General features: G+C 37.5%; 1 protein-coding gene across 5 annotated transcripts; it reads left to right on the top strand.

Moving 5' to 3' along the window:
* Positions 1-16880: 16880 nt before the first annotated feature.
* On the top strand, positions 16881-53173 carry LOC107912658 (rhamnogalacturonate lyase B). 5 transcript variants are annotated; one of them, XM_041081993.1, is made up of 17 exons: positions 16881-17042; positions 17173-17307; positions 18104-18164; positions 18310-18431; positions 18541-18579; positions 18669-18791; positions 18902-19021; positions 19103-19244; positions 19397-19567; positions 19673-19831; positions 19911-20017; positions 20091-20181; positions 20277-20418; positions 21150-21306; positions 21397-21513; positions 21610-21739; positions 52932-53173. In XM_041081993.1, the coding sequence occupies exons 2-17, from the start codon at positions 17198-17200 to the stop codon at positions 52998-53000; spliced, it is 1860 nt and encodes a 619-aa protein (XP_040937927.1). In that variant the 5' UTR covers positions 16881-17042; positions 17173-17197; the 3' UTR covers positions 53001-53173. The 5 variants fall into 5 exon arrangements, with proteins under 5 accessions (XP_040937927.1, XP_040937926.1, XP_016696445.1 ...); XM_041081992.1 differs by lacking the exon at positions 52932-53173 and adding an exon at positions 40831-41277; XM_016840956.2 differs by lacking the exon at positions 52932-53173 and adding an exon at positions 25944-26651.
* Positions 53174-125474: the final 72301 nt, after the last annotated feature.

Below are 125474 nucleotides of genomic sequence, written 5' to 3'. Positions count from 1 at the left end.
AAACAAAAACTAAAGATATCTTAACATGTGAATGAGGCCAACTCACTTTTCGCAATATGAGTTGATTTTTTTGACAATAGAAATTGAAATTACCTCAGCATGTCCTGAGGCCTCAACTCATTTTCGGCAATATGAGTTGAATTTTGAAAAGCAGAAATTGAAAATACCTCAACGTTGTCTTGAGGCTCAACTCATTTCTCGCAATATGAGTTGAATTTTGAAAAGCAAAAATTGAAATTACCTCAATGTGTCTTGAGGCTCAACTTATTTCTCGCAATATGAGTTGATTCTTCAAAAACATAATAACGCAAAACAGAAATGGAAATACCTCGGTGTGACCTGAGGCTCAACTCACCTCTCGCAATATGAGTTGATTTTGAAAACAGGGAAATTGAAATTACCCTCAGCGTGTCCTGAGGCCTCAACTCATTTCTCGTAATATAAGTTGATTTTGAAAACAGAAATTGAAATTACCTCAGCGTGTCCTGAGGCTCAACTCATTTCTCGCAATATGAGTTGATTTTTTTTTAACAACAAAAATTGAATTACCCTCAGCGTGTCCTGAGGCTCAACTCATTTCTCGCAATATGAGTTGATTTTTTTTTTACAACAGAAATTGAAATTACCTCAGCGTGTCCTGAGGCTCAACTCACCTCTAGCATATGAGTTGATTTTGAAAACAAAAAATAAAGGCTTAACTCACCTCTCGCAATATGAGTCAATTTATAACATAAAATAAAAATACCTCGGCATGCCCCGAGGCTCAACTCACCTCTCGCAATATGAGTTGAAATTAAACACAAAAATTGAAATACTTCAGCGTGCCCGAGGCTCAACTCACCTCTAGCATATGAGCTGTTTTGAAAGTGGAAATTAAAGGTTTCAACCCACCTCTCGCTATGAGTTTGTTTTTTTTTTATTTTAGGTCTATCGCAATATGAGTTGATTTTTGAAAAACAGAAATTGAAATTACCTCAGCGTGTCCTGAGCTCAACTCACCTTTGCAATATGAGTTGATTTTTGAAAAACATAATTGAACAGGAATTGAAAATACCTCAACGTGTCTTGAGGCTCAACTCCCTCTCGAATATGAGTTGATTTTCTTGAAAGCAGAGATTGAAAATACCTCAATGTGTCTTGAGGCTCAACTCACCTCTCGCATATGAGTTGATTTTTTTGACAACAGAAATTGAAATTACCTCAGCGTGTCCTGAGGCTCAACTCACTTCTAGCAATATGAGTTGATTTTGAAAAAAAAAAATTAAAAGGCTTAACTTCACCTCTCGCAATATGAGTCAATTTTTTTTGAAAACAGAAATTGAAAATACCTCAATGTGTCTTGAGGCTCAACTCATTTCTCGCAATATAAGTTGAATTTTGAAAACAGAAATCGAAATTACCTCAGCGTGTTCTGAGGCTCAACTCATTTCTCGCAATATGAGTTGATTTTTTTTTTAACAACAGAAATTGAAATTATCTCAGCGGTCCTGAGGCTCACTCACCTCTCGCAATATGAGTTGATTTTGAAAAACAAAAATTAAAAGGTTAACTCACCTTCGCAATATGAGTCAATTTAAAACATAAACTAAAATACCTCGCGTGCCCGAGGCTCAACTCACTCTCCAATATGAGTTGATTAAAAAAATTTAAAATACCTCAACGTGTCTTGAGGCTCAACTCATCTTCGCAATATGAGTTGATTTTCCTTGGAAAGCATGAATATTAAACATCAAAAACCAAAACCAGTCTTTTGGTAGACTCGGTATCTTTTCCTTTGATTCATGCGACTCTCATTCAAGTTCCTGCTCTGTGGAGTACCTGTATATGCCAGCATGATGTCATCATGATAGCACATGTTTGTCTTAAATGCCTTATGCCTACATGATTATGCAGTGCTCCTTAAGCATATTGGTCGTATGTCATTTTCGCCATGATTGTTGAGGATATGCGTTCATTGCTTTGATTCTCGACCTTCTCTCAGGCCTCTACCTGTCTTCGAGCTTTACGAGTAATCGACGTTTCTCAGATATCACCCTTTTGCCCTTGGTTAAACTTTGTTCTTGCTTTGAAGATCTTGCACTTATCGAATTCTTATCCGGGTAATGCTTGACATTTCTTTTGTTTAGAGTATGTCATTTCACTATTTATCATTAAATAAACACATAATGAGATGCATGAAAATGGTCAGGTAGGGACAAAAAGGATATCTCATATTCCTTTATTTCAAATGTGGCAAACAAAGAAAGTTAACCAATGAGAGTAAAAATGTCAAAAAGAAAGAAAATGTCGTATTCAACGGATACAAATGCTCTAGAATTCAACACATGAACTCTTCCACGTTCCTCAATCAATAATCTTTCGAGCATGGCTTCTTGCATAGAAAATTTCAAGCTTTCAGAAGTGCTTCAAATACTGTAGTCTCACTACTTGACCTATCGTTCGACCGCCAGGTTTGTTTCATTAGGACGCCCTCTCGGGTTTCATCCTATTTTTGTACTAATCAAGACGCCCTTTTCGGGTTTTCGCCCTGATCCCTTTTTTTAATTTTTTTAAGATGCCCTTTTCGGTTTTCATCTTAAGCATAATATTTCTTCACCGCATCTGATTCACCGGATTCGGTAACTCCTTCCCATCCATCTCGGTAAGGATTAAAGCTCCTCCTGAGAATGCCTTTTTTACAACGTATGGTCCTTCTCAATTTGGTGCCCATTTTCTCGCAAGTCTTTTTGTATTGGGAGAATCTTTCTCAGAACGAGTTCTCCTTCATGGAACTCTCTTGGTCGTACCTTCTTGTCATGGGCTGCGATCATTCTCTTTTGGTACATTTGCCCATGACAAATTGCCCTTAGACGTTTTTCTTCAATGAGGTTCAACTGATCATATCGAGCTCGAACCCATTCTGCTTCTTCTAACTTTGATTCCATCAATACTCGCAGAGAGGGGATCTCAACCTCGATAGGTAGCACAGCTTCCATTCCATAGACTAGAGAGAAAGGAGTTGCTCCCGTAGATGTTCGCACAGATGTACGATATGCAAACAAAGCAAATGGAAGTTTCTCGTGCCAATCTTTATATGTCTCAGTCATTTTCCCAATGATCCTCTTAATGTTCTTGTTAGCTGCTTCAACAGCCCTGTTCATCTTTGGCGATAGGGCGAGGAATTATGATGCTTTATTTGGAACTGCTCGCACACTTCTTTCATCATCTTATTGTTCAGATTCGTGCATTATCTGAGATGATTCTTTCAGGCAACCATATCGGCAAATGATTTCCTTTTTCAAAAACTTGCACACTGCAGTCTTCGTCACATTGGCAAACGAAGCGGCTTCAATCCATTTTGTGAAGTAATCGATAACCACAAAAATGAATCGATGTCCATTTGAAGCTTTTGGAGAAATTGGCCCTATGACATCCATGCCCCATATAGAAAAAGGCCACGGAGAAGTCATGACATGAAGGGTGAATGGGCTACATGAATTTTATCGCCGTAGATTTGACATTTGTGGCATTTTCTGGCAAAATTGATGCAGTCACTTTCCATTGTCAGCCAATAATAACCGAGTCTCATGATCTTTCTGGCCATATTGAAACCATTGGCATGCGTTCCGCAAATTCCCTCATGGACCTCTTCAAGTATTTTTCTGGCTTCAACATCATCCACACATCTCAAAAGCATCTGATCCTTTCCTCTTTTATACAGGATATCCCCATCAAGAACAAATCCCGCTGCCATTCTTCTAATTGTTCTTTTATCATTCTCATTCGCTTGTTCGGGATACCTTTGATTCTTGATATATTCTAAGATATCATGGAACCAAGGCCGTCCGTCTACTTCTTTCTCAGTGCTACAACAGTGTGTAGGGACCTCGTATATGCTCATTTTGAGGGGCATTATTTCTGCTTCTCTACTTGCTTTGAACATTGAAGCCAAAGTGGCTAGGGCATCAGCCAGTTGGTTCTCTTCTCGTGGGAAGTAATGAAAAGTTATTTCTTTGAATTCCTTGATCAATCCAGCCACTAAATCGCTGTACTTAATCAATTTTGAGTCCCTCACTTCCCATTCTCCACGGATTTGGTAAATTACTAGGGCTGAGTCCCCGTACACCTCCAAGATCTCGATGTTTCGTTCGATAGCTGCACGAAGCCCTATGATACAGGCCTCATATTCTGCGATATTATTGGTACAGAAGAAGTTCAGTCTTGCAGTGAACGGATAATGATTTCCGTCTGGTGATACCAGGATTGCTCCAATTCCATGCCCTAAAGCATTTGACGCACCATCAAAGCACATCTTCCATGACTTCTCTTTTGATGACTCGGATTCTATTTCTGTGATGCACATTAAGTCTTCGTCTGGGAAATCGAATCTTAAAGGCTCATATTCCTCTGTCATTCGGGTTGCTAAAAAGTCAGCTATTGCGCTCCCTTTTATCGACTTCTGACTTACATAGGCAATGTCGTATTCCGAAAGGAGGATCTGCCATCGTGCCATTCTTCCTGATAGTGCCGGCGATTCCATCATGTATTTTATTGGGTCCAACTTTGAAATTAGCCATGTCGTGTGATACAACATATATTGTCTGAGTCTCCGAGCTACCCAAACCAGAGCGCAACAATATTTCTCAATGGACGAATATTTTTCCTCATATTCAGTGAACTTTTTGCTGAGGTAGTAGATCGCCTTTTCTTTTCTCCCTGACTCATCATGTTGCCCCAGTACGCAACCCATTGAGTTTTCAAACACGGTCAGGTACAAAATTAAGGGTTTTCCAGGGGTCGGTGGTACTAGCATAGGAGGATTAGACAGATACCGTTTTATCTTATCGAAGGTCACTTGGCACTCCTCGTTCTATTCTCCCGGGTTATGTTTTCGAAGGAGTCAAAAAATTGGGTCGCACTGATTGGTAAGTTGAGCAATGAATCGAACAATGTAATTCAACCTCCCTAAAAATCCCCTGACTTCCTTTTGTGTGCGCGGGGGAGGTAATTCTTGGATGGCTTTTATTTTATCTAGATCAACTTCGATACCTCTTTCACTGACAATGAAGCCTAGCAACTTTCCCGAGGTAGCCTCGAATGTACATTTGGCTGGATTAAGCTTTAGCTGAAACTTTCTCAGCCTTTCGAACAACTTCTTGAGGTTCATTACATGCTCTTCTTCTCCTCGAGATTTAGCAATCATATCATCGACGTAGACCTCTATTTCCTTATGCATCATGTCATGGAATAATGTCACCATAGCCCTCTGATATGTTGCCCCAGCATTCTTTAACCCGAATGGCATCACCTTGTAGCAGAACGTTCCCCACATTGTTATGAAGGTAGTTTTCTCCATATCCTCAGGGGCCATCTTGATCTGATTATACCCCGAGAATCCATCCATGAAAGAAAACAATGAATGTTTTGCTGTGTTGTCCACCAACGTGTCAATATGTGGCAAGGGAAAATTATCTTTTGGGCTTGCTCGATTCAGGTCACGGTAATCCATGCACATTCGTACTTTTCCATCTTTCTTTGGTACCGGGACTATGTTAGCCACCCATTCTGGATATTTGGAGGCTTGTAGGAAGCCAGCGTCAAATTGCTTCTTGACTTCCTCTTTTATTTTCAACAGCATTTCGGGCCTCATCCGTCTTAATTTTTGCTGGATGGGCTTGCATTCTGGCTTTAATGGGAGCTTATGGACCACTAAATCTTCATCTAGCCCTGGCATGTCCTGGTATGACCACGCGAAAACATCTTTGTATTCGCGGAGTAAAGTGATCAAACTATGCCTGGTACTTTCTGAAATAGAAGTCCCAATCTTCACTTCTTATTTCCTCTCTTCAGTGCCCAAATTTATTGTTTCCACAGATTCTTCATGAGGCAGAACCTGTTTATCTTCTTGTTCCACCATCCTTAACAATTCAGGAGACGAGACATAATCTTCAGCATTTCTTCGGCTTCAAATTCTCCTAAGCAAACAGCCTTCTCAAAATCAATTTCAAGAGTCGTAACGGGCTTATTCATGTCGTCAATATCTGAGCACCTGAAAGTTGAATGGAAAAGGAAGCTATAGGGGACATCCAAGTATTGGAAACAACAGACAAATTTTATATCATGGCAATGAGGCAAATGTAAGAATAGGCTATGAAATGAGAAAATGATTATGAAATTAGTGATAATGCGAAAAAATCGTGACAAAATGTATCTTCATTGATATTCACTTAAATGATAAAGAGCGAATGCAAGCTCCTAGAAAAGAATTCCATTATATCTAAGGACACAATAGAAGGTTGATGTTTAGCATTACTCTGAAGGCTTATAAACTACAAGAAGCTCCTCAGCAATCCAATTGTTCAACATGAAACCAGGAGGGCAAGGGCGTATCCTCGAGACATCTTTACTTGCACCAGCTTCTTTGTCAATGACATTTATACTGACATTCTGAAAATCCCTTTCAATTAATCCTAGCATGTTTCGTGGATCATCTTGTCCAGGGTACATCATTCCCGCAGATGTAAATATTTTTGACAAAGGAGGGTACTTTATTGGTTCCCATTCTGGTTCTCGGCCCAAAGTTCTTGCAATTCTTCTCTCTTGATCCTTCTTCCACTGTCTTCTTCTTTGGCGCATGTCAGGCTGGAACCCCAAACCGTATCGGGCCTTATGGTGCACTGGCTTTAAAGCCTTCACTATTCCTTGCAGATGTCTCCCTAAACCTCTTCTCGCACGAGCTCCCCTTCCTACGGTCAACTTGATACCCATTCTGGTATTTCTTGACAGTTTTGGCATCGAAATTCTATTTCCCTCAGCGACGAAAGTGGCATTGATGAATTCAAGGGATCGAAAGGAACATTCCACTGCGTCCTTGCTTACTTCCAAGTATGGCGCATCAGCAGAGATAGATGCGACGATGTCTTCTTCGCCCTCGACTGTGACCAAACAGCCATCCATGATGAATTTCACTTTTTGATGGAGGGATGATGGGACTGCTCCAGCAGAATGAATCTAAGGTCTTCCCAAAAGGCAGTTATAAGAGGGTGTAATGTCCATGACTTGGAATTCGACCTCATAGATGTAGGGACCCACTTCCAAAGGGATTTCGATCTTTCCCATGACTTCGCGCCTCGTCCCATCGAATGCCCTTACCGTGGAATGACAGGGCTTTAAGTAGGACAAATCCATCGGTATTCTGGAAAGCGTAGCCAATGGCATAACATTTAACGCTGACCCATTATCGATGAGTACGTTCGGTATTGTGTAGCCCTTGCAGCGGGTCGTGATATGCAGCGCTTTCACCGAGCCTCTACCATTTGGCGGCATCTCATCATCACTAAAAGAGATGAAGTTGTCCGCATTCAGATTGTTTACCCACCTATCAAGCTTTTCGACAGATATGTTGTTGGCCACGTAAGCTTGATTTAACACCTTCAATAAAGCGTTCCGGTGTGGCTCTGAATTTAACAGTAGAGATAGAACTGAGATTCGTGCTGACTGCTTGCTCAATTGTTCCACCACACTATATTCGCTGTGCTTAATAAATTTCAAGAATTCTTGAGCTTCTTCCTCATTCACAGGCTTTTTAGTTTCTTGCACGGGTGGAATTTCTTGCTCGACTTCGACCTCGTGCATCACTGCTTTCCCTTTTTGCTTTGAGTCGCTACTTTTCTTTACCGGTTCAACTTCTTTAGAATAGCATCGTCCACTTCGAGTAAAATGACCTACCTCCCCAACATCTTCAATTATGGCTTTGGACTTTTCAACTTCTGGTGTAACGATATTAACATCATATCTCCACGGTACTGTTTTGTTGTCCTTATACGGGAAAGGAGATGGTACTTCAATTACCATCTGTGGTTTCAATGGCTCTCTCATCGCGTCGTAATAAATTACCAACGGTCGCTCAGCACTATAAGGGGGCCCTGATGATTGGCTATCAGAGACGCATACTTCTCTTTCGTTGGCATCTTCACTCTTGTTAAGGACCTTGATCTCCTTATTATCCATCCGGTCTTGAAGTAACCATTTAAAGTCCTCACATGACTGAATGTCATGTCCAACAATCCCATGAAAATTGCAAAAACTTTGACCTTCTTCTCCAAAAATTCTATCAGAGTGACAGAGCAATCCTTTCTTAACCAATACCTCCCAGATTTTCTGTAGAGGCGTCCTTATTTCTGATACACATCTTCTGACCTTCCATTCATCCTCTTTCCCCACTGTGCTCACATTCCCTTCGGTATGGTTAGGGAACGGGTTCCCCGTGGCGTTACTAGCACTATCGAATCGTAGGATACCCGCGTCAATGAGTCCTTGAACTCTCCTTTTGAAAGCGAGACAGTTCTCAGTAGAGTGCCCTTGGTTCCCTGCGTGGTATGCACAACTAGCGTTTGGATCGTACCACTTTGGGTATGGAGGTTTAAGGGGTGCCATGTAATGGGGAGAAATTAGCTATTTTTCTAAAAGTTTTGGGTATAATTCTCCATATGACACAGGAATTGGGGTGAACTGAGGTCTCTCAGGATTGGATCTTGCTGGTCTTGGTTCGTTTCTGGGTTGGCTTTGGGCGGGTACCGTGTTTTGTGGGAAAGTGGTGACGGGTCTTTGGTTGTTCGTGGCATATACGGGGCATGACGGATGTGGTGCTTGGTAGTAAGGGGTTTGAGGGGGATAATGGAAATTTGAGGGTGGATAATCTCGAGGTCGGGGTTGGTTAGGATACGAATTGAGAATGTAACGACTCCCAGTTCCCACCATGTGGGCTTCTGGCTCTTTCTTCCTTAAGGGTGCTGCTTTTCTTGAGCCTTTTGATCCTTCCATTCTACCGCTCTTGACGGCATTCTCTATGAGTTCACCAGATATTACAATATCCGCAAACTCTTTCGTGGCACTTCCCACTAATTTGTCATAAAACGGCGCCTTTAAAGTATTGATAAAGAGAACGGTTATCTCCGTTTTTGTTAATGGGGGTTCCACTTGAGCTGAGACGTCTCTCCATCTCTGTGCATACTGTCTAAAAGTCTCTGATGGCTTTTTCTCCATCATTTGCAAGGTCATACGGTCTGGCACCATATCCGATACATGCTTGTACTGCTCGCAAAATGCTGACGCCAAGTCCTTCCAGGATCGAATCTTTTCTCTACTAAGTTGATTGTACCACCGAAGAGCTGACCCTGTTAGACTATCTTGAAAGCAATGTATGAGTAGTTTATCCTCATTCACATAACCGGTCATTTTTTGACAAAACATAATGAGATGTGCTTTTGGGCACCTTGTCCCATCATACTTCTCAAAGTCAGGCACTTTGAACTTCGGAGGCAAAATTAGATCAGGTACCAAACTGAGTTCCTTGGCACCTAGTGCGGAGAAGACTTCAGTGCCTTCTATTACTTTGAGTCTTTCCTCTAGACTCCTATATTTTGCATCATGGTTATCCAATTTCAACTTGGCTACCTCTGCTGGGTCATCCAGATCTGGAACTAGTGGATTAGCAGGACTAGCCCCTGGGTTCGACACTAACATTCCTTGCCCCAAATTAGTGGGTGGGGCAGGTGGCATAGGTCGATGTTCCAAGCCAGTGGGTTCCTCTTGAGTATACCCTCTTTGTATTGTATATGCGGGCGGTGGAGTGAATCCCGGGGGATAGAGTGGATCCTGATCATGGTGAATTCTTGACCGAGGTTCTATAACATCGGAGTTCTGCATGGGTTCTTTTTACTTTGACCAAAGTTGTCATCATCTCCATCATTTTAGCCATCTGATCTCTTTGCTCGAGCGATTCCTCTCGAGATCTCACCATTAGGTCTCTCGTCTCTTGTTGTGATTTGGCCAATTGCTCTTGTAATTCCTTTTGAGCCCTTTCCATCCTTTCAATTCTCTCATTGAATTCATTCTCCATTACTCTAGCTTGTCGGCGCGTTTTATACGGATGACGTGGTTCCAGTCTTGAAGTCTTGCAACTGCGAATTGTACGTTTTAACCTCAGCGAACAAGTATGGGATATGCAATGAATGATTGATGCATGAATGAATGCATGAATGTCAAATGCATGTCAGTTATGAATGAAATGCAAGAAATTGGTGTTGATTTCAAGATAGCCCCATATTTAGGCATTTCATTTATCAACATAGTCTATTACACAAAGTTCTCATTTTTCCAACAGTTACACAAATTTCCTAGCCACATTGCCTTGTTTCTTCACTTGCTCTAAAAACTCTGATATGCTCGATCTTTGGCTCGGAGGGAATTGGCAACTGAGAACTTCGGCTTCATCTGATAATTGAACAACTTGCATAGCCGCTTTACGAATTTCATTGATCAAGAAGTCAAGTTGCATTTCTTTTTTTTGAGAGTTCCTTCATACGCGTGAATGTCCCTATCGTACTGCTCACTCTTTTCTTCTAGAGCCTTCAAGAGGTTATCTAATTGTTGTTGACGAGATTGTAGCATTTTTCTAGATCTCGTGTTTTCCTTTTTAATTCTTGATGTTCAGACTGACTATTCGCCAATTTTGCAGTCACTATTTCATACTCGGCGTTCTTCCTTCTTAACTCTATCATAGCGCGCGTAACCTTTTCCTCCTCTTTCTTTGCTTTTCCCTTCCAAAACTCCATTCCTCCCTTGATATTGCTAATTTCTTTCTTCCATTCTACTGTTGACTTGCCCAACCCGCTATTATTTGTAGTGTTTCTTAATTTCTTGTTTTCCAAATGAAGGTCCCTTAAGTCGTTTCTCACAATCTCGGCTTCTCTTTGTACTTTTTCAGTCTTGGACCTTTCAACCTGAACTTCAATCTTCAGTTGATAGTTTTCTTCTTGAAGGGGACTAAGGTCCCGAGACATCTTGGCCTTTTCTCGTTCGAATTCTTGTCTTGCCATTTCTAGCTTAGACGGCGTTTCCTCCGAGAAAGGATTCTGGATGGTGTAGCTTGTTGATGAGATTTGCTGACTATTTACCCGTTGCTTCCTCCATATGTCGTAATCTTGGGTAAGGGTATCAACATACAAAGCTAATTCCATGAAATGAATTTCCTTCCAATACTTTGCAGTGTCTCAGACTCTCTTCATATATCCTTCACCCGCGAAAGCGAACTCGAACTGTGCTAATGCTCCAGTTGCGGAGAGGAATTGTCGCGAAGAAAATTGCCTTTGGACTAATAGCGGAGCATATCCAACTCCTCCCCATAACCCGAGTAAAGGTACCCAATCTTGGCTTCCACATTTGTATAGCAGAACTGAAGGACGGATCCAGGGTGCTCTCCATGTTATATTCTCGGCGCGAAGATTCTGAAAAACTGATACCCAATGTTGCTCGGTGACTTCCTTCGGCCATTCTTTATTGAGGTAAGCTTCTAGCGGGGAGAATGTTTTAGAAAACATATGGAACGGAGTGCGCTCTACCTTCTAGAAGTGACTCAAAATCCAAACATTGAGCAACTGCGCACATCCGATAAATCGTCCCTCCCCTTTTCTTCGACAACTACTAAGGGACCTGAAGGTCTCGGCTAGGATGGTCGGGACAGGGTTGATTCCTTGTTTTAACCTTTTGAAGAAATCAACTACTGCAACTTCGAGATGTCCGAGAACTTTTGGGAAAATGACCAAACCATAAATGGCCAAAGCGAATAGATTTAGCCTTTTCAGCATGTCGGGATGGTTCAGAGCCAAATCTCGTAGGGAGGACCATGGAATGCAAATGGTTTCATTCTTCTTCTTTATCTATTTTTCGGCCCATGCATCAGTCATGTCTGTCAGTCTCACTAACTTTTTCTTGAAGGTCATCGGCTTAGGCTCCTTCACATATATTTTGCCGAATTGTACATTGTCGATGCGGAGTAAAGCAGCATACTCTTCTATGGTTGGAGTCATGTCTTCTTGATTGAAGGTGAAACACTGATAAGTTGGGTTCCAGAACCGAACCATGGCTTGAATCAACTGTTCGTTTACACGGATGGTGATCAGGTGAGCTATATCTCCATACCTCTCAGTGAAAATGTCTCTAGTGTCAGAATCCCACTGATTCCAAATTCGAACCAAATCCTCAAAGTTATTTTGGCGAACATTTACAATTATATGTTCGGGCAAATTAGCGACACACCCTTCCACTAGACTATCCCCCTTTTCTCTCTGAATTTTTAGAGACCAGTCCCGAACCACGGTATTCTTCTCGGTTATTTGTGTAATTGACTCCTCCATCAGAAACCCGTTTTTTGGCAACCAACTTTTAATCAACACCTTCCTAATATGATGCCTATATGCATGATGAAAATAAAAATAAAAACAAACAAACTTGGTTAGTAAACACAACGAATATAATTTGAAAAACAAATTAAACTACCCAATCCAATTATTTTGCATAAATAGTGTAAATGAAAGGCAAAAGGCATTTTCCCCGTGTACTTATTTTGAAGACTATAAGCGGACAGAGGTTCGGCATGGCTCTAATTGGATAGCTCGTATGGTTCATTATATGCGGTTTTGGTTCTAGATAGGTACTCGAATTGCCCGTACTATCATCTGCTAAGATTAACACGGAGCCTCGGTCATAGCCTATCACAGGCTTACGAGATCAATTCGAGGGATTACATTTACTTATGTCTATGCGGAGGGACAAGTTAACTCACGAAAGCATAAGTCATATGTAACCCGAAAGTATTCACTAGCCTGTGCGGAGGAACGAGTTAACTCACGAAGGCGTAGCGTTTACTTTCTCTTAATAGGGACGGAGCCCGGGGATAGAGCTCATGTTATGCAACAAAAATGCACGTGCACGGTGTGTGGGGAGAAACTTGTAAACCTTTACGTTTTATTTAAAGAAACTAAACCAAAATTAAAACCATAAAAATTAAAAACTGAAAAACAACCAAATAAGCAAGTTAGAAGAAATATTTACAGCACGATACAAATGCATGAATTTTGAAAACGAGATTTTTCGGATCATGACCAAATATTTACTTTGAACAAGGAAATTTGAAAATTTTGACAAAATGTGTTTAATTCCAGACACGACTCTCAACAAGGCTTTCCCCAGTGGAGTCGCCAGCTGTAGCGACGTAAAAATTTTGGTTTCGGTTGCTAATTGCGGCGATTTATCGAAAATTTGAAAACTTGAAGTTTGATTTTAAAATAAAGAGGGAGTCGCCACCGATCCTTTTTATAGGTATGATCGGACACCTTATAAATTTATCTTTGAAATGAAAAGAAGGCTGAATTTAAGTCCACGTTAAAATCCAGAGAAGAAATTAGGGTTCGGGAGTCGGTTACGCGCGAGGAAGGTATTAGCACCCTCGCGACGCCCAAAATTGGTATCTCATAAACACGCGTTGTCTTAATTTTCAAAAATAAGAATTCAATGTAAAATTTAGTCGTGATCCGATTAAAAGAATACGAGAAATTTTAGTTTATTCCGATTTTTGAGAAGGATATGCCGTTTTAACACGAGTCAATTGACGTTCACCCAACATAGCGATGAACTCGATGACTTAATGTTAAATCGGTACATTTCCTTGTTTATTGAAATTAATTAGCAAAACAAGTATATGATTTTCGAAATAATGCAAAGTAAATTGATATGAAATAAAAATAAATAAATGATAGGGCTAGGCATATATTGAAACAAATAACCAATGTGACAATAATATTAAAATGATAAAGATCTATACGACATTTTAGCGCAATACTAGAATTAAACACGAAATAGAAACAATGAATATATACATAAGATGGTATAAAGATATGTACATGGAAATGTATAAGAACTATATATAACTAGTAATATTAAAAATATATATAACATATATAGAACATATACAATACGTACATACCTTAGAAATGATAATAATAACAAAACTATTTTGTACACTACACAAATACATACACACATATATATATATATAGATATATAAACAATAGTATTAAGAATATACAATATAATATTAGAAACATGTATATAATAGTGTAAAAGAAAAATATGACAAGTAAGATTAAAATATATATAATAATAATAATATAAAAAGTGGATAAAATATAATGATATAAAAATAAAATAAGAATAAAGTAATAGGTAATAATAAATACAATAACATTAAAAATGAGAAAAGGTAAGAAAAAGGACTAAAATTAAAATAAAATCGAAGTTATGGGGCCAATTTAAAATAAAAACAAAGAAAAGGGACTTAATTGTAACACACGTGCAACTTGGAAGGTCAAAAGCGCAATAAACCCAGGTATTAAAACGCTGCGCAGCGTGGGGACCAGAATGAATTTGGGGCAAAACCATGGGGCCAAATTAAAAATAAAAAAAAACCTTGATTGTAAACTCCCAGAAAAGCGGAAGGGCTAGAAGTGCAATTAGCCCTTCCAAAGAAAAACACGCGGATCCTCCCTGGTGCGGGTCGGGTCGACCCGACCCGCTTCCAAAACGACGCCGTTTTATTTACTTGGGGGGGACCAAAACGCACCGTTTTGGTCCCCTATATAAGTTAAAAATTTTGCTTTTTTTTTCTCATTTGTACAGCTGAAAGGAAAAAAAAGAATATGAGAGAAGGAAGAGAGGAGAAGGGGGGAAAGGGGAGAGCTCCGGCCAGGGGGGTCACCGGTCCGGTCACCGGAGTCTCACCGGCGCCGGCCACCGTGCACGGTGGCCGGAAATTCGAAAAGGTCAATTTTTTTCTCTTTTTTTTTATTGTTTGTATTATATTGTTATTTTTATATTTTTTAGTATATATATGGGAAAATAGAACAAAAGACAAAACAAGAATAGATTCACAACCACCTTAGGTTTCCGGTTCTGATTTTTGACTTGTTGATTCACTGATTTTTGGGTGTTCGAATCTCTGCCTTTTGATGTTAAGATCGTAGTATTTCGGATATCAATTGTTTGCTTTTTGGTTAAGAAATCGAAAGAGAGAAGAGAAAAAAAAGGGTCCCCCAAAATACAACCGATTCTTCCCTTTGAAATCTCCAAAAAAATAAAAATAAAAATCCTTCCCCTCCATTACATTCAGATCTGGCATTTATTGCCATTTCAATACAATATTTTTTTAAATTTCTTGCCATTGCTTCCTGCCGTCTGCCTCTGTCTTAGTGTTTGCTTTCTTTTTTGTCTTATTCTGCAGGTGATGGAAATCAACAGGTGGGCGCACATGGAGGAGTTGGTGGGAGTGTCAGACGCGTGGGGCGTGGTGGCCAAGGCTGAGGGGCATGGTGGCCGACATGGTGGCATGGAGAGCTGGGGTGCCAGGGGTTTGCTGCTGAAAAACCTTAAGCAAGTGGGTTGTTATTTGGGCTAGGATTTGATGTAAATTGGGCTGTTTAATATTGTAAATGGGCTAATTATTTTGGACTCTTTTTTATTGTTTTGGGTTTTGTTTTTTTTGTTATTTTTTATTTGTCTGGGCCCGGGCAATATTGGGCCTGTACAACATATAATGATAGTGAAAATAATTAAAATGTATTGAAACCTTTAAGTAAAAATAAGTAGTTTATATTAAAAGTTTTAACGCATGTTAAAAAATTCAATTCATCGATATTTTGAATTTAAAAAGAATCAATGAATTTTTTGAATTTGTAAATTTAACTTTAAATTTATAAGTAAATTTATGAAAATATGTAAAAATATATTGAAAATATTTTACTAATATATATAGATACGGTAAAAGTTCTTACAAGTTTATGTTGTCTGATACAAAAACTGATTGTTCCCAATATTTTACTATATATATATATTTATACATATATGTAGATTGATATAGATAGATAGATAACTAAAAATGAAAAAGAAAAGGAGAAAAACTTAATTGCCAACAATTATTTATTTATTTATTTATTAATTTATCTCTTCCAACTAATATATGAATGTCGAAAACCTTTTATTCATAAACATGCCATAATTCATTTTCAAAATATTTATGTTAAAGTTCAAATTCAAAAATAGATAAAAATATAAATAATATAAATTAAAATTTTAAATCAAATCAATTAGATAATTATCTAATTAAATATTCATCTAAATTTTAAATTTTCTAATTAACTAATTAAATATGTAAGATAATATAAATATATAATAATTATTTTTAAATTTATTCGAAAATAATAGACAAATTATGTAATTTAAAAAATGTGATAATTAATTTTTAAATTAAAATTAAAATAAATAAAAAATATATAGATAAGTATTTATCTAATTTAATTTAAATTAAATTAAACGGATAAATATTTAATTAATCAAATATAAAAATACATCACCTGACGTAATTTTAATACTTACATATGTTGTTATCTTGGTGACCTTGTTTTTAAAAAGCATCTGGGTCACGGAGACATGTTATTTGTTCCTGATTTTGACAAATCTGATATCCGTGGCACTTTTGTTTAACTTATGTTTATAACTAAGGTTTAGTTTGATAATACATTTCAAAAATAATTTAGGGGAAAAATATTTTTTGAACGAAGGTATTTATAAATAAATTAATTTTTCAAAAACTAAAAATATTTTTTTGGAAAAACATTTTTAAATTAGGCCTAAGTAGAATAGGTTTCTTCTGTCATTTTACGCCCCTTTTCAATGATTTTCTTTCTTTCTAAATTATGTGTTCAAATAAAAGCACTATAACTATTAATAAACAAGCATAACTTTATGCACCTATAAAATATAGCTCAAACTTGGGCTTTTCTAATAACATTTTACTTTCAATAATACTACCTGTAGACTAAAAATTATCATAAATTCCATTTACAACATTTGCATAAGTTTTAATATATGGTCAAACAACAATAGTTAAAGGGAGTCTACAAAATTAAGAATGGTAAATAGCTGTGAATACTAAAAGAGTCAAAAGAGTTGTTGTTTTGTGATTAGAAGACTTTCTTGTATAAAGGCCATTATGGTTGGTGCACGTTACTAAAAGGCCATTAAGATTCCCCGTCTATATCTTTGTAAAGATACCCCAGACACTTTGCAACCCAAAAAGAAAAACAAACAAACAAATTTCTCCAATTTGGTTTCAAAACGTCTAACATTGTGAAGCTCATTGGATTTTTTTTCCTTCTATGGTGAATCTGGTAACCCCTTCCACTTCCTCTTCTCATTTCTGGTGTTCTATTGAAAGTTCTCAAAGCATAAAGGGTATCATAAATCATCTGAAACTCTAAAGCGTTTTATGGTTTTGTTTTGTATTTTTCGATTTTACAGCTCTTCAATCCATCAAGAATATTGGATGGAGAAGGTGGCACACAGGAGCCATTTGGGACAGCTTTTTCTATGGCTTCTAATGATAGTTGAACTGTCACTCTTTTACTCTGCATGTTCTGCTGAAATCCCAGTCAGGTTCTTGCTTTGCTCTTCCTCATTCTCCCATATTTTTTTTATCCTGTTCTAATCTGCATGTTTCCCCTTCTCTGCTTATGGTACTAGAGAGTGGAGACCCAAAAGAGTGAGAGCAAGAGAAAAAGAGAGAGAGATTGCATTACTTTCTGACAGTCGATGAGTCCGAATACCCTGTTGCATTTTTTGTCATTATTCCTCAAGCAATCTAATTCCTTGACTTTATATTCTTTGTTTCTAGTTCACTGTTTCCTTGTTCACCTCTTTCCATTTTCTCTCTCTACATATCACGAGTTGTTTAGGCCAATCGGTTTGGGACACCATGGCCTTTTTTCACACATAAACTCAAACACAGGGGAGTAGGGGTTGGTTGAATTATGACCCGTGACCGCAACTACTCACAAGAGTTGGTGATTGGTATCCTAGAAATTTCACATATTCTCGATCGAAAAATTGAAAACTTTTTAATTCAATCCTAAAGTATAAATAATCATCCAAAAAAATGAAATTCCTCATTTTCTCTGCTGCAATGCTTTTATTTGTTTTACATCAACATGTGACTGCATGGTTTTTCTTGTTATTTTTTTGTCTTTGGTATCAAAATTTTCAACTAAAGTGAATACTAGTAAGTTTGTTCATGAAATTACTGGAAGAATGTTGGTATTCTACTTTGGAAATTTCTTGGGGCATAAATTTTTGGGTTTTTTTTTCTTTTCATGGACAAATTAAACATCTGTACTAACTATAAGTCATGTCACAAAAACTAAATACATACTACTCTTGGATGTTTGATTTGCAGAAAAATCCTGAACCTTGGAGATTGTAACCCTCATGTCCGGTTGCAAAAAAGTCATCACAACGTAAGAAAGTATAAAAATTTGCTTTCACTTTGTTTTAGGTGCAAAGAACATTGATGTATGGTTCTATTAATTCTTTTATTTCTTCATATCAAAATATTATTAACTATCTAATGGACTTTTTTTTTTTTGATTGTTTGTTTTTCAGGTGGTTATTGATAATGGACTTATTGAAGTCACTATTGAGAACCCATCTGGTCATGTGACAGGAATAAAATATATGGGGATGGATAATGTGCTTGAATGTGGAAACCCAAACTCTAATAGAGGGTATGCCCCTTTTTAACTATAACGAATGCAAAAGTGCTGTTTTATGTTTTTCAAATTTGCAGTATTTGGAAAAACCATTTTCTCCATTGCTTAGATTTATATATTCCAGGTACTGGGACTTTGTCTGGGATAACAGCACCTTTGACAAGTGAGTTTTCCACCATTTCTACATAAATGATTTCCTGAATACCTGTCACTTCTTTAGTTAACACTGGTTGTTTACATGTTACTTCCCAGAATGGAAACAAAACATGTGAAGGTCATAGCACATACTGATGAGCTAGTGGAGATTTCCTTTACCAAAAATTGGGATTTCAGAACAGACCATGGCAAGACAGTTCCCTTAAACATTGACAAAAGGTATGGAATTGTTATAAACAAATCTCAATATTTTGCACAAGTTTGATTATACGGCTTAAAAAAAAACAAATTGTGATGGCCCTTATGCTTCATTTTTAACATTCTCCCAGGTTCATAGTCCGACGAGGCGTTCCAAGGGTATACATGTATGGTATTTTCGAGCGCCAGGAGGATTTTCCGGATGCACAGATGTATCAATTAAGAATTGTTTTCAAGCTCAAGGAAGACAAGTAAAAAAACCAAAGATCAACCCTTGATCACTATATAAGATCCAATTGATGCCAATATTTCATGTGACATTTTTGAATCAGGTTTAGGTTCATGGCGATATCGGACACCAGACAAGGGGTTATGCCTAGGGGAGAAGATCGAGATAATACTCGCAGTCAGACTCTTGCCTTCAAGGAAGCTGTTCTAATGATCAATCCATCCAATCCACAATTTAGAGGAGAGGTATTTTCTTCTACATTTTACTTTTTGAGGTAAAGTAGGATTCTTTAGGAATGGCCTTGGAAAAACGTGGCTTCTTTTTGTCTGTATCTCTGTTTTGTCCGAGTATACTAAATTAACAGCAATTCCCGTGACAATTGTGGGGGTGCATGCAGGTTGATGACAAGTACCAATATTCATGTGAAAACAAAGATAACAAGCTTCACGGGTGGATATCCGATGACGATGCGGTGGGTTTCTGGATAATCACCCCTAGCAATGAATTCCGAACTGGTGGTCCACACAAGCAAGACCTCACTTCTCATGTTGGTCCCATAGCTCTCTCTGTAAGTCTATTTTACAGGCCAACACAAAACATATATGCAATAATATACAACCTTTCATCTGGCTTGAAATGTTTGTCTAAATAGTTGATTGTTTACATGAGCTAGATGTTTGTTAGTACACATTATACCGGGATCGACATAGATGTAACATATAAGAAAGGAGAGGCTTGGAGAAAAGCTTTTGGTCCAGTTCTTATCTATCTTAATTCTGCTTCTTCGGATGATGATTGCCGCAAAACACTCTGGAATGACGCTAAAAGACAGGTTGGTTAACTGCTAGCTAGTTCGGCTAATAATGTAATTACATTTTAACACTCATTTAACACTTTGTGTGAACCATTAGTTGAGTGAAGAAATCGAAAGCTGGCCATACAATTTCACCCGATCAGAAGATCTTCCTCACGCTGGAGATCGAGGAGAAGTTTGCGGTCAATTACTAGTACGAGACAGGTATTTGTTTAACCTACATTCGTTGGTCCTTTCTCTTCAAGCTTATCTTAATTTTTACATTGTCTGGGTTCAGATGCGTGGATGAGGAATTAATGCAGGCGCAATCTGCCTTTGTGGGGTTGGCAGTGCCTGGAAATGTAGGCTCATGGCAAACGGAAGGAAAGGTTAATATTACTGTTTAACAAAGTTGTATCTGACATAAATAATTCAAGGTTAACGAACTGAGGCTGGTTTTTGCTATCATCTTTTCTGTTTCCAGGGCTATCAATTTTGGACCGAAACAGACTACACTGGCCGTTTCAATATTAAAAATGTCCGGCCAGGGGAGTATAATTTGTACGCGTGGGTCCATGGTTTCATTGGAGACTACAAATTGGATCTCAACATCACCATACAACCAGGTAAAATTAATCTCCAAATAAATCTACTTCTTGGGCCTTTAAGAAATAAGATGTTTTGTCGGCTTAAACTATTGGGCTTCCTCTCTGGCCCCTCAAACTAGCTCTTGTTGGATTTTCATGGACAAGTCTATGCTGATTATCCTCTATACCAATGAAAATTTTCTTTATTTTTATTTTTAATTTGTATAAATAAATTTATTTTAAATTTTAAATCGTAAATATTAAATCCTAAAATATTTCATCCAAATCCAAATGCAAAACACTAAAACCCTAAACTATAACCTTTAAATTCTAAATGTTAAACTTTAAATATTAAATTTTAAAATATAAATCCTAGCTTTATATGCCTTACAAGGAAAAAAAATATCAATGTCTTAAAACGGTCTGTGCGTTCGGAAGGAAAATGATTAACAGTCATGTTACCTTCTTTTTCCTTTCATAATAAACCAGTTTTCTGAAGTAAAATGGTAAAATCACAGTACATGAATTTACGGACAATTGTGAGTGATTGATTTTTTTTTTAAATTTAGGATTTAAATTTAAGGATTTAGAATTTTATGATATAAAATTTTAGAATCTTAGATTTTAGCATTTAGGGTTTAAAATTTTTATAAAAATATTAAATTAATTTCCTAAACAACTTAAGTCTATAATAATAATCTAATGGCTCAGAGTTCCCTGTTATGTCCTTGAGCAAAGTGGTTCCCTTTTCTGAATGCATGCATATGCAGGAAACAAGGTCAACCTGGGTACCCTCATATATGATCCTCCAAGAAACGGCCATACATTGTGGGAAATCGGGATTCCTGACCGGACGGCTGCTGAGTTCTTCATACCGGAACCCGACCCAACATTTGTAAACCCATTGTGCCTCGATGCCGCCGATAAGTAAGCTCTGTTTTAACTCGATGGTAGCATCTTTCAGCCCAAATATCTCGACACAGATTTCACCAACTTATCACGCTTTACAACGAACAGATTCAGACAGTACGGATTGTGGGATCGCTACTCAGATATTTATCGTCACGGTGATGTCGTCTACACTGTGGGCGTCAGCGATTATTCTCGGGATTGGTTCTTTGCTCATGTTCTCAGGTGCCAATTTCAACACGCTAACTCCCTGAACATCATCCTATATTTTTCAGGGTGTTTGATTTTTTATTTTTTTTATTTTTATGTTTTGAATTACAGAAATACAGGGAATATTACCGACTTGTCAACAACCACATGGCAGATTAAATACAATCTCCAAGATGTTAACGAGAAAGGAAACTACACTCTCCAACTAGCCTTGGCAGCAGCTTCGTATGCTGAATTACAGGTACAAGATAAATCTTATCTCACTTCTTCAACCATCATATATCAGGTTTAGTGTTTAACTGCGTATCTGATGAACCCTTTGCCAATGCATTCATAGATTCGGTTCAACAATCTAGATGCTATTCAACCTTGTTTTACGACAACAAGAATTGGTTACGATAATGCCGTAGCAAGGCATGGAATCCATGGCTTGTACAGACTGTATAGTATTAATATACCTGGTAATAGATTTATAAGAGGGAACAACACGATCTTTCTAACTCAGTCAAGAAGCCATGCCTTATTCGACGCAGTTATGTACGACTATATTCGATTAGAAGGTCCTGCAGTTTAATAGATTAGCTAGTCATGTACAAATTTAGGAAGCTGGTTTATACTCTTTCTCATTGTAATATGGTTATTGGTCATTGCTAGTGAAATTCGAGCATGCAAGATAGTAAAATGAGAAAGAAAAATATTTGTTTTGATTTACTCGATAGACCACCCTTCTTTTTGTTTGTTTGTTTTGACTAATAAGCTTTCTGTTTTTTTAGACAGGAAGAACCAAAAACGAAAAACTTTTACGACTAAGGAACGATTAAGGGTTAAACTACATTAAGGAATGATTAAGGGGTAAACTACATTATTAGTAAGATTACACTTTGGTCATTCAATTTGAAAAAGTTAGAATTTAATCATTGAATTATTTGAAAGTTACAAGTTGGTCATTGGCCCGCTAAAGAGCATCAAATCTAGGGATGAGTAAATTTACAATTTGGCCACTCAACTATTAGTAAGTTTACAATTTTGTCATTCAATTTTAGCAAGTTACAAAGCCCATTGAACTATTAGTAAGTTTACAAGTTTGCATTTTAGTCACTCATCTTTGCATCATTACTCCCTAAACTGATAATACAAACAATATCTTGAATAAATCAAGCCCATCATTACTCCCTAAACTGATAATACAAACAGTATCTTAAATAAATCAAGCCCCAATCTCAGCAAAGCTATTGTCAACCTCATCCCTCACCTCTAACTCAACCAATTTAACGACCATTCTTAATCCACTCACTATTTCCCCTTCGTCGAAAACCAAACCCAAGAAAATCCACAATCAAGCAATTCACACATCCTTGCCTTGAACAAGTAACCAAATATCACTACAACCACAATCAAAGCAAGAAAAAAAAATCTATAACACCCTATACCCGATCTGATTTACCGGACCCGAATATAGGATGCCACAATACTTAAATATTAACAAAAATTTATCATCTTTAATGCTCATGATTTGAGATTGCCTACATCACTGTTTTATTCGATTTATGCCTATTTTAAATACATGCATGCTAGCTCTAGACATAGTTGATTGTGTGCTGTGTTCACCAATGCTGCCGATCCCTTGTAACGGTGCCAAAAGCTTGTTGTGCGTAAATAACTAATGCAATTGTACAAATGTACACGTTATTCAAGTAATAAAGTGATAAGTAAGTATCGTCTTCGTAGGGATTGGAAATTGGTAAGAGATTGGTTAAGTTATTATAATCCTATTAACTATACTAAATAGCAGGAAATATTGTTAAATTGAATAAGATGGTATAATGAATTAATGTAATTAAATGCTAAAAACAGAGAATTGATATGGCAAATAAAATGTAGTGGCAAATTATAAAGAAAAGCAAGAGTAATTCTGTTGTTGAATGAACAAGGTTGGAATTATTCAGGTGAAATGCTCTTATCAAAATAATTTCATGGAAAAATATTGTTTAATCAACTGCTTAGAGAGTTACTACTGTAACCTGCCTCTTTTGATAGCTAGATCTTAAGCTAAAAATCTAACTTATTGTATGTGTAGAGAAATCTAGATTAATAACTGCAATGAACGTTCTTCTCTGCACAACTCGTAACATCTATGTCTAGAGTGCTACGAATATTCTGTCGAATATTCGCTTGCATCAAACAATTCTAAATCTAGTATATTTAACCTTTTCAGAATTAAAAATACATCTATGAACACAGAACACAATCGGCTATGTCTAGAGCTTGCATGCATATATTTAAAATAGGCATAAATCGAATGAAATATTGATATAGCAATCCCAAATCATAAGCATTAAAGATGATAAACATTCACCTAAATAACTTCAACCCAGAAAAAATTTAGTTCATGGGTATTTAAATCATTCATCAACATTTAAAAAAGTTTGAATCATAGAAATCAGGAAAACTAAAGGCAAAATTGCAGGATTTCTTGCCACACTCCAACTTCTCTTTTATCTTTTGATCATACATGATCCAGGATAGATGTCTCTTCCCCTTCTTCACGTTTGTATTCTGCTCTATGTAGTTGCTACTCTCTCTTTCTTTGAAATTCTCCAATGGAGTTTTTCTCTGTGCCGAAAGAGGATTGTTGTCAGTAGTCTCTTTCTCACACAAATTCTCCTCCTTTTTCTTTTCTTCTTCTCTCTCATTCTTTTATTGGTGGATCCGTCTCACATCAACACACTTTTTTCATTCCTCTTTTCATGTTGAATTTTATGGTACACACACAACTGGCTTAGAATGACGTAGATAAAGTGCTGAGTCATCTTCCCAGAATTACAATGGCAAATCTGTTAGCAATCAATTTCACCATTTGCGATGACAATATTTCACTTCCTTTATTTTCCCTCTTCATCTTCTTATGCTTCCTACACTTGTACTCACACAAAACCATACTTTTCATCCCCAAGTGATAAAAATAACAAATAATCACCATTATATCACAATCCAAGGCTTGTTATGCAAAATTCTAAAAATATCTAAAAAATGCAAATGTATTCATTTAATTACAACAAATTAATTCTATTTAGAGGCCTTTAATATAACTCTTTTCAAGAGTTATCACACCTCCAAACCTGAATTGTTGCTTGTCCTCAAGCAAATAATGTTTGAATATGCATGAATGCATGGAATTGCCAAAACAATCAGTCACCAAATGTACGTCCAAATCGTAATAAGCATACTGAGTACCTCTATTCTCAGCAATCTTCTACTGAAACAAAGAAAAATTTCTTATAATTGTTGCAAACCTGTTTAGCAAATACAATGCAAAAAATGGTTCCTAAAGGTAAATTTTTTTAAATATTTAAGCAATTAAAACTATAGTAGATTTCTCTAAATATACTTAGGTTATCTCTCTCCTAAACTCAGTTTTTTTTAGACATTTATTCAATTTTCAACAAAAAATTCCCTAGGGAATTCATAGTCATATGATTATATACTTGACAACCTCAATGGAGCATACACTAGACTGCCACGTATTATATCATGTCATAACTTGAATATAAATTACTCATGAAATAAAAACTTTTAACTAAAAAGATGGATGGAGCAAACAACTACGTCCTTAGCAATTTAGCCTCAAGATTCACTAGAGTGTCCCCAGAATACGCATATATATATTTATTTATATAAACACTCATATTTGAACTCATTTTTTTGGTCAACAATGTAATGGAGCAAACAAAATATTGCTGGCCTACTCAACAGATTCAAACATTGGAGTATTCATATTATTTTACCATGACAAGATTAACAAAATTATACCCTATTACTATACTGAAATTAAGTCAAGAAGTCCTAAGTTTATTCAAAGAATGCTACTATAACCTAATTACATTTATATTTCAATTATTCTAATTTTAGAAAGTCATTTTCAACAACTGTCCTATGCTAAATATGCCTAAAAAACTGTCACCTTATTTACTAAGTTTACAAAGAAGAGTTATTATCTTCATTGAACATCATTGATAACTATATACTTACATAATCTGATAGTTAAATGGCAATTGAATGTTATGGCAAAAAAACTGTATGAACAATTAACAATGCAGTATATATACACAACACACCCCAAACCTAAGGGATGCATTGTCCTCAATGCATGAACATGTCGAAGGAAAATTAATAAAAGCTACATGAATGCATGAAATAGATAAAAACTAAAATGAAGGATCATGAAAATATAAAAATCAAAGCTTGGAGGGGAAACAAATTACTTCACTTGGGTTGGGTGGATTTCTTTGCAACCTTTTTGTAACGTTGCGGCCTTGCTGTGAAACCAACATCTTCTTAGACTACTTTTCTGGCAGCCTTCTTGAATCTTTTTTGCTGAAGCTAATTAATGGGCACTTCATCTACATCATCAGTATCTAATGTTGTGAGTTCACGTCCTTGTTCAGCCATTGGTGCCTTGGATTATGGTGGTTTGACAGTGGTGGTTGGTGTAAAAGTGTTCTGTTGGTCATCATACTCCTTTTCAGAGTCAAGGTGTGCAAATTTTGTTGGTCATTCATCTCTCGCGGGATCTTTACTATGTTTGTGTGCAGTGACAGGTTTGTCATCTTCATCATCATCACCAGATAAAAGTTCTTTAGGAAACATAGGAAATATAGGCATTTCCTTAGTGAAGTTGTTCTGAAGAGCTTTCTTAAGTGCAATATCACATTTTTTCACATATTCCCAATATAAAGTCGTTTTGGCTTTTGTTGTGGTAAAATTAGTGGAGATCTGATTTTGCTGCTTTGCCACCATACCTAACTGATGTTGGAGTTGCTCAAGAGTATTTATTACTTGTTATTCCAACATATTGGGGAAAGTGTATGGGGATTTAGATAGGGTTGATGATGTATATGCAACACTAGATGGTCGTGGCATATCATCGCCCAAAAAATGCAGGACAATTGATTTCGTTATGATGTTTTTGTTGCTTACGGTCACACACACTATTGTAGACAGGGACATTTGCACACTGAAAGGGCTGTGAGAAGAGATGGGAAATGTAAACTGCTGGCAGTCTTTTACGTGCAGCAATGAACTTCTTGGAAAATTATTCTTCCAACATTGATTTTTCTACCAAACATAATCGAATGTAGTAATAACATCATTTCTTTAGAAATAGTAGAATTGTGAGTGAAGGGTGTAACACCCCTAACCCATATCCGTCGCAGGAATAGGGTTACAGAGCATTACCAGAGTTTTACAAAACAAATACAATTATTTCATATCATTTACTATTCATATCCAAAACCAAACATATTCAATCATATAGTCCCTTATATGGACCCTCGAAGCCCAATTTATGCTTTGAAACAAGTCAGGACTAAATCTAAAGCTCAGAGAATTTTTCGCAAAACTTCAAACTTTTTCCTAAGTGCAATAGACACACGCCCGTGTGGCCAGGCCGTGTGGTTCACGACCAAGTGACATGTAACACCCCGTACCCGAGACCGTTGCCGGAGTCGGACACGAGGGGTTAACGGGCTTAATCCACTTACTTGCACAGTCCATTTTAAAATTTCCAGACAAGCTGGCTAACTGCCTCACTGTCACTTTAAAAATCATATCTCGGGTTCCAAAACTCGAAAACTGATTCTGTAAATTTTTCCTGAAAATAGACTCATATGTCCATCTACAAATTTTTTTCTAGAATTTTTGGTCGAGCCAATTAGTACAGTTTATTAGTTAAAGTCTCTCCTGTTTCAGGGTTCGACTACTCTGACCTTCATGCATTACGACTTATATATCTCCCTGTACAGGGCTTCAATACTTATGCCGTTTGTTTCTAATGAAACTAGACTCAAAACGGAATCTATACATATATGGTATGATTTCTAATTATCTCTTGTTAATTTATAATGAATTTCCAAAGTCAGGTCAGGGGATCCAGAAAACGCTCTGGCCCTGTTCCACGAAAACTTAAATATCTCTTAAAATCCGACTCACATGACCGTTTCGTTTCTTCCATATGAAAATAGATTCATCAAGGTTCGATTAAATAATTTATTCACTATTTAACTCCAATCCTACTAATTTTAGTGATTTTTCAAATTCACACCACTGCTGCTGTCAGCATCTGCCTTTAGGGTAGGCTTTACCTATTACATAGTTTCCATGATTTCACTAACCCTTTAGCATATATAGCACAAAATATGATTGTGATTAACCATTCCAATGGCCAATCATTGCCAAGCATATCCACACCTCTCAATAATCATATACATACAAGATGATTATAACATTATGCTCAATATATATATAAGCCATTTTCGCATGGCTATCCAAATTTGTACAATTCCGAATGGTACATGACCAACGTCAAAAGGGTAGTCCTATACATGCCATTTCAAAGTTCAACCAAAAGTGTACCAAAAAGGGGCTTTGATAGTGTGGGCGACTTCGACTTCACTAATCCCGAGTCCGATAGCTGACGAACAAAATCTATAAAACAGAGATTCAAAGACGCGGAGTAAGCATTTAATGCTTAGTAAGTTTTGAGCCATAAAATTAGACACAACTAAAATGTAGCATTCATATGGCTAAACGGATAATTTCATATGCACAAATTCTCAATATCATACTTACTTCACATTACCAACCCTTATATTCACACACAAAGGATCAACTTAGCCAAAGGCCGGAAGTTCATTAATCGACTGAGCGAATACTACTTAAAAGGAATAAATTAATCCAATGCATGTACAAAACATACCTCATTGTTGGGATTTTTCGAGCGTATTAATTGAAATTATTACAGCAAGATCGCTCATTCCCTACCCAAGTATCTTCGGGATTTAGCCGGATATAACCACTCGCACAAGGCCTTCGGGTCTTAGCCCGGATATGGTCGCTAGCATAAATGCCTTTGGGACTTAGCCCGGATATAGTCGCTAGCACAAATGCCTTCGGGTTTTGGCTCGGATATAGTAACTCGCACAAATGCCTTCGGATCTTAGTTCGGATATAATCACTTAGCACAAAAGCCTTCGGGACTTAGCCCGGATATCATTCGAATAACCATGCACATATATCAATAAATCATGACACATCCATATTTCATTTTCATTACCAAAGCTCAAACACAAGACACTTATCACACTTACAAATTTCGGCTTAATAGCCACATACAAAGAGCATGATTTTGATTTGTTTGTGACATACTCTAAGCGAATCATAATCTAAGTTCCATTACTCGAAAACTTACCTCGAAGGTGGTCGAACAATTTCGACGGCTATTCGATCACTTTTCCTTTCCCTTATCCAACTGTGGTCCTCTAAGCTCTTGAGCTAATTCAAACAAATTTAACTTATTAAAGTCTCATTATGCTTGCTTATGGCCGAATATGACAAGGAGTTTGATAGGTCATACGGTCACCTTTAGCTCAAATACAAAATGGTCATAGGCATTTTTAATCACATTGAGCAATTTAGTACAATTAATCAAACATTTCCTCATGTGCACCTTTATGACCAAATACACACATCATTAACCTAATATCAATTAACTAAGCACTTAACAAATTCTCCTTGAGCCGATTGTCTAAGTCAAGATAGGATCATCATTATGCTTACCTATAGCCGAATGTACAACATCAATCTATGCATTCATTCGTGTGGCCGAACATGCATGTCTATGTTGAGGCCGATTGCATACTTAATACATTCTACAAGTATGGTCACTTGTATTGACGAAATACCATTTTGTTTCAAGTTCAAAACTTGGCTAATACGCATATATGCGCTATTAAAGCATCCTCTCCATTCCATCAACACATGCATTACTCATTAATATACAAAATTACATTCGGCCTTAGCACACATCTTGTTGGCCGAATTTTTCTCCATCTAGCAACATTTTATGTACTATACCGAACCAAAAAGATCAAACACCTAGCTTAATCATTTCCAAAACACTTAACCGGCCTTTGACCAAGACTTTAAACAAAGTCTATGTTCGGCTATCACACATATGGGTATTATTAGTTCAAAGTTTTAACAAGATTAATTTCTTTGATCTTAACCTAAATGACAACCCCCATTGTTCATCTAGATTTAGCATGAAACAAACACCAACCAAGAAAACAACACCCATGGCCGAGTATCATCTTCATCACATAGCAAGATTTAAACCATGGGCTAAGTAGAACTCAAACTAACATAAAAAATATGCATGAATCTCATGGAACAACATCAAACTTACCTTAACTTAGCTACAAGCATGGCCGAATCTCTTCAATATTTCCTCCTTTCTTTCCTTTGAATTTCGGTCAAGAAGAATGAAAAGAGGATGGACATTTTTTTTCTTTGTTTTCATCATTTTCCTTTTTCCATTTCTTTATTACTAGCTTTTTATTTTATTGTTTCCTACATACCACATTAGCACACCATGCTTAAAATATGCTATGCCCCATAGCATGGCCGGCCACTAGCTCAAATATTGGGCAATTTGACATGCAAACCCACCATTTCTATAACATGCATTAATAGGCCACTTTACATTTGCCTAGCCCATTTCTAAATTTTCTCACATAAGTCCTATTTACTAAAATTCACCTACAATTAAACAAAATCCAAATATAAAATTTTCACACATGCATATATACATATAATAAGCATCAAATATGACAGCTAATTATTTTTATGACTCGGTTTTGTGGCCCCGAAACCACTTCCCGACTAGGGTTACATTAGGGCTGTCACAAATCTCCCCCACTTAAGAAATTTTCGTCCCCGAAAATCTTACCGGTAAATAGGTTTGGGTATCATTCTTTCATAGAGTTCTCGGTTTCCCAAGTAGCTTCTTCCATTCCGTGTTTGAGCCATAACACTTTCACTAGCGGAACCCTTTTGTTTCGCAACTCTTTCACTTCACGAGCTAGGATACGAATCGGTTCTTCTTCATAACTCATATCGGATTGAATTTCAACTTCTGATGGATTAATTACATGTGATGGATCAGATCTATAACGTCGAAGCATCAAAACATGAAAGACGTCGTGAATCTTTTCCAGTTCAGGGGGCAAAATCAATCTATACGCAACTGGACCAATTCGTTCGGATACTTCATATGGCCCTATGAACCTCGGACTCAGTTTGCCCTTACGGCCAAATCTGAGTATCTTTTTCCAAGGTGAGACCTTAAGAAACACTTTGTCTCCCACCTGATACTCGATATCTCTTCGTTTTAAATCCGCATACGACTTCTGACGATCTGATGCTGCCTTCAGACTTTCACGAATTATTTTTACTTTCTGTTCAGCATTTTTAATCAAATCCACTCCGAAAATTTTACTTTCACCGAGCTCGGTCCAAAACAATGGCGTACGGCATTTACGCCCGTACAAAGCCTCGTAGGGTGCCATCTTAATACTTGATTGAAAACTATTGTTGTAAGCGAATTCAATCAAAGGTAAATACCGCTCCCATGCGCCACTAAACTCGAGGATGCAACATCTCAACATATCCTCAAGTATCTGAATTATCCGCTCGGATTTACCATTGGTTTGTGGATGAAAAGCGGTGCTAAAATGCAGCTTGGTACCCAATGCTTCTTGCAATTTCTTCCAAAATCGCGAGGTGAATCTCGGATCTCTATTCGACACAATAGAAATCGATACCCCGTGTAATCTCACAATCTGAGATACATACAATTCAGCTAGTTTATCCAATGAAAAATCCGTACGTACGGGGATAAAATGAGCCGACTTAGTCAGTCTATCAACAACAACCCAAATCGCATCTTTCTTACTTGTCGATAATGGCAACCCAGATACAAAATCCATCGTGACTCGATCCCATTTCCATTCAGGTATCATGATCGGCTGAAGTAAACCCGTAGGCACTTGATGTTCCGCCTTCACTTGCTGACATATTAAACACTTTGAAACAAAATTGGAAATGTCTCGTTTCATACCATGCCACCAAAACTCAGATCGTTGTACATTTTCGTACTCCCCGGGTGAATTGACATTCGGCTACAGTGAGCTTTGTTCAGAATCATCAAAATGAGTTCTGAATTTCTTGGAAAACACAAATGACTTCTGAACCTCAAACAATCGTCATTATCAATTTGAAACTCTGATTCCATATTCGGAGCACATTCAGCCAGTTTTGCAACCAATTCATCATTGACTTTCTGAGCTTCACGAATTTGATGAATCAACAATGGTTTGGCCTTTAATTCTGCCACTAACACATTGTCGGATAGAACGGACGAGTGTACATTCATTGCTCGTAAAGCAAACAATGATTTATGACTTAAGGCATCCGCAACCACATTAGCCTTTCCCGGGTGATAGTCAATGACAAGCTCATAATCTTTCAACAACTCGAGCCAACGTCTTTGTCGCAGATTTAAGTCTCTTTGAGTCATCAAATATTTGAGACTTTTGTGATTCGAAAATACATGGCACTTCTCACCAAATAAGTAATGTCGCCATATTTTCAAAGCGAATACGATGGCAGCTAATTCGAGATCATGGGTCGGATAATTTTTCTCATGTGGCTTTAATTGTCTCGACGCATAGGCCACAACTCGACCTTCTTGCATCAATACGCAACCCAACCCAAGTAGGGAGGCATCACTATAAATGACAAACTCTTTGCCTGATTCGGGTTGCACTAGAATTGGAGCTTCAGTCAAATAAGTTTTCAGTTGGTCAAAACTTTTCTGACATTTTTTCGTCCATTCGAACTTAACATCTTTTTGAAGTAGCTTCGTCATTGGTGTGGCTATCATCGAGAAACCTTTTACAAACCGTCGGTAGTAACCGGCAAGTCCCAAAAAGCTCCGAACCTCAGTAATATTTCTCGGAGGCTTCCAGTTAAGTATGGCTGAAATTTTGCTCGGGTCAACTCGAATACTCGATGCGGATACCACATGACCCAATAAGCTAACCTCTCTTAACCAGAACTCACACTTACTGAACTTAGCATATAACTGTTTATCCCGTAAAATTTGCAACACTAATCTCAGGTGCTCAGCATGTTCGGTCTCATCTCTTAAATAGACCAAGATGTCATCAATAAACACAACTACGAACCAGTCCAAATACTGTCTGAAGATCCGATTCATCAAATCCATAAATACCGCAGGGGCATTAGTGAGCCCAAACGGCATCACTAAGAACTCATAGTGGCCGTATCTCGTTCTGAAAGCAGTTTTGGGTATATCCGAATCTCGAATTCGCAACTGATAATAACCCGATCTCAAATCTATCTTTGAAAACACTGAGGCTCCCTTTAGTTGATCAAACAAATCATCAATACGCGGTAACGGATATTTATTCTTTATTGTCACTTTATTCAGCTGACGATAGTCGATGCACAACCTCATGGTTCCGTCCTTCTTTTTCACAAACAATACTGGTGCACCCCAAGGTGAGAAACTTGGTCGAGCGAAACCTCTATCCGTCAATTCTTGCAACTGAGCTTTCAACTCTTTTAACTCGGTTGGTGTCATACGATACGGAGCTATAGAAATCGGCGTAGTTCCAGGTACAAGCTCAATACCAAACTCTACCTCCCGAACAGGTGGTAAACCTGGTAATTCTTTGGGAAAAACATCCGGGTATTCACAAACCACCGGCACAGATTCAAGTTTCCTTTCTGGCTCTTTATTATCAAGTACGTATGCAAGATACGCTTCACACCCCTTTCTCACATATTTTTGGGCTAACATCGAGGATATTATTGTTGGCAATCCATTCAAGACAGTAGACTCAACTCGGATTATCTCATTATTTGCGCACCTCAAATCAATAGTCTTGCTTTTGCAATTCACAACCGCATCATGCACGGTCAACCAATCCAAACCAAGAATAACATCAAATTCATCAAACGGCAAAAGCATCAAGTCCGCCGGAAAACAGGAACCTCGAATTACTAGGGGACATTTCTTACACACTTTGTTGACAAGCACGTAACGACCCAAGGGATTTGACACCCGAATTACGAACTCAGTAGACTCAATAGGTAAAGTCTTACTGGATCCTAAGGTTTCATATATATAAGAATGAGTAGAACCAGGGTCAATCAAAGCAATCACATTAGTATCAAAGAGAGTAAAAGTACCGGTAATAACATCTGGCGAGGAAGCATCCTCGCGTGCGCGTATAGCATAAGCTCTAGTAGGAGCACGAGCCTCAGATCTGGTTGTAGCATCTCTAGATCCTCTCTGACCACCACTAGGATTTCCCGTGTTTCTAGATGGTCTACCTCGAGCAGTGGTAGCACCCGGTTTCTCATTCTGATTTACATTCCGTTCAGACAACCTCGGGCAATCTTTAATAAAGTGGTCAACTGATCCGCACTTGTAACAGGAGCGGTCATGGAATCTACAACTCCCTGAATGCCATTTACCACAATACTGACACTCCGTTCTATCTCGACGACCATTTCGAACACTGGCGACCGAAGTGACTCGTGCACTCATAGGGGGTCGATTGCGATCTCGTCTAGAAAAGCCCGAAGTGTTTCTAGATCGGCCTAGATCATCTCTAAATTTCTTCGATGACTGTTGAAAGGGCTTTCCCGATGATCTCTTTCGAAACTCCTTTGCTCCCACCTCAGCTTTCCTTTTCTCCTTACTGAGCTCCTCGGCTTTGCAAGCTAGCTCGACAAGCACCACAAATTATCGAATTTCTAAAATGCCAACATACAGCTTTATATCATCATTCAGTCCATCTTCGAAACGTTTACACATCACAGCTTCTGAAGAAATGCATTCTCGCGCGTACCGGCTAAGCCTCACAAATTTTCGTTCATAGTCGGTAACCGACATGGAACCTTGTTTGATTTCAAGAAATTCCTTCCGTTTTTGGTCAATGAATCTCTGACTGGTATACTTCTTTCGAAACTCGGTTTGGAAGAACTCCCAAGTTACTTGCTCTCTGGGCACAACAGAAGTCAACGTATTCCACCAATAGTAGGTAGAATCACGTAGCAAGGAGATAGTACACTTTAGGCACTCATCGGGTGTGCAAGATAGCTCATCGAGTACCCGGATAGTGTTGTCCAACCAAAATTCTGCTTGCTCGGCATCATCGCTGTCCGTAGCTTTAAATTCAGTAGCCCCGTGTTTTCGGATTCTGTCAACTGGGGGCTTACTTGACCTTATTTGGTCAGTTACCGGAGGTATTGTAGGTGCGGGGGTTGTATTTGTCGGGAATGGAGGTTGTGGAACAGCCGTATTAGTTCGAATGTATTGGTTGAACGAATCATTCATCACGCTATAAAAAGCTTGTCTAGCTTCATCATTCGGATTACTAGCAATAGGTTGAGAGTTCGCCGGCGCTGTCCCTTGTGCGGGAGTAGGCGCTACACTCTCAAGATCATCAGCTACCGCTCGGTTGGGATCGGGATCCATTACTATAAATAAACACATTTGCAAATGTCAGAAATCACCACACTATCAAATAATCACAAAATGGCATGTATAGCTAGACCCAAACGTATTACGGTAGTCCTAGAATCGACTAAATCGTAGCTCTGATACCAAGAAAATTGTAACACCCTGTACCCGAGACCGTTTCTGGAGTCGGACACGAGGGGTTAACGGGCTTAATCCACTTACTTGCACAGTCCATTTTAAAATTTCTAGACAAGCTGGATAACTGCCTCACTGTCACTTTAAAAATCATATCTCGGGTTCCAAAACTTGAAAACTGATTCCATAAATTTTTCCTGAAACTAGACTCATATGTCCATCTACAAATTTTTTTCTAGAATTTTTTGTCAAGCCAATTAGTACAGTTTATTAGTTAAATTCTCTCCTGTTTCAGGGTTTGACTGCTCTGACCTTCATGCATTGCAACTTATATATCTCCCAGTACAGGGCTTAAATACTTATGTCGTTTGTTTCTAATGAAACTAGACTCAAAAAGGAATCTATACATATATGGTATGACTTTTAATTATCTCTGGTTAATTTATAATGAATTTCCAAAGTAAGGTCAGGGGATTCAGAAATCGCTCTGGCACTATTCCACGAAAACTTAAATATCTCTTAAAATCCGACTCACATGACCGTTTCGTTTCTTCCATATGAAAATAGATTCATCAAGGTTCGATTACATAATTTATTCACTATTTAAATCCAATCCTAATAATTTTAGTGATTTTTCAAATTCACACCACTACTACTGTCAGCATCTGCCTTTAGGGTAGGCTTTACCTATTACATAGTTTCCATGATTTCACTAACCCTTTAGCATATATAGCACAAAATATGATTGTGATTAACCATTCCAATGGCCAATCATTGCCAAGCATATCCACACCTCTCAATAACCATATACATACAAGATGATTATAACATTATGCTCAAAATATATATATAAGCCATTTTCGCATGGCTATCCAAATTTGTACAATACCGAATGGTACATGACCAACGTCAAAAGGGTAGTCCTATACATGCCATTTCAAAGTTCAACCAAAAGTGTACCAAAAAGGGGCTTTGATAGTGTGGGCGAATTCGACTTCACTAATCCCAAGTCCGATAGCTGACGAACAAAATCTATAAAACAGAGATTCAAAGAAGCGGAGTAAGCATTTAATGCTTAGTAAGTTTTGAGCCATAAAATTAGACACAACTAAATGTAGCATTCATATGGCTAAACGGATAATTTCATATGCACAAATTCTCAATATCATACTTACTTCACATTGCCAACCCTTATATTCACACACAAAGGATCAACTTAGCCAAAGGCCGGAAGTTCATTAATCGACTGAGCGAATACTACTTAAAAGGAATAAATTAATCCAATGCATGTACAAAACATACCTCATTGTTGGGATTTTTCGAGCGTATTATTGAAATTATTACAGCAAGATCGCTCATTCCCAACCCAAGTATCTTCGGGATTGAGCCTGATATAACCACTCGCACAAGGCCTTCGGGTCTTAGCCCGGATATGGTCGCTAGCATAAATGCCTTCGGGACTTAGCCCGGATATAGTCGCTAGCACAAATGCCTTCGGGTTTTGGCCCGGATATAGTAACTCGCACAAATGCCTTCGGATCTTAGTCTGGATATAATCACTTAGCACAAAAGCCTTCGGGACTTAGCCCGAATATCATTCGAATAACCATGCACATATATCAATAAATCATGACACATCCATATTTCATTTTCATTACCAAAGCTCAAACACAAGACACTTATCACACTTACAAATTTCGGCTTAATAGCCACATACAAAGAGCATGATTTTGATTTGTTTGTGACATAATCTAAGCGAATCATAATCTAAGTTCCATTACTCGAAAACTTACCTCGGAGGTGGTCGAACAATTTCGGCGGCTATTCGATCACTTTTTCCTTTCCCTTATCCAACTTTGGTCCTCTAAGCTCTTGAGTTAATTCAAACAAATTTAACTTATTAAAGTCTCATTATGCTTGCTTATGGCCGAATATGACAAGGAGTTTGATAGGTCATATGGCCACCTTTAGCTCAAATACAAAATGGTCATAGGCATTTTTAATCACATTGAGCAATTTAGTACAATTAATCAAACATTTCCTCATGTGCACCTTTATGACCAAATACACACATCATTAACCTAATATCAATTAACTAAGCACTTAACAAATTCTCCTTGAGCCGATTGTCTAAGTCAAGATAGGATCATCATTATGCTTACCTATAGCCGAATGTACAACATCAATTTATGCATTCATTCGTGTGGCCGAAAATGCATGTCTATGTTGAGGCCGATTGCATACTTAATACATTCTACAAGTATGGTCACTTGTATTGACCAAATACCATTTTGTTTCAAGTTCAAAACTTGGCTAATACGCATATATGCACTATTAAAGCATCCTCTCCATTCCATCAACACATGCATTACTCATTAATATACAAAATTATATTCGGCCTTAGCACACATCTTGCTGGCCGAATTTTTCTCCATCTAGCAACATTTTATGTACTATACCGAACCAAAAAGATCAAACACCTAGCTTAATCATTTCTAAAACACTTAACCGGCCTTTGACCAAGACTTTAAACAAAGTATATGTTCGGCTATCACACATATGGGCATTATTAGTTCAAAGTTTTAACAAGATTAATTTCTTTGATCTTAACCTAAATGACAACCCCCATTGTTCATCTAGATTTAGCATGAAACAAACACCAACCAAGAAAACAACACCCATGGCCGAGTATCATCTTCATCACATAGCAAGATTTAAACCATGGGCTAAGTAGAACTCAAACTAACATAAAAAATATGCATGAATCTCATGGAACAACATCAAACTTACCTTAACTTAGCTACAAGCATGGCCGAATCTCTTCAATATTTCCTCCTTTCTTTTTTTTGAATTTCGGTCAAGAAGAATGAAAAGAGGATGGACTTTTTTTTTCTTTGTTTTCATCATTTTCCTTTTTCCATTTCTTTATTACTAGCTTTTTATTTTATTGTTTCCTACATACCACATTAGCACACCATGCTTAAAATATGCTATGCCCCATAGCATTGCCGGCCACTAGCTCAAATATTGGGCAATTTGACATGCAAACCCACCATTTCTATAACATGCATTAATAGGCCACTTTACATTTGCCTAGCCCATTTCTAAATTTTCTCACATAAGTCCTATTTACTAAAATTCACCTACAATTAAACAAAATCCAAATATAAAATTTTCACACATGCATATATACATATAATAAACATCAAATATGACAGCTAATTATTTTTATGACTCGGTTTTGTGGCCCCAAAACCACTTCCCGACTAGGGTCACATTAGGGCTGTCACATGACATGCCCGTGTCTCAGGCCGTGTGGGTATTCGATGTGAGGCACACGGTCATGTCCCAGCCCGTGTCTATACCCGTATAACTCTCTGACTTGAGTCACACGGCCAACCACACGCTCGTGTGCTAAGTTGTGTGGGTAATTTAATTTAAAAAAATTGGTGCAAGGTTCACACGGCCAAGACACACGCCCATGTGCTAGGTGTGACAGCCCAAAATTGACCCTAGCCGGGAAGTGGTTTCGGGACCGCTAAACCGAGTCACCGAAAGGTTTGAATGTGATGTTTATTGTCTAGAATATGTAATCATGAATGTGTAAAAATTTCAAGCTTCGATTTAGTCGATTGCATGTGAATTTAGTCAATAGGACTTATATGAGAAAATTTAAGAATGTGATAGGTCAATGCATGAGGACCTATTAGTGCATGTGGAAGAAAAAAGGGGGACTTGCATGTCAAATTCCCCCTCTCTAATATGTAGTGGCCGGCCATGCTATAGGTGGAAACATGTCTCCAACATGTTATGCTAGTGATGCATGTTAAGAAAAATAAAATAATAAGCATGGTGATTAAAAAAATGAAAGGAAGGGTGATGGAAAAAAAAAGAATAACATGGTCTCACCCCCCCTTGTTGCCGTGAATTGAAGAAAGAAAAAAAAAAGAGTTCATTCTTGAACATCCTTGGCCGAATAGAGGAAAGAAAAGAGGGGGAAAAAGGCTTGAAAAAAATCGGCTATGGTGGTTGCTAGACTAAGGTATGTTTGATGTTGTCTTTGAGATGCATGCATGTTTTAAATAGCCCATGTTTAAACCTTGAATCTTGTTGATAACATGAGCAATCGGTCATGAGAAAGGGTTCAAGGAATGGTTGTTGTTCATGTTATTTGGATGAGAAATGGTGAGTTTTGTTGGTTCATGTTAAAGTTAGGTGAATGATGATAGAGGAGTGTTTGAACTATAAAAAAAATAAATCGGCTACCTTGTTATGAGCTAGGGCCGAATGTGGGTTTGGTTGTGTTTGAATATTACATGCTTGGTAGAATGGTGGATGAAGGTGCCGAATGTATGTTGGATTGATAGAGTCTCCAAATTGATTTTTATGTGTGTATGCATGACCGAATATACGTGGTCACATGAGTAAGGAAATGAGTTATTTGATATGTGGTAAAAGTTAAGTACTAAATCGAAGGTTGCTAAAATTGCCATTTCTTAGCCGAATATGTGCTTGATCAATGAAGGAATTGTTGAAGAACATAGGTGAACTTGGTGAGGGCAATCGGCCTAGGGTATAAATGATATGAAGATTTTAGGAAATTGTTTTGGTTAGGTGTATGTATGATTAAGTATATTCGGCAATATACTTAAAGTGGGTACATGATATTACATTATAATTATTGAGCTTGAGTATATGGATATGTGTATATGTGGTCATATAATGACATCTTGGTTTGAAAATTTAATGATGTGTGATTGCCGAATGTGACAAATAAATTCATGTTATTGAGTTAAATATTGAATACTCTTATTTGTATTATTTAAGCTCAAGAACCTAAAGAAGAGGCGTCCAACAAGGGGAAATCGAAGGTCATCGAGTAGCCGACTCGGAATTATTTTACCCAACATAAAGTAAGTCATTAAGCATGTAGTGGGTAGTATTTCAAATGGTCATAATGTGTATGTATTGATGCTGATTGAAATGAATAAATATACATATATATATGCATGTACGTATGTGATGATGAAATTGTTGAATGAATGAAAAGAGGTAAGATGTACTGAGTTGTTGATCTCGGCACTAAACGTGCGGGATAACCATTTATGACCATGAGATGGGCGCTAAGTGCGCGGGATTAAATTGTACAGCACTAAGGGTGCGATTTGACTATGTTGCACTCAGTGTGCGAAATGAATATGATGCACTAAGTGCGCGAATTGACCATGCGGCACTAAGTGTGCGAGTTTGACTATGTAGCACTAAGTGTGCGATTCGATTACGTGGCACTAAGCGTGCGAGTTGATTATATAGCACTGAGTGTGCGGGCTCAATATACATTCATGAATTATTATGGACACTATGTGTGCGACACTATTGAGTCGATCGCGGACAGCGGATCGGGTAAGTGTCTTGAGTACATGACTAGTATGTGCTATGCTTATACTTGGTGTTGAGCTCGGTAAGTTCGAACCTATGTGACAAATATACTTGAAGTCACGTACATAAGTTTTATCGTAGGATGGGTGAAAGGTCGTATAGTCGTTTGAATGTAACGAAAATAAATCGATTTATGAAATTGCTTCAATGTCCTATTGATGAGTATATAGAATGTGAATGCATGAATTGATATGAAATTGAATTGATAAGTTGGAGGAACTAAGGTATGGTTCGGTATGGATGGAGTAAATTGTCTCGTTCCATTTTGTTTCCTCTTGTGATAATGTTGTTGATAGATGGTAGTGCATTGCTTATGACTTACTGAGTTATAAACTCACTCGATGTTTCCTTGTCACCCACTATAGGTTGCTTGGACTCATCTATTTTTGCGGGGTCGGGCCGTCATTGAAGTCATCACACCGGATAGCAAGTTTTGGTACTTTCTTCTTAGTGTGTTTAGAAGATCATTTTGGCATGTATAAGCTAGTACGTTGTGTTTGAATTATGGCATGTAAACTTTAAGCCATGCGAAAATGGCCCGAATGTTCGATTGAATTGGATCAAGGGTAGGCATGAAATGGACCTAGTTACTTTCGTAACAGATGCTGGCAGCAGCAGTGTCATGAGATTGAAAAATCACTAAAAATAGTGGGAGTGGAATTAATTGATGAATAAATTATGTAATCGAAGCTCGATGAGTCTGCTTTCATGAGGAAGTAACGAAAAGATCATATGGGCAGTATATTAAGAGATAATCAGATTTTAGTGGGACAGGGCCAGAACGGTTTCTGGATTCCCTGCTCCGACTTTGGAAATTCATTATAAATTAACCAGAGATAATTAGGGGTCGTACCATATATGTGCAGATTCCTCTCTGAGTCTAGTTTTCATAGAAACAAACGGAAACAGTATTGAAGCCCCGTGCAGGGAGATATCCCAGTCGTAATGGGCAAAGGTCAGTGTAGTCGACCCCTGCAACTTGGGGGATTTTGACTAATAAACTGTACTAATTGGCCCGACCAAAAATTCTAGAAAAAAATCCATAGGTGGGGACATGAGTCTAGTCTCAGGGAAAAATCACAAAACTGATTTTTGAGTTGTGAAACTCAAGATATGATTTTTGAAGCGACTAGTACTCAGACTGGGCAGTGTCTGGAAAAATTTTTCAAAGTTTGTTAACATCTCGTGTCCGACTCCGGTGTCGGTCTCGGGTTCGGGGTGTTACATTTTATTGGTATCAGAGCTATGGTTTAGTCGGTTCTAGGACTACCATAGCACCTATGAGTCTAGCTATACATGCCATAATGTTAATGTTTAAAAGGGTGATGACTTCTGACGGTTGAAATGTTTTTGTCTTGATTAGTAAATGGATCCCGGTGAAGAAAGAACCCTAGCGGATGACGTTGAGAGCGTAGCGGCTGCTCCTGCACAAGGGACGCCGCCTGTTGAACCTCAGTCATCTGCGAATAATCAAGGTGAGGGGGCTAAACAAGCCTTCTTTACCATGATGAATGAGTGGGTCGCGCAATATGCCCGAGCCAACCCGGCTGTCCAACAATTCCCAAATTTGAATAATCCACCCCAAGAGCCTGTAAGGCCATCAGTCGCTGATCCTGTGAGGCTGAGTAAGCCACCTGTAGACTTGATTAGGAAGCGTGGGGCCGAGGAGTTCAAGGCCATAGTAACTGATGACGCCGAAAGGGCCGAGTTCTGGCTTGATAACACTATTCGGGTGTTCGATGAATTGTCATGCACACCCGATGAATGTCTAAAATGTGCTGTATCTTTGTTGCGAGACTCAGCCTACTATTGGTGGAGGACCTTGATTTCCATAGTCCCGAACGAGCGAGTAACTTGGGACTTCTTTCAAACGGAATTCCGGAAGAAATTTATTAGCCAACGGTTCATTGACCAGAAACGTAAGGAGTTCTTGGAACTCAAGCAAGGCCGTATGACTGTATCTGAATACGAACATGAATTCGTAAGACTTAGTAGGATGCCCGGGAGTGTGTAGCTGATGAGGTTGCTATGTGCAAAAGATTCGAGGAAGGATTGAATGAAGATTTAAAGCTACTAACGGGTATTTTGGAAATAAAGGAATTCGTAACACTAGTCGAACGAGCCTGCAAGGCGGAGGAACTTGGAAAGGAGAAGAGGAAGGCTGAATTTGAAGCTAGAGATTATCGTAAAAGATCGACGGGTAAAGCTCCGTTCTCAGCTGTGAAGAAGTTCAGGGAGGACATTAATAAGTCGAGGGCGACTGCGGGAATTTCCATCAGGGCAAGACCATCGATGGGCTCCCGAGCTACTTCGGTAGCTACTGTGGGTAATAATCGTCACGAGAAACCTGAATGTCCCCAATGTGGAAGACGACACCTAGGTGAATGTTGGGGCAAGTCTACTAACAGGGCCTGTTACGGATGCGGTTCGAAGGACCACTTCATTAGAGATTGCACGGAGCTGGATGAGAAGAATAAGATTCAAGGTGCAAGACCTAGTGGAGTGACATCTAGAGGTAGACCACCGAGAATATTAGGAGGAAGGGGTGGTAGTCAGAGGGGGGCCTCTGATACGGCCGATCGCGCCGAGAACCGTACTCCTGCTAGAGCATATGCCATTCGCGCACGAGAGGAGGCATCCTCCCCCGACGTCATCACTGGTACCTTCACTCTCTTTGATACTAATGTGATTGCATTGATTGACCCTGGTTCTACTCATTCATATGTATGCGAAGCCTTAGCAACCAGTAAGACTCTACCTGTTGAGTCTACTGAGCTCGTAATTCGAGTATCAAACCCTTTGGGTCAATGCGTACTTGTTGATAAAGTGTGTAAGAGATGCCCTCTAATAATCCGAGAATCCTGTTTTCCGGCTGATTTGATGCTTTTGCCGTTCGACGAGTTTGATGTTATTCTTGGTTTGGATTGGTTAACCGCGCATGATGCGGTTGTGAATTGCAAAAGCAAGACTATCGATTTGAGGTGCGCAAATAACGAGATAATCCGAGTTAAGTCTGCGGACTTAAGGGGGTTGCCAGCTGTAATATCAGCAATGTTGGCCCAGAAATATGTAAGGAAAGGGTGCGAAGCATACCTCGCGTATGTACTTGATGACAAGGAGTTAGAAAAGAAACCCGAATCGGTGCCGGTGGTCTGTGAATACCCGGATGTTTTTCCTGAAGAGTTACCGGGTTTGCCACCTGTTCGGGAGGTAGAGTTTGGTATTGAGCTTGTACCTGGAACTACGCCTATTTCGATCGCTCCGTATCGTATGGCACTAACCGAGTTAAAAGAGTTGAAAGCTCAGTTGCAAGAATTGACGGATAGAGGTTTCGCTCGACCGAGTTTCTCACCTTGGGGTGCACCAGTATTGTTCGTGAAAATGAAGGACGGAACCATGAGGTTGTGCATTGATTATCGTCAACTGAATAAAGTGACGATAAAGAATAAATATCCGTTGCCGCGTATTGATGATCTGTTCGATCAATTAAAGGGGCATCGGTGTTTTCAAAGATAGATTTGAGATCGGGTTATTATCAGTTGCGGATTCGAGATTCGGACGTACCCAAAACTGCTTTCAGAACGAGGTACGGTCACTATGAGTTCTTAGTGATGCCGTTTGGGCTCACTAATGCCCCTGCGGTGTTTATGGATTTGATGAATCGGATCTTTAGGCCGTATTTGGATCGGTTCGTAGTTGTGTTTATTGATGACATCTTGGTCTATTCAAGAGATGAGGCCGAACATGCTGAGCATCTGAGGCTAGTGTTGCAAATTTTGCGGGATAAGCAGTTATATGCTAAGTTCAGTAAGTGTGAGTTCTGGCTAAGAGAGGTTAGCTTCTTGGGTCATGTGGTATCCGCATCGGGTATTCGGGTTGACCCGAGCAAAATTTCAGCCATACTTAACTGGAAGCCTCCGAGAAATGTTACCGAAGTCCGGAGCTTTCTAGGGCTCGCCGGTTATTACCGACGATTTGTCAAAGGTTTCTCGATGATAGCCACACCAATGACGAAGCTACTTCAGAAGGATGTTAAGTTCGAATGGACGGAGAAATGTCAGAAAAGCTTCGACCAACTGAAAACTCATCTGACTGAAGCTCCAATTTTGGTACAACCCGAATCGGGTAAAGAGTTTGTCGTTTATAGTGACGCATCCCTACTCGGGTTGGGTTGCGTATTGATGCAAGAAGGTCGAGTTGTGGCCTATGCGTCAAGACAATTGAAGCCATACGAGAGAAATTATCCGACCCATGATCTCGAACTAGCCGCCATTGTGTTTGCATTGAAAATATGGCGACATTATTTGTTTGGTGAGAAGTGCCATGTGTTTTCGGATCACAAAAGTCTCAAATATTTGATGACTCAACGGGACTTGAATCTGCGACAAAGACGTTGGCTTGAATTGTTGAAAGATTACGAGCTTGTCATTGATTACCACCCGGGAAAGGCTAATGTGGTTGCGGACGCCTTAAGCCGGAAATCACTGTTTGCTTTGCGAGCGATGAATGTACACTTGTCTGTTCTACCTGACAATGTGTTAGTAGCTGAATTAAAAGCCAAACCATTATTGACTCATCAAATTCGTGAAGCTCAGAAAGTCGACGATGAATTGGTTGCAAAACGAGCTGAGTGTGTTCCGAACAAGGAATCGGAGTTTCAGATTGATGATGATGGTTGTTTGAGGTTTAGAAGTCGTTTGTGCGTTCCAAGGAATTCAGAACTCATTCCGATGATCCTGAACGAAGCCCATTGTAGCCGAATGTCAATTCACCCGGGGAGCACGAAAATGTACAATGACTTGAAACGTCGGTTTTGGTGGCATGGTATGAAGCGAGACATCTCCGACTTTGTTTCGAGATGTTTAATATGTCAACAAGTGAAAGCGGAACATCAAGTGCCTTCAGGGTTACTTCAGCCGATCATGATACCCGAGTGGAAATGGGACCGAGTCACAATGGACTTTGTGTCCGGACTGCCATTGTCCGCAAGTAAGAAGGATGCGATTTGGGTTGTTGTTGATAGGCTGACTAAGTCGGCTCACTTTATCCCCGTGCGTACGGATTTTTCATTGGATAAACTAGCCGAATTGTATGTTACTCAGATTGTGAGATTACATGGAGTACCTATTTCTATCGTGTCGGATAGAGATCCGAGATTCACCTCGCGATTTTGGAAGAAATTGCAAGAAGCTCTGGGTACCAAGCTGCATTTTAGCACCGCTTTTCATCCCCAAACCGATGGTCAATCCGAGCGGATAATTCAGATACTCGAGGACATGCTGAGATGCTGCATCCTTGAGTTTAGTGGTTCATGGGAACGGTATGTACCTTTGATTGAATTCGCTTACAACAATAGTTTTCAATCAAGTATTAAGATGGCACCTTACGAGGCTTTGTACGGTCGTAAATGCCGTACACCATTGTTTTGGACCGAGCTCGGTGAAAATAAAATTTTCGGAGTTGATTTGATTAAAGATGCCGAACAGAAAGTAAAAGTAATCCGTGAAAGTTTGAAGGCAGCCACAGATCGTCAGAAATCGTATGCGGATCTGAAACGGAAGGACATTGAATATCAGGTGGGAGATAAAGTGTTCCTTAAAGTTTCGCCTTGGAAAAAGGTACTTAGGTTTGGCCGTAAGGGCAAGTTGAGCCCGAGATTCATTGGGCCGTACGAAATCTCCGAACGAGTGGGGCCAGTTGCGTATAGATTGATTTTGCCCCCTGAGCTTGAAAAGATTCACGATGTCTTTCATGTTTCGATGCTTCGACGCTATCGATCTGATCCGTCGCATATAATTAGCCCATCAGAGGTTGAAATTCAAGCCGATATGAGTTATGAAGAAGAACCGATATGTATCCTAGCTCGTGAGGTGAAAGAGTTGCAAAACAAAGGGGTTCCGTTGGTTAAGGTGTTGTGGCTCAAACACGGGATCGAGGAAGCAACTTGGGAACCCGAGAGCTCGATGAAAGAACGATATCCAAACCTATTTACTGGTAAGATTTTCGTGGACAAAAATTTCTTAAGTGGGGGAGAGTTGTGACAGCCCAAAATTGACCCTAGCCGGGAAGTGGTTTCGGGACCGCTAAACCGAGTCACCGAAAGGTTTGAATGTGATGTTTATTGTCTAGAATATGTAATCATGAATGTGTAAAAATTTCAAGCTTCGATTTAGTCGATTGCATGTGAATTTAGTCAATAGGACTTATATGAGAAAATTTAAGAATGTGATAGGTCAATGCATGAGGACCTATTAGTGCATGTGGAAGAAAAAAGGGGACTTGCATGTCAAATTCCCCCTCTCTAATATGTAGTGGCCGGCCATGCTATAGGTGGAAACATGTCTCCAACATGTTATGCTAGTGATGCATGTTAAGAAAAATAAAATAATAAGCATGGTGATTAAAAAAATGAAAGGAAGGGTGATGGAAAAAAAAAGAATAACATGGTCTCACCCCCCCTTGTTGCCGTGAATTGAAGAAAGAAAAAAAAAGAGTTCATTCTTGAACATCCTTGGCCGAATAGAGGAAAGAAAGGAGGGGGAAAAAGGCTTGAAAAAAATCGGCTATGGTGGTTGCTAGACTAAGGTATGTTTGATGTTGTCTTTGAGATGCATGCATGTTTTAAATAGCCCATGTTTAAACCTTGAATCTTGTTGATAACATGAGCAATCGGTCATGAGAAAGGGTTCAAGGAATGGTTGTTGTTCATGTTATTTGGATGAGAAATGGTGAGTTTTGTTGGTTCATGTTAAAGTTAGGTGAATGATGATAGAGGAGTGTTTGAACTATAAAAAAAATAAATCGGCTACCTTGTTATGAGCTAGGGCCGAATGTGGGTTTGGTTGTGTTTGAATATTACATGCTTGGTAGAATGGTGGATGAAGGTGCCGAATGTATGTTGGATTGATAGAGTCTCCAAATTGATTTTTATGTGTGTATGCATGACCGAATATACGTGGTCACATGAGTAAGGAAATGAGTTATTTGATATGTGGTAAAAGTTAAGTACTAAATCGAAGGTTGCTAAAATTGCCATTTCTTAGCCGAATATGTGCTTGATCAATGAAGGAATTGTTGAAGAACATAGGTGAACTTGGTGAGGGCAATCGGCCTAGGGTATAAATGATATGAAGATTTTAGGAAATTGTTTTGGTTAGGTGTATGTATGATTAAGTATATTCGGCAATATACTTAAAGTGGGTACATGATATTACATTATAATTATTGAGCTTGAGTATATGGATATGTGTATATGTGGTCATATAATGACATCTTGGTTTGAAAATTTAATGATGTGTGATTGCCGAATGTGACAAATAAATTCATGTTATTGAGTTAAATATTGAATACTCTTATTTGTATTATTTAAGCTCAAGAACCTAAAGAAGAGGCGTCCAACAAGGGGAAATCGAAGGTCATCGAGTAGCCGACTCGGAATTATTTTACCCAACATAAAGTAAGTCATTAAGCATGTAGTGGGTAGTATTTCAAATGGTCATAATGTGTATGTATTGATGCTGATTGGAATGAATAAATATACATATATATATGCATGTACGTATGTGATGATGAAATTGTTGAATGAATGAAAAGAGGTAAGATGTACTGAGTTGTTGATCTCGGCACTAAACGTGCGGGATAACCATTTATGACCATGAGATGGGCGCTAAGTGCGCGGGATTAAATTGTACAGCACTAAGGGTGCGATTTGACTATGTTGCACTCAGTGTGCGAAATGAATATGATGCACTAAGTGTGCGAATTGACCATGCGGCACTAAGTGTGCGAGTCTGACTATGTAGCACTAAGTGTGCGATTCGATTACGTGGCACTAAGCGTGCGAGTTGATTATATAGCACTGAGTGTGCGGGCTCAATATACATTCATGAATTATTATGGACACTATGTGTGCGACACTATTGAGTCGATCGCGGACAGTGGATCGGGTAAGTGTCTTGAGTACATGACTAGTATGTGCTATGCTTATACTTGGTGTTGAGCTCGGTAAGTTCGAACCTATGTGACAAATATACTTGAAGTCACGTACATAAGTTTTATCGTAGGATGGGTGAAAGGTCGTATAGTCGTTTGATTGTAACGAAAATAAATCGATTTATGAAATTGCTTCAATGTCCTATTGATGAGTATATAGAATGTGAATGCATGAATTGATATGAAATTGAATTGATAAGTTGGAGGAACTAAGGTATGGTTCGGTATGGATGGAGTAAATTGTCTCGTTCCATTTTGTTTCCTCTTGTGATAATGTTGTTGATAGATGGTAGTGCATTGCTTATGACTTACTGAGTTATAAACTCACTCGATGTTTCCTTGTCACCCACTATAGGTTGCTTGGACTCATCTATTTTTGCGGGGTCGGGCCGTCATTGAAGTCATCACACCGGATAGCAAGTTTTGGTACTTTCTTCTTAGTGTGTTTAGAAGATCATTTTGGCATGTATAAGCTAGTACGTTGTGTTTGAATTATGGCATGTAAACTTTAAGCCATGCGAAAATGGCACGAATGTTCGATTGAATTGGATCAAGGGTAGGCATGAAATGGACCTAGTTACTTTCGTAACAGATGCTGGCAGCAGCAGTGTCATGAGATTGAAAAATCACTAAAAATAGTGGGAGTGGAATTAATTGATGAATAAATTATGTAATCGAAGCTCGATGAGTCTGCTTTCATGAGGAAGTAACGAAAAGATCATATGGGCAGTATATTAAGAGATAATCAGATTTTAGTGGGACAGGGCCAGAACGGTTTCTGGATTCCCTGCTCCGACTTTGGAAATTCATTATAAATTAACCAGAGATAATTAGGGGTCGTACCATATATGTGCAGATTCCTCTCTGAGTCTAGTTTTCATAGAAACAAACGGCAACAGTATTGAAGCCCCGTACAGGGAGATATCCCAGTCGTAATGGGCAAAGGTCAGTGTAGTCGACCCCTGCAACTTGGGGGATTTTGACTAATAAACTGTACTAATTGGCCCGACCAAAAATTCTAGAAAAAAATCCATAGGTGGGGACATGAGTCTAGTCTCAGGGAAAAATCACAAAACTGATTTTTGAGTTGTGAAACTCAAGATATGATTTTTGAAGCGACTAGTACTCAGACTGGGCAGTGTCTGGAAAATTTTTTCAAAGTTTGTTAACATCTCGTGTCCGACTCCGGTGTCGGTCTCGGGTTCGGGGTGTTACACTAGGCTTGTGTCGCACACGACTGAGATACACGCCCGTGTCTCTGCCTGTGTGAACAATTCTAAACATTTTGTTTCTTAAATTTTAAGATGCAGAAGTATGCAGGGGATACACAACCAAACCATACGCCCGTGCACATGGCCATGTGTCACACACGGTTGAGACACACGCCTATGTGGACGAAAATAGACCATTTTTCTCACCCAATTTGTCTTCCACCTACGTCAACATTTAAGCACATTCACCAACCAATTCAAGACATTTAAACCAGGCCAAATACAAGTCTTATGCATGACATGTCAACACATATGTTTATGTATTCAAACTTACCTATTTGTGTAAACATTCAAGTTTACCAAAATTTAATTCAACCATACCAAGCGCACATATATTAAACATGTTATAACTTCATTCATATACATCAAGCATGATATCACTAGCCATTGCAATGACTAGTTACAACTAACCGTTTACATGCCATCATTGGCCAATTTAGCCTATACATTGCATTATATCAAAATAAGTTTGCTATTTATACCAAAATGAGTTGAAGAATAGTGTGATGATGCTTCGACCGATTTCCAACCTTTATGCTTCCGAGCACTATAAAACAAAGAAAAGAAAACAAAGTAAGCATTTAATGCTTAGTAAGTTCGTATAACAGAATTTAACTTACCATTCATATTCATTTAAAATAACATAGATTGTACATCCAATTCAATGTAATCAATAACCTAAACACACAAACATCTTCACCAAACATGTTAGTTACATAATTCATATTAATATCAAGTAATATAGATGAGCTCATCAATGTCTCATTTCCACATACATGTGTTTATCATTTCAAGTTTCCAAGGAACATGTACATATCATATTTTTGCATAACAAGTATTCTCATAGTATTTCATCTTGAATTCATATTATCCTTTACTAGGACATTACCTGTTGAATCATTTAAAATGTCGATGGATTCATGGGCAGTACACATAAAGTGTACAATACGGTAAAATTCATCAATTCATATTCAGGAGTGCTTATAAAAGGACATAAACGGGAAGCTTATCCGGGCTAAAACGGGAAGCTCATAAGAGCAATATTCAAGACGCTCAAGCGAGACAATAACTGGTAGCTCCGAAGAGCTATCTATCAGAAAGCTCAGGATAGCCATATATCGGGAAGTTCAAGCGAGCCTTATCAAGAAGCTTCGGAGAGCCAATTAATAGGAAGCTCATGAAGAACCTTATAAGTAGAGGATTATTTCTAAAGGTATTATACGTCCAGTTTAGTGATTTGTTGTTGTAGTTACGTTCTAACGAGATAGGTGGAAAGGAACAAAGGAAAGAACCAGGAATATAAAAGTATTGGATTTCTATTTACAACTGTAAACCATTTATAAATGTAGCTTTGACAATGTGTGACACGTGATAGGTTCCAATAAAAGCTTGGGTTCTATATATAGGTATTTAGGTTTAAAAAGAGGGAGTTTTCTTCTTCCTTCTTTAAGAAGTATTTTTGCCTAGATCTAAATGAACCCAAACTCTTTCCTTCTCTCTCTTGAGCTAAAGTTGTATATTTGGATCTTTACTAGTGATTACACCATATCGAAGTAAAATTTATGACTCTACATATTGTGTTGTGAAGAGTAAATCTGTTAGACATCAGTAAGATAAAGGATAAAAAGACCCTGCTTAGGGATTTCTAGTGTTAAAAATGATGGAAAAAAAGGGTATATAGATAAATCTTGATAAGTTTCTTTGTTCTATAGTAGTAGTTACTGCTGATTGCATGATGGAAGTCTATATCTGGAGTTTTGAACTGCAGTAGGCGAGAATCAAGTGAGTCCGTAGGTTGACTCTTGTTTGTATGAATATAGTACCTGTAGATTTGTAAGGAAGTGCTAAAATATGATGCTGTGATCATTGAGGTTACAATATGTTATGCATGTGACCCTATGTGTGATTATTGAAATATGTTTATGACCGTGCTAATGTTTGTTGAGAATGATATGCATACTTGGTATAGATCTGTGAAGTTCAAGTAAGTCGGTATAAAGTATGGTTGCATCTGTATGTCTGGATTATGTATATGAGTCTTAGTTGTATGCTATTCAAAATGTTATAATGAGAATGATTTTGAGCATGATAAGTCTGTGTCTATCTCTGCGGAGTCATCTAAAAGGGTCCATTGAGACTAAAAACACAATCTTTGATATGAATCTCTGAAAGAAAGTCCATGACCATGACGCTATATTGTGTAAGACCCTAGATGGGCTTTGACATTATATGAAAAATAACTAAAGGAAAATGATTACTCGAAAGGAGTTCTTTACATGACCCAAGACGATGAGGGGCAAACCTCACGAAATGTGAGTCTAAGCGAATCCCTATTGTGAACACGCCCAAAAAAGGAAACCTTTGTGGTGATCTATGAAAATGAATCCTTTGCGGTGATTTATGAAAATGAAGACTTTGTAGCGATCTAAGAAAAGGAAACCTTTGTGGCAATCTTTGAAAGGAATCCTTTTGTGGCGTTCTCTAAAGAATGACCGTTGTGGCAACTATCTGAAGGAAATTCCTATGTGGTGGACCTTTAAAAAAGGAAATGGTATTCACAGTGAACTCTGAAGGAACGATAATTGTAATAAACTTAGAAGGAAAAGTCCTTGTGGCGTATCATGTTACACATTGGATGAAATATTCTAATGAGCTTCTTTTATGGAGAGTTTCGTATGAAATGTTATAGTGTATCCTGTATGGTCTTAAGATAAGAACTGAGAAACTAGAATGTGCCAGAGCATATAGTGAGTTCAAATTATGGATTAAGTAAAATTAAAAAACAAACTTGAGTAAAGGCTATGTCTGATCTTTTCATGAAGGACATCTATCAATGAACAGTAAGAAGAATAGGTAGTTAAATAAATATAAGGTAAAGAAAGTGAATTCAAACTTTGTCTTGCGAAGAGACTTGAGTAAGGGAATCATGATTAAGATTAGTATGGAAGGAAGAAGTTTTAAATGGATGAAGCCGCTGATGAAACAATGTTAAGGGAATTGACCATGATATAGTAGATAGAAGGAAAGATTATATTTTGTTAATGGTAAACTGTTCTTAGTGACAAGCAACTGAAGATTTTAAGAAAATGAGCTGATGATGATGGAGTCTATCTGCCCATTTATGAAAACCAACGACTAAAGTGTAAATGATTATTTCTTACTAAGTTCTCATGAACTTATATGGGTTTTGTTTTCCATTTCAGGTTGAATATGAGGCTGTGCTTGGGGGAACGATGCTAGGAGCACCATATTTGATTATTATGTATATATAACAAGCTTTGATGGCGTGATCGAGTTTGTTTTGCACATAGAAACCCTTGAATTGGGATAACTACATTAGACCAAGATATTATTTGAAATTCCCTATGTATTATAATAAAAATTCTTCAATGTTTATACTTATGTATTGTATTATAAAGTCTTATAATTAAGTAGTTCAAATCAATTGTATTTGTGTAAGTAGAGTTAAGTTACATATGTATTAGAGTGGTAAGACCTAAGATTCGGATTCGATTCATTATATCGGGTTTTGGGTGTTACAAAAAAGGCTCGATTTGGTCTGCCACAAAGGCACCACAAAAGCTATCATGTTTGGCGATATGGATTTGGATAAACTCAACATCGCCTAAAGTTTTCCCATCATCACCCCCGGGACACGCAGAAACCTTAGTAGACAAATGTGGCTTATTCACCATTTCCAGAAAATGCCATGGCTATGTTCTTTCCACATATTTTCCACACTGGCCTTTTCTCGTTTTTACTGTCCTAATGGACCTTTGTTTACGGTCCCGATGAACTACATTTTTGCCATATCAGCCTTCATATTTAATTTACCGACGAACGTCATCAAAGCACTAGCGCAAGGTCTATTATCATATCATATATTTTCTCGACACTCTACCCGAACCCCCATGCTTTGTTATGTATCAGTCAATTAACATAATGGACACATTTACAAAGATTTCACTCATATCCATAACATAATCACACTTCTTAATACATAATTTCCCTTGCATGCTTATCACATTTTGTCATATTCATGTAGGACAACGTACATTTCAGTACATACATACAAATGATTCACAGAAAACACAAACACACACACACACACATATAGAAACTCTTCAAGAAGATATGCACAACTACATGGACATTAGCCATACAAAGCATCATCATAAAATAACGAGCAAGAGTTGGGTCTAGAGACTCACAAAAGACCCACTTTTTCCTCGGCCTGAGGCTTTTGTTTCGATTATCCTTCTTAATCCAACAGCAACATCTACTTACAAGATCATGGAATTTTTATTAAAATCCCAGTTATAGATAGTTTACTAACATTTCAACTATATGCGACCCTCATACAGGGTTTTCCTCTAACACCCAACTATTCTTACATTTTTTAACATCCTTACTCTTTAACAATCGTAACATATAGAGCCATAAGACTTACCAAAAGGTTGAATCATCCACTAATTAAACGAAATCTTAGCTCTAGCTTAACGAAGATCAAGAGAACACTTAGGTTAGAAAGAAGGAACAGAATGTCGAGTAGAAAGAAAAACCATTTTGAATGCCCCCTTTCACTATATATACTCTAGATCTCCCTTTTTTGAATTTTGACAAGTGATGATGCTTACTGAAATTGTCCCATGATTTCCTTACAAAATTTGGGAAAAGGTAAAAGAAAATCTAGTGAAGATCTATGTTACTATTTGACTGATTATGGGAAGGGTCAAGTTAATCTAATTGACTCCCAACTAATCTCATTACAAGAACCAACTTGAACAGTGTTCATGCACACCAAGCGTACTATACCTTGGCAGTGACTCATGTATGGCGTGGTCTTAGAGACAATTAAGTCTCCTACAACTTTCTCATACACTTCGTAGGTTCTTCGTGCTCAGTTGAAACTCTGGGGCATACTATTTCTTAGGCGCACTATTTCTTCACTTGAACATATCCTGTAATTAAATCTTTAGATACCACAAAAGGGTCAATACTTTAACACTAGTATCTGCAAATACTCTAACTCACTTGCAAGCCAATAGTGTAGTGGATTATGCTACCATAATGTGCCAAAATAGTTAACATGCATGCCTCACTTGCCTTTTTAGATTCATCATTTTTGGGGTGTGACAACTCTCCCCTCTTGCATGAAAATTTTGTCCTTAAATTTTTTTTACCAACTTGGTAAACCCTATTACCAATGATGCATGGCCAACTTCCTAAATCAGATGTAGTGTACTTTTAACACCCCTAACCCGTAACCGTCGCCGGAATAGGTGAAGAGGCATTACCGGGCTCATAACACAGATCAGAACCATCAAAAATCAAATATCTTTTCATTTCAATCAACATAGACCATTCATATCAACGTGAACTTAAAACGATTGTACGAAGTCTAAAACATGCTTTCGGGATCAATTTGATAACATATGAAAGTTTCAGAACTTATAAAAAATTTCAACTTTTAAAAGGTCACACGCCTGTGTGAACAGACCGTGGTCTTAGACACGCTCGTGTGTTTAAGCCGTGGCAAAATAGGGCATAGCTACTGACTTGCCCACACGGCTACAAGACATGCCCGTGTGCCTTGGCCATTGTTGAGTCTGACTTGGGCCACATGGCTGGCCACACGCCTGTGTACTTTGGGTGTGTTCGGGCTTGACTTACAATTGTAAGGTACCCCAGGAGGCACACGATCGTGCAACATAGCCGTGTGTTGCACACAGCTGAGACACACTCGTGTCTTTGCCCGTGTGGACAAAAATAGGCCATTTAAATAGCAAATTTGCCAACCCAAATTTGGGTCAACCCTCAAGCAAAGAAACAAGCATATTTACTCAACCATTTCGGCCAATAGCTATACCAAATCATACATAATTCATGCTAAAACATTACTAATCATTTTCATTCTCAATTCATCACTCAATCATACCAAAACTTAAACTAACATCATACCTAACCAAATGATCGATACATCATTCAAACCTATGCTATGAACTTACCAAACTTGCCATTTTTACCATCTTTATTAACCAACAAAACATGGCAAATTAAATATTGGCATCACATATTATATACCATTATCAAACTATAAGTTCAAACATAAACTAGCCAAATCACAAGCCTAAATATGTACATCACAAAACATAATCCCACAACTACTAGCCTATACATGCCATACTTCAAAATATACAATTTCAAAATACCAAAATGAGGTTCGATAGTATGGTGACGATCCCCGAGCTTGCAGTAGCTTCGATATCTATAAAACGATGCAAACACGCACAAAGTAAGCTTTCAAAAGCTTAGTAAGCTCGTACCAAAAATCATCAATACATAAGTACTTGCAAATTCTTAAATCATCTATCAAGTCTATACCAACATAATTCTTATGTTCATACCAAATCAATGAGCTTCACATGCATAGTATCATCTACCACATAGGTATCATACATACCTGAATATTCCCGTACCTATCCACTTTTATTCTCAGCTTTCGTTTAAATATTTTAAGACTTTCCGTAAATTATTCGTGCTTTGAACATCAGCACACTTAGTGCTGTAACAGTTAGCTAAAGCTAGAATGATTCTGCACACTTAGTGCCATCTCAATTAGCCGAAGCTAAGTCGGTATCGCACACTTAGTGCCTCATATAGCCGAAGCTAGTTTACATCGCACACTTAGTGTGAAATACTATTGATTTATCGTATATATAATAAAAACATCAAAATATACTTAACATCATGTTTCAAGTACGAACTTACCTTGTACTCGAAATTATTGACTCGATCGTTTATTCTATAATCTTCGACTTCCCTCGGTCTAAATTCGAATTCCTCTTTTCTTAATATTAATCAAGGATTACAAGTGCCGAACCTTAAACAAAATTTTGTCTTTTCTTTTCTTGTATTTTCGGTCAAAGATGAGCATGAAATGGTTTATTTCATGTCTTTATTTTAATTATAATTCATTTATAATTAGTTTACCAATTTGCCCTTGTATCATAACATTAATAAGCCATGCATATCAAGGAAATATATGTCCATTAACCATGTAAATGGAATAATAACCACATAAGGACCTCTCAATTTTAAAGCCAAGTCAAATAAGCACTTTTAACATCTAGTACACAACTTTTACATTTTACGCGATTAGGTCATTTTTTGCAAATTAAGCACACAAACAGTTAAATTTTCACACGAGACTTTCACACATGTCAATTCACTTATAATAGGCACAAAAAATAATAGTAAAATATTTTTCTAACTCAGATTTGTGGTCTCGAAACAACTATTCTGACTAGGGTCAAAATCGAACTGTTACAATTCTCCCTCTTTAGGGATTTTCGGCCCTGAAAATCTTACCATTGAATAGATTCGGATATTGCTGTCTCATAGAATCTTCAAGCTCCCATGTGGCCTATTCAGTACCATGTCAATGCCACATCACTTTAACTAACAGAATTTTCTTATTTCCCAGCTCTTTAATCTCGCGAGCGAAAATACAGATTGACTTTTCTTCGTAAGTCATATTAGACTGAATCTCTATCTCTAACGGAGGAATCACATGTGAAGGATCGAGTTTGTATCGTCGAAGCATTGACACGTGAAAACATTATGAATCTTTTCTAACTCTGGTGGCAATAACAATTTATAAGCTACCGGCCCAATACGCTCAATAATCTCATATGACGCAATGAACCTCGGACTCAATTTGCCTTTTCTACCAAATCGAAGCACTTTTTTCCACAGAGACACTTTCAAAAATACTTTATCACTGATCTCAAACTCAATGTCTTTTCTTTTCAAATCCGCATATGAATTCTGACGATCGGAAGCTGCTTTCAAACTATCTCGGATCACTTTCACTTTTTGTTCAATTTCTTTTATCAAATCAACCCGGTGAATCTTATTTTCGCTGACTTCAGTCCAATACAAAGGTGTATGAAATTTGCGACCATATAAAACTTCGTAGGGTGTCATTTTAATGCTCGACTGAAAACTGTTATTATAAGCAAATTCAATCAATGGTAGATATTTTGTTCCCACGAACCTTCAAACTTAAGAATGCAACATCTCAACATATCCTCGAGTATCTGAATAATTCGTTCAGATTGATCATCCATTTGTGGATGAAAAGCAGTACTAAATTGTAATTTAGTACTGAGAGCATCTTGAAACTTCTTCCAGAATCGTGATGTGAATCTCAGATCTCTGTCTGACACTATAGACAATGGCATACAATGCAATCTCACAATATCAAAAATATATAACTCAGCTAATTTATCAAGCGAGTAATCGGATCTAACTGGAATAAAATGAGTTGATTTTGTTAAACGATCAACTACAATCCAAATTACATCTTTCTTTCTCGGAGACAGGGGCAAACCCGAAACAAAGTCCATGGTCACTCGATCCTATTTCCACTTTGGAACCATAATCGGTTGTAACAATCCCGATGGCACCTGATGTTCCGCTTTAACTTGCAGATAGATCAAACATTTAGAAACAAATTCAGAGATATCTCTTTTCATTCTGGACCACCAATAATACTGTTTCAGATCATTATACATTTTCGTACTACCCGGATGCATAGATAAACGACTACTGTGAGCTTCACTCAGAATCATTTGAATTAATTTTGGATTTCTTGAAACACAAATTCAATCTCAAAATCTCAAACAATCATCTTTGTCAACTCTAAATTCTGAACCAGGCTCTGCATTGCACTGAGCTCGTTTAGCTAAAATTTCATTATCAATCTTATGAGCTTTGATAATCTGCTGTAAGAACAAAGGTCTTGCTTTTAATTCAACTAAAACTGAACCATCATCTGATAAAACTAAACGAGTATTCATCACACGCAAAGCAGGTAACAATTTTTGACTCAAGGCATCAGCAACAACATTTTCTTTTCTCGGATGATAATCAATCACAAGTTCATAATCTTTTACCAGTTCTAACCATCTTCTCTGTCGCAGATTCAAATCTTTCTAAGTTATCAAAAAATTCAAACTCTTATGATCAGAGTATATATGACACTTCTCACCGAACAAGTAATGGCGCCAAATCTTTAAAGCAAACACAATCGCAGCTAATTTAAGATCGTGCGTCGGATAGTTCTTATCGTGTGTCGGATAGTTCTTTTGGCGCGGCTTCAACTGTCTCGAAGCATAAGCAATGACTTTGCCTTCTTGCATCAAAACACATCCCAATCTAATCAATGAAGCATCACTGTAGATCACAAATTCTTTACCCGATTTGGATTGTACCAATACCGGAGCTTTAGTCAACAAAGTATTTAACTGATCAAAGTTGTTCTGACACTTTTCAAACCACTCAAACTTCACATATTTCCGTAGCAGTTTTGTCAATGGAGTCGCAGTCATCGAAAAACCTTATAAATCTTCTATAATAACTAGAAAGTCCTAGAAAGCTACGGACTTCAGAGATATTCCTTGGAGGTTTCCAATCCAGAATAACTAAAATTTTTCTCGGATCAACCCGGATACCAGATGCTGATACAATATGGCCCAGAAAACTCACTTCTCTCATCCAGAATTCACATTTATTGAACTTCGCATATAACTGCTTATCTCATAGAATTTGTAGCACTAATCTCAAATGCTCGGCATGTTCGTATTCATCACATGAATAAATCCTTATGTCATTAATAAATACAACAAAAAATTGATCTAAATACGGTCTGAAAATTCTATTCATCAAATCTATAAAGATAGCAGGTGCATTAGTCAATCTGAAAGGCATAACTAAGAATTCATAGTGGTTGTACCTCATTCTGAAAGTAGTTTTCGAAATATCTAAATCTTTCACTCGCAACTGATAATAACCTGAACTCAAATATTTTTTTGAAAACACAGTAGCTCCTTTCAATTGATCAAACAAATCATCAATTTGGGGTAGAGGATATTTATTCTTGATAGACACTTTATTCAACTGACGTTAATCGATACACATTCTCATCGTACCATCTTTCTTTTTCACAAATAGAATTGGAGCACCCCAAGGTGAGAAACTTAGTCTGGCAAATCCTCTATCGGTCAACTCTTGCAACTGAGACTTTAATTCTTTTAACTCGGTCGGAGCCATTCTGTACGGAGCTATTGAAATCGGAGTACTACCAGGTACCAATTCAATACCAAATTCTACCTCTCTAACCGGAGGTAATCCCGGAAGTTCTTCAGGAAATACATCAGGGAACTCACACACAACAGGCATTGATTCAACTTTCTTTTCTGACACTCTCGAATCAATCACATATGCAAAATAAGCTTCACAACCCTTTCTCACAATACTTAAAGCTTTCATCGAAGATGTTACTGCAGGCAATCCATTCGAATCACTAGATTCAATTCTGACTATTTCGTCATTCTTGCATCTCAAATTAATAGTTTTCCGTTTGCATTTCACCACAGCATCATGCAAAGTTAACCAATCCATACCCAGAATTACATCAAATTCATCAAAAGGTAACAACATCAGATTAGCCGAAAAACAAATGTCTCGAAACATTAACGTACAATTCTTGCATTCTTTATCAACCAGAACACATCTGCCTAGGGGGTTCAAAACTCTAATTACAAATCAGTAGACTCTACAGGCAAAAAAGTCTTACTATTCACTAAGTTCATGCATATATACGAATGTGTCGATCTAGGATCTATCAAAGCAATCATATAAGTATCATAGAGAGCAAATGTGCCCGTAATTACATCGACGATGAAGCTTCCTTACGAGCTCGGATAGCATAGGCTCTAGTAGGTGCACGAGCCTCAGATCTAACAGTTGTGTCCTTTGTTCCTCATTGACTACCGCTTATATTTCCCGAAGTTCTGAGAGGTCTACCATGAGAAGCGACACCACTCTGCCTCAGATTCTGAACATGATCATTTTCAGCTAAATCTGGGCAATCTTTTATAAAATAATTTCTAAACCACAACTATAACAAGCTCGATTATTACTTTTTCCCAAGCATTCTTCGAAATGTCATCTTCCACATTGATTACACTCAGGTTTTTCATTCTTTGCATTACCAACGCTGGCAACAGACGTAGCTGAAGATTTGAAATTCGATTGCGATCTAACACGATCTCTGTTCAAATGTCCCACACTAGTCTTTGAATGACTGCTATTATCTCTAAACTTCTTTGATCTAGATTGAAATGATTTGCTCGATGATCTCTTTCATACCTTTTTAGCTTCAAAATTAGCTTTTCTTTTCTCTTTCCCAAGATCATCAGCTTTACATGCTCGTTCCACTAGTACAATAAATTTTTTGATTTCCAGAATCCCGACTAACAAACGAATATCCTCGTTCAAACCATCTTCAAGTCTTTTTCACATTATTGCTTCTGAAGATACACATTCTCGGGCATACTGACTCTACCTTACAAATTTCTGTTCGTATTCTATGACAGGCAGACGACCTTGTTTAAGCTCGAGAAACACTTTGCGTTTCTAATCAATGAATCTCTGACTGATATATTTCTTTTGAAATTCAGTTTGAAAGAAATCCCAAGTAACCCGTTCACTCGGAACCACAGATGTCAAAGTCTTCCACCAATGGTACGCCATATCTCTTAAAAGGGAAACAACACATTTAATGCATTTTTCTAGACTCAGACACTCTTATCATATTCTCTAACCAGAACTCAGGTTTTTCAGCATCATCGCTCATTGTAGATCGAAACTCTTTAGCACCATATTTTCTAACCTTATCGACTGGTGGTCTAATTAACTGAACTTGATTCACTGGTGGCATCGCAGGAGCTTAAGGAAGATTAATCGGGGGTGGAGGTTGTTGTACAGCTGGATTAGTTCTAATATATTGGGTGAACCAATCATTCATCATCTGATAGAAGACTTGTTTAACCTCACCATCACAGCTACTCATAGCCAGTCGAGAATCAGCTTGCACCGTCCCTTGCGCAGAAGCAGGCGCATTGCTTTCAACATCGTCTACTACGGCTCTTTCGGGATCCATTTGCTATATAAAAGAACATATCAATGTCAGGATTCATCACACTATCGCAGTTCATAAATATGACATGTATAGCTAGTCTCACAAACACTATGGTAGTCTGAGAACCGACTAAACCATAGCTCTGATAACAATTAAATGTAACACCCCTAACCCGTAACCGTTGCCAGAATAGGTTAAGAGGCATTGCCGGACTCATAACACAAATCACCATCAAAAATCAAATGTCCTTTCATTTCAATAAAAATAGATCATTCATATCAACATGAACTTAAAACAATCGTACGAAGTCTAAAACATGCTTTCAGGATCAATTCGATAACATATGAAAGTTTCAAAACTTATAAAAAAATTTCAACTTTTAAAAGGTCACATGCCCATATGAATGGGCCGTGTCCCTCACACGGTCTTAGACAAGCCCGTGTGTTTAAGCCGTGGCAAAACAAGGCATAGCTATTGACTTGCCCACACGGCTACAAGACACACCCGTGTGCCTTGGTCGTGGTCGAGTCTAACTTGGGCCACACGGCCAGCCACACGCCCGTGTACTTTGGTCGTGTTTGGGCTTGACGTACAATTGTAGGGTACCCCAGGGGACACACGACCATGCAACATAGCTGTGTGTCGCACACGGCTAAGACACATACCCTTGTCTCTGCCCGTGTGGACAAAAATAGGCCATTTGAATAGCCAATTTGCCACCCCAAATTTGGGTCAACCTACAAGCAAATAAACAAGCATATTTGCTCATCCATTTTAGCCAATATCTATACCAAATCATACATAATTCATGCTAAAACATTACTAATAATTTCCATTCTCAATTCATCACTCAATCATACCAAAACTTAAACTAACATCATACCTAACCAAATGATCGATACATCATTCAAACTTATGCTATGAACTTACCAAATTTGCCATTTTTATCATCTCTTTTAACCAACTAAAACATACCAAATTGAACATTGGCATCACATATTATATACCATTATCAAACTATAAGTTCAAACATAAACTAGCCAAATCACATGGCTAAATATATACATCTCAAAACATAATCCCACAACTACTAGCCTGTACATGCCATACTTCAAAATATACAATTTCAAAATACCAAAATGCGGTTCGATAGTGTGGTGACGATCCTTGACGGTCCCCGGGCTTGCAGTAGCTTCAATATCTATAAAACAATGCAAACACACAAAAAGTAAGCTTTCAAAAGCTTAGTAAGCTCGTACCAAAAGTCATGAATACAAAAGTACTTACAAATTCTTAAATCATCTATCAAGTCTATACCAACATAATCCTTATGTTCATACCAAATCAATGAGCTTCACATACATAGTATCATCTACCACATACGTATCGTACATACCTGAATATTCTTGAAGTTATTCACTTTCATTCTCAGCTTTCGTTTAAATATTTTAAGACTTTCCGTAAATTATTCGTACTTTGAACATCAGCACACTTAGTGCTGTAACAGTTAGCTGAAGCTAGAACGATTCTGTACACTTAGTGCCATCTCAATTAGCCAAAGTTAAGTCTGTATCACACACTTAGTGCCTCATATAGTCGAAGCTAGTTTACATCGTACACTTAGTGCCCAATATTATTGATTTATCATTATATTCATCCAAACCAAACATATATACAATGTATATATAATCAAAGCATCAAAATGTATTTAACCTCATGTTTTAAGTACGAACCTACCTCGTACTCAAAATTTTTGACTCAATCGTTTATTCTATAATCTTCAACTTCCCTCGTTCTAAATCTGAATTCCTCTTTTCTTGATCTTAATCAAGGATTACAAGTGCCGAACCCTAAGCAAACTTTTCTCTTTTCTTTTCTTGTATTTTCGATCAAAGATGAGCATGAAATGGTTTATTTCATGTCTTTATTTTAATTATAATTCATTTATAATTAGTTTACCAATTTGCCCTCATAACATTAATAAACCATGCATATCAAGGTCATATATGTCCATTAACCATGTAAATGGCAGAATAACCACATAAGGACCTCTCAATTATAAAGCCAAGTCAAATAAGCACTTTTAACATCTAGCACACAGCTTTTACATTTTACGCGATTAGGTCCTTTTTTGCAAATTAAGCACACAAACAGTTAAATTTTCACACGAGACTTTCACACATGTCAATTCACTTATAGCAGGCACGAAAAATAATATTAAAATATTTTTCTAACTCGAATTTGTGGTCCCAAAACTACTATTCCGACTACGGTCAAAACCGGACTGTTATAGTACTACTTGGTGAAATGCCCAAACATAGTCATAAAAGGCTTCTTATTTGGGGTAGACACTTTGATGATTCCAACTAGTGCGAATGTAGACTAACAGTCTCGATTGTTGAGTTCCAGGCTCACAAGCACAATTAGCGGGTACTCCTATGTTTTTAAACACCTTGTAAGCTTAGCCTTAACAAGTGTCGAGCTATAATTAAAGAATTCGAACAGTTGGCTTTGAAGTTGAAACTTGTCACAGGTGTTTGACTCTTTATAAGTATTGTGTGTTCAACACTTTCCCTAAAATATTTCATTGCATCATTGGAACCCTACTTTCTTTCTTTGCCAAAGTCTCTTTGCTTCTTTTCTCCTTTAGTTCACAACTTCTTTAGAGGTAACCTTCATTCTCTTTCTTTTACTATTATTAAAAATAGTCAAAACTACTTCTCGTGGAAGAGCCCAAAATAGCAGAAGTGACAGCACTAGAAACATTGTCGAGATCACACCCAAAGGTACTGATGGTACACATCACATGATCGCTCCCTTATATGAATGCAACACTATTAAGGAAGAGCTAACTCGATACTTGGGGGCCAAAGGTATCCTTGGTCTGAACTTTTCCTATGATTTCTAATTTGTCCAAAGGGAGTATCTCCAAAGTGACAATACCGAGGGTTTTACTCTTCCCATCTTCCTACTTGAGGCTAGCTTTCACTTGCCTCTTCACACATTCTTCTGCTCAGTGCTTAATGAATATGGCATTGCACCAAGGCAACTCTCCACCCTTTCTTGGTGGACATTGGTGGCTTATTTCTTCGATTATTGCTTGCACCACGAGTCGCCTATACTACGTGTTTTCCAAAAGATTTATTTGCTAAAAATTAAAAGATAGGGACCCTTGATCGGGATGGCCCATTTTAGCACATGCTAAGGTTATGAGCCCATCATCCAAAATTAGGCCTAAAACCTTCATCTTAGAAAGGATAAGTTCATGAGAGTTACGTGCAAGCTCAAAAACGACTTTGGCTTTCCCACCTTGTGGTCCCTACCCTGGGAGGATATCTTCTTACAAAGCCAATAAGTTGATTCAGAAGTTGCTTGGAAGCAATTTAAGCAATTAAGGAAGAGGTGTATACTAGAATTGGGGCAGATCATTACTATTTGAAATGTATTTCAACACTACCTGCAAAGGCTAAGTCCAAATGGTCAACAGGTGAATGACCTTGTACTATGGGCAGATTCCAGAATGTTCCTTGTAACACCCCTAACTCGTATCTATCACCAGAATAGAGTTATGGAGCATTACCAGACTAATCTCATAAACAATCATACAATTCAAATTATAATTCTCATATTAACTAGAAGCCATTCAAATAAAATAATATAGTCCCTAATATGAGCCCTTGATGCCCAAAACGTGCATTAGAAGTGGTTCGGGACTAAACTAAGAACTCAGGAAAATTTTGAGAAAACATAGAAAATTTTTAAAATACAGGGGACACATGCTTGTGTCATAGGCCATGTGGACATTCAAAATGGGATCACATGGCCGTGTCCCAACCCCGTGTAACTCACTGAATTGGGTCACACAGCCAACCACATGCTCGTGTGACAAGCCCGTGTACCCTTCAAAATGGCCTCACACGCTCGTGCGCCAGGCCGTGTGCTAGGCCATGTGAAAACTAGAGGGTATACTGAATTATGCCACACGACCAAGTCACACGCTTGTGTACTGGGACGTGTGGAGCTACTAACTTGGTTTCTAATTAAGTACCAAGGGACACACGACCGTGTCATCTAACCGTGTGTCACACACGGTTGAGACACATGCCCATGTCTCTTCTCGTGTGGACAAAAATATGCTATTTTCCAAGCCATCTTTATCACTAAAACTTGCATTCACCTACACATACCAAAAGGCATATAACCATATCATCAATAGGCATTCAAACCAATCACAACCAAGCACAAATCATGCTATTCCAATACCAACAACCATAATGCCCATAACCATTACAATTGGCCAATCAATTTCATATCAATTTTACCTCCAAAACATCACCTAAATGATCAAACTCACCTATTAGAGTTTGTGCCTAAATCAACATTCGTACCACATTCTCAAATCCAATTATTTTGTACTCAAATTCCAATTCACATTAAGGCATTCACATAACAATTATAAAGCTAATATCAAAGGCCATTTACACATATTGTAACACCCTGAATTTTGGGCCTAGATGAATTGGGCTTTGGGCTATGGGTCTCATAAAATTTTTAAGTGAGCAAGAAAATGACAAATGACATGTTGGCTTTAAGGGTTTAAGGAATTTGAAGTGTCTAAGTATGCTGGAGAAGTTCTAGGTTCGAGTTTTGTGGTGGGGGAATTTTAATTTAATTATTAAAAGAATCAGGGTTGGCAAGTAGATGGGCTTTTAAATAAAAATAGGGGAAAATAGCATCAAAAAGCCTTGTGGAGAAGTGGCTAAGTGACGCCACTTAGGGAGTAAAGAGGTGGCGTTAGTAGCTAGCAAGGAGATCTAAGGTTTGAATCCTAGCTTATTATTTTTAGAAGTTTAATTTTGGCCTTCTAGAAAGATGGAAGTGGCGTGAAGATGGACTCCAAGAGGAGTGTTCAAAAGAGAAAATTAAGGAAAAGATCAAGGGGTTATCAAGGAGAAAAACGAGGAGATGAGAAGGGAAAAGTGATGGAGCCGAATTGGGAATTGGGCATGGAAAATTCAGCTACAAGGGCTATAAATAGGGGCCGAATATAGGGTTTCCAGGCTACTGTCGAAATTCTTCTTCACCCTGTTGCTAGAAACCCCTTTCTCCAAAACCTGAAAACCCTTTTGTTTTTTTTCTTTTCTTCCTGCTGATTTCTATTCTTCTCTACACAATTTTCTTTGTTTCACTTAGCCGATTTCTTCTTCTACTCTTCTTCTTTAATCTATACCAAATAAACCTTATTCACCACACTAAGTTTGAAAAGCCGAAAAGCCAAATCTCCCAAGGGCTGAATACTTTTTAACCGAATCTAGTGTAAGTGTTGCTCTTCCAATCGGTTTTCTTTGCTAGGTATCATTTATTGTCCCTCACTATTTCAAACAACTTTGGTAGGGAATTAATATCGGATCTCGGATCTTAGCTCTCTGCCGTATTGCTCTTTAGGTGTTTGCGGTTTTGGTAAGTATTCCACTCTCATTGACTAAGGTTGCCCGAATAACCATAGTAAGGTAAGGGGGCTTGTGTTCGATACGAGTCACCTATTATTCTGGTTTTAATAGTTACGATTGGTGCAAATTTAGGAGTTGATCGTGGTTAGTGAAGGGTCTGTGATACTTATCGTGCAAGGTAAGGTTACGATGAGATTCCAGCTTTTGGTAAAGTATTCGATAAGTATGTGAGATTAATCATTAAGTGATATCGATTGTAGGTTTGGGCTAAAGAAATCACAGCACGCTTGCATACCATGTGTGTACATATACTGCACACACTATGAATTGGCAAAGGCTGAAATGTCAAAAAGTCGAAAGTTTGGCTACGGTAGTCTTGCGAGTGTGCGAACACTCCTAAGGAGGAGACCAATAGGTTGCTTGAGACCCACGGGCGATTTCGTGGACTTGGGTTGTGATTTGGCCATACGGGCCAGAATGGGCTAAATGGGCCCGATGGGCTATTGGGCCCATAATAGGCAAAAACTGAATATTGATGCTATGTGATAGGGTTTTGTATGTGAGCATGAATATGAATGTGACTAGGCCTAACGGGCCATATAAATGTGATTTGGGCCTAATGGGCCATATAAATGTGATTTGGGCCTAACGAGCCATATAAGTGTGAAAAATGTAAGGGCTAAAATGCAAAGCACTCTAAATATGTGTTCATGGATTATTTTTGAATGAAATAAATGATTGAATGGTTGAATTTGGATTTAATTAGATCAAGAACAAAGAAAATCGGATTTAGATCGAGGGAAGTCCAAAGTAGTCGAATAGTCGACTCATTTTTGTCCGAAATCCGAACGAGGTAAGTCAAACTACACTTATGTGTTAAGTTGATTAAATTCTGTGTTTATAAAATGTTATCTGCATTAGACAGCCTTGAGAGCCAGATAACAGAACGTTGGTATTGATCTAAATTATCGTGTAAGACCGTGTCTGGGACACAGGCATCGATTTGAAATTTAAGTGTAAGACCATGTCTGGGACATCGGCATCGTATCTTTTTTTCGTATAAGACCCTGTCTGGGATAGAGGCATCAATACTGAATTACATGTAAGACCACATCTGGGACGTCAGCATTGTACTTGTCTGTGAATATTTATTCCGTTTCTGGATTGTCCGATGATAAAGTATGAGATATGAAATGTATAATTCATACAGGTATGTTTGTATCGTACTAGATTTCTGAATAGAAAAGTCTATGTTTCTGTGAAGTAAGGAAATATTCTATGAGACGGTTGCGAAATCTGGCTATTTACTATTATTTTTATGTTATAATAGTTGAGAATTTGTATTTGACTTACTAAGCTCTTCGTAGCTTACTCTATGTGATTTCTGTCTGTTTTACAGTTATCGTAGCTACTGAAGGCTCGGGATAGTCGAGGATTGTCACCACACTATCAAGCTCTTTTGGTACCTTTGAAAGTGTTAATATTGCTATGTATGGCATGCATAGGCTAGAATATCTATGTATTAAGTTTTGAATTGTATATATATATTATGCCATGTCAATTGGCTAACAAATGTTAAGTTTTGTGCATAGTTTTGATGCATGTTTTGAAATGTGCTATGTTCTAATGTGGTTTGGTCATTTTCAAGCATTGAATTGGTTGGAAATGTTGGTATACTTGTTGCATATTAATGTTTGTAAGATTGGAACCATATAGGGTGGCAAATTGGTTTAAACCAAGCCTGTATTGTGCAACACGACCAGGGAACACGAGCATGCCTTGTGGCCGTATGAGCAAGTCAGTAGCTAGCTAAATTTTACATGGTCATGGTACACGGTCGTGTCTGTTGGCCGTGTTAAAAAGTCAGTATAAGACCTCTTTTTGGCACGGTTGGATCACATGACGTGTGAGTCACACGGCCTAGTCACACGAGCGTGTGACTTGGTCTGTTTTGAAAATATTGATTAAGTTCTGAAATTTCTGAATGGGTTCGGTTTAGTTTCGACCTTCCCTAAATGTACGTTTTAGGTCTCGTAGACCTTCTTAATGGATGAATTGTGGATGAATATTTATGTATTGATATTATATGATATCTGTGAATCTGTGTTACTCTAAAATGCTCTGCCTGTCCGGTGACTCCCCTTTCCTATTCTGGCGACGGTTACGGGATAGGGGTGCTACATTTTGTTGGTATCAGAGTTATGGTTTAGTCGGTTCTAGTGTAACGCCCTCACGCCCGAGACCGTCGCCAGAGTCGACCTTGAGGTGTTACTAAACTTAATTCATCAATTTAACAGCTCAAACAATTTATTTTTAAAATTTCCAGACAATTTGGCCAACTGCATCACAGTCGCTTAAAAATTTATATCTTGAGTTCCAAAACTCAAAATTAAGATCCGTAAATTTTCCCTCAAACTAGACTCATATATCTATTTACTAATTGTTTTCTAGAATTTTTGGTCAAGCCAATTAGTACAGTTTATTAGTTAAAGTCTCCCGTATTTTAGGGTTTGACTACTCTGACCCTTGTGTATTGCGAATCAGATATCTTCCTGTACAGAGTTACAATGAGTATGCCATTTGTTTCTTATAAAACTATACTCCTAATTGTTTTTGTAAAATTTATAGTGAATTTTTAAAGTCAGAACAGGGGATACAGAGATCACTCTGACCCTGTTCTACCAAAACTTAAATATCTCTCAAAATATAACTCATATACCTGTTTTGTTCCATCCATATGAAAATAGACTCATCAAGATTCAATTTCATAACTTACTCATCATTTAATTCCATTTCTACTATTTTTAGTGATTTTTTTCAAATTTACATCACTGCTGCTGTCAGATTCTGTTTTATGGCAAATTTTACTTTACTATATATTTTCATGGACTAAATAGCATTTTAAACATACATAACATCAAATATGACTTAGATTGGCCATTCCAATGGCTAATCATTTACAAACACTTTTCTTGCCAAACCATAGCCATATCATAAGATCATTTACACAAAGTGAGTATTTTGCCATACATGCCACATTCAAAACACACAAGCCATTTTACCAATTTAGGCCTTTGGATAGTGTGGACGAATCTTCGACCTATCCCGATTCTCAAGCCGGCTTGTCAACAACTACAATGAATGAAAAGGAGGGGGTAAACATAAATGCTTAGTAAGTTCACATGCAAATAGCAAGTAACATAATCATGAAATTCCACATAAGACATCATTTGCATAAACAACACCAAGACATTCATGTTTCATTTGCATTTAATATCTTTCTACAATTTCATCATACCAAGTTCTCAACCCGAGGATTTAAGCACATACCTATCAAATTTTCTCATTCACCACACTTACCAATATGTCACCTTCGTTTTAGGCATTCTTCTCATTCACTTAAGATTCACCCGTTGAACATATCGGAATATAATTCGAATACGCGGATTTCATGAACGTAAGTGCCATACTCGCAGCTAGACAAACTCAATAGCCTGCGGAACTTATGTAGCCAAGATACCATGTAACCCGCCCATAAGTGAACTCGGACTCAACTCAATGAGCTCAGGCGTTCGCATCCATAAGTGAACTCGGACTCAACTCAACGAGTTCGGATGCCTAGTTACAACTCACGAATTCGGACTCAACTCAACGAGTTCTGAACTCAAATATCCTAGTGACATGTCACTTGTATTCTAATCTATTCCTAAGGTTCAAACGGGCTTTTTCCTCTATCTCACATCTTTGCCGTCTTCCACGGAATATCGGAACCGATACTCGGTGATAGTTTATACTCATCAAGTAATTCACATAATTACATATTATTTAACAATAACCACAAAACATAACATTTCATGATAATATTAAGCATGAACTCGGACTCAACTCAACGAGCTCGGGCGTTCACGTTCATAAGTGAACTCGGACTCAACTCAATGAGTTCGGATGCCTAGTTACAACTCACGAACTCGGACTCAACTCAACGAGTTCAGAACTCAAATATCCTAGTGACATGTCACTTGTATTCTAATCTATTCCTAAGGTTCAAACGGGATTTTTCCTCGACCTCACATCTTTGCCGTCGTCAACGGAATATCGGAACTGATACTCGGTGATAGTTCATACTCATCAAGTAATTCACATAATTACATATTATTTAACAATAACCACAAAACATAACATTTCATGATAATATTAAGCATCATATCATATAAACAACATTAAATTGCTCAAAATGACAATTATGTTACTACAGTTACACATGAACTTACCTCGATACAAAATTATTAGCAATCGAGCCTATTCTTCGTAAACTTTGTTTTTCCCTCGATTGCGACTTGAATCTCGTTTCTCTTGATCTATAATGCCAAATTAATCTTATTTAATACATACATTAATTAAAACAACATTTAATATGAACTTTGGCATAATTACACTTTTGCCTCTAAACTTTTGCATAATTACACTTTTGCCCCTAGGCTCGGGAATTAAACTTCATCCCTTATTTTTTATGTTTTCTAACATGCTGATCATTTTTCCCTTCTATGGCAATATCAAATTCACACTCTAACATGTACTTATGACTATTAGGTATTTTTACCGATTAAGCCCTTTTACTCGTTTTCGCTTAAAACCGAGTAGCACAATTTAAAACCTCATATTCTATCATAAAACACCAAAATACACAAATTTCACCTATGGGTATTTTTCCAAATATGAACCCTAGGTTGAATTATTGCTAGCATAAGTTAATTTGAGTTACCGGGATTTCAAAAACATAAAAATCACTTACTATGAAATCACTTACTATGAAGCTTGAAAGTTGAAGAAACCCTAGCTATGGGGAGAGGTAAAATTCGTCAGCAACCATATGGAGAAGATGATCATTTTGTGTTATTTTTCCCATTTTATTTCATTTAATATACAAATGACCCAAATGCCCTTACTACTAAACTTTCTAAAAATTCCATCCATGTCCAATTTTTTTCCATAGACTTAGAAATTGGTAAAATTTCTATTTAAGACCTCCTCATTAATATTCCAAAGCAATTTCATACTAAAAACTCCTAGAATGCAAGTTTTGAAAATTATTCGATTTAGTCCCTAATTTCAATTTAAGCACTTTAGGCATAGGATTTCATCACGAAAATTTCACACAATCGTGAAATCATATCATAAACATCAAAATAATTATAAAATAATTATTTCTATCTCAGGTTTGTGGTCACGAAACCACTATTCTGATTAGGCCCTAATTCGGGATATTACAACTCTCCCCCCTTTAAGGATTTTCATCCTCGAAAATCTTACCGGTAAATAGGTGTAGGTATTGGTTTCTCATAGTCTCCTCAGGTTCCCATGTAGTCTCTTCTACCCCGTGCTTTTGCCACAATACTTTCACGAGAGCAACACTTTCATTTCTTAGTTGTTTGGCTTCTCGAGTTAAAATCTTAATCGATTCTTCTTCGTAAGTCATATCCGGTTGTAGCTCAACTTCTTTCGGAGAAATTATATGTGAACGATCCAAACGATACCGACGTAGCATAGATACGTGGAAAACATCATGTATCCTCTGTAATTCAGATGGCAATGCTAACCGATAAGCTACTGGTCCAATTCTTTCAATTACTTCATACGGTCCAATCAAACGCGGACTTAACTTGCCCTTCCATCCAAATCTAAGGACTTTCTTCCATGGAGACACTTTCAAAAACACCTTATCACCAACTTGAAACTCGATTTCCTTTCGTTTCAAATTCGCATAAGATTTCTGTCTATCTGAAGCAGCTTTCAAACAATCTCGAATCACTTTCACCTTTTCTTTGGTTTCTTTTATTAGATCAACTCCATAAATCTAATTTTCCTTGAGTTCAGTCCAATACAATGGCATCTGACATTTACGACCGTACAATGCTTCATAAGGTGCCATCTTCAAACTCGTTTGATAACTATTATTATAAGCAAATTCTACCAACGGTAAGTACCTTTCGCAACTATCTTGAAATTCCAATACGCAACATCTGAGCATGTCTTCAAGAATCTGAATTACTCTCTCTGATTGTCCATTAGTTTGTGGATGAAAGGCAGTGCTGAAATTTAACTTCGTACCTAATGCCTCTTGTAACTTTTGCCAAAACTGTGAAGTAAATCTCGGATCTCTATCCGAAATGATTGACAAAGGTATTCCATGAAGTCTAACAATTTCACAAATATACAATTCAGCCAACTTATTAAGAGAATAATCCGTACATACCAGAATAAAATGAGCCGATTTAGTCAGTCTGTCAACTATTACCCAGATGGCATTTTTCTTCCCTGGAGTTAACGGCAACCCTGATAGAAAATCCATAGTAATCCGATCCCATTTCCATTCAGGAACCATGATAGGCTAGAGTAATCCCGAAGGTACTCGGTGTTTAGCTTTCACTTGTTGACAAACTAAGCACTTTGATACAAACTCAGAAATATCTCTTTTCATTTCAATCCACCAGTACATTTTCTTTGTAACACCCCGTACCCGAGTCCGTCGCCGGAGTCGGACACGAGAGGTTTGCAGACTTAAATCACTTCTTTGCACAATCCATTTTAAAATTTTTCCAGGCAGTTGGCTAACTGCGTTACTGTCACCTTAAAAATTATATCTTGAGTTTCACAACTCAAAAATCAGTTTCGTAATTTTTCCCTGAAACTAGACTCATATTCCCATCTACATAATTTTTTCTAGAATTTTTGGTCGGGCCAATTAGTACAGTTTATTAGTCAAAGTCTCCCATGTTACAGGGATCGACTACACTGACCTTTGCGCATTACGACTTGGATATCTCCCTGCACAAAGCTTCAATACTGATGCCGTTTGTTTCTATAGAAACTAGACTCAGAGAGGAATTTATAAATATATGGCATGACTCCTAATTGTCTCTGGTTAATTTATAATGAATTTCCAAAGTCGGAACAGGAAATCCAGAAACCGTTCTGGCCCTGTCTCACGAGAACCTAAATATCTCTTAACATACTGTCCATATGATTGTTTCATTACTTTCCTATGAAATAGATTCATCAAGGTTCGTTTACATAATTTATTAACTATTTAATTCCATTCCTACTATTTTTAGTGATTTTCTAAATCTACATCACTGCTGCTGTCAGCATCTGCCTTTAAGGTAGACTTTACCTATTTCATAGTTTCCACGATTCAACTAGCCCTTTTAGCATAAATAGCACAAATTATGATAGTGATTAACCATTCCCATGGCCAATCCTTGTTAAGCATATCCACACCTCTCAATAACCATATCCATACCAAATGATGATAACATTATGCTCAAACATATATAAGCCATTTTCGCATGGCTATCCAAAATTATACAAGTCCAAAGGGTCCATGACCCACAACAAAAAGGGTAGTCCTATACATGCCATTTCGAAGTTCAACCAAAATTGTACCAAAAGGGGGCTTTGACAGTGTGGGCGACTTCGACTTCAAAATCCCGAGTCCGATAGCTGAAGAACCAAAATCTATAAAACAGAGAATCAAAGAAACGGAGTAAGCAATTTATGCTTAGTAAGTTTTGAGCAAGGGATTCCAGCACAACAAAAGTATAGCATTCATGTAGCTAAACGGATAATTTCATATGCACAAATTTTCAATATCATACTTACTTCACATTACCAACCCTTTTTATTCATACACAAAGATCAACTTAGCCAAAGGCCGGTAGCTCATTTATCAACTGAGCGAATACTTATTTGTAAGGGCTCAACTAATTCAGAGCACATACGAAACATACCTCAATGTTGGGATGTTACAAGCGTATTAACTGAAATTTTTACAGCAAGATCATTCATTCCCGAATCACGTACCTTCGGAATTTAACCGGATATAGCTACTCGTTCAAATGCCTTCGGGACATAGCCCGGTTATAGTAACTCGCACAAATGCCTTCGGATCTTAGTCCGGTTATAGTAACTCGCACAAATGCCTTCGGGACTTAACCCGGATTTAGTAACTCGCACCAATGCCTTCGGGCTTAGCCCGGAATTAGTAACTCGCACAAATGCCTTCGGATCTGAGTCCGGACATGGTCACTTAGCACAAAGCCTTCGGGACTTAGCTCGGACATCATTCAAATAACCATGCACATTTAACAATAAATCATGGCACATTCGTATTTCATTTTCGTTAGCAAAACTCGAACACAAGACACTTATCATTCTTGCAATTTCGGCTCAATAGCCACACACAAAGAGCATGATTTTGATTTGCTTAAAACATGATCTAATCAAATCATAATTTAAGCTCTATTACTCAAGAACTTACCTCGGATGTTGTCGAACGATTCCGATAGCTATTCGACCACTTTTTCCTTCCCTTTATCGGATTTAGTTCCCCTTTGCTCTTGAGCTTAATTAAACAAATAAATTGATTTAATCATTTGAGCATCGAAAAGAGGAACACAAGGCACTTAGCCCATATTTATACATTAGACATTAAAGTCACATATGTACGGAATCATGAATCAAACTCAACATTTTAGCTAAATTTCCCCCTTGGCCGAATTTTCTAAGCCAAGACAAAAGCATCAATATACTTGCCTCTAACCGAATACATGCAACACCAATCTTCTTCCTATGGCCGAATATGCATGTCTATGTTGAGGCCGATTATATACTTAATACCACACATAAATGGCATACATTTTACTAACTAATGCATTACATATTATAACTCAATACGCATCCATCATTTACTCCATAACTAAACCACCACCATAAATAAACATATACCTTGGGATGATATATATATGTACCATACCAATACATCATGTGCAAATATATATATATATATGCAAGAGCCGAATCACAAGGCTGATTATAGCCATCTCATATATTTTCATCCCATACCCAAATGCACAAGTACATTATAATAGCTTCCAACTTAATTCATCGTAAATTTCCCTTTATTTTTTTTTTCATGGCCGAATGCTCCGTCTACACCATTTACCTTCACAAAGCATGAATTTCATCATCCAACTTACAAGCTTACAATCTCATGAAGTTTAACCTCATAGTACCTATCAAACTCTCACTCATTAGCTTCTATCATAAACCTCCAACAACACCAAATAAACATATACTTCGTGGGTCTATGGTAGAACCAAGAAAGGAACTCATAGATATCTAGATGTAAGCAACTACCATTATTCATCTAAGTTTAGCATGAAACACAATCATCACCCTTATTAATCTTTTATAGCCGAAAACCATACTCACCCCCAAAATCAAAATTTCAACATGGTTTACAAAAATCACTTGATAACTCACTCAATAACAACTAAAATTTCAAAAGCTAGTACAAACTTCCTTACCTTAATAGTGACCTAAGATGACCTATTGCTTCACTCCCTTCTTCTTCCTTTCAATTCGGCCAAGAAGAACCAAAGAACACAAGTTGTTTTTCTTTCTTCCTTAGAACATTCGGCCAAGGGAAATGAAGAAAGATGGACACTTTTTTTTTGTTTTTTCTTTCTAGTTTCGGCAAAATGGGGGAGGGGGAACAACCACACACTTTTTTTTTTCATCATATTCCCTTTCATTATTTTATGCCCATGCTCCTTATTTTATCATACTTCCCATGAAACACTAACTGAACATGTTTATGACATGTTCTTGCCCATCACACTTGGTCTACCATGCTTGTCATGGCCGGCCACTACTAATTAGGGGGAGGGGGAAATTGACATGCAAGTCCCCCTTTTTATTTCATGCACTAATAGATCCTTATGCTTTGACCTATCACATTTCAAAATTTTCTCACATAAGTCCTATTTACTAAAATTCACCTACAATTAAACAAAATTCAAACACGAAATTTTCACACATGCACATGTACATATAATGAGCATCAATTATGACGGTTAATTATTTTTATGACTCGATTTAGCGGTCCCAAAACCACTTCCCGACTAGGGTCAATTTTGGGCTGTCACAACTCTCCCCCACTTAAGAAATTTTCGTCCCCGAAAATCTTACCGGTAAATAAGTTTGGGTATCGTTCTTTCATCGAGCTCTCGGTTTCCTAAGTAGCTTCCTCGATCCCGTGTTTGAGCCATAACACCTTTACTAGCAGAACCCTTTTGTTTCGCAACTCCTTCACTTCACGAGCTAGGATACGCATCGGTTCTTCTTCATAACTCATATCGGCTTGAATTTCAACCTCTGATGGGCTAATTATGTGCGATGGATTAGATCTATAGCGTCGAAGCATCGAAACATGAAAGACGTCGTGGATCTTTTCAAGTTCAGGGGGCAAAATCAATCGATACGCAACTGGACCAACTCGTTCGGAGATTTCGTACGGCCCAATGAATCTCGGACTCAACTTGCCCTTACGGCCAAATCTGAGTACCTTTTTCCAAGGTGAAACTTTAAGAAACACTTTATCTCCCACCTGATATTCAATGTCTTTTCGTTTCAAATCCGCATACGATTTCTGACGATCTGTGGCTGCTTTCAGACTTTCACGGATTACCTTTACTTTCTGTTCGGCATCTTTAATCAAATTAACTCCGAAAATTTTACTTTCACCGAGCTTGGTCCAAAACAATGGTGTACGGCATTTACGACCGTACAAAGCCTCGTAAGGTGTCATTTTAATACTTGATTGAAAACTATTGTTGTAAGCGAATTCAATCAAAGGTAAATACCGTTCCCATGAACCACTAAACTCGAGGATGCAACATCTCAACATATCCTCAAGTATCTGAATTATCCGCTCGGATTGACCATCGGTTTGTGGATGAAAAGCGGTGCTAAAATGCAGCTTGGTACCCAAAGCTTCTTGCAATTTCTTCCAAAATCGCGAGGTGAATCTCGGATCTCTATCCGACACGATAGAAATAGGTACCCTGTGTAATCTCACAATCTGAGAAACATACAATTCGGCTAGTTTATCCAATGAAAAATCCGTACGCACGGGGATAAAGTGAGCCGACTTAGTCAGTCTATCAACAACAACCCAAATCGCATCCTTCTTACTTGCTGACAATCGCAGTCCGGACACAAAGTCCATTGTGACTCGATCCCATTTCCACTCGGGTATCATGATCGGCTGAAGTAATCCTGAAGGCACTTGATGTTCCGCTTTCACTTGTTGACATATTAAACATCTCGAAACAAAGTCGGAGATGTCTCGTTTCATACCATGCCACCAAAACCGACGTTTCAAATCGTTGTACATTTTCGTACTCCCCGGGTGAATTGACATTCGGCTACAATGGGCTTCGTTCAGAATCATCGAAATGAGTTCTGAATTTCTTGGAACACACAACCGACTTCTGAACCTCAAACAATCGTCATCATCAATTTGAATTTCGGATTCCATATTCGGAACACATTCAGCCCGTTTTGCAACCAATTCATCGTCGACTTTTTGAGCTTCACGAATTTGACGAATCAATAATGGTTTGGCCTTTAATTCAGCTACTAACACATTGTCGGGTAGAACAGACAAGTGCACATTCATCGCTCGTAAAGCAAACAGTGATTTCCGGCTTAAGGCGTCCGCAACCACATTAACCTTTCCCGGGTGGTAATCAATGACAAGCTCATAATCTTTCAACAACTCAAGCCAACGTCTTTGTCGCAGATTTAAGTCTCTTTGAGTCATCAAATATTTGAGACTTTTGTGATCCGAAAATACATGGCACTTTTCACCAAATAAGTAATGTCGCCATATTTTTAAAGCGAATACGATGGCTGCTAGTTCGAGATCATGGGTCGGATAATTTTTCTTATGTGGCTTTAATTGTCTCGACGCATAGGCCACCACTCGACCTTCTTGCATCAATACGCAACCCAACCCAAGTAGGGATGCGTCACTATAAATGACAAACTCTTTGCCTGATTCGGGTTGCACTAAAATTGGAGCTTCAGTCAAATAAGTTTTCAGTTGATCGAAACTATTCTGACATTTCTCCGTCCATTCGAACTTAACATCCTTTTGAAGTAGCTTCGTCATTGGTATGGCTATCATCGAGAAACCTTTTACAAATCGTCGGTAATAACCGGCGAGCCCCAGGAAGCTCCGAACTTCGGTAATATTTCTTGGAGGCTTCCAGTTAAGTATGGCTGAAATTTTGCTCGGGTCAACTCGAATATCCGATGCGGATACCACATGACCCAAGAAGCTAACCTCTCTTAACCAGAACTCACACTTACTGAACTTAGCATATAATTGCTTATCCCGCAAAATTTGCAACACTAATCTCAGGTGCTCAGCATGTTCGGTCTCATCTCTTGAATAGACCAAGATGTCATCAATGAACACAACTACGAACCGGTCCAAATACTGTCTGAAGATCCGATTCATCAAATCCATAAATACCGTAGGGGCATTAGTGAGCCCAAACGGCATCACTAAGAACTCGTAGTGACCATATCTCATTCTGAAGGCAGTTTTGGGTATGTCCGAATCTCGAATTCACAACTGATAATAGCCCGATCTCAAATCTATTTTTGAGAACACTGAGGCTCCCTTCAGTTGGTCGAACAAATCATCGATACGCGGTAACGGATATTTGTTCTTTATTGTCACTTTATTCAGCTGACGATAGTCAATGCACAACCTCATGGTTCCGTCCTTCTTTTTCACGAACAATACTGGTGCACCCCAAGGTGAGAAACTTGGTCGGGCGAAACCTCTATCCATCAATTCTTGCAACTGAGCTTTCAACTCTTTTAACTCGGTTGGTGCCATACGATACGGAGCTATCAAAATCGGCGTAGTCCCAGGTACAAGCTCAATACCAAACTCTATCTCCCGAACAGGTGGTAAACCCGGTAATTCTTCAGGAAAAACATCCGGGTATTCACAAACCACCGGCACAGATTCGGGTTTCTTTTCTAATTCTTTGTCATCAAGTACATACGCAAGGTATGCTTCGCACCCTTTTCTTACATATTTCTGGGCCAACATTGAGGATATTACAGCTGGCAACCCCTTTAAGTCCGTAGACTCAACTCGGATTATCTCGTTATTTGCGCTCCTCAAATCAATAGTCTTGCTTTTGCAATTCACAACCGCATCATGCGCGGTCAACCAATCCAAACCAAGAATAACATCAAATTCATCAAACGGAAAAAGCATCAAGTCCACCGGAAAACAGGAACCTCGAATTACTAGGGGACATTTCTTACACACTTTGTCGACAAGCACGTAACGACCCAAGGGATTTGACACCCGAATTACGAACTCAGTAGACTCAATAGGTAAAGTCTTACTGGATGCTAAGGTTTCACATATGTAAGAATGAGTAGAACCGGGGTCAATCAAAGCAATTACATTAGTATCAAAGAGAGTAAAAGTACCGGTAATAACATCAGGCGAAGAAGCATCCTCGCGGGCACGTATAGCATAAGCTCTAGCAGGCGCGCGAGCCTCGGATCTGGTCGTAGCATCTCTAGATCCTCTCTGACCACCGCTAGCATTGCCCGTATTTCTAGATGGTCTACCTCGAGCAGTGGTAGCACCCGGTTTCCCACTCTGATTTACATTCTGTTCAGACAACCTCGGGTAATCTTTAATGAAGTGGTCAACTGATCCGCACTTGTAACAGGAGCGGTCATGGAATCTACAACTCCCCGAATGCCATTTACCGCAATATCAACATTCCGTTCTGTCTCGACGTTCATTCCCAACACTGGCAACCGAAGTGCCTCGTGTACCCACAGGGGGTCGATCACGATCTCGTCTAAAAAGGCCCGAAGTGCCTCTAGACCGGCCCATATCATCTTGAAATTTCTTCGATGCCTGTTGAAGAGACTTTCCCGAGGATCTTTTACGAAACTCTCCAGTTCCCACATCAACTTTTTGTTTTTCTTTTCTAAGCTCTTCGGCTTTACAAGCTCGCTCGACAAGTACTACGAACTCTCGTATTTCAAGAACGCCCACGAACATTTTTATATCTTCATTCAGCCCATCCTCGAAGCGTTTACACATGATAGCCTCGGATGAAACACATTCCCGAGCGTACCTACTAAGTCTAACAAATTTTCGCTCGTAATCAGTAACTGACATAAAACCTTGCTTAAGCTCAAGAAATTCCTTCCGTTTTTGATCAACAAATCTCTGACTGATATACTTTTTCCGAAACTCAGTTTGGAAAAACTCCCAAGTTACTTGCTCTCGAGGCACAACAGAAGTCAGAGTACTCCACCAATAGTAGGCAGAATCACGTAGCAAGGAGATAGTACACTTTAGGCATTCATCGGGTGTACAAGATAGCTCATCGAGTACCCGGATAGTGTTGTCCAACCAAAATTCAGCTTGCTCGGTGTCGTCGCTATCCGTAGCTTTAAATTCAGTAGCCCCATGTTTTCGGATTCTGTCAACTGGGGGCTTATTTGACCTTATTTGGTCAGTTTCCAGAGGTAGTGTAGGTGCGGGGGTTGTATTAGTAGGGAATGGAGGTTGTGGAACAGCCGTATTAGTTCGAATGTATTGGTTGAACCAATCATTCATCACGCTATAGAAAGCTTGTCTAGCTTCATCATTCGGATTACTAGCATTAGGTTGAGAGTCCGCCGGCGCTGTCCCATGTGCGGGAGCAGGCGCTACACTCCCAAGATCATCAGCTACTGCTCAGTCGGGATCGGGATCCACTACTATAAATAAACACATTTGCAAATGTCAGAAATCACCACACTATCAAATAATCACATAAAATGGCATGTATAGCTAGACCCAACGCATTACGGTAGTCCTAGAATCGACTAAACCGTAGCTCTGATACCAATAAAATTGTAACACCCCGTACCCGAGTCCATCGCCGGAGTCGGACACGAGAGGTTTGCAGACTTAAATCACTTCTTTGCACAATCCATTTTAAAATTTTTCCAGGCAGTTGGCTAACTGCGTTACTGTCATCTTAAAAATTATATCTTGAGTTTCACAACTCTAAAATCAGTTTCGTAATTTTTCCCTGAAACTAGACTCATATGCCAATCTACATAATTTTTTCTAGAATTTTTGGTTGGGCCAATTAGTACATTTTATTAGTCAAAGTCTCCCATGTTACAGGGATCGACTACACTGACCTTTGCGCATTACGACTTGGATATCTCCCTCCACAAAGCTTCAATACTGATGCCGTTTGTTTCTATAGAAACTAGACTCAGAGAGGAATCTATACATATATGGAATTACTCCTAACTGTCTCTAGTTAATTTATAATGAATTTTCAAAGTCGGAACAAGAAATCCAGAAGCCGTTCCGGCCCTGTCTCACGAGAACCTGAATATCTCTTAACATACTGTCCATATGATTGTTTCATTACTTTCCTATGAAAATAGATTCATCAAGGTTCGTTTACATAATTTATTAACTATTTAATTCCATTCCTACTATTTTTAGTGATTTTCCAAATCTACATCACTGCTGCTGTCAGCATCTGCCTTTAAGGTAGACTTTACCTATTTCATAGTTTCCATGATTCAACTAGCCCTTTTAGCATAAATCGCACAAATTATGATAGTGATTAACCATTCCCATGGCCAATACTTGTTAAGCATATCCACACCTCTCAATAACCATATCCATACCAAATGATGATAACATTATGCTCAAACATATATAAGCCATTTTCGCATGGCTATCCAAAATTATACAAGTCCAAAGGGTCCATGACCCACAACAAAAAGGGTAGTCCTATACATGCCATTTCGAAGTTCAACCAAAATTGTACCAAAAGGGGGCTTTGATAGTGTGGGCGACTTCGACTTCAAAATCCCGAGTCCGATAGCTGAAGAACCAAAATCTATAAAACAGAGAATCAAAGAAACGGAGTAAGCAATTTATGCTTAGTAAGTTTTGAGCAAGGGATTCCAGCACAACAAAAGTATAGCATTCATGTAGCTAAACGGATAATTTCATATGCACAAATTTTCAATATCATACTTACTTCACATTACCAACCCTTTTTATTCATACACAAAGATCAACTTAGCCAAAGGCCGGTAGCTCATTTATCAACTGAGCGAATACTTATTTGTAAGGGCTCAACTAATTCAGAGCATATACGAAACATACCTCAATGTTGGGATGTTACAAGCGTATTAACTGAAATTTTTACAGCAAGATCATTCATTCCCAAATCACGTACCTTCGAAATTTAACCGGATATAGCTACTCGTTCAAATGCCTTCGGGACATAGCCCGGTTATAGTAACTCGCACAAATGCCTTCGGGACTTAACCCGGATTTAGTAACTCGCACCAATGCCTTCGGGCTTAGCCCGGAATTAGTAACTCGCACAAATGCCTTCGGATCTTAATCTGGACATGGTCACTTAGCACAAAGCCTTCGGGACTTAGCCCGGACATCATTCAAATAACCATGCACATTTAACAATAAATCATGGCACATTCGTATTTCATTTTCGTTTGCAAAACTCGAACACAAGACACTTATCATTCTTGCAATTTCGGCTCAATAGCCACACACAAAGAGCATGATTTTGATTTGCTTAAAACATGATCTAATCAAATCATAATTTAAGCTCTATTACTCAAGAACTTACCTCGGATGTTGTCGAACGATTCCGATAGCTATTCGACCACTTTTTCCTTCCCTTTATCGGATTTAGTTCCCCTTTGCTCTTGAGCTTAATTAAACAAATAAATTGATTTAATCATTTGAGCATCGAAAAGAGGAACACAAGGCACTTAGCCCATATTTATACATTAGACATTAAAGTCACATATGTACGGAATCATGAATCAAACTCAACATTTTAGCTAATTTTCCCCCTTGGCCGAATTTTCTAAGCCAAGACAAAAGCATCAATATGCTTGCCTCTAACCGAATACATGCAACACCAATCTTCTTCCTATGGTCGAATATGCATGTCTATGTTGAGGCCGATTATATACTTAATACCACACATAAATGGCATACATTTTACTAACTAATGCATTACATATTATAACTCAATACGCATCCATCATTTACTCCATAACTAAACCACCACCATATATAAACATATACCTTGGGATGATATATATATGTACCATACCAATACATCATGTGCAAATATATATATATGCAAGAACCGAATCACAAGGCTGATTATAGCCATCTCATATATTTTCATCCCATACCCGAATACACAAGTACATTATAATAGCTTCCAACTTAATTCATCGTAAATTTCCCTTTATTTTTTTTTCATGGCCGAATGCTCCTTCTACACCATTTACCTTCACAAAGCATGAATTTCATCATCCAACTTACAAGCTTACAATCTCATGAAGTTTAACCTCATAGTACCTATCAAACTCTCACTCATTAGCTTCTATCATAAACCTCCAACAATACCAAATAAACATATACTTCGTGGGTCTATGGTAGAACCAAGAAAGGAACTCATAGATATCAAGATGTAAGCAACTACCATTATTCATCTAAGTTTAGCATGAAACACAATTATCACCCTTATTAATCTTTTATAGCCGAAAACCATACTCACCCCCAAAATCAAAATTTCAACATGGTTTACAAAAATCACTTGATAACTCACTCAATAACAACTAAAATTTCAAAAGCTAGTACAAACTTCCTTACCTTAATAGTGACCTAAGATGACCGATTGCTTCACTCCCTTCTTCTTCCTTTGAATTCGGCCAAGACGAACCAAAGAGCACAACTTGTTTTTCTTTCTTCCTTAGAACATTCGGCCAAGGGAAATGAAGAAAGATGGGCACTTTTTTTTTGTTTTTTCTTTCTAGTTTCGGCAAAATGGGGGGGGGGAACAACCACACACTTTTTTTTTCATCATATTCCCTTTCATTATTTTATGCCCATGCTCCTTATTTTATCATACTTCCCATGAAACACTTACTGAACATGTTTATGACATGTTCTTGCCCATCACACTTGGTCTACCATGCTTGTCATGGCTGGCCACTACTAATTAGGGGGGGGGAAATTGACATGCAAGTCCCCCTTTTTATTTCATGCACTAATAGATCCTTATGCTTTGACCTATCACATTTCAAAATTTTCTCACATAAGTCCTATTTACTAAAATTCACCTACAATTAAACAAAATTCAAACACGAAATTTTCACACATGCACATGTACATATGATGAGCATCAATTATGACGGTTAATTATTTTTATGACTCGGTTTAGCAGTCCCGAAACCACTTCCCGACTAGGGTCAATTCTGGGTTGTCACATTCTTCAAGTCATTATACATTTTCATACTACCCAGATGAACCGCGAAACAACCATTATGTGCTTCATGCAAAATCTTTTAAATCAACTCATCATTTTTCGGTACACAAATCCGATTTTTAAACATCAAGCAACCATCAGCACCAATTCTGAAATCTGATCCCGTATCAGCTTCACACTGCTTTCTCTTGGCTTGCAAATCTTGATAATTTTTTTTGAGCTTCACAAATCTCTTATAAAAACATCGGTCTTGCTCTTAACTCTGCTAGAATCGAACCATCATCTGATACCTTTAACCGAGTGGTCATAGCTCTCAAAGCAAATAGAAACTTTCTGCTTAAAGCATCGGCAACCATATTCGCTTTTCCCGGATGGTAATCAATAACAAGCTCGTAATCTTTCAATAACTCCAACCATATTCGCTGTCTCAAATTCAAGTCTTTTTGTGACATCAAGTACTTAAGACTTTTGTGGTCGGTATATACTCTACACTTTTCACCATACAAATAATGTCGCCAAATCTTCAAAGCAAACACTATAGCAGCCGATTCCAAATCATGAGTCGGATAATTCCTTTCGTGAGATTTTAACTGCCTCGAAGCATAAGCCACCACTTTTCCATCTTGCATAAGTACACATCCTAAGCCATTTCGAGAAGCATCACTATACACCGCAAATTCTTTACCTGATTCGGGTTGTACCAACACTGGTGCTTTAGTTAATAACTTTTTCAATTCTTCAAAACTCTATTGACATTCTTCCGTCCATTCAAATTTAACATTCTTTCGGAGTAGTCTAGTCATAGGAGCAGCAATTATAGAAAATCCATTTACAAACCGCCGATAATACCCAGCTAGCCCCAAGAAACTTCTAACCTCGGTTACATTTTTCGGTGGTTTCCAATCAACAATGGTTGAAATTTTACTAGGATCAACCCGTATACCATCACCTGAAACAATGTGACCTAAAAATCCAACTTCTCGAAGCCAAAATTCACTTTTACTAAACTTAGCATACAACTGCTTATCTCTCAAAGTTTGCAAAACTATCCTCAAGTGCTTAGCATGTTCTGTCTCATCTTTTGAATAAATTAAGATGTCATCTATAAACACCACAACAAACTTGTCCAAGTATGGCCGAAATATGCGATCATACAGCAGGAGCATTTGTCAACCCGAATGGCATAACTAAAAATTCATAGTGACCGTACCTTGTTCTAAAAGCAATTTTAGGCACATCTGACTCTTTTACTCGCAGTTGGTAGTACCCAGATCTCAAGTCAATCTTTGAAAACCATGTCGCTCCTTTTAGCTGATCAAAAAAATCATCAATTCTTGGAAACGGATACTTTTTTTTGATTGTCACCTTATTTAATTGCCAATAGTCAACACATAATCTCATAGAACCATCCTTCTTTTTCACAAATAACACGGGAGCACCCCAAGGTGAAAAACTCAGTCTTAGAAAGCCTTTATCAGTCAACTCTTGCAACTGTGACTTTAATTCTTTCAACTCTACTGGTGCTATTCTATACGGAGCAATCGAGATCGGAGCTGTTCCCGGTATCAAATCAATACCAAATTCTACTTCCCTGACTGGAGGCAAACCTGTCAACTCTTCTGGAAATACGTCCGTAAATTCACACACAACCGGCACTGATTCAACTTTCTTTTCAACTTCTTTTATATTAATTACATACGCCAAATAAGCTTCATAGCCCTTTCTCAAATATCTCTGAGCCGACATCGAAGAAATCATACTAGATAATGCCTCTGATTTATCTGGTTCAACCTGCAGAATTTCACCACCTTCACACTTTAATTCTATAACCTTTTCTTTGCAATTTACTATAGCATCATGCAATGTCAACCAATCTATACCCAAAATAACATCAAATTCATCAAACGGCAACAACATCAAGTTGACTGAAAAGTAATGACCCCGAATCATTAAAGGGCATTTCTTGCATACTTTATCAACTATCACACATTTGCCTAACGGATTCGACACTCTAATCATAAATTCTATGTTCTCAACAGGTATATTCATACTAGACACCAGTTTCATGCACACATATGAATGAGTAGAACCGGGATCAATCAAAGCAATAACATTAACATCATAAAGAGAAAATATACCAGTAATCACATCGGGTGATGAAGCATCTTCACGTGCCTTTATAGCATAAGTTCTAGCTGGAGCCCTTGCTTCAGATTTAGCTGCTGAATCTCTAACTACATTTTTGTTGCTTGCTTCATTTCCAGCTTTTCTCGAATATCTTCCCCTCGAGTCTGCACCACTAGCTTTTACACTCTAAAATTTTTCTTTTTTAGCTCTCTCTGGGCAGTCTCTAATAAAATGATCCGGAGAACCACACCAAAAACATTTATTCGCTCTACATGGGCCAGAATGATTTCTGCCACACCGCTGACACTCAGGCTTAACGAATCTCGTATTTCCCACACTAGCCGCTGAAGTAGTCTGAGATTTAGGACCCACATTTTGCTTCTTAAAATTTCCATATGATTGTCCAGCCAAAATCTGTGAACGAGGATTCATATTTCTAGATTTTCTGGATTGCTGTGAGAATGAACTGCTCGTCGGTCTTTTCTTCCAATTTCTAGTCTCAGCCTCTACTTTTTTCTTCTCTTTAAGTAGTTCTTCAGCCTTACAAGCTCGATCAACTAGTACTACCATTTCTTTTAATTCAAGAATCCCAACAAATACTTTGATGTCTTCATTGAGTCCGTCTTCAAATCATCTGCACATTTTAGCCTTTGTAGGAATATATTCTCTAGCATACTTACTCAACCTGACGAACTCCCTTTCGTATTCAATAATTGTCATGTTCCCCTACTTTAATTCAAGAAACTCTTTACGCTTCTGATCAATAAATCTTTCACTGATGTATTTCTTCTAAAATTCTTCTTGAAAGAACTCCCAAGTTATTTTCTCTTTCGGTACTACTGAAGTCAATGTCTTCCACCAATGATAAGCTAAATCCCTCAACAATGATATAGCACATTTTAAGCATTCCTCAGGTGTACAAGACAATTCCTCAAATACTCGAATAGAATTCTCAAGCCAAAACTCTGCTTTCTCAACATCATCATCAATATTTGCCCTGAATTCTTCGGCCCCTTGCTTATGGATTCTGTCAACTGGAGTTCTGTGAAATTTCATCAGATCTACACTTTGAGGCATTGAGGGTACAGGTTGAGGAATCGGGGGAGGTGGGGGAGGTTGTGCATTCGGGTTCGTACGAACGAACTCAGTATACTAGGCACTCATCATCTGGAGAAAGACTTCTCGAGCCCCTTCTCCTCTTCCTTGACCAACAGTAGGAGGTGGATTTTCAGTTGGCACTGCCCCTTCAGCCGGAGCTGGTGCATTACTCTCTACATCATCAGCCGCAACTGGATCGGGATCCATTTACTATAAAAAAATCATTTAAAAGGTCAGAAGTCGTCACACAATCACAATATATATATATATATGGCATGTATAGCAAAACCTGTACATACAACACATTAGTCCAAGAACCGACTAAACCTGCTTTGATACCACGAAATGTAATGCCCTCATACCCGAGACCATCGCCAGAGTCGAGCTTGAGGTGTTACTAAACTTAATTCATCAATTTAACAGCTCAAACAATTTATTTTTAAAATTTCCAGACAAGCTGGCCAACTGCATCACAGTAGCTTAAAAATTCATATCTCGAGTTCCAAAACTCAAAATTAAGATCCGTAAATTTTCCCTCAAACTAGACTCATATATCTATTTACTAATTTTTTTCTAGAATTTTGGTCAAGCCAATTAGTACAGTTTATTAGTTAAAGTCTCCCCTATTTCAGGGTTCGACTACTCTGACCCCTGCGTATTACGAATCAGATATCTCCCTGTACAGAGTTTCAATGAGTATGAAGTTTGTTTCTTATAAAACAATACTCAATAAGGATTTCATACATGTAAGATAAAATTCCTAATTTTTTTTGTAACATTTATAGTGAATTTTTAAAGTCAGAACAGGGGATACAGAGATCACTCTGACCCTATTCGACTAAAACTTAAATATATCACAAAATATAACTCATATACCTGTTTTGTTCCATCCATATGAAAATAGACTCATCAAGATTCAATTTCATAACTTACTTATCATTTAATTCCATTTCTACTATTTTTAGTGATTTTTTTCAAATTTACATCACTGCTACTGTCAGATTCTGTTTTATGACAAATTTTACTTTACTATATATTTTCATGGACTAAATAGCATTTTAAACATACATAACATCAAATATGACTTAGATTGGCCATTCCAATGGCTAATCATTTACAAACCCTTTTCTTGCCAAACCATAGCCATATCATAAGATCATTTCACAAAGTGAGTATTTTGCCATACATGCCACATTCAAAACACACAAGCCATTTTACCAATTTAGGCCTTCGGATAGTGTGGACGAATCTTCGACCTATCCCGATTCTCAAGTCGGCTTGTCAACAACTACAATGAATGAAAAGGAGGGGGTAAGCATAAATGCTTAGTAAGTTCACATGCAAATAGCAAGTAACATAATCATGAAATTCCACATAAAACATCATTTGCATAAACAATGCCAAGACATTCATGTTTCATTTGCATTTAATATCTTTCTACAATTTCATCATACCAAGTTCTCAACCCGAGGATTTAAGCACATACCTATCAAATTTTCTCATTCACCACACTTACCAATATGTCACCTTCATTTTAGGCATTCTTCTCATTCACTTAAGATTCACCCGTTGAACATATCGGAATATAAGTCGAATACGCGGATTTCATGAACGTAAGTGCTATACCCGCAGCTGACAAACTCAATAGCCTGCGGAACTTATGTAGCCAAGATACCATGTAACCCGCCCATAAGTGAACTCGGACTCAACTCAATGAGCTCAGGCGTTCGCATCCATAAGTGAACTCAGACTCAACTCAATGAGTTCGGATGCCTAGTTACAACTCACGAACTCGGACTCAACTCAACGAGTTCGGAACTCAAATATCCTAGTGACATGTCACTTGTATTCTAATCTATTCCTAAGGTTCAAACGGGCTTTTTCCTCGATCTCACATCTTTGCCGTCTTCCATGGAATATCGGAACCGATACTCGGTGATAGTTTATACTCATCAAGTAATCCACATAATTACATATTATTCAACAATAACCACAAAACATAACATTTCATGATAATATTAAGCATCATATCATATAAACAACATTACATTGCTCAAAATGACAATTATGTTACTACAGTTACACATGAACTTACCTCGATACAAAATTATTAGCAATCGAGCCTATTCTTCGTAAACTTTGTTTTTCCCTCGATCGCGACTTAAATCTCGTTTCTCTTGATTTGTAATTTCAAATTAATCTTATTTAATACATACATTCATCAAAATAACATTTAATACGAACTTTGGCATAATTACACTTTTACCCCTAAACTTTTGCATAATTACACTTTTTCCCCTAGGCTCGGGAATTAAACTTCATCCCTTGTTCTTATGTTTTATGACATGCTGATCATTTTTACCTTCTATGGCAACATCAAATTCACACTCTAACATGTACTTATGACTATTAGGTATTTTTACTGATTAAGCCCTTTTACTCGTTTTCACTTAAAACCGAGTAGCACAAGTTGTCTAACATAATTTAAAACCTCATATTCTATCATAAAACACCAAAATACACAAATTTCACCTATGGGTATTTTTCCAAATATGAACCCTAGGTTGAATTATTGCTAGCATAAGTTAATTCGAGCTACCGGGATTTCAAAAACATAAAAATCATTAAAAACGGGGCATGAAATCACTTACTATGAAGCTTGAAAGTTGAAGAAACCCTAGATATGGGGAGAGGTAAAATTTGGCAGCAACCATATGGAGAAGATGATCATTTTGTGTTATTTTTCCCATTTTATTTCATTTAATATACAAATGACCAAAATGCCCTTACTACTAAACTTTCCAAAAATTCCATCCATGTCCAATTTTTGTCCATAGACTTAGAAATTGGTAAAATTTCTATTTAAGACCTCCTCATTAATATTCCAAAGCAATTTCATACTAAAAACTCCTAGAATGCAAGTTTTGCAAATTATTCGATTTAGTCCCTAATTTTAATTTAAGCACTTTAGGCATAGGATTTCGTCACGAAATTTTCACACAATCATGAAATCATATCATAAACATCAAAATAATTATAAAATAATTATTTCTATCTCGGATTTATTGTCACGAAACCACTATTTCGATTAGGCCCTAATTCGAGATATTACATCTAGTACTACCATAGTGTATATGAGTCTAGCTATACATGCCATATATTTGAATCTGTGATAGTGTGATGACTCCTGACTTTGAAATGTGCTTTTATATAGCAAATGGATCCCGATAGAGCTATAGCTGACGATGTTGAAAACAATGCGCCTGCTCCCATGCAAGGGGCAGTGCAAGATGATTCACGACCGGCTATGAATAGCTGTGATAGTAAGGCTAAGCAAGCCTTTTATCAGATGATGAATGAATGGTTCACCCAATACATTAGAACCAATCCGACTGTACAACAATCTCCACCCCTGGTTAATCCTTCCCAGATTCCTGTCGTGACTTTTGTGAATCTGGTTCAGCTAAATAGACCACCGGTTGATAAGATTAGAAAGTATAGGGCTAAAGAATTTCGAGCTAAAATGAATGATGATGCTGAAAGAGCCGAATTCTGGTTAGAAAATACAATACGGGTATTTGATGAAATGTCTCTGAATCTAGAAGAATGTGTTAAATGCGCCGTTTCACTTCTGAGAGATACGACGTATCATTGGTGGAAAACTATAATATCTGTGGTTCCGAGCGAACGGGTTACCTGGGATTTCTTCCAAGCTGAATTTCGGAAGGAATACATTATTCAGAGATTTATTGATCAGAAACGTAAAGAGTTTCTCAAGCTTAAATAGGGCCGTATGTCCGTTATTGAATACGAACAAGAATTTGTGAGATTGAGCCAATATGCTCGAGAATGTGTATCAAATGAAGAAATAATGTGCAAAAGATTTGATTGATGGACTAAATGAAGATATCCGTCTACTAGTGGGGATTTTAGAGATTAAAGAAATGGTAGTGCTCGTTGAGCGAGTATGTAAAACTGAAGAATTAAGCAAAGAGAAAAGAAAAGCTGATTCTGAAGCTAGAGATGCTAGAAAGAGATCTTCGAGTAAATCATTTCAGTCTGGACCAAAAAAATTCTGAGATGATCAAAATCGTTCAAATACTAATGCGGGACATTCAAACAGAGATCGAGCTAGATCGTATTCGAACACCAGAGCCCCTGTTACTTCTGTTGTAAGTGTTGGAAATGTCCGATCTGAGAAACCTGAGTGTAAAGATTGTGGTAAAAGACATCCGTGAAATTGTAGATTGAATGACTGAGCCTGTTTCCGATGTGGATCCCTAGATTATTTTATAAGAGATTGTTCTAAACACACTGAGCAAGAGAATGTATAGAATCTGAGATAGAGTAACACCTCAGCTAGAGGTAGACCTTCCAGAAACACGAGAAATACAAGTGGTGATCAAAGAGCTACTAGGGATATTGCTGTTAGATCTGAGGCCAGAGCACCTGCTAGGGCCTATGCTATTCGAGCTTGTGAGAAAGCCTCGTCTCCAAAAGTGATTACTGGTACTTTTACTCTTTATGATACTTCTGTGATTGCATTTTGATAGATCCTGGATCAACGTATTATTATATTTGTATGAATTTAGTGCACAGTAAGACTTTTCCTGTAAAGTCTACTGAATTCGTAATTAGAGTATCGAATCCCTTAGGCAAAAGTGTCTTAGTTGATAAAGTCTGCAAGAACTGTCCGTTAATGATTCGAGATACCTGTTTTCTTGTTGAAAAATTTGATATAATTCTGGGGATGGACTGGTTAACATTGCACAATTCTGTTGTTTATTGTAAAAGAAAAGTCATTGATTTAAGGTGTAAGAATGATGAGATAATTCGAATTGAGTCCAGTGATCTGAATGGACTACCAACTGTGATATCTGCAATGAAAGCACGAAAATATGTAAAGAAAGGTTGTGAAGCTTACTTAGCTTATGTGTTAGACTCGAAAGTGAATGATTTGAAAGTTGAATCAGTGCCTGTTGTTTGTGAATTCTCTGATGTGTTTCTTGAGGAACTACCTGGTTTGCCTCTGATTCGAGAAGTCGAGTTTGGCATTGAATTGGTACCTGGTACTACTCTGATATCGATAGCTCCGTATAGAATGGCTCTGACTAAACTAAAAGAATTAAAATCTCAGTTGCAAGAATTGACCGATCAAGGATTTGCTAGACCAAGTTTCTCACCTTGGGGTGCTCCTGTTTTGTTTGTGAAAAAGAAAGATGGCACAATGAGAATGTGTATTGATTACCGTCAACTTAATAAAGTGGCTGTGAAGAACAAATACTCTCTGCCTAGAATTGATGATTTATTCGATCAGTTGAAAGGTACTACTGTGTTTTCAAAGATAGATATGAGGTCGGGTTATTATCAGTTGCGAGTAAATGACTCTGATATTCTGAAAACTGCTTTCAGAACGAGGTACGAGCATTATAAATTTTTAGTTATGCCTTTTGGTTTAACGAATGCACCTGCTGTATTTATGGATTTGACGAATAGAATTTTTAGGCCGTATTTAGATCAATTTCTTGTAGTATTCATTGATGACATATTGATTTATTCACGTAATGAATCTGAGCATACTAAACATTTGAAAATAGTATTACAGATTTTGAGAGATAAATAGTTATATGAAAAGTTCAGTAAATGTGAATTCTGGTTGCGAGAAGTTAGTTTTCTGAGTCATATTGTATCAGCTTCCGGTATTCAAGTTGATCCGAGTAAGATTTCAGCTATTTTGGATTGGAAGCCTCTGAGGAATGCATCTGAAGTCTATAGTTTTCTAGGACTTGTCGGTTACTACAAATGATTTGTAAAAGATTTCTCGATGATTGCAACTCCTTTGACAAAATTGCTTCAGAAAGATGTGAGATTTGAATGGTCTGAACAATGTCAGAAAAGTTTCGATTGGTTAAAAGCTCTGTTAACTGAAGCTCCGATATTGATACAACCTAAGTTAGGTAAAGAATTTGTTGTTTACAGTGATGCTTCGTTGAATGGACTCGGTTGTGTTTTAATGTAAGAAGGAAAAGTTGTTGGTTATGCTTCGAGATAATTAAAGCTATATGAGAAGAACTATCCAACACACGACCTCGAGTTAGCTGCCATTGTTTTTGCTTTGAAGATCTGGCGTCACTATCTGTTTGGTGAGAAATGTCACGTGTTTTCTGATCATAAAAGTCTGAAGTATTTAATGATGCAAAAAGATTTGAATTTGCGACAGAGAAGATGGTTAGAACTGATAAACGATTACGAGCTTGTGATTGATTATCATCCGGGCAAAGCTAATGTTGTTGCTGATGCTTTGAGTAGGAAATCGTTGTTACGTTATGTGCTATGGATGCTAATCTAGCACTGTTTGATGATACTTTGGTTTATGCCAAACTGAAAGCAAAACCTTTGTTTATACAACATATCTGTGAAGCTCAGAAATCTGACAATAAATTGATAGCTAAACGAACTCTGTGTGATTCTGAATTTCGGGTTGATGTTAATGATTGTTTGAGATTCATAAATAGACTTTATGTTTCGAGAAATTCGGAGTTGATTTGGATGATTTTGAGTGAAGCTCACAGTAGTAGATTTTTTCTACATCCGGGAAGTACAAAAATGTATAACGATTTGAAACAACTATATCGGTGGCTGGGAATGAAAAGAGATGTTTCTGACTTTGTTTCGAGATGTTTAATCTGTCAGCTAGTTAAAGTTGAACATCAGGTGCCATCCGGATTATTACATCCTATTATGATTCCAGAGTGGAAATGGGATCGAGTGACCATAGATTTTGTTTCGAGTTTGCCTCTGTCTCCGAAAAAGAAAGATGCAATTTGGATTGTAGTTGATCGTTTGACGAAATCAGCTCATTTTATTCTGATTCAATTTGATTATTCGCTCAATAAGCTAGCTGAGTTGTATATTTCTGATATTGTGAAATTGCATGGTGTACCATTATCGATTGGGTCAGATAGAGACCCGAGATTTACATCGCGATTCTGGAAGAAATTGCAAGATGTTCTGGGTACTAAATTGCATTTCAGCACTGCTTTTCATCCGCAAACAGATGGGCAATCTGAGTGGATTATTCAGATACTCGAGGATATGTTGAGATGTTGCATTATTGATTTTGAAGGTACATGGGAACAATATCTACCTTTGATTGAATTTTCTTATAATAATAGTTTTAATCGAGCATTAAAATGGCACCATACGAAGCCTTATATGGTAGAAAGTGTAGAACTCCGTTATACTAGTCTGAGCTTAGTGAGAATAAGATTTATGGTATTAATCTGATAACAAAAACGGAGCAGAAAGTGAAAGTAATCCGAGATAGTCTGAAAGCTGCCTCTGATCGTCAGAAATCATATGCAGATTTGAAAAGAAAAGATATCGAATTTAAGGTCGGTGATAAAGTGTTTCTGAAAGTATCTCCATGGAAGAAACTGTTCTGATTTGGTAAAAAGGGAAGCTAAGTCCGAGGTTCATCGGACCGTATGAAATCATTAAACAAGTTGGGCCGGTGGCTTATAGATTAAGATTACCGTCTGAGTTAGAAAAGATTCACAATGTATTTCGCGTATCGATGCTTTGATGATACAGATCTGATCCTTCGTATGTAATTTCTCTGTCTGATATTGAAATCCATTTTGACATGACTTATGAAGAAAAATCGATTCGTATTCTATCTTGTGAGATTAAAGAATTACGTAATAAAAGAATTCCGTTAGTCAAAGTACTGTGGCATAGACATGGAGTAGAAGAGGCTACATGGGAGCCTGAAGATGCAATGAAACAACAATATCTGAATCTGTTTAACGGTAAGATTTTTGGGGACGAAAATCCCTAAGGGGGGAGAATTGTAACAGTCCAGTTTTGATCCTAGTCAGAATAGTAGTTTCGGGACCACAAATTCAAGTCTGAAAAATATTTTAATATTATTTTCTATGTCTATGATATGAGAATTTGCATCTGTGAAATTTCTATGATTTAATTTGTCTGTTTCTGTGCTTAATTATGAAAAATGATTAAATCGCGTAAAGTGTAAAAGTTGAGTGCTATATGCTAAAGCACCTATTTGGCTTGGCTTTTAAAATATGGGTCCTTGCATGTCAAATTTACCATTTATGTTAATGGTGGACAATTATGGACATGTTAGGTAAGTTTTAATGATTTATTACTAAAGGGCATTATGGTCATTAGCCAATTAAACATATGTTAAATAATTATAACATAAAATGGTATTCATTTTTACTATTATCTTGGCCGAATGAAGCAAGAAAAAGAGTCAAATTGGGTTTTGATGTTCGGCTAGCTTAATCCTTGATTAAGGTATGAATTTTAGTCCGTTTTTGATAATTTCTACGTTTCTGTGATCGTTGCTTTGTGTTCTTCAAAGCCCATGTCTGAATTTCTGTTTCTGTTAAAGATTTCATGAAATGCCATTGTTGATATCATGAGTTTTGTGATATTTTTGGATGAATTATGAAGGCTTGTTAGATAAGTTATATGTTTTGTTCTTGAATTTTTGATGGAATGAGCTATTTGGGCTAATTTGTGAAAATGAGGTTTTGAAGGGCTAATTTGCGAATTTAACATGTTGTATGGGCTTATATAGAAGCCATGAAAATTCGGCTAGCCCTTATTGCAAAGAAATTTCATATATTGGTGATTTTGTGAAAAATGGACTAAATTATAAAAGTTTGAAAATGTAAGGGCTAAAATGCAAAGTACTCTAAATATGTGTCCATGGATTTTTTTTGAATGAAATAAATGATTGAATGGTTCAATTTGGATTTAATTAGATCAAAAACAAAGAAAGTCGGTTTTAGATCGAGGGAAGTCTAAAGTAGTCGAATAGTCGACTCATTTTCGTCCGAAATCCGAACGAGGTAAGTCAAACTACACTTATGTGTTAAGTTGATTAAATTTTGTGTTTATAAACTATTATTTGTATTGGACGGCCTTGAGAGCCTGATAAAAGAACATTGGTATTGATCTAAATTATCGTGTAAGACCGTGTTTGGGACACAGGCATCGATTTGAAATTTAAGTGTAAGACCATGTCTGGGACATCGGCATCGTATCTGTTTTCATATAAGACCCTGTCTAGGACAGAGGCATCGATACTGAATTACATGTAAGACCACGTCTAGGGCATCGGCATTGTACTTTTCTGTGAATATTTATTCCGTTTCTGGGTTGTCCGATGATAAAGTATGAGACATGAAATGTATAACTCATACAGGTACGTTTGTATCATACTAGATTTCTGAATAGAAAAGACTATGTTTCTATGAAGTAAGGAAATATTCTATGAAACGGTTGCAAAATCTAGCTATTTACTATTATTTTTATGTTATAATAATTGGGAATTTGTATTTGACTTACTAAGCTCTTCGTAGCTTACTCTGTGTGATTTCTGTCTGTTTTACAGTTTTTGTAGCTACTAAAGGCTCGGGATAGTCGAGGATTGTCACCACACTATCAAGCACTTTTGGTACTTTTGAAAGTGTTAATATTGCTAAGTATGGCATGTATAGGCTAGAATGTCTATGTATTAAGTTTTGAATTGTATATATATTACGCCATGTCAATTGGCTAGCAAATGTTAAGTTTTGTGCATAGTTTTGATGCATGTTTTGAAATGTGCTATGTTCTAATGTGTTTTGGTCATTTTCGAGCATTGAATTGGTTGGAAATGTTGGTATACTTGTTGCATATTAATGTTTGTAAGATTGGAACCATATGGGGTGGCAAATTGGTTTAAACCAAGCCTGTATTGTGCTACACGACCAGGGAACACAGGCATGCCTTGTGGCCATGTCAGAAAGTCAGTAGCTAGCTAAATTTTACACGGTCATGACACACGTCCGTGTCTGTTGGTCGTGTTAAAAAGTTAGTATAAGACCTCTTTTTGGCACGGTTGGATCACATGACGTGTGAGTCACACGGCCTAGTCACACGAGCTGTGACTTGGTCAGTTTTGAAAATATTGATTAAGTTCTGAAATTTTTGAATGGGTTCTGTTTAGTTCCAACCTTCCCAAAATGTACGTTTTAGGTCTCGTAGACCTTCTTAATGGATGAATTGTGGATGAATATCTATGTATTGATATTATATGATATCTGTGAATCTGTGCTACTCTAAAATGCTCTGTCTGTCCTGTGGCTCCCCTTTCCTATTCTGGCGACGGTTACAGGATAGGGGTGTTACATAAGGTGTGGCAACAGGTATATGCATGTCTAGGATTGGATCTAGGGAGAGCTTGGTACTTAAGCGGTCTTAATGACTCACCTCCTCCTCTCTGGAATCCTACTTGGTGCATAGTATTTGTTCATCTTAGCACTCAAGATTTGTTTACGGGACAAGGTAAGTGAAATCCATATCTAGGGAAAATTACTGAAATGCCCCTAAGGGCGAAAATAACCAAATTACCCCTAGGTGTTAAATGTAAGTTTTATAAATGTGACATGCATGTTTGCTGCATACATATGATATTCTGCTTAGGTTGCATAAGGGTTGGGGATTATGGAACGGAGGAAGTATATGAGGATCGCATGGTTGTTTGACAATCATGGATCCACCGACTGCTTTTAAAGGCTACTATGTAAATGAAGGTAGTTCCGCAACCGGGCTACCATTGGTGTGTGGCCTGGGTGGGTCAATATTATATCCCCACATGGTGTGACGGGGGACAGAGCTGGTGTGTAGCGGATGGATAATTTGGATGGGATTGCATTACATGTTTGATGATTTTTCTTTGAATGCTTGTTTTTCATCGAGGGTTGTAACACTGAGTTTGCGAAAACTCACCCCCTCTTTTATTTTATTTTTAGGTGATGCTCAGTAGAAGGTTCGATGTTCGGAGAAACTCTAGGTGGCCCGCTAGCAAGATAATTTGGACTTGTTTTCTTTCTAAAGCATATGTTATTAAGTACTTTTCAAATCTGATTGAAGTAAGGTTTTCATTATGTTATTATTACTTGAATTATTATTTTTATTTTCATTGTAATTACGAGAAGCTGAACATGGATTTCTTAAATTATAGTATGTTTTTTACGTTTCCGCAACTAAGTTTTTTTTTTAAAAATCAAATGTTTTAGACAAGGCTTTCGTAACTGAAAGGTCTCTTTTATTTTAAGAAGGGTTTTCAATGAAAACACGGTTTTCGCTAAAACACTTTAATGTAACACACCAGACACGGCCATAACATCTGGGCCGATTTTGGGGTGTTACATTTAGTGGTATCAGAGTCCAGGTTGCAAAACACGGGCTGTGAAGTGGGCCTTATTACTTGATTTCTTTTTGTTTTAAAATATATATATGTAGTTTTGATTGAATTACAATGTTTTGGAAAAGGGGAAGTCTTGCTGAGCGGTACACCGAGTCTCTGACGTCGAACCAAGTAAGTTCTTTTATTCTTAAACTTGTTTAAATTGTTATACGGTAGATAATTAGAGGGCTACTCTAGATGATTATGTAGAAAGGAACGGAAGCCCGTAGGATCCTGAAACTGTAGAGGATTTTCGAAAACAATCTTCTCTTAAATTACTCCCATAAAACATCGGGTTAATTATTAAACTAACTAAAACTTCATAAAATTTTTAATCCAGATAATACGCGAATTTACGATGAGTGTTAAAAGAGGTGCAAGAGGCTGTGGCCGAGGCCACAGAAGTTTTAGGGCTGGATCGTCAGCATCGGACCATATGCCTGATGTTGGAATAGAAGAGGCTCTGGCCTCACCTGTGGTTGGGAATGGACAGTATGATCGGGCCACAGGAGAAGATGCATTGTTGTAGGCAATGCTGAGGAAATCGGGGGTCCATTTCAGAGCGACTTCGATCGAACGGGGCTGAGATCTTTAAAGGCGTGGCTGGCATGGCTCCTAACATGGCTGAATATTGGTTGGAGGCCACTGAAAGAATAATGGAGGATTTGGACTGCTCACCGGAACTAAAAGCTGAAAGGAGTTGTGTCACTATTAAGGGAAGAAGCCTACCAGTGGTGGTTGACAGTGAAAGAGGGCACCCAACTGGAGTGGGTCACTTGGGAGTTCTTCAAACCTACATTCCAAGAGAAGTATGTGGGTGCAAGCTATGTGGATGCTAGAAGGAAGGAGTTCCTGAACTTGACCCAAGGAAACAAATCGGTGGCAGAGTATGAGGTGAAGTTTCTACACCTTAGTAGGTATGCAAGAGTAATGGTGGCAATGGACTATGAGCGTTGTGATAGGTTTGAGGACGGACTGAGTGATAGCCTTAGGGTATTGATAGCTCCAAAAAAGGAGCGAATTTTCTCAGAATTGGTGGAGAAGGAAAAGATAGCGGAGGAGGTAAAGCGCACTGAGCGCTTAAATCAGGAGAAAGAAAGGGGTAAGAATAAGAGGGAGGCTGAGACTCTGGGTGTTGGAAAGATGCCTAGGGCTAGGGCCAGAGTTAATGGGCCAGATAGAGCAAGGCCCTCTGCTGTTAATCCAGGGGTGCCACCTTGTGCTGATTGTGGGAGAAGTCATGGAGGCGAGTGTTGGAAGCAGATGAGAGCCTGTTTAGCTTGTGGGTCTATAGAGCATAGGATCAAGGATTGCCCCCGAATGCTAGGTCGAGAGCCAGTAGTGGGCCAAGGTGGTGCTCAGCCACCAAGGGGTGGTCAACTGCCGCCAATGGGTCATAGTCAGGCCAGGGGTGGTGACGGTAATGGACGTAGACATAGAGCACTAGGTAAAAATGCATGCCATGCTGAGGCGAGGCAGCCAGCTTTGGTTTATGCTGCTCGTCACCGAGAAGACGAAGATGCTCCAGAAGCGAATACTGGTATGTACTTTATCCATAGTGTACGATTTATCTATTTTGGAATTAGAATAGAGTGCGCAGCAGAAGCCTAGTGGTGTAAGGTGGTGCGACTATTGGGTAGTTGGAAATTTTGAGGACGAAATTTCTTTTAGGGGGTAGAGTTGTAACGCCTCGAATTTTGGGCCTAGATGAATTGGGCTTTGGGCTATGGGTGTCATAAAATTTTTAAGTGAGCAAGAAAATGACAAATGACATGTTGGCTTTAAGGGTTTAAGGAATTTGAAGTGTCTAGGTATGTTGGAGAAGTTCTAGGTTCGAGTTTTGTGGTGGAGGAATTTTAATTTAATTATTAAAAGAATTAGGGTTGGCAAGTAGGTGGGCTTTTAAATAAAAATAGGGGAAAAATAGTATCAAAAAGCCTTGTGGAAGAATGGCTAAGTGACGCCACTTAGGGAGTAGGGAGGTGGCGTTAGTAGCTAGCAAAGAGATCCAAGGTTCGAATCCTAGCTTAGTATTTTAAGAAGTTTAATTTTGGCCTTCTAGAAAGATGGAAGTGGCGTGAAGATGGACTCTAAGGGGAGTGTTCAGAAGAGAAAATTAAGGGAAAGATCAAGGGGTTATTAGGGAGAAAAACGAGGAGATGAGAAGGGAGAAGTGATGGAGCCGAATTGGGAATTTAGCCTGGAAAATTCAGCTATAAGGGCTATAAATAGGGGCCGAATACAGGGTTGCCAGGCTACTGCCAAAATTCTTCTTCCCCTTTTTGCCAGAAACCCTTTTCTCCAAAAGCCGAAAACCCATTTCTTTTCAAGATCAAAAAAAGCTGAAAACCCATTTATTTTTCTTTCTTTTCTTCCTGTCGATTTCTATTCTTCTCTACACAATTTTCTTTGTTTCACTTAGCCAATTTCTTCTTCTACTCTTGTCACACCCCGTACCCGAGACCATTGCCGGAGTCGAACTCGAGGTGCTAACAGACTTAATTCCTTACTTAAACAGCTCATACAATTCATTTTTAAAATTTCCAGACGAGCTGGCTAACTGCATCACAGTCACTCTAAAAATCATATCTCGAGTTCCAAAACTCGAAATCAAATTCCGTAAATTTTTCCTGAAACTAGACTCATACATATATTTACTAATTTTTTTCTAGAATTTTTGGTCGGGCCAATTAGTACAGTATTAGTTAAAGTCTCCCCTGTTTCAGGGTTCGACTATTCTGACCTTCATGCATTACGACTTAGATATCTCCCTGTTCAAGGCTTCAATACTTATGCTGTTCATTTCTAATGAAACTAGACTCAAAAAGGAATCTGTACATATAAAGCATGACTTCTAATTATCTCTGGTTAATTTATGGTGAATTTCCAAAGTCAGAATAGTGGATCCAGAAATCGCTCTGGCCCTATTTCACGAAAACTTAAACATCTCATAAAATACGGATCATATGGTCGTTTTGTTTCTTTCATATGAAATTAGACTCATCAAGATTCGATTACATAATTTATTAATTATTTAATTCCATTTCTACTATTTTTAGTGATTTTTCAAATTCACATCACTGCTGCTGTCAGCATCTATTTTAAGGTAAATTTTACCTATTTCATAGTTTTCCATGAATCAACTAGTAATTTGACATACATTATTTCCAAGTATAATCACGATTAGCCATGACATACGTAGCACCAATAGGACCATGATTGGCCATTCCAATGGCTAATCATTACCAAACATTTCCACACCACTTAATAACCATATCATAAGACCATATATACAAAATGATCATAATGTTATACTCAAAATATACAAGCCATTTTCGCATGGCTATACGAATATACATTACCAAAAGATACTTAATCAACAACAAGGGTCAACCCTATACATGCCATTATCAAGTTCAACTGAAGAGTACCAAAAGTGGCTTAGATAGTGTGGATGACTTCGACTTTGACACTTCCGAGTCCGATAGCTGACGAACAAAATGTATAAAACCGAGAATTAAAGCAAAAGAATAAGCATTTTGATGCTTAGTAAGTTTTAAATAATGAAATCATTTAAAAGAATGGCATAAAAATATCTAAGTTTGTTTGTTTCATCCTTTGGCCGAATAGAAAATTACTAAGGTACTGCTTTTATCATTCATATCACAAAGGTGAAAGCAATATATATATCTAACTAAATTCATTTTATAGTCGAATACGTTCATCTCACATTTCCGTGTCAGTCTCATGCATATACACCTACATCTCACATTTGTGAAGTTGAACTCTCTAATTCGGAACTCATACATCATAATCAGATCATAAACGTTCGAATGATTTTAAACAATGGTCTAAGCATCCCCACCAATTTCAAAGTCATAATTTAACATAATCATATTCTCAACGAGAGTAAATTACTTACCTAGTTATCTTACTGTAAGTAACACATTGGTTTAAAATTGTTTCAACATGTATTATATGATTTCTTGTACGAATATTTACGAGTTTTCAACTCAATATTATGCCGTCACAGACGCCCTTCGGAACCAAGCCCGATTCTTAGCGCTGACTCAAAAAGCCCTTCGAGACCAAGCTCGGATTATGACATTGGCCCGAAGGCCCTTCGAAACTAGGTTCGGTTATGACACTGGCTCAAAAGCCCTTCGAGACCAAGCTCGGATTATGACACTGGCTCAAAAGCCCTTCGAGACCAAGCTCGGATTATGACACTGGCTCAAAAGCCCTTCGAGACCAAGCTCGGATTTAAACCCCGATTAACATTGACACATATATGCATATATATAATTGCTTTATCAAATCATAAGCTAAGTTCCATTACTTAAAGACTTACCTCGGATGTTTTCGAACGATTTCAACAGCTATTCGATCACTTTTTCCTTTCCCCTATCCAACTTTGACCCCCCTTACTATTGAGCTAAATAAGTATAAATAGAGATGTTTAATATTTTGATCAATAGTGTTTACTTATTATTCACATTCGGTAATCAAATATCCATCTCATTTTAATATATTATCATTACCACAATTAGTCTTAAACCTACCGATTTCATAACTAATATATGTTCATACACAAATGTTACTTTCACCAAATGCTCTTGTAGTTAAAGTAATAACTTATCAATCGACTATCAAAACCAAATGTCATTATATTACTAGATATACATGCACCCACATACATAAGCTCAATAATCATAATATAACATCATGTAATTATATTATTTATGTGGCCGAATATACTTGGTCATACATACCCATAAAAAAAATCAAATTCCAAATTTTTATTTCATTTGCTCACTAAACCGAATACACTTACCATGTTCACAAACACTCTTCAACGATTTCTTTTCTTTAGTCAAACACATAATTTTCCATCTCAAAATTTATTTTCCTACTAATTTAACTTACTCCGAGGTTGAATGCTACTTTAGCATTAAGCTTATATTCTCTTCGTTATTAAGTAATTGTTCATAGCCCAACTAGCATCCATTTTCGATTTAACACAAAAATTCATAACCGAATGTTGTTTATCTTAAGCTATCATTATATTATCAAAATTGAATTAATTAAACTCATATAAGCACTATCAAAACCAAAATCTATGTCTAGCATTACTCAAGGTTTATACTAAAAAAAAGCAATTACAAAGCCGAATTTGTTCAAGTAACTCAACAAATCCACATTCATCTATTTCATGTACAAATACTAACACTTAAGTATTAACTAGTTCAACTTCAAATAACCACAAAAAAAACAACAATCTAACCCCTTAATTTCTACTATGGCCGAAAGCTTAAGACATTACCCAACTCAAAATTTTGTCATGGGTTAAGCAAAGAACTTAAGAACTAACTCAAAATATACTAAAAATTCAAGAATTAGCATGAACTACTCACCTTATTTTGAGTTCAAGATCACCGAATGGTTGTTCTTTTCTTTCTTTCGAATCCGCTAGGAAGAAACATGGATGAAGACTTTGTTTCTTTCACCCATTTCCTTCATTTAATTATTATTTCTTTATTTTATTACATTCATCCATGATAATATGGCATCTAGCTAATTAAAGTTAATAGAAAATTCATATTTGATTATATAATTTGTAGCATGGCCGGCCACTACCTATAGTTTGGCTAATTTGACATGCAAGTACAAGCACTTTCCAACATATATTAATAGGCCACTTTAGCATTTGCCTAGCACATTTCTAAATTTTCTCATACAAGTCCTATTTAATAAATTTCACATACTATATACAAAATTTAAGCATGAATTTTTCACACATGCATATTCATATATAATAAGCATCAAATATGACTGTTAATTATTTTTATGACTCAGTTTCGTGGTCCCGAAACCAGTTTCCGACTAGGGTCAAATTAGGGCTGTCACAACTCTCCCCCACATAAGAAATTTTCGTCCCCGAAAATCTTACCAGTGAACAAGTTAGGATATCGTTCTTTCATAGAGTTCTCGGGTTCCCAAGTAGCTTCTTCCATCCCGTGCTTGTGCCATAACACTTTTACTAAAGGAACCTTTTTGTTTCGTAATTCTTTCACTTCACGAGCTAGGATACGAATCGGTTCTTCTTCATAACTCATATCGGATTGAATTTCAACCTCTGATAGATTAATTATGTGCGAAGGATTGGATCTATAACGTCGAAGCATCGAAACATGAAAAACGTTGTGAATCTTTTCGAGTTCAGGGGGTAAAATCAATCTATATGCAACTGGACCAATTCGTTCGGATATTTCATACGGCCCAATGAACCTCGGACTCAATTTGCCCTTACGGCCAAATCTGAGTATCTTTTTCCAAGGTGAAACTTTAAGAAACACTTTGTCTCCTACCTGATACTTAATGTCTTTTCGTTTCAAATCCGCGTACGACTTCTGATGATCTGAAGCTGCCTTCAGACTTTCACGGATTATTTTTACTTTCTGTTCAGCATCTTTAATCAAATCAACTCCGAAAATTTTATTTTCATTGAGTTCGGTCCAAAATAACGGTGTACGACATTTACGACCGTACAAAGCCTCGTAAGGTGCCATCTTAATGCTTGATTGAAAACTATTGTTCTAAGCGAATTCAATCAAGGGTAAATACCATTCCCACGAACCACTAAACTCAAGAATGCAACATCTCAACATATCCTCGAGTATCTGAATTATCCGCTCAGATTGACCATCGGTCTGGGGATGAAAAGCGGTGCTGAAATGCAATTTGGTACCAAAGCTTCTTGAAATTTCTTCCAAAATCGCGATGTGAATCTCGGATCTCTATCTGACACAATAGAAATGGGTACTCCATGTAACCTTACAATCTGAGATACATACATTTCAGCTAGCTTGTCAAGGGAGTAATCCATACGTACAGGGATAAAATGAGCCGACTTTGTCAGTCTATCAACAACAACCCAGATCGCATCTTTTTTGCTTGATGACAATGGCAATCCAGATACAAAATCCATCATGACTCGATCCCACTTCCATTCAGGTATCATGATTAGCTGAAGTAAACCCTTAGGCACTTGATGTTTTGCTTTCACTTGTTGACATATTAAACACTTCGAAACAAAATCGGATATGTCTCGTTTCATACCATGGCACCAAAACTTACGTTTCAGATCGTTGTACATTTTCGTACTCCCCGGGTGAATTGACATTCGGCTACAATGAGCTTCGTTCAGAATTGTCAAGATAAGTTCTGAATTTCTTGGAACACACAAACGACTTCTGAACCTCAAACAATCGTCATCATTAATTTGAAACTCTGATTCTATATTCGAAACATATTTAACCCGTTTTGCAACCAATTCATCATCGACTTGTTGAGCTTCACGAATTTGATGAATCAACAATGGTTTGGCCTTTAATTCTGCTACTAACACATTATCGGATAGAACGGACAAGTGTACATTCATCGCTCGTAAAGCAAACAGTGATTTACGACTTAAAGCATCCGCAACCATATTAGCCTTTCCCGGGTGATAGTCAATGACAAGCTCATAATCTTTTAACAACTCAAGCCAACGTCTTTGTTGTAGATTCAAATCTCTTTGAGTCGTCAAATATTTGAGACTTTTGTGATCCGAAAACACATGGCACTTCTCACCAAATAAGTAATGTGGCCATATTTTCAAAGCGAATACGATGGCAGCTAATTCGAGATCATGGGTTGGATAATTTTTCTCATGTGGCTTCAATTGCCTCGACGCATGAGCTACAACTCGACCTTCTTGCATCAATACACAACCCAACCCAAGTAAGGATGCATCACTGTAAATGACAAACTCTTTGCCTGATTCGAGCGCACTAGTACTGGAGCTTCAGTCAAATAATTTTTTAGTTGATCGAAACTTTTCTGACATTTTTCTGTCCATTCAAACTTAACATCTTTCTGAAGTAGTTTCGTCATTGGTGTGGCTATCATCGAGAAACCCTTTACAAACCGTCTGTAGTAACCGGCAAGTCCCAAAAAGCTCCGAACCTCAGTAATATTTCTCGGAGGCTTCCAGTTAAGTACGGCTGAAATTTTGCTCAAATCAACTCTAATACCCGATGCAGATACCACATGACCCAAAAAACTAACTTCTCTCAACCAGAACTCACATTTACTGAACTTAGCACATAACTGCTTATCCCGTAAAATCTGCAACACTAATCTCAGGTGTTCAGCATGTTCGGTTTCATCCCTCGAATAGACCAAAATGTCATCAATAAACACAACTACAAATCGATCCAAATACTGTCTGAAGATCCGATTCATCAAATCCATAAATACCGCAGGGGCATTAGTGAGTCCAAATGGCATCACTAAGAACTCATAGTGACCGTATCTCGTTTTAAAAGCAGTTTTGGGTATATCTGAATTTTGAACTCGCAACTGATAATAACCCGATCTCAAATCTATCTTTGAAAACACTGAGGCCCCCTTTAGTTGATCAAACAAATCATCAATACGCGGTAACGGATATTTATTCTTTATTGTCACTTTATTTAGCTGACGATAGTCAATGCACAACCTCATGGTTCCGTCCTTCTTTTCCACAAACAATACTGGTGCACCCCAAGGTGAAAAACTCGGTCGAGCAAAACCTCTATCCGTGTGACAGCCCTAATGTGACCCTAGTCGGAAAGTGGTTTCGGGACCACAAAACCGAGTCGTAAAAATGATTAATTGTTATATTCTATGCTTATTATGTGTGTACATGCATATGCCGACGTTTCATTCCCTAATTTTGCCAATTGCATGAGAAATTATTAAATAGGGATCAATATGAGACATGGTGAAATATGATAGACTAATTTTAAATGGTTTATTAGTGCATGTCAACACAAGGGTGGACTTGCATGTCAAATTGCCCAATTTTCTTTATAGTGGCCGGCCAAGATGGGTGTTGATGGGCAAATATATATGTTTAATTAGTTATTAAAATAAGAAATGGCATTATGTGAGAAAAAAATAATATTAGTGAAATAAAGGTAAGAGTGTGTTCATCTTTCTTACCTTCTTGCAAAGCCGAAACAAAAGGGGAAAGAGGAAGGAATTTGTCTAGGGCATTCGGCTATCTTGGAGGTTAAATAAGGTAGGAGTTCATGTTATTTCTATTGATTTTTATGAGAATCTAGTAGTAGTCAAGCTCTTATTGTAACCCATATGTTGATTTTTCTTTAGTTTTGGTGACAAATTGTGCATACGGTATTATTGGATAAATGCTAAAAGGATGGTGTTTTGATATTTTGGATTGAAATATTAGAAAGGGGAAAATATGAGCTACCTAAATAGATATATGTGAATTTAAAAGATGGTATGAACAAATGTGGAGTTTTGCTAGTTTAGGATTATTCGGCCAAGTGTTTATGTGGTGGAAATTAAGTGTTAAATGGAATGAAAATGATATTATATGGGGGTATGTATATTCGGCCATATGAGTAAATATATAGATGATGTTAAATTTGATTATGTATAATGGGCCATATAGAGTACACATTGTGATATTAACTTTAATTCTCTATAATTGATCAAGTGGGTGATATTGGTTTATATGGTTGAATTTGATTTATGAATATGTACCTTGAAATAAAATATATCATCGACTATGTTACTTTGGAAGTAAGAATGCATTCGGCCTTGAGACAATTTATAAGTATTAGTTAAGGTTCTAATGTTTTGAACAAGAATGGTTGTAAGATGAAACGAAAATTATTAAAATATATATGAGTAATTAACAAGGGTGGTTGCCGTGTATATAATATTTATGTGTGTTTTATTGAAATATTTATTGGGTTAATTATAGTAATTGGATCTTAGGTGATCAATAGCCGAATGGCTTAAAGTTAGTAAAAAGCATAAGGTGAATAAAAATAAAATGTTTCCGTATGATTCTTTTGATATGAAACTATTAATGTTATGGGATATAAATAACTAGCAAGGTAATTAAACTAGTTAATTTATTTATTTAAGCTCAAGAGCCTAAAGGAGAGGCGTCCAACAAGGGGAAATCGAAGGTCATCGAGTAGCCGACTTGGAATTATTTTACCCAACATAAGGTAAGTCACCAAGCATATATTTTGTATTGATCTAAATAGACATAATGTCTATGTAATTATGCCGAATGGAATGATAAATTTATATACATGTATGCATGTGGTGATGAAAGTGTTGAATGAAAAGAAAAGAGGTGAGATGTATTGAGTTGTTGATCTCGGCACTAAGTGTGCGGGTCTAAACATTTATGATCATGAGATTGGCACTAAGTGTGCGGGTTTAAATTGTACAGCACTAAGTGTGCGAGTTTGATTATATAACACTAAGTGTGCGAGTTGATTATATAGCACTGAGTGTGCGGACTTAATATATATTTTTGAATCACTATGGACACTAAGTGTGCGACATTATTGAGTTGATCACGGACAGCGGATCGGGTAAGTACCTTGAGTTCGTGACTAATAGGCGCTATGTTTATATTTGAAGTTGAGCTTGGTAAGTTTGAACCTATGTGACAATTATAATTGAAGTCACGTACATAAGATTTATCGTGGAATAGGTGAAAGGTCGTTTAGTTGTATGATTGTAACGAAAATAAAATGATGTATGAAAATGCCTCAAATATCCTATTGATTAGTATATGGAATGTGAATGCATGACTTGGTATGAGATTGAACCGATTGGTTTAAGGAACTATGGTATGGTTCGGTATGGATGGAGTAACTAGCCTCGTTCCATTTTGTTTCCTCTTGTGATAATGTTATTAATGGATGGTAGTGCATTGCTTATGACTTACTGAGTTATATACTCACTCGGTGTTTCCTTGTCACCTATTTTAGGTTTCTTGGACTCGTCTCTTTTTGCGTGATCGGGCCGTCATCGGAGTCATCACACCGGCTAGCAAATTTTGGTATCTTCTTTTTAGTCGGTCTAGGAGAACATTTCGGCATGTATAGGCTAATATGTTTTGTTGAAATTTGGTATGTAAACTTTTAGCCATGCGAAAATGGCATAAATGTTCGGTTGGATTTGGTTCTATAATGTTAGGTCGTAAGTCTTGGAAATTCGATTTTTATGCCATATGTCATGGTTGATTATTTTTGGTGTTAAAAGTCATGATATGGCAATAGTGTAGTAGGGAGATGTTTGACAATGATTAGCCTTTGGCATGGCTAGTCATGATCATAATTTGTGATATGTATGATGAATTACTAGTTAGATCAAGGAGAAATCACGAAATAGGCATAGTTGCTTTAGTAACAGATGCTGGCAGCAGCAGTGACGTGAGATTGAAAATCACTAAAAATAGTAGGAGAGGAATTAATTAATGAATAAATTATGTAATCGAAGCTCGATGAGTCTACTTTCATATAGAAGAAACGAAACGACCATATGAGCTGTATGTTAGGAGATAATTAAACTCTTGTGAAACAGGACCAGAGCGATTTCTGGATTCCCTGTTCCGAATTTGGAAATTCATTATAAATTAACCAGAGATAATTAGAAGTCATGCCATATGTGCATAGATTCCCCTTTGAGTCTAGTTTCTATAGAAACAAACGACATCAGTATTGAAGCCCTGTACAGGGAGATATCCAAGTCGTAATGCGCAAAGGTCAGTGTAGTCGATCCCTGTAACATGGGAGACTTTGACTAATAAACTGTACTAATTGGCCCGACCAAAAATTCTAGAAAAAAAATATGTAGATGGGAAAATGAGTCTAGTTTCAGGGAAAATTCACGGAACTGGATTTCGAGTTTCAGAACTCAAGATATGATTTTTAAAGCGACTAGTACGCAGAGTGCCAGCTTGTCTGGGAAATTTTTTTTATAAGCGGTTTGAAGTCTGTTAACACCTCGTGTTCGACTCCGGCGACGGTCTCGGGTTCAGGGTGTTACAATCCGTCAACTCTTGCAACTGAGTTTTCAATTCTTTCAATTCCGTTGGTGCCATACGATATGGAGCTATCGAAATCGGTGTAGTCCCAGGTACAAGTTCGATGCCAAACTCTACCTCCTGAACAGGTGGTAACCCCGGTAATTCTTCGGGAAAAACATCTGGATATTCACAAACCACTGGTACCGATTCAAGTTTCTTTTCTGATTCTTTATTATCAAGTACGTATGCAAGATACACTTCACACCCCTTTCTCACATATTTTTGAGCTAACATTGAGGATATTATTGTTGGTAATCCGTTCCAATTAGTAGACTCAACTCGGATTATCTCATTATTTGCACATCTCAAATCAATAGTCTTACTTTTGCAATTCACAACTGCATCATGTACGGTCAACCAATCCAAATCGAGAATAACATCAAATTCATCAAACAGTAAAAGCATCAAGTCGGTCAGAAAACAGGAGCCTCGGATTATTAAGGGGCATTTCTTACACACCTTGTCGACAAGCACATAACGACCCAAGGGATTCGACACTCTAATAACGAACTCAGTAGACTCAACAGGTAAAGTCTTACTAGATGCTAAAGTCTCACATACATAAGAATGAGTAGATCCAGGGTCAATCAAAGCAATCACATCAGTATCAAAGAGAGTGAAAGTACCGGTAATAACATCAGGCGAAGAAGCATCCTCGCGTGCACGTATAGCATAAGCTCTAGCAGGAGCACGAGCCTCAGATCTGGTGGTAACATCTCTAGATCCTCTCTGACCGCCACTAGCATTCCCCGCATTTTTAGGTGGCCTACCTCGTGCTGTAGTAGCACCCAGTTTCCCACTCTGATTTACATTTTGTTCAGACAGTCTCGGACAATCTTTGATAAAGTGGTCAGCTGATCCGCACTTATAACAGGAGCGGTCATGGAATCTACAACCCCCCGAATGCCATTTACCGCAATACCGGCACTCTGTCCTGTCCCGACGATCATTTCCAACACTAGCAACCGAAGTGACTCGCGTACTCACAGGGGGTCGATCACGATCTCGTCTGGAAAAACCCGAAGTGTCTTTAGATCGACCTGACTCATCTCTAAATTTCTTCGATGACTGTTGAAAGGGCTTTCCCGAAGATCTCTTACGAAACTCTTTTGCTCCCATATCAGCTTTTCTTTTCTCCTTGCTAAGCTCTTCGGCTTTGCAAGCTCGCTCAACAAGTACTACAAATTCTCTGATTTCAAGAATGCCAACATACAGTTTTATATCTTCATTCAGTCCATCTTCGAAACGTTTACACATTACAGCTTCTGAAGAAATGCATTCTCGAGCGTACCGGCTAAGCCTCACAAACTTTTGTTCATAATCAGTAACAGACATGGAACCTTGTTTAAGTTCAAGAAATTCCTTCCGTTTTTGATCAATGAATCTCTGGCTAATATACTTTTTTCGAAACTCAGTTTGGAAAAACTCCCAAGTTACTCGTTCTCTGGGCACAACAGAAATCAACGTATTCCACCAATAGTATGCAGAATCACGTAGTAAAGAAATAGTACACTTCAGACATTCATCGGGTGTGCACGATAGTTCATCAAGTACCCGAATAGTGTTGTCCAACCAAAATTTAGCTTGCTCGGCATCATTGCTGTCTGTAGCTTTAAATTCAGTAGCCCCGTGCTTTCGGATTCTGTCAACTGGGGCTTATTTAACCTCATCTGATCAATCACCGGAGGTATCGCGGTTATAGGGGGTGTATTAGTCGGGGGTGGGGGTTGTGGGACAGCCGTATTAGTTCGAATATACTGATTGAACCAATCATTCATCACGCTATAAAAAGCCTGCCTAGCTTCATCATTTTGATTACTAGCAATAGGTTGAGAGTCCACCGGTGCCGTCCCATGTGCGAGAGTAGGCGCTACACTCTCAACATCATCAGCTACCGCTCGGTTGGGATCAGGATCCATTACTATAAATAAACACATTTTTAACTGTCAGAAATCACCACACTATCAGATAAACACATAATGGCATGTATAGCTATTCCCCTACGTATTACGGTAGTCCTAGAATCGACTAAACCGTAGCTCTGATACCAATTAAATGTCACACTCCGTACCCGAGACCATTGCGGGAGTCGAACTCGAGGTGCTAACGGACTTAATTCCTTACTTAAACAGCTCATACAATTCATTTTTAAAATTTCCAGACGAGCTGGCTAACTGTATCACAGTCACTCTAAAAATCATATCTCGAGTTCCAAAACTCGAAATCCAATTCCGTAAATTTTTCCTGAAACTAGACTCATACATATATTTACTAATTTTTTTATAGAATTTTTTGTCAGGCCAATTAGTACAGTTTATTAGTTAAAGTCTCCCCTGTTTCAGGGTTCAACTATTCTGACCTTCATGCATTACGACTTAGATATCTCCCTGTACAGGGCTTCAATACTTATTCCATTTGTTTCTAATGAAACTAGACTCAAAAAGGAATCTTTGAATGTAAAGTATGACTTTTAATTATCTCTGTTTAATTTATGGTGAATTTCCAAAGTCAGAACAGGGGATCCAGAAATCGCTCTGGCCCTGTTTCACGAAAACTTAAACATCTCATAAAATACGGCTCATATGGTTGTTTCGTTTCTTTCATATGAAATTAGACTCATCAAGATTCGATTACATAATTTATTAATTATTTAATTCCATTTCTACTATTTTTAGTGATTTTTCAAATTCACATCACTGCTACTGTCAACATCTATTTTAAGGTAAATTTTACCTATTTCATAGTTTTCCATGAATCAACTAGTAATTTGACATACATTATTTCCAAGTATAATCACGATTAGCCATGACATACGTAGCACCAATAGGACCATGATTGGCCATTCCAATGGCTAATCATTACCAAACATTTTCACACCACTTAATAACCATATCATAAGACCATATATACAAAATGATCATAATGTTATACTCAAAATATACAAGCCATTTTCGCATGGCTATACGAATATACATTACCAAAAGATACTTAATCAACAACAAGGGTCAGCCTTATACATGCCATTATCAAGTTCAACTGAAGAGTACCAAAAAGTGGCTTAGATAGTGTGGATGACTTCAACTTTGACACTTCCGAGTCCGATAGCTGACGAACAAAATCTATAAAACCGAGAATTAAAGCAAAAGAATAAGCATTTCGATGCTTAGTAAGTTTTAAATAATGAAATCATTTAAAAGAATGGCATAATAATATCTAAGTTTGTTTGTTTCATCCTTTGGCCGAATAGAAAATAACTAAGGTACTACTTTTATCATTCATATCACAAAGGTGAAAGCAATATATATATCCAACTAAATTCATTTTATAGTCGAATACGTTCATCTCACATTTCCGTGTCAATCTCATGCATATACACCTACATCTCACATTTGTGAAGTTGAACTCTCTAATTCGGAACTCATACATCATAATCAGATCATAAACGTTCGAATGATTTTAAACAATGGTCTAAGCATCCCCACCAATTTCAAAGTCATAATTTAACATAATCATATTCTCAACGAGAGTAAATTACTTAACTAGTTATCTTACTGTAAGTAACACATTGGTTTAAAATTGTTTCAACATGTATTATATGATTTCTTGTACGAATATTTACGAGTTTTCAACTCAATATTATGCCGTCACAGACGCCCTTCAGAACCAAGCCCAATTCTTAGCGCTGACTCAAAAAGCCCTTCGAGACCAAGCTCGGATTATGACATTGGCCCGAAGGCCCTTCGAAACTAGGTTCGGTTATGACACTGGCTCAAAAGCCCTTCGAGACCAAGCTCGGATTATGACACTGGCTCAAAAGCCCTTCGAGACCAAGCTCGAATTTAAACCCCGATTAACATTCACACATATATGCATATATATAATTGCTTTATCAAATCATAAGCTAAGTTCCATTACTTAAAGACTTACCTCGGATGTTGTCGAACGATTTCAACAGCTATTCGATCACTTTTTCCTTTCCCCTATCCAACTTTGACCCCCCTTGCTCTTGAGCTAAATAAGTATAAATAGAGATGTTTAATATTTTGATCAATAGTGTTTACTTATTATTCACATTCGGTAATCAAATATCCATCTCATTTTAATATATTATCATTGCCACAATTAGTCTTAAACCTACCGATTTCATAACTAATATATGTTCATACGCAAATGTTACTTTCACCAAATGCTCTTGTAATTAAAGTAATAACTTATCAATCGACTATCAAAACCAAATGTCATTATATTACTAGATATACATGCACCCACATACATAAGCTCAATAATCATAATATAACATCATGTAATTATATTATTTATGTGGCCGAATATACTTGGTCATACATACCCATAAAAAAATCAAATTCCAAATTTTATTTCATTTGCTCACTAAACCGAATACACTTACCATGTTCACAAACACTCTTCAACGATTTCTTTTCTTTAGTCAAACACAAAATTTTCCATCTCAAAATTTATTTTCCTACTAATTTAACTTACTCCGAGGTTGAATGCTACTTTATCATTAAGCTTATATTCTCTTCGTTATTAAGTAATTGTTCATAGCCCAACTAGCATCCATTTTCGATTTAACACAAAAATTCATAACCGAATGTTGTTTATCTTAAGCTATCATTATATTATCAAAATTGAATTAATTAAACTCATATAAGCACTATCAAAACCAAAATCTATGTCTAGCATTACTGAAGGTTTATACTAAAAAAAAATCAATTACAAAGCCGAATTTGTTCAAGTAACTCAACAAATCCACATTCATCTATTTCATGTACAAATACTAACACTTAAGTATTAACTAGTTCAACTTCAAATAACCACAAAAAAAAACAACAATCTAACCCCTTAATTTCTACTATGGCCGAAAGCTTAAGACATTACCCAACTCAAAATTTTGTCATGGGTTAAGCAAAGAACTTAAGAACTAACTCAAAATATACTAAAATTTCAAGAATTAGCATGAACTACTCACCTTATTTTGAGTTCAAGATCACTGAATGGTTTTTCTTTTCTTTCTTTCGAATCGGCTAAGAAGAAACATGGATGAAGACTTTGTTTCTTTCACCCATTTCCTTCCTTTAATTATTATTTCTTTATTTTATTACATTCATCCATGATAATATGGCATCTAGCTAATTAAAGTTAATAGAAAATTCATATTTGATTATATAATTTGTAGCATGGCCGGCCACTACCTATAGTTTGGCTAATTTGACATGCAAGTACAAGCACTTTCCAACATATATTAATAGGCCACTTTAGCATTTGCCTAGCACATTTCTAAATTTTCTCATACAAGTCCTATTTAATAAATTTCACATACTATATACAAAATTTAAGCATGAATTTTTCACACATGCATATTCATATATAATAAGCATCAAATATGACTGTTAATTATTTTTATGACTCGGTTTCGTGGTCCCGAAACCACTTTCCGACTAGGGTCAAATTAAGGTTGTCACAACTCTTCTTCTTTAATCTATACCAAATAAACCTTATTCACCATACTAAGTTTGAAAAGCTGAAAAGCCGAATCTCCCAAAGGCTGAATCCTCTTTGACCGAATCTAGTGTAAGTGTTGCTTTTCCAATCGGTTTTCTTTGCTAGGTATCGATTATTGTCCCTCACTCTTTCAAAGAACTTTGGTAGGGAATTAGTATCGGATCTCAGATCTTAGCTCTCTGTCGAATTGCTCTTTAGGTGTTTGCGGTTTTGGTAAGTACTCCACTCCCATTGGCTAAGGTTGGCCGAATAGCCATAGTAAGGTAAGGGGGCTTGTGTTGGATCATTCACCTATTATTCTAGTTTTAATAGTTACAATTTGTGCAGATCTAGGAGTTGTTCGTGGTTAGTGAAGGGGCTGTGATACTTATCGTGCAAGGTAAGGTTAAGGTGAGATTCCGGCTTTTGGTAAAGTATTCGATAAGTATGTTAGATTAATCTTTAATTGATATCGATTGTAGGTTTGGGCTAAGGAAATTGCAACGCACTTGCATACTAGGTGTGTACATACACTGCCCACACTATGAATTGGCAAAAGCCGAAATGCCGAAATGCCAAAAAGCCAAAATACCGAAAAGCCGAAAGTTTGGCTACGGTAGTCTTGCGAGTGAACGAACACTCATAAGAGGGAGACCAATAGGTTGCTTGAGACCCACGGGTGATTTCGCGGACTTGGGTCGTGATTTGGCCACACGGGCCAGAATGGGCTAAATGGGCCCGATAGGCTGTTGGGCCCATAATAGGCAAAAACTGAATATTGATGCTATGTGATAGGATTTTGTATGTGAGCATGAATATGAATGTGACTGGGCCCAACAGGCCATATAAATGTGATTTGGGCCTAATGGGCCATATACAGTTGATTTGGGCCTAATGGGCCACATGAATATGATTGGGCTTAGTGGGCCAGACACAGGTATGTGAAATTGTTTGGGCTTTGTAAGGGGTTTTGGGCCTAGTATATGATAACTACATAAGACTTAATTAATTTTTTGCGACCGTGGACAGGTCAAAGGGTTAAGGTGTGGCAACGGGTATATGCATGTCTAAGATTGGATCTAGGGAGAGCTTGGTACTTAAGCAATCTTAATGACTCACTTCCTCCTTTCTGGAATCCTACCTGGTGCATAGTATTCATTCATCTTATCTCTCGAGATTTGTTTATGGGCCAAGGTAAGTGAAATCCATATCTAGGGAAAAATTACCGAAATGCCCCTAAGGGCGAAAATGACCAAATTACCCCTAGGTGTTAAATGTAAGTTTTATGAATGTGACATGCATGTTTGCTGCATACATATGATATTCTGCTTAGGTTACATAAGGGTTTGGGATTATGGAACGGAGGAAATATATGAGGATTGCATGGTTGCTTAACAATCAAGGATCCACCGACGGCTTTTAAAGCCCAATATGTAAATGAAGGTAGCTTTACAACCGGGCTACCATTGGTGTGTACGCTGGGTGGGTCCATATTATATCCCCACGTGGTGTGACGGGGAACGGAGCTGGTGTGTAGCATATGGATAATTTGGATGGGATTGCATTACATGTTTGATGATTTTTTTTTTGAATGCTTGTTTTTCATCGAGGGTCGTACACATTGAGTTTGCGAAACTCACCCCCTCTTTTATTTTATTTTCAGGTGATGCTCAGTAGAAGGTTCGATGTTCAGAGAAACTCTGGGTGGCGCGCTAGCAAGATAATTTGGACTTGTTTTCTTTCTAAAGCATATAAGTTTCTATGTTATCAAGTACTTTTCAAATTAGATTGTAATAAGATTTTCATTATGTTATTATTACTTGAATTATTATTTTTATTTTCATTGTAATTACGAGAAGTTGAACATGGATTTCTTAAATTATAGTATGTTTTCTACGTTTCCGCAACTAAGTTTTTTTTAAAAAAAATCAAATATTTTAAATAAGGCTTTCGTAACTGAAAGGTTTCTTTTATTTTAAGAAGGGTTTTCAATGAAAACACGATTTTCGCTAAAACACTTCAATGTAACACGTCGGATACGACCATAACATCTGGGCTAGCTTTGGGGTGTTACACATATATACATAACTAAGTTACCAAATAAGCCAAAAATCAGATGGCTAAACACATAACCAAAAACATATATCATTTACAAGCCAAATCAGTTGGATATCAACATTACAACAAATATTCCATATTAACTACAATGCCTATACATGCGATATAACCAAGTACACAAGTTCAAAAGTACCAAAACAACGGCTGGATAGTGTGATGAGATCTCTGACAACTCCCAATCCGAGCAAGCTTCAAAATCACTATAAAACACGGAAAAGTAAACAGAGTAAGCTATTAAGCTTAGTAAGTTCATGTAGCAGTAAACTCAACTTACCATTGAACACAATTTAAGTAATCAAACATTTCATAATATAACTCATATCGATCCACAAAACTATCACATTTCATTTGTAAGGCTAGATATGAAATTCACAAGTTTCATAGACTTAAAGCTTATGTGATTCACATACATACTTGTTATGATACGTATCAATCACTTATCATTTCATGCCATCAGTATACCCATTGAACCATTTGGAATAATATCGGATGTTCGAGAATCTCGCACCCTAAGTGCCAATACATGGTCAAAACCATCTCAATCCCATATTTCATATGTAAATGCTTATCTCGAGCTATCACTGGGTCTGCTACTACACGATGCTGCTCACACAAGCTAACGAGAATCCGCAACACATGCCAGAAAACTCAACCACCGGTAGAACATACAGACCAACACCCAAACCACAATAACCTCTAATTACATGTCATTTGTATCCCATTTATTCCTAAGGTTCAACTGGGATTTCACACATTGCCAAATCTTTGTCAAATATTTTCATGAAGTCGTATTTATCAATAATGCAATAATAAAGCATTTAAAACACAATTACATTAATGTTTATTAACATACGAACTTACCTCGAATTTACACGGAGAGAATCAAGCTATCAATCCATTATTTTGTTTTTCCCCCGATCTAAATCAAACGTTGCTTTCCTTGATCTATATATAATCAAATTTAACTTATTTAAATATCATCCTATTCAATTTAACCGAAAAATCATATTATGGAAAAATTACACTTTTGTGCCTTAAATTTTAAATTCTTTACAATTTAGTCCCTAGCTTAAAAAATGAAAAATTAATGCAATTCTATTTCAACCCATACTAGCTGAATTCTATATAGACTCATAGCAGCCCAAAATTTTCATTATTTCACACATTTCACCATGAATTTTACACATTTTACAAATAACTCCTTAATTTGCAATTTCAATAAAAATCACTTAACAAATGTTGTTTATCTAACAAAAACCATTTATTTTCTATCATAAAACATCAAAGCACATACACATTTATCCATGGTAAACCCTAGAATTTTAACAGTTTTGCAAATTAGTGTAACATCCCTATTTTAGATCTAGTCGAAATAGTGGTTTCAAGACCACAAATCCAAAGTAAAAATATTTTTTTATGATTTTTTTGAGGTCCATGACATGTTTTCATGATTTTGTGAAAGTTTCATAAAGAAATTTTGTAAATAAGTGTCCACTTTAACTTTTAGGACTAAATTGCAAAAGTTGCAAAATATGAGATTCTAGAAGCTTTAAGTATGAAATAGCTTTGGATTATTAATTAGAGGTCCTTAAATAGAAATTTTCCCAATTTATAATTTTATGGAAAAAAAATGGGCATGCATGGATAAAAATTTGAAAGTTTAGTAAAAAGGGCATTTTGGTCATTTGGTCAATAAAAGATTAAAAAGGGAAAAATCAAGAAAAATTTTCTCATCTTTCTCATGGGGGTGCCGAAATTTCTAAGGAGCCATAGTTAGGGTTTCTTCACTTTCCAAGCTTGATAGTAAGTGCATCCTAGCCCTGGTTTTAATGTTCTTTGCATTTTTTAAGTTGTCATCAACCGATCTAGCTATTTCTACCATTATTTTGAGCTAGGGTTCAGGTTCAAAACCTTACCCATGTGTGACATGCATTTATTTTGATGTTTAATGGAGGAATATGAAAGTTTGATGTGTGATAAACATCTTTTACAAAGATATTTTCACGAAAACACCTAAAAAGGACTTTTTTGTAAAAGTTGTAAAATATGTGGTAAAAAACTAATTTGAATGGAAATGTGAGCTTTTATAAGTATGATATAGGTTCGGCTAGGCTTAGGTAACAAATAAAATGAGTACATTTCATTTTACGAGCCTAGGGACTAATTTGTAAATATGTGAAAGTTTAAGGGTAAAATTGTAATCTTTCCAAAGTATGATTTATGGGCTGTTTTGAACAATGTGATCATTAAATAAGTGAAATTTGCTATTATAGATCAAGAAAAATGGAGTCCGAACCTAAACCGAGGGAAGAACAAAGTTGTGGACTAAATCGAATAGTTAGCCATATTTTGGTACCGAGGTAAGTTCGTGTGTAAATAATTCAACATCATGTTATTATGTATCTAATGCTTTGATATTGCATGAAATGTATATTTTTGTCTATGGATTTGGTTAATGATGACTTGATGACGATTCGACGAAGATTTGGTACTTCGAAATCCCAGTTGAACCTTAGGAATAGATAGGATACAAATGTCGTGACATTAGGGTTATTGAGATTCTGTATAAGGCCATATTTGAGATATGGCATCAGCATGGGATTTCGTGTAAGACCACGTCTTGGACATGGCTTTGAAAATGAGACTTCGTATAAGACCATATCTGGGATATGGCATTGATATGAGACATCGTGTAAGACCATAGCTGGGCTATTGGCACAATATGTGATCCCATGTAAGACCATATCTAGGATATGACATTGGCATTCTTACTATGTGTATGAGATTTCCCGGGTATCCTTTAATATTCCAAGTGGTTCAACGGGTAATCCAAAGATTATGTCAAAGAAATGACAAGGTATGATCATGTTGGAAGGGTACAGGTATGTACACAAAGCTCATAAATATTGAGATTATGAATTGATAAGACCTCGGTAATAAGTAAATGAATGAATCATGATTATGAGTTTTCTTGTATACTACGTAAATGACATGATTTAAGATGTATCTATGATACTTGATGACATTGTGATAAATTATATTATGTTATGTGTAAAATAATGCATGATTAATGTTGTTAATTATTTACATGCTAACTTACTAAGCTTAAAGCTTACCCCCATCCTTTTCATCCCTTATAGTGACGCCAAGCTAGCTCGGGAATCAAAAGTTGTCGAAGCATCGATCACACTATCAACTTGGTCATTTGGGTATAATTGGTTTTGATATTTTGCATATGGCATGTATAGGGGACTAGGTCTTTTTGTTTACTTGTCATATTAATTTGGCCAAGTGTGTTGGCTTATAATGATTTGATGATTCATTTTGTATATGGCCATGAGATATGGCTTATATTGATTATTAGATTGTAAGCCTATTCATATATACATGCATGTGCCAAGGTAATACATGATGTGGTTAAAATTTTGGCATGGTTGAATTTTGGATATGATCATGGATGTTTGATGATGGAATTGTGAGTATATGGCATGATGATAACTAAGACATGAATGTGTAAAAATGAAGTAAATTGATGTTTCATATTGCATGTGATATGGTAAGCTTAGACTAATAAGGTATGGTAACCTGAGCATGTATAAGTTGATATAGTGTTCCCAGGAACATGGCTTATTTAGTGATGTTTAAGTACTTAATTATGCCTCATTAAGTGCCTTTGAAGTCTTATATGTGTTAGTGCAAATAAGGGTGGTAATTAGCTTGGAAAATAGCCTCAAAGTTGTCTAAACGGGTAGACACACAGGCATGCGTCTAGGCCGTGTGTGACACACGGTCTGCCCCATAGGCATGTGATTCAGCCGTGTGTCCTTTACATCTTAGTTTTAAGAAACAGAATGCCCAGTAGTAAACACACGGGTATGAGACTCAGTCGTGTGAGAGACACGCCTTGGGACATGGGTGTGTGCCTTGGCCGTGTGAAGTATGCACCTTATTCATGGAAATTCATGAAAATTAAATTCACCACATGACCTAGCACCCGAACGTGTGACTTGGCTGTGTGACCCTATTATGTTGATGACGTCATAAACAGAGAGTTACATGAGCTGAAGACACAGGCATGTCCTAAGCTACACGAGCGTGTGTGTGACTACACAGCCTACCCATACGGGCGTGTAACCCTCTAAATCAAGAAAATTTTTGTAAGTGTTGTAAAAGTTCCGAAAATTCTTGGTTTAGTCCAGTGCCACACCCAATGTATTTTTTGGGCCTTGTAGGCCCGTATAAGGGACAATATGCATGTTAATGAATGATTTTAAATTGAAATTTTATGGCCCAGTTTTGTATGATTGGTTATGTTTAAGTCCAGTAATGCCTTGTACCCTGTCCCGGCGTCAGACACGGGTAAGGGGTGTTATATTTAGTGGTATCAGAGCCAGGTTTAGTGAAGCCTCAAACTAACGTAGCGTGTGTACGAGTCTAGCTATACCGCCATGAATGAATTATGATAGTGTGACGACTCTTGACCTTTTAAATTGTGTTTTCATATAGTAATGGATCCCGATCGAGCTATGGCGGATGAAGTTGAAAGTAATGTGCCAACTCCCACTCAAGGGGTAGCACTGTCTGAGGAGAAGAAGGCAGGGAAGCCTTTCTTTATATGATGAACGCATGGTATACGGAGTTTGTTCGAACGAACCCGAACGCTCAACCCCCTCTACCCCCACCTATTCCTCAGCCTAACCCCGTAGCACCCCAAGTATGGACTTCATGAGATTGAATAGACCTCCAGTTGATAAGATTTGAAAACAAGGAGCCGAAGAGTTTCGAGCGGGTATAGATGATGATCCTGAAATGGTAGAGTTCGGGCTTGAAAATACCATCATGGTATTTGATGAATTATCGTGAACACCAGAGGAATGTATGAAATGTGTTGTGTCACTCTTGAGAGACTTGGGTTATCAGTGGTGGAACACCCTTGTGTCAATTGCACCAAGGGAGAGAGTTAATTGGGAAATTTTCCAAGAAGAGTTCAGTAAGAAATATATTAGCCAGAGGGTTATTGACCAGAAATGAAAGGAATTCCTTGAGTTAAAACAAGACTGGATGACAGTAACAGATTATGAGCGTGAGTGTGTGAGATTGAGCAAGTATTTCAAATTAATCGCAGTTTATTGACCAGAGGTTTATTGACCAGAAATGAAAGAAATTCCTCCATTTAATTTATGTTATTTTATTCATTTACCAAATTAACCCTTGTTATTTATCATTAAAATTCACTTAATCATGCACATAAATGTCCACTCATATTTAAAATGGTATAATTACCACATAAATCCCTTAATTATTTAATTTCATAGCCATTTAATACCTTTAACTTTAGAACTCTAATTTTTGCATCCTTTGCAATTTGGTCCTTTTTATTGAATTGAGTATTCAAACGATTTAATTTCTTAACGAAATTTTCATATGACTCAATTAACATGCTGTAGGCACTAAAATAATAATAAAATAAATATTTTGACCTCAAATTTGAGGCCCTGAAATGACTATTCTGATTTCACTGAAAATGGACTGTTACATTCCTTCTACTGTGGTGGTCTGGTCTTACAATGCCAATGATGATTTGACATGAATTTTAGTAGGGAAGATGCGAGAGCCTCCTTTCATTTTCTATGAGACCTATGGACTATGCCTATGCCATTGGAATATTATTTGTTATGGTACATCATCTGTTCATTGGAATATTATTTGTTATGGTACATCATCTGTTCTTTCTCTTGACCAGGCTAACTCTTTTGTTGCTGCTGCAGGGTCTTCTTTCATTCTCATACATCTAGTACCTCCCTGCCTACTCCAGTAGTGAAAATAGATGCCTCAGCATTATTAGATACAGTTTGCAAAATTGAAGGAGTTGTTGCTGTGCCATTAAGAGCAATGATTGATAAAGCTCAAATAAGGCTAAGGGTGGAGGGACACACCCAGGATATTGAAGGCGGTGACCGCCCACAATTGGCTTATCGTAGACTTAAGAGAAGGCCTGCTCCCTTGAAAGTCATCA

The sequence above is a fragment of the Gossypium hirsutum genome, chromosome A11 (genome assembly GCF_007990345.1).
Source record: "Gossypium hirsutum isolate 1008001.06 chromosome A11, Gossypium_hirsutum_v2.1, whole genome shotgun sequence".
Taxonomy (NCBI): domain Eukaryota; kingdom Viridiplantae; phylum Streptophyta; class Magnoliopsida; order Malvales; family Malvaceae; genus Gossypium; species Gossypium hirsutum.
Note: the sequence above shows the minus strand (reverse complement) of the source record. Positions and strands in the feature narration are given on the sequence as shown.

Excerpts from the sequence above, each read along its gene's own strand:
- LOC107912658 (XM_016840947.2), top strand. The coding sequence starts at position 17,198 with ATGGAGAAGGTGGCACACAGGAGCCATTTGGGACAGCTTTTTCTATGG. Across the intron at positions 17,308-18,103 it reads TCTGCTGAAATCCCAGTCAG|AAAAATCCTGAACCTTGGAG; the intron begins GTTCTTGCTTTG and ends TTTGATTTGCAG. Across the intron at positions 19,832-19,910 it reads GGAATGACGCTAAAAGACAG|TTGAGTGAAGAAATCGAAAG; the intron begins GTTGGTTAACTG and ends GTGAACCATTAG.